The 131,007-nt window shown below is 48.0% G+C and overlaps 3 protein-coding genes across 3 annotated transcripts in view; all 3 read left to right on the top strand.

Annotated features, from left to right (window-relative positions):
• The first annotated feature begins 18,185 nt into the window (after nucleotides 1-18,185).
• On the top strand, nucleotides 18,186-25,143 carry LOC132397495 (mucin-2-like). Its single transcript, XM_059976324.1, has 3 exons — nucleotides 18,186-18,269; nucleotides 21,531-21,609; nucleotides 23,468-25,143. The coding sequence occupies exons 1-3, from the start codon at nucleotides 18,186-18,188 to the stop codon at nucleotides 25,141-25,143; spliced, it is 1,839 nt and encodes a 612-aa protein (XP_059832307.1).
• Nucleotides 25,144-25,320: 177 nt separating this feature from the next.
• On the top strand, nucleotides 25,321-75,768 carry LOC132397493 (zonadhesin-like). The gene is made up of 20 exons (XM_059976323.1): nucleotides 25,321-25,393; nucleotides 25,964-26,074; nucleotides 28,862-28,986; nucleotides 31,325-31,467; nucleotides 32,560-32,703; nucleotides 33,694-33,795; nucleotides 37,030-37,199; nucleotides 39,805-40,004; nucleotides 42,171-42,312; nucleotides 44,576-44,823; nucleotides 49,420-49,597; nucleotides 52,100-52,208; nucleotides 56,426-56,511; nucleotides 57,772-57,951; nucleotides 59,824-60,026; nucleotides 63,956-64,100; nucleotides 66,253-66,494; nucleotides 70,879-71,043; nucleotides 72,928-73,082; nucleotides 75,492-75,768. The coding sequence occupies exons 1-20, from the start codon at nucleotides 25,321-25,323 to the stop codon at nucleotides 75,766-75,768; spliced, it is 3,198 nt and encodes a 1,065-aa protein (XP_059832306.1).
• A 51,523-nt stretch (nucleotides 75,769-127,291) lies between these two features.
• Nucleotides 127,292-131,007, top strand: part of tmem256 (transmembrane protein 256) — an 18,578-nt gene continuing 14,862 nt past the window's right edge. The window contains exon 1 of the mRNA XM_059975044.1: nucleotides 127,292-127,438. Within this exon, the coding sequence (XP_059831027.1) occupies nucleotides 127,360-127,438 (79 nt within the window). The 5' untranslated portion in view covers nucleotides 127,292-127,359. The remainder of the gene's footprint in view (nucleotides 127,439-131,007) is intronic.

Here is a 131,007-nt window from a genome sequence, read left to right as displayed (position 1 = left end):
TGTGTGAGTGTGTGAGTATGTGAGTGTGCGAGTGTGTGTGTGAATGTGTGAGTATGTGAGTGTGTGAGTGTGCGAGTGTGTGAGTGAGTGTGTGTGTGAGTGTGTGAGTGTGCGAGTGTGTGTGTGAGTATGTGAGTGTGTGAGTGAGTGTGTGTGTGAGTGTGAGTATGTGAGTGTGCGAGTGTGTGTGTGAATGTGTGAGTATGTGAGTGTGTGAGTGTGCGAGTGTGTGAGTGAGTGTGTGTGTGAGTGTGTGAGTGTGCGAGTGTGTGTGTGTGTGAGTATGTGAGTGTGTGAGTATGTGAGTGTGTGAGTATGTGAGTGTGTGAGTGTGTGTGAGTGTGCGAGTGTGTGTGTGTGTGAATGTGTGAGTATGTGAGTGTGTGAGTGTGTGAATATGTGAGTGTGCGAGTGTGTGTGTGAATGTGTGAGTATGTGAGTGTGTGAGTGTGCGAGTGTGTGAGTGAGTGTGTGTGTGAGTGTGTGAGTGTGCGAGTGTGTGTGCGTGTGAGTGTGTGTGAGTATGTGAGTGTGTGAGTATGTGAGTGTGTGAGTGTGTGTGAGTGTGCGAGTGTGTGTGTGTGTGAATGTGTGAGTATGTGAGTGTGTGAGTGTGTGTGAGTGTGCGAGTGTGTGTGTGTGTGTGTGAGTGTGTGTGCGTGTGAGCGTGTGTGTGGACTTTGTATGTTCTCCCCATGACTGTGTAAGTTTCCCCCCAGGTACTCCAGTTTTCTCCCGGGTCCTAACGCCACCTGTGCTCGATGGATTAATTACCCCGCTCCAGTGTGCAAGTGCCGGGGCTGATTGAGTGGCGAGGTGGAGTTACATCTCTACAAAAGGAGGTGTAAGGTGCTCTATCCCTCCGCTAGCCTGCGGGTCACCCCTGGGCTGGGTGTAGCACCTGCTTAGTTTCCCCCCCCCCCCACGCCCCGGATCGATCAGGGTCACGTGAATCCATGAGAGCAGGTGGTGGATGGTTCAATGAGCAACTGGTGTAGGTCACAAGCCCTGGTTATGCAACCACTGGAGTCAGGCAGACAATCTCTGAAGAGTATTGATGATGACTGGGGTCACCCGTCTTGTAAAGACACTGCCCAGAAGAAGGCAATGGCAAACCACTTCTGTAGAAAAATTTTCCAAGAACAGTCTGGTGACAGATAGACCATGGTTGCCCAGATCATACAATACGATGATGAGTGTGAGTGAGGGGAGGAGCCGATGGGATTATGGGGGAGTGAAATGGGATGGGTGTAAGTAAATGGCTGGTGGCCCAGCATAGTCTGGTTGGACCTAGTCACAGGACAATTTACAATGACCAATTAAGCTCTGGGAGGAAACCATTGCACCCGGAGAACATACAAACTCCTTTCAGACGGTGGCGGGAATTGAACCTGTGTCACCGGTACTGTGGAGCGTTGTGGGGCTTCAGGCTTTAGTGCCTCCTGCCCAATGGCAGCAGTGAGAAGAAGGCATCATCCAGGTGGTGGGGTCCTTGATGATCGGTTCTTCCTAAGGCAGCTCGGACAGTATTGATGAAGGAAATGCGGTTGGGAGGGGAGGTGTTACCTTGGAGATGACATTTTAAACCAAAGCACTGTCTGCTTGTTCAAGGCCCCCAGCATGTTCTCTCAGAACCTGGAGTCCTGGCCAATAATTATCTTATGGTCAGCACTTCTCAAAAAAGAACAAGTTTATCCAGACATCATCATGTTGCAGCAACACACTCAAAACGCTGGAGGAACTCAGCAGGTCAGGCAGCATCTATGGAAATGAATGAACAGTCGAGGTTTTGGGCCGAGACCCTTCTTCAGGACTGGAAAGGAAAGGGGAAGATGCCAGAATAAAAAGGTGGAGGGGGGAGAGGAGGATAGTTAGAAGGTGATAGGTGAAGCGGAGGTGGGTGGGAGAGGTAAAGGGCTGGAGAAGAAGGCAGCTGATAGGAGAGGTGGATGGCCCATAGGAGAAAGGGTAGGAGGTGGGGCACCAGGGTAGAGGTGAGCAGAAGAGGCAAGAGGCCAAAGTGGGGAATAGATGAAGAGGGTGGGGGAGAGGGATGTTCATGCCATCAGATTGGAGGCTACCCAGATAGAGTATGAGGCATTATTCCTTAACCTGCAGAGTGGACTCATTGTGGTAAAAGAGGAGGCCTTCGACAGATACGTCGGAATGAGAATGGGGATAGGAATTGAAATGGTTGGCCACTGGGAAATTCCAGTTTGTCCCTCTGGCTGTTTATGGATAGAGTGTGGAGTAACCCCTCTGGCACTTAAAGCAACACTGACAGCCCCGACAACCCCAGAACCCCAGTAAGTCAGGGGATGGTTTACAATGACCAGTCGTTGGACTGCGGGAGGAAACCCACACATTCCACGGGCAGGATGTACAGAGACTCCTTACAGAGCGGTGCTGAGATCAGACTCCGAACTCAGGACCGCACCGAGCTGAAATGGCGCTTTGGTTGGAGTGGAGCTGCTCAAAAGAGAAACTTACATTGAGCCTCACCAGAGTTCAAAGTTCAAATTGATTATCAAAGTACATATACATCACCATATAGGACCCTGAGATTAATCTTCCTGCAGGCATGCTCAGTGAATCCAAGAAACACATTAGAATCAGTGAAAGACCACCTCCATCTCATGTGCAGAAGAAGCAACAAAATGTGAAAGTATAAAAGAAAGTTTAAATTAAATAAATATATAAATAATCAGTAAATATCGAGAACATGAGATGAAGAGTATTTAGAAGTGAGTCGATAGGTTGCGGGAACGTTTCAACGATGGGGTGAGTGAAGTTATCCCTTTTGGTTCGAGAGCCTGATGGTCGAGGGGTAGTAACTGTTCCTGAACCTGGTGGTGCGAGTCCTGAGGCTCCTGTACCTTCTTCCTGATGGCAGCAGCAAGGAGAGAGCATATCCTGGGTGGTGGGGATCTCTGATGATGGATGCTGCTTTCCTGCATTAGCGTTTCTTGTAGATGTGCTCAACTGTGGGGAGGGCTTTTCCTGTGACGGGCCGGGCCGTATCCACTACTTTTTGTAGGATTTTCCGACAAGGTGTAGAGGAGACCGCATCAGAAGCATGGGATACAGTAGACGGCCCCAACAGATTTGCAGGTGAAGTAATGCCTCACCTGGAAGGGCTGTTTGGGAATGGAGGTGAGGGAGGAGGTAAATGGGTAGGTGTAGCATTTCTACCCATTCACCTCCTCCCTTGCCAGGAGGGAGATTAGTGAGGAGGGATGAATGGACAAGGGAATCACGGAGAGAGTAATCCTTGCGGAGTGCAGATATTGGGACAGAGGTAAAGATGTATTTGGTGGTAGGATCCCGTTGATGATGGAAGTTGTGGAGAATGATGTAAAGGCTGATGGAGTGGTAGGTGAGGACCAGAGGAACTCTGTCCCTGATAGGGCAACAGGAAGATGGAGTGAGCATGAATGTCCAGGAAATGGAGGAGATGCAGGTGTTTTGGGTGACACCAGAAGATTTCCTTGCCACGGTGTCTGAATGACAACTGAAAGTCAGTCTGGGCAAACAACTGAAGTTCCCTGACTTCATCACATCGTCATTCCTGAGGCCGGTCGTGGTCATTCTTCCAGAAACCTCGAAGCAGATGGCCATGGTAGAGCTGACGGCGCCTTGGCAAGACCAGATTGAGGAGGCATTCAGGCGTAAGAAAGCCAGATACTGGGAGCTGGTGGAGCAGTGCCAGAGGCAGGGGTGGAGGGCACAATGCCAGCCTACAGAGATGGGGTGCAGAGTTTTTGCTGGCTACTTGCTCTGCAGAACCTACTCTCTCCTTGGCAAAGAAAGGAGGCATCAGGACCGTCACACAGAGGCTGCTGAACGAGCCTCCAAGTGGCTGTGGATCAAGAGGTGTGACCCATGGACCTGATCAACCCTGGCTGAGTGTGTCTGATGTTCAAGACCCGAAACATCCGGTGACCCCAGGTTACATCATTGACAATATGTTCCAGCGCATCCTAGGATGTACCTCAGCAATCTGGGATATTTGCTGAGGAATATGAAATAGCCGAAGCCTTGTTTAATTTTCTTCCAACAGTGTAAACCGAGGAGAGAGAAGTGACCTAAATTGTCACCACCATCCCAAGCCTGTGTCTAATGATTCTGTATGGAGCCTCATTATTCTTAATTAATGGACAGGAAGTTTGTTATCCAGCTGAGGGGGAAAGAGGTAGCCTGCTGTGCTAATAACATCCCTGTAACTTTCACACAGACTGCTCTCATTGAGAGGGGGGAGAGAGGGAGCAGTCTGGTTAACAGTTAACCCAAGGCTGCTCTAAACCTATGACAATTATCAAAGCATTGCTCCCATGGCAGGTAAAAGCTAATTTTCCATTTCTCCTTTCACTGGAGTTGTAGTCCCTTCCTACCTCAGTAGAAAAAGCCTGCCTGCATTTACCCTGTCTATACCCCTCATAATTTTGTATACCTCTGTCAAATCTCCCCTCAGTCTACTATGTTCCAAGGAATAAAGTCCTAACCTATTCAATCTTCACTCATAACTCAGGTCCTCCAGATCCAGCAACATCCTCGTAAATTTTCTCTGTACTCTTTCAACCTTGTTTACATCTTTCCCGTAAGGTAGGTGACCAAAACTGCACTTTTGTGCCACTAAAATGTCCACTTAAGGGACATTTGGGGCAGGTACATGTATAGGAAGGGATGTGGGCCAAATTCAGATGAATGGGACTTGCTCAGACAGGCTCCCGATCAGCACAGGGGAGATGGGCCGAAGGGCCTATTTCTGTACTGTATGACTCCCGGGTTAGGGTTAGTAGGTTGTGGGCATGCTACGTCGGCGCCAACATGGTGAGGTTTGCGAGCTGCACCCACCCATCCTTGCTGATTCGATTTGACGCCAACGATGTCTTTTACTGAATGCTTCGATATACGTGTGACAAGTAAACCTAACCTCTACAGTAGTTATCCTTATAATATTTTATAAATATATCCAGCACCAACAGGAGGTGAGAACTCCACCTCTGGGTGGCATGGTAGCAGAGTGGTTAGCATAGCTCTTTACAGTACCAGGGACCCGGGTTCAATTCCCGCCTCTGTCTGTAAGGAGTTTGTACGTTCCGGGTGCTCCAGTTTCCTCCCACAGTCCAAAGATGTACCGGTTGGGAGGTTAATTGTTCATTGTAAATTGTCCTGTGACTAGGCTGAGATTAAGTTGGGGGATTGCTGGGTGGTGCGGCTCGAAATCCCTGAACGGCCTATTCTGCGCCATATCTCAAGAAATAAAATAATTAAAAACAACGTCTGGGCAGAAGTTGTCCTTAAGCCTGGTGGAAGGTGCTTTCCAGCTTTTGTATCCTCTGCCCGACGGGAGAGGGGAGAAGAGGGAATGTCCCGGGTGGGCGAGTAGGTTCTCTGCGCTGCCGGCTTTCCCGGGAAGATTAGACTGAGATGCCGGAGAGGGGAGGCTGGTTTTCATGATGGAGCTGCGTTCACGACTCTCTGCAGCTCCTTGCGGTTTTGGGCACAGCGTTTGCCACAGCAAGCTGTGCGGCATCTGGATGGAATGATTCCTGCCGAGCATCTGTGGAGGCAAACAGAGAAAGGCGGACCGCACAGTTCCCCAGTTGCGGAGAAGGTGCAGTCTTCTCCGAAGAGTAAGGTGCCAGAGCCATGATGAGATCGAGAGTTCGTCTCCGTCCTACAAGAGCTCTATTTAAAGGTCCAATAACAGTGGGACGGGCGCTGTCCTTGTGCCTGATGCTGTGAGCTTTCAGATTTGTCATCCTTACCCTTGTAGCCTGTAGAGGTCAAAGGGTTTCAAAGTGAAAGAAAAATATGTTTTAAATAGGACCACAAGACATAGCAACAGAAGTCGGCCATTCAGCTCATTGGGTCTGCTGGGTCATTGGCTCTCACCCTCACCCTGCCTCCCTGCCCCACCCTCTCACCTTTGACACCATGACTTATCAACCTCCACGTTAAATATACTCAATGACTTGGCCTCCACAGATTCTCCACCCTCTGGCTAAAGAAATTCCTCCTCAGCTCTGTTCTAAAGGGACGTCTCTCTACTCTGAAGCTGTGCCCTCTGGCCCTAGACTCTCCTGTCAATGTCTACTGTATCTAGGCCTTTCAATATTCAGTCGGTTTCAATGAGAATCCCCCCCACCCCCCACAATTCCTGCTAGAATATGCCCCCAGCGATCAAACACTCCTCGTGCATTAACCCTCTCCAAAGCCGGCACATACCTTCCTTAGATAAGAGGCTGAAAACTGATCACAGGGCTCCAAATGCAGACCAGCCAATGCCCTCTTAAGCCTCAGCTTTCTAACAGTCCACAACAAGACCCGATGAGGCGGATCATCAGAGTTACTACGGAGGCAACAACTGCCGGGAATGACTGGGTCTCTTTCCCTGGGTGTAGCGAGTTACTTCGACATCAGTTCATCCCTCCCTGATGGTGTGGTCTTGCTGACCGAGAGACTGTCGCCTGAAGCCAAGCGCTGTTGGACATAAGCAGGCATAACCATAACAGGCTGAGAGCATCAGGGTCCTGGGAGTGATGGCCTTTCCAGGATGGACCAGCTAGAAGCCTTAGCCAAGGAAGCTCACGTATTGCACGTCCCTCACTTCCTCTCATGGTGCTCTGGCGACTTCTACACGTGTAACTGCAGAGAGTTGTGGACACAGCTCAGCACAGCACTGGAACCAGCCTCCGCTCCATCTACACTTCCCGCTGCCTCACTAAAGCAGCCAACATAATCATAGACCCCTCCCACCCCGGACGTTCTCTGTTCTCCCCCATCCCACCTGGGCAGAAGATACAAGCGTCTGAAAGCCCGTGGCACCAGGAAGGCTTCTACCCTGCTGTTACCAGACTCTTGAACAGGCCTATAGTTCAATAAGACAAGCTTTTGGCCTCACAATCTACCCCCGTTACGATCTTGCCCTGTGTCGTGTACCTGCACCCCACTTTCTCTGTAGCTGTTGAACCTTATTCTGCGTGGGTGGTGTTTAACCTGTTCCAGCTCCATGCCCTGTGTGTCTCAATGCCCGTTCCCTCCCTCTGGTGCCCTTCCTCCACGCTCCACTCTCCTATCCTATCAGAGTTCCTCTTCTGCAGCCCTTTACCTTTTCCACCAATCACCTTCCAGCTTCTCACTTCACATCCCTTCCCCACCCACCAGCCACCTTCCCCTATCACCTGCCTGTGTACACCCCCCTCTCCCTATCACCTCCCCCACCCCCTTCCTTTCCAGTGCTGAAGAAGGGTCTCAGCCCAAAACGTCGGCGGTTTACTCCCCTCCATAGATGCTGCCTGACCTGCTGAGTTCCTCCAGCCTTTCGTGTGTGTTGCTCTGGATTTCCAGCTTCAGCAGAATCTCTGATATTTATCCATTATCAAAGAACCCCACCATCAGGGACATGCCTTGTTTTCCATTGGGCAGCAGGTGCAGAAGCCTGAAGCCCCACTCCACCAGGTTCAAGAATAGTTAATTTGGTTAACTTCTATCTTCCGGTTCTTGAACCAATCGAGACAACACTAACACCACCTTAGAATCTCTCGTGAGCATGCCCTGTGTAATGATCAGATCTGTATGACAAGCTTTTCACTGTATCTCAGTACATGTGACCGTAATAAACCAACTGCAATTCCAAGGCTTTAGATCAAGTGTGGTGAACAGCGTTAGTGTAGATGGGTGTCTGGTGGTTAACATTTCCCCACCACCTTCCGCTATTCCCTGCTCTGACTTTTATCTCTTCTCATCTGCCTATTGCCCCCCCCCCGGGTCCCCCCCTCCCCTTTCTCCTACAGTCCACTCTCCAGCCCTTGCCCTTTCCCACCCACCTGGCTTCACCTATCACCTTCCAGCCAGCCTCTTTCCCCTCCCCTCCCCTCCCCTTTTTTATTCTGGCATCTTCCTCTTGCTTCTCCGTCCTGAAGCAAGGCCCTGAAATGTTGACGGTTTACTCCCCTCCATAGACGCTGCCTGACCTGCTGAGTTCCTCCAGCATTGTGTGTGTGTGTGTGTGTGTGTGTGTGTGTTGCTCTGGATTTCTGGCATCTGCAGAATCTCTCTTGTTTAATCTAGAGCGGGTTGCTACCTATATTTTGTTCCTTATAAATCTTCCTGGCAGTCCCGACGCGGGCTCAGAGCTCGTGCTAGATAAATGTCAATTACACCTAATTTCCACACGGAGAGATTTGTCAGCAATTCCTTTAGTTCACAGCTCGCTCTCTCCAAGCTCATTAGCATCCTTCAGCTTCTCACGGTAGCTTCTGTGTATGAGGTTAACGAGTTGCCTTTGATGTGAATACAAACTCAGAGGTTCAAAGTGTGTGTGCAGTATACAACCCCGAGATTTGCCTTCCCACAAAACACAGAAAACCATTTAAGGATGAACATAATACTCCCAGCGTGCAAAAATAAAGAAGAAATCGTGCAAATGACAAACAACAGCACAGAATACAAAACACCAAATCACAGCGACATCAAACGAGTCCAGGCTCATTCAGTCCAGTCCAGTCCAGTGCCACGTCTCCCACAGTGTGCTGGCCAGTCCGCCCCGACCAAAATCACACAAAACAGAGAAAAGGAGTGACCAGAAGCCCGTCACAACATATAGACACAATTTGGCACGGGTATGCTTTAAAATAGTTAAAATAGCATTACATTTACATCGGTCCCAACTCAGGCAATAAGGAAACCCGTGGAAATCTGCAGATGCTGTTCTGATGAAAGGTTCTGACGAAACAGCAACAGAGCTTCTTCCTACAGATGGTGCCTGGTCTGCTGCGTTCCACCAGCATTTCGTGTGTGTTGCTCAAGCAATAAGGACTGCGTTTGAGTCAGTCATGCAGTGTGGGAACAATCCTTCAGCCAAAAAGATACCCACCAAAGCTAGTCCCGTTTGCAAACACTAGAGAGTCTGCAGATGCTGGAAATCCAGAGCAACACGCCCAAAACACTGGAGGAACTCAGCAGGTCAGGCAGCATCTGTGGAGGTGAATAAACAGTCGACATCTTGGACTAAGATCTTCCTTCAGAACTGAGAATAAAGTGGGGGAATTGCCAGAGTAAAAAGATGGAGGGTGGGGAGGGAGGCTGTCCGGAAAGCGATAGGTGAAGCCAGGCGGGTGGGAAAGGTCCACGGCGGGAGAGGAAGGAATCTGATAGGAGAGGAGAGTCGACCATAGGAGAAAGGGAAGGAGGTGGAATCTTAGGTAGGGTAATAGGCAGATGAAAGAAGTGGGGAATTGAGAAAGGGGGGCAATTTGTTTACTGGAGGGAGAAGTCAATATTCATACCATCAGGTTGGAGGTCACCCGGACAGGATATAAGGCGTTGCTCCTCCACTGTCTGGGTGGCCCCGTCTAGACACATGGACCGACATGTCGGAATGGGAATTAAGATGTTTGGCCACTGGGAAGTCCCACTTGTGGCAAATGGAGTGGGGGTGCATGACGAAGCGGTCTCCCAATTTACGACCGGTCTTGCTAGTGTAGAGGAGGTTGCATTGGGAGCCCTGGACACAACAGACAACCCCAGCTGATTCAAAGGTAAAACATGGGATAATGAGATAAAGAGAGATTATTGATTGTGGGGACATCTCAATGGATGGGCAAATGAGTGTAGTTATCCCCTTTTGTTCAGGAGCCTGATGGTCATGGGGAAGTAACTGTTCCTGAACCTGGTGGTGTGAGTCCCTACACTCTTGTGGAGGGTGGGGCTGGTGGGTGGGAGTGTTGATCAGCCTTACTGCTTGGGGAAAGTACCTGTTTTTGAGCCAGGTATGTAGCCCCCTCCCTGAGGGGAGTGGGATAAACAGTCCATGGGCAGGGTGGGCAGGAGCCTTCCCGATGTTACTGACCCTCTCCCGACACCTTTCTGATGGTGGCTAGGCTGGTGCCGGTGATGCATTGGTCAGTTTTGACTGCCCACTGTGGAGCCCTCCTGCATGCCGCAGTGCGGTGCGGTTTCCGTACCAAGTGTATGCTGACATCCCTCTGGGTGCAAGTTGTCCCTCAGGTACCTTGTAAACCACTCCCGTCTCACCTGGAAACTGCACGCACAAAATACTGGAGGAACTCAGCAGGTCAGGCAGGATCTATGGAAAAGAATGAACGGTCAACGTTGTGGGCCGAGACCCTTCATCGGGACTAGAAAGGAAGGGGAGAAGCCAGAATCTGCGGAAGGAGTACCGGGTGTTAGGTGGGACCAGGGGAGGGGGGAGTGTGGGTAAGCAGGGGAGGGGCATGTGAAGTAAGAAGCTGGGAGGTGAGAGAACTAAAAGATTGAAGAAGAATGAATCAAATAGCATATTATCCTCCACAACTTCCACCATCTTCAACAGGACCCCACCACTAAGCACATCTTTCCCCCTCTACCCCTCTCCACTTTTCGCAGGGATCGTTCCCTCTGTGACTGCCTGGTCCACACGTCCCTCCCCACAGATCTCCCACCTTGTAAGACCTGTAAGTGCAAGTGCTACACCTCCTCTCTTACCATCATTCAGGGCCCCAAACAGTCCTTCCAGGTGAGGCAACACTTCACTTGTGAGTCTGTTGGGGTAATCTATTGCAGCCGGTGCTCTCAGTGCGGCCTCCTCTACATCGGCGAGACCCGACACAGATTGGGGGACCGCTCCGTCGAGCACCTACGCTCCGTCCGCCACAACAGACAGGATCTCCCGGTTGCCACCCACTTCAACTCTCCTTCACATTCCCATTCAGATATGTCCATACATGGCCTCCTCTACTGCCATGATGAGGCTAAACTCAGATTGGAGGAGCAACACCTCATATACCATCTGGGTAGTCTCCAGCCCCTTGGTATGAACATCGAATTCTCCAACTTCCAGTAATTCCCTCCCTCTCCCTTCCCCCATCCCACTTTCACTCTGCCTCCTCCTCCAGCTGCCTATCACCTCTCTCATTATTCTGCCTTCTTCTACTACCCATAGTGCTTTCCCCTTACATTCCTTCTTTACCTCTCCTGCCTATCCCCTCCCTGCTTCCCCTCCCCCACCCCTTGATCTTTCCTCTGATTGGTTTTTCACCTGGCACCTTCCACCCTCCCCCACCTTTATAGGGCCCCTGCCCCCTCCTTCTTCAGTCCTGACGAAGGGTCTCGGCCCGAGACGTTGACTGCTCGTTTCCACGGATGCTGCCCGACCTGCTGAGTTCCTCCAGCTTGTTTGTACGTGTTGATCAAATAGACCATGGAAGAAAGTGAAGGTGGTGGGGGGGGGCACCAGAGGAAGGTGAGAAGGGAGCAGGGTAAGAGGAAAGCCTGAAAGAGGAATGAAAAAGAGAGAAGGGAGTGGGGCATAAATTACCAGAAAATAGTTGATGTTATGATGTCTTCTTGTTATTCTGTGTGATTTTGATTGGGGTGGAAACTGAACTGAACATTCCTAACCAGTTTCCAGGACTCTGTGGTTTGGTGTTTTATATTCTGCATGTTTTTCACTTGTTTCTTTCTCATTTACGCGATTTGTTGCTTTTTTTTTGCACTTTGGGCGGTTGATGTTTTCGTTGACAGATTCTATGTGTTTCTTTGTTTCGTGGCCGTCAGCAGGAAGACGAGCCTCAGGGTTGTGTACTGCGTACGGACTTTGATAATAAATGTACTTTGAATCTTTGAAGATAAGAGAGACACGTGAGTAAGGAGGGAATGGAACATGTGCAGGCAGAAGGGATTTGAGCATTAAAAGGTTCAACTGCTTCATTTTAATATCAGAGAATGTATCCAGTATACAACCTGAAATTCGAACTCTTCTCAGACACGATACAATATCGTGGACCATGTGCCCTGTTCTTTGTTATTTTTATTTAAGGTGGAGGTAGAGAAGCACTCGGACGATTGAGGAATTGAGAGGGAATGGGAAAACCGGCTCAGAGTGGGAGCTGAGATCAGTGTAGATTAGCAACTATCACATTGAAGAGCTGAGTTGCCTTCTCTGGCTCCTGTTGTGTTCATGTCGGGCTGCGAAGCGACGAGGAGGATTTCGCATCAACTCTCATTAACCACCCCTGCAATTCTTTTGCCCCTTGACGCCGCCAGGTGATCTTCCAAGCTAAGCGAGGTTCATCGGAACAGGCCGACATCGCGGTGGACAACGTTGCCGTGGTTTCTGGGCCCTGTCCATGTGAGTAAGGTTGGACCACACACACATGCATGCACGCACGCACGCACACATACACACACACACACACACACACACACACACACACACGTATGTTTACACCTCCATGTGCTTTGACAGACAGTGGATGGGCAGAAACCATTGGGTATGGGGGGCCCCAGAGAAAGCATGTGATTGGGTTATATGGAACATATCTAGAACCTATTCTATTTCCTATTCGGGTGGCCCTCTCATCCTTTCTCCTCTTCCCACACCCTCATTACCTGCCCATCACCTCCCTCTAAATTCCCACCTCTTTCCCTTTTTCCCATGGTCCACTCCCCTCTCCTATCAGATTCCTTATTTTCCATCCCTTTTCCCTTTACACCTATCACCTCCCAGCTTCTCATTCCATCCCCTCCTCCCTCACAAAGCTACCTTCTCCCTCACCTGGTCTCATCTATCATCTGCCAGCTTCTACTCCTCCCCCTACCCCATCTTCTTTGCCACGAGCCCCACTGTCCCCTGCAGTAAGCCGTAGAGCGTTGGGATTCCAGGTTTCTCGAGCACCTGTGTTTACTAATTGTTGTCTTAGTGAGAGTCATTAAGCCTTTGTGTTCTCTGTTTAATCTTGTCATGTTAATTGTGACTGGCACGGGTTTTCCACATCCTGTGACTATTTGATGCGGACTCCTGTTTAACACTCATGGCGGAGGGCAGAGTATGATTCACCTCACGGTGTTGCTCAGCAGTGCCACTGGCGCTCCGTTGGAATTCCTATGTATAACCTCTTGTTTCTGTCTCTACATGGGAGTCTTCCGTTCCTCCACACCAGGGTTCCATTATTATTCTGGTTTCTGCTCCCCCCCCCCCCCCCCTGTTCCTTTCCAGTCCAGCTGAAGGCTCTCGGCCCTAAATGCCGACTGTCTATAGCCCTCCTTAGATGCGACTTGACATGTTGAGTTGGTCCAGTAATTTGTGTGTTTAATTGCAAGCGATATTCTCTGAAGCTTTGAGCGTTAAGGGAAATCATCGTGTCTCTGACTCTCTGCCCTTGTTCTGCACAGCTTGTATCAACGGCTGTGACTTTGACGAGGACCAGTGCGGTTGGACCACCGAAACGGATGGGGGAAGTGTCGATGATGAAGGCTGGATACGGGGAAACAAGTTCCTGCCCGACTACACCAAACCCGGCTGTAAGCACTCATTCCCTCCGGTCATTTGCTGGACGCCGGCCTCTTGAAGTTTGCGATTTGGGCACTTGGGTTTGTGGGAACGTTTGGGAAGATGTCCAGAGGTGGAACTGTGGGCAGAGTTGGAAACTTGTACTCGTCTATACTGAATACTGGTAGCTGGGGTTGAGAGGTTTGATGTTGCCGAGCTTGCAGACGTTTAATCAGCAGTCAAGGCGACACCTCCAGTGTTTCTCTCCGAGAGTCCTCATGTTTATGTGGCTTCAGGCATACACGAAGCAGGCTCGAGAATTTTAAGAGTGCCATCTAAGAACCCTTAAAAGCCGAAGAAACATGAGCCAATAGAATTCAAAGGTCAACTGAAGGGCTGGCCAATCAGGACTGAGGAAAGCGAATGAGGGCCTACAAAACAAGAGGACTTCCCCAGGGAGAAACGCCAACAACTGCGCACTGAGGATGTCACCTTGAATGGTGAAGAAACGTCTGCAAGCTAATTGCCAAGCTCGCCGAGCTCCACAACGTCGGACCTGTACTGGGCTAAATTCTGTTCCCCCCTCTGTTCCAGTTGGCCACTGCATGTTGCTCTCATCAGGATTCAACCAACCAGGACACAAATTCCACTTGAAGAGTCTGCCGGTCAGATCCACAGGGTACCTGGTTCTCAGTTTCTATTATTATCTGTATGGGAATGCATCGACAATGGCTTTAAGGATCTACGCCGAGGATCAAGGTGAGAATGAATGAAATACCCAAACCCGCGCGCACATACTTGGTGTGATCCACTAATGCAGACGTGAGCATACATACACTAGCATTTATACACGTGCTTGTAAGTGCGTGCATGCGAGGATGCAGCTAGAGATGCAAGCACAAGTGTGCACACGTGCATGCACTGGTCTGAACAGGAATGCAACTCATGCAGTGAGACCATAAGATAAAGGAGCAGAATTAGGCCACTGGGCCCAGCGTGCCTGTTCCACCATTTCAGCATGATGGATCCAATTTTCCTCATAGCTCCAATCTCATGCCTTTCCCTCCCCCCCCCACCACCCCGTATCCCTTCACACCCCGAGCAATCAAGAATCTATCAACCTCGGCCTTAAGTGCACATAAAAACATGGCCTCTGCAGCTATCCGTGGCGAAGAATACCACAGATTCACCACTCTCAGGCTGAGGAAATTCCACCTCACCTCCGTTTCACAGGGACACTCCTCTACTCTGAGGCTGCGCTCTCTGGCCTTAGACTCCCCCACCACGGGGAACATCCTCTCCACTTCCACTCTACCAAGGCCTTTCACCTTTCGATAGGTTTCAGTGAGGTCCCCTTCTGAATTCTGGTGAGCAGAGGCCCAGAGCCATCAAACACTCTTCATATGACGAGTCATTCATTCCTGGAATCATTTCCGTGAACCTCCTCTGAACCCTCCCCAGTTTCAGCACATCCTTCCTCAGATAAGGGGCCCAAACCTGCTCACAATACTCCGTGAGGCCTCACCAGTGCTTTATAAAGTTCCAATATCACGTCCTTGCACACATTTGTATGCACACGTTCTTCAGTGTTCACACACTCCAGTGTGCATGCACACATTCTCTCATACACACATTCACACCCATCCGCACTCCCATCCCTGTAATGCCATATAACCATATAACAATTACAGCACGGAATCAGCCCATCTCGGCCCTTCTAGTCCGTGCCGAACACTTACTCTCACCTAATCCCACCTACCTGCACTCAGCCCATAACCCTCCATTCCTTTCCTGTCCTTATACCTATCCAATTATTTTTTAAATGACAAAATCGAACCAGCCTCTATCACTTCTACTGAAAGCTCGTTCCACACAACTACCACTCCCTGAGTAAAGTAGTTCCCCCTCGTGTTACCCCTAAACTTTTGCCCCTTAACTCTCAACTCATGTCCTCTTGTTGAATCCCCACTACTCTCAATGGAAAAAACCTATCCACGTCAACTCTATCTACCCCCTCATAATTTTAAATACCTCTATCAAGCCCCCCTCCCTCAACCTTCTACGCTCCAAAAAATAAAGACCTAACTTGTTCAACCTTTCCCTGTAACTTAGTTGCTGAAACCCAGGTAACATTCTAGCAAATCTTCTCCGTACTCTCTCTATTTTGTTGACACCTTCCCTATGATTCCTGTAATGCCCACAGAGAACTGTAACATGGGGACAGTGAATTGCTGGTTTGCACTCTCGCTGTTGCCAGAGCAGTTTCTGATACCGGAGACACTGACGTGCGGGGCTGAGGACTGTAGTTTGTGGTGGACTCCAGCTCAAGGTCTCTTTGGGGAGCTCTTGCTCTTGTTGCAATGTGGAGGGGGGGGAGGGAGTTTGGAGCTTCTGCAGGCCGGGCTGCTGCTCTTTGAGCATGGGAGGCCGTGGGGGCTTCGCGGTTCTGATGTTGCCGTTACTCATTCTCGGGTTTTCATCCTGTTTTGTGGATGTCTCGAAGAGTAAGAATTGCAGGTTGTATACTGTCTACATTCTCTGATATTAAATTGAACCATTTCAACTATCTGATAAATACGTGCTCCCAAAAACACACACACGCAGACACAGACAATCACACTCACATTTGTACACATACATTTGCACACACTAACACACATATATGCCTGTACTATGTACTGACTGAACACAGTAAGACCTGCCCTTTCACTTGTGTGTACACACGGACTCCGTCTCCCTCGTCACCATACACGCGGACTCCATCTCCCTCCTCTCCGTACATGCAGACTCCATCTCCCTCCTCTCCGTACACGCAGACTCCGTCTCCCTCGTCACCATACACGCGGATTCCATCTCCCTCCTCTCCGTACATGCAGACTCCATCTCCCTCCTCTCCGTACACGCGGACTCCGTCTCCCTCGTCACCATACACGCAGACTCCGTCTTCCCTCCTCTCCGTACACGCAGACTCCGTCTCCCTCGTCACCATACACGCGGACTCCGTCTCCCTCCTCTCCATACACGCGGACTCCATCTCCCTCGTCACCATACACGCGGAGTCCGTCTCCCTCCTCTCCGTACATGCAGACTCCATCTCCCTCCTCTCCATACACGCGGACTCCGTCTCCCTCGTCACCATACATGCGGACTCCGTCTCCCTCCTCTCCATACATGCGGACTCCGTCTCCCTCCTCTCCATACACGCGGACTCCGTCTCCCTCCTCTCCATACACGTGGACTCCGTCTCCCTCATCACCATACACGCAGACTCCGTCTCCCTCCTCTCCATACACGCGGACTCCGTCTCCCTCGTCACCATACACGCGGACTCCGTCTCCCTCCTCTCCATACACGCGGACTCCGTCTCCCTCGTCACCATACACGCGGACTCCGTCTCCCTCCTCTCCATACACGCGGACTCCGTCTCCCTCATCACCATACACGCGGACTCCGTCTCCCTCCTCTCCATACACGCGGACTCTGTCTCCCTCGTCACCATACATGCGGACTCCGTCTCCCTCCTCTCCATACACGCGGACTCCGTCTCCCTCGTCACCATACACGCGGATTCCATCTCCCTCCTCTCCGTACATGCAGACTCCATCTCCCTCCTCTCCGTACACGCGGACTCCGTCTCCCTCGTCACCATACACGCAGACTCCGTCTTCCCTCCTCTCCGTACACGCGGACTCCGTCTCCCTCGTCACCATACACGCGGACTCCGTCTCCCTCCTCTCCATACACGCGGACTCCATCTCCCTCGTCACCATACACGCGGACTCCGTCTCCCTCCTCTCCGTACATGCAGACTCCATCTCCCTCCTCTCCATACACGCGGACTCCATCTCCCTCGTCACCATACATGCGGACTCCGTCTCCCTCCTCTCCATACACGCGGACTCCGTCTCCCTCCTCTCCATACACGTGGACTCCGTCTCCCTCGTCACCATACACGCAGACTCCGTCTCCCTCCTCTCCATACACGCGGACTCCGTCTCCCTCGTCACCATACACGCGGACTCCGTCTCCCTCCTCTCCATACACGCGGACTCCGTCTCCCTCGTCACCATACACGCGGACTCCGTCTCCCTCCTCTCCATACACGCGGACTCCGTCTCCCTCATCACCATACACGCGGACTCCGTCTCCCTCCTCTCCATACACGCGGACTCTGTCTCCCTCGTCACCATACATGCGGACTCCGTCTCCCTCCTCTCCATACACGCGGACTCCGTCTCCCTCCTCTCCATACACGTGGACTCCGTCTCCCTCGTCACCATACACGCAGACTCCGTCTCCCTCCTCTCCATACACGCGGACTCCGTCTCCCTCGTCACCATACACGCGGACTCCGTCTCCCTCCTCTCCATACACGCGGACTCCGTCTCCCTCGTCACCATACACGCGGACTCCGTCTCCCTCCTCTCCATACACGCGGACTCCGTCTCCCTCATCACCATACACGCGGACTCCGTCTCCCTCCTCTCCATACACGCGGACTCTGTCTCCCTCGTCACCATACATGCGGACTCCGTCTCCCTCCTCTCCATACACGCGGACTCCGTCTCCCTCCTCTCCATACACGTGGACTCCGTCTCCCTCGTCACCATACACGCAGACTCCGTCTCCCTCCTCTCCATACACGCGGACTCCGTCTCCCTCGTCACCATACACGCGGACTCCGTCTCCCTCCTCTCCATACACGCGGACTCCGTCTCTCTCGTCACCATACACGCGGACTCCGTCTCCCTCCTCTCCATACACGCGGACTCCGTCTCCCTCATCACCATACACGCGGACTCCGTCTCCCTCGTCACCATACACGCGGACTCTGTCTCCCTCCTCTCCTTACACATCTCTCTGCTCTCTGATACTGACTCATCTTCAACGTGTTTTAGGATCTTCAGGAATGTTACTTCTTCTCAACGTTACAAACCAAGGTCAGAAATGGGCAGAAGCACGGGCAGTTTACGGCGGAGATTCAACGATTAAGGTAAAGCATCGGGAGGTACTAAGGGTGGGGAAGCAGGTGGAGGCAGTGTGAGGCAGCCAGTATTGAAGGGATAGTCTGCACTATGGAGTGTTAAAGGGACTAGGGATTAAAGGGATGGGGGCACTGTGACGTATTAAAGGGATGGGGGCACTGTGGGACATTAATGGGTCAGGGGCACTATGGAATATTAAAGGGATGGGAATCAGTGATGTATTAAAGGGATAGGTACACAGCAGGATATTAAAGTAGGGTATTAAAGGGACGGGTTACACTACATGGTATTAAAGGGATGGGGTGTAGTGTGATGTATTAAAGGCCTTTCAGCCCAACTCACCCAGGCTGTGCAAGATGCCCATCTAAGCTGGTTCCACCTGCTTGTATTTGACTCATTTCTCTCTAAAACTTTCCTATCCACCTGCCTCAACCACTTCCTCTGGCAGGGCTAGTTACCCTCAGGACCATTTGAAATCTCTGCCCTCTCACCTTAAACAGCCCTCCAGTCTGACTGCATGCACAATTTTCATTTTTCATTTTCAATCTTTTTTATTGATTTAAGAAAAATTAATAGAAACAAATCAGAAGAAAGTTATATCAAATACACAATGCAATAAACGTGCAAACAAAAGGGATTTCTACCGTCAAAGTAATGTAACTGTAATATTAATCTATTGTATATAAACAAGGAACCATAACTCCTCTTGGCAATTCATACAAAAAAAGACTGGAAATTTGAAAAAAAACACTAAACTAACTAAAACAAAAAAAAAGAGACTGGGCAGTCCATTTGAGGATAAAATTACAAAAGAAAAAAAGAAAACATCCTTCTTGTCAGCTCTGAACCTTCACAGAAAAAGAGGGGAAAAAAAAGTGAAAAATAAAAGAAAGAAAAAAAATTAGATCATATGAAAATATTGAATAAAAGGTCGCCAGGTTTGCTCAAAATTAAAAGATGTGTCAAACGTCCGATTTCTAATTTTCCCCAAACTTAAACAGGACATAATGGAGGAGAGCCAGTTAAAACAGTAGGTGGATTAGAATCTTCCCAGTGTAACAAGACAGCTCTCCTGGCCAATAAAGTTGAAAAGGCTATCACATGTTGCACGGAAGCAGGAACACTTCTTGTTTCCTTTGGAATAATCCCAAAGATTGCCGTAAGTGAATCAGGTTATAAAATGCTATAAAAATGGTCACTCTACTGAAATTTTTATATACATTTCAAGCGTTTCTATCCTTTGTCCCAAAAATGTTTTTTGATAGAATAGATTCCAAGATCCTCTCATACATTTGGAATAATAAAAGCTCCAGAGTGAATAAATCTTTATTGCAAAAATAAAAAAAGATGGATGACTGGTGTTACTAAACTTTATATTTTATTACTGGGCAATTAATATTCGTTATATCACCTTTTGGATCCACGATATAGATAATCAGGACTGTCGTTCATGGTTAGACTTGGAGGAGAACTCGGTGAGGGGGTTTTCTTTGCCTTCTTTACTGGGGGCTCCTCTTCCTCTTTCGCTCTCCAGGACAGGTGGACAAGGTCTTCGCCCCATTGTTAAACATACTTTAAACATTTGGTTTCAGTTTTGTAGATTTTTTGAATTAAATAACTTTGTACTCTCTAGTAATATCCATTTTATCTTTTTCTTTAAACCATCAACTCTGGATAAGGCTTTTTTAATGTGGAAAACTAAGGGAATAAAAACTTTTTTAGATTTGCTTTTAGAGGACTGTTTAATGTCTTTTTTGGAGCTAGTGGATAAATATGATATATCTAATGCACATTTTTTTAGATACTTACAAGTTAGGAATTTTTTTATGTGATTTTTTACTGAATTATCCATTTGTTCATTTACCAAATATGATACATGCTATTTTTCAGTTTAAACCACTTCAAAAACGATTGATAGTCATTATATATAAACAGTTAATGAATGCACACATGATGCCTAATGATAAGGTTAAACGTGCTTGGGAAATGGAGCTTCAACATTCACTTTCAGATGATCAATGGAGTAAAATTTATTATCTAGTTAATAATCCATCTATCTGCGCACATCACTCCCTAATTCAGTTTAAGATAGTACACAGGGCGCACATGTCAAAAGATAAACTAGGACATATTTTTTCTAATATAAGCCCCACCTGTGACAGATGTGACGCTGAGGTGGCTACTCTAACTGATATGTTTTCGTCCTGTGCAAAGTTAAATGATTTTAAGAGGGATGTTTTTAGAATGTTATCAAAAGTCATAGGTGTGGACTTACAACTTAATGCATACATGATTTTATGCACCTCAATACGTTCACCCCTCAGTCTCCCATGTTACAAGGAATAAAGTCCAAAACTGCCCAACCTTCCTGTACAACTCAGTCCTTGAAGCCCTTGAGCATTTTCTTTGTACCCTTCCCAGTTTAATTATGTTTTAAAACTGAATGCAACACATTCCAATGTGTCGTTCCATGGCCTCCTCTTGTGCCAAGATGAGGCCACCTCAGGGTGGAGGAGCAACACCTTGTATTCCACCTGGGTACCCTCTGAACCTGATGACAAGAATACTGATTTTTCTTTCTGGTGAACAAAGTGTCCTCCCCTGCTTCCTCCATTCTGACCTTTATGCTTCCCCCTGGGTTGTCCCCTCCTTCCTTTTCTCCTATGGCCCACTCTCCTCCCCTATCAGATTCCTTCCTCTCCAGCCCTTGACCATTCTCACCCACCTGGCTTCACCCATCACCTTCCAGCCAGCCTCCTTCCGTTTCCCCCTCCTTTTTATCCTGGCGTCTTCCACCTGCCTTCCTTCTCAGTCCTGAAGAAGGTTCTCGGCCCAAAACGTTGACTGTCTATTCATTTCCATAGATGCTACCTGACCTACTGACTTCCTCCAGTATTTTGTGTGTGTTACAATACTTCAAATGTGTCCTCACTAATGACTATACAACTGAAACATTCTGCAGTATCTCAACTTCAGACTGCAGGAGGCCAGGGTGCCAAACCCAGTCTATGTGTGACGTTACCTTCAAAGAACCGTCCACTTGTGCACTGCCTCAATCTCCTCTAGCACTGAATTCCACTTACCATCCAGCATGGAAGTTTGAGATGTGGGACATTCTGAAATGATGGGAGATCTTTCTGCATTTTCCTTTAAATTCCAGCTCCAATATTTGGGGCGGAGGTGGACAAACTTACAAGGGCTGGATCATAGGTCAGACGGGCTGGGGTCAGACAGATCAGTGATCTAATCTGCTATAATTCTTTTTCTAGTTTGTCTTTGAAGGTGTGGCAGGAGAGGAGACTTCTGAAATCGCAGTGGACAAAGTCTGTATTGTGGACTGCAGTAATGGTACGGAAATATTCAAACAATCCCACCTTATTTCCAAAAACTCTGCACTACTTACAGAATCAGGTTTAACATTACTGGCATGTGTCATGAAATTGTTAACTTTTTCTAACAGTAGAGGGAGGAAACCTGAATTCCAGTAAGAATACACTGAATTGATTGAACTGCTTGTCATATGAGGAGTGCCTGATGGCTCAGGGCATGTACTCACTGGAATTCACAAGAATGAGGGGGTGACCTCATTGAAACCTAACGAATGCTGAAAGGACTTGATAGAGTGAATGTGGGGAGGATGTTTCCTATGATGGAAAAGACTAGGACCAGAGGACATAGTCTCAGAATAGAGGGGTGTCCTCTTAGAACGGAGATGAACAATGATTTCTTTAGCCAGAGGGTGGTCAGTCTGTGAAAATCTTTGCCACAGGCAGCTGTGGCGGCCAAGTCCTTATGCATACTTAAGGCACAGGTCGATAGATTCTTGATTGGTCAGGGCATGAAGGGATTTGGGACGAAGGCAGGAGACTGGGGCTGAGAGGGTGTCATGTTGTGCCTCCCACATCCCAACAATGTGCGTGGTCAGTGGGTGAATTTCTCCCCCCAGTGGGTGAGGGTGAGGGGTAGAATCCATGGAGGGCACTGCTGGGAATGTGCAGAGAATATATTTCGAGCAGAGCAAATGGTGGTTGATGCTTACTGTAGACTCAATAGGACCATAAGACTGTAAGATACAGGAGCAGAATTAGGCCATTTGGCCCATCGAGTCTGCTCCACCATTTCATCATGGCTGATCCATTTCCCTGCTTAGCTCCAATCTCCTTGTGTACTTCTTGCCCTAAATAATCAAGACTCTATCAACCTCTGCCTTAAGTATACCCATTGACTTGGCCTCCACAGCTGCAACAAATTCCACAGATTCTCCACTCTGTGGCTAAGGAAATTCCTCCTCATCTCCATTCTAAAAGGATGCCCCTCTGGTCCTAGATTCTGCCACCATAGGAAGCATCTGCTCAATCGAGGCCTTTCCATATTAGAGGGGTGTCAATTAGATTATCTCTTATTTTTCTGAATTCCAGTGAGTGACAGGCTGAGAGCCATCAAACACTCTTTATATGAGAAGTCATTCAATCCTAACGGGCTGAAGGCCTGCATCTCTCTCTGACTCAGTTTGACAGGTGGTGCAGCCCCCTTGGCTGGTTTTTCTGTGCCCCCAAGTGCACCCAATGCTACCCTGCCCTACTGCTTTCAGTTCATTGCTGAACACCCGCTCTCCACCTCTAGCCATCCTGGGACCAGGGGCCTCTTTCAGCTTTATAACCATAGCTGGGTCTTGTGCAGTCAGTTTAACCTCCCCATACTGAACAGCGCATTCAAAGTTCAAAGTCCATTTATTATTCATTATACAAGCTTGAGATTTCTCTCCTAACAGGCAGCCACAAAGCAAACAAACCTAAAAGAACCCAATAAAAACGAGACTGTCGAACACCCAGTGTGCAGAGAGAGAAAATATAAACAGGTCAGGCAAACAATAACCAAAAGCAAATAGCACTCTTAACTAAAGCCTGCAAAGAGAGTCACCCAGTTCACTGTAGTAATATAGCAGCTCGGCTCGGGCCCCATCACCCTGACCTTTTCAATCTGGCCCAGCAACTTGGTCAACATCCAAACATTGGCTTCGTTCGTCTCAATAGACTCTGAGGCTAGGTCCCCACCGCCTCAATTCGGCCTGTATCCGACCTTAAGTCTTAAGTCTCCATCTAAACATCAGGTTCATTTGCTTCGGTATGCTCCAGTGCCCAGACCTCATTGTGGATTAAGCTGACAGGCAAGGCTATTTACATTCTTCCTTTTACATTTGTTACAGGTTCCACAACAACCACAGAAACTCCGACTACACCAACCACAGAAACTCCAACTACACCGACCACAGAAACTCCGACTACACCAACTACAGTATCAACGACACCAACCACAGTATCAACGACACCAACCACAGAATCAACGACACCAACCACAGAACCAACGACTACACCAACCACAGAAACTCCAACTACACCGACCACAGAAACTCCGACTACACCAACCACAGAATCAACGACACCAACCACAGAATCAATGACAACACCAACCACAGTATCAACGACACCAACCACAGAATCAACGACACCAACCACAGAATCAACGACAACACCAACCACAGAATCAACGACACCAACCACAGAATCAACGACACCAACCACAGAATCAACGACACCAACCACAGAATCAACGACACCAACCACAGAATCAACGACACCAACCACAGAATCAACGACAACACCAACCACAGTATCAACGACACCAACCACAGTATCAACGACACCAACCACAGTATCAACGACACCAACCACAGAATCAACGACACCAACCACAGAATCAACGACACCAACCACAGAATCAACGACAACACCAACCACAGTATCAACGACACCAACCACAGAATCAACGACTACACCAACCACAGAATCAACGACAACACCAACCACAGAATCAACGACTACACCAACCACAGAACCAACGACTACACCAACCACAGAATCAACGACACCAACCACAGAATCAACGACAACACCAACCACAGTATCAACGACACCAACCACAGAATCAACGACACCAACCACAGAACCAACGACAACACCAACCACAGAATCAACGACACCAACCACAGAACCAACGACTACACCAACCACAGAATCAACGACAACACCAACCACAGAAACTCCGACTACACCAACCACAGAATCAACGACACCAACCACAGTATCAACGACACCAACCACAGAATCAACGACACCAACCACAGAACCAACGACAACACCAACCACAGAATCAACGACACCAACCACAGAACCAACGACTACACCAACCACAGAATCAACGACAACACCAACCACAGAACCAACGACAACACCAACCACAGAATCAACGACAACACCAACCACAGAACCAACGACACCAACCACAGAACCAACGACAACACCAACCACAGAATCAACGACACCAACCACAGAATCAATGACAACACCAACCACAGAACCAACGACAACACCAACCACAGAATCAACGACACCAACCACAGAATCAACGACACCAACCACAGAATCAACGACACCAACCACAGAATCAATGACAACACCAACCACAGAACCAACGACAACACCAACCACAGAATCAACAACACCAACCACAGAATCAACGACACCAACCACAGAATCAATGACAACACCAACCACAGAACCAACGACAACACCAACCACAGAATCAACGACACCAACCACAGAACCAACGACTACACCAACCACAGAATCAACGACAACACCAACCACAGAACCAACGACAACACCAACCACAGAATCAACGACAACACCAACCACAGAATCTCCGACTACACCAACCACAGAATCTCCGACTACACCAACCACAGTTCCTACAACCACTGGTTTAATGTTAGGTATGTCAAATCCAAATTCAACTGCAATGTGTATCATCCACCATAGTTAAGGCCGGCCTTTGTGGGTAACTAGAATCTTCACAAACAAGTTAGTAAAAAACCCAAAACTAACACTGAGAATTTTAATGAGCGGATATTCGTTTGTAAAAGGCATTGTTTGTCTAACCAACCCATATCGCTTTGTAAACATGAGGAAAAAACTGCAGATGCTGGAATTCTAGAGCAATATGCACCAAATGCTGGAGGAACTCAACACGCTAGGCATCGTCTATGGAAATGAATCTGATGTTTCCTCTTCAGGTCTGAAAAGGAAATGGGAAGATGCCAGAATAAAAGGGTGGGGAGGGGAAGGAGGATAGCTGGAAGGTGATAGGTGGAGCCAGGTGAGCGGGAAAGGTAAAGGGCTGGAGAGGAAGGAATCTGATAGGAGAGGAGAGTGGACTAGAGGAGAAAGGGAAGAGGAGGGGACCCAGGTAGGTGATAGGCAGGTGAGAGGCCAAAGTGGGGAATAGTTAAAGTGACAGAAGATGGGTGGAGGAGAGAATGTGTTCATAAGCATTTTTAAAGTGTTTGACAAGCTATGTAAAAGAATGTTTAACAGTGCTGAGGGTCTTATTAATTATAATTTGTTTTATTTTGAGACAGAGTGCAGAACAGGCCCTTCTGGCCCTTTGAGTCACACTGTCCAGCCACCCCCTACAGCCCCGGTTTAACCCTGACGCCATCACGAGACAGTTTACAAGGATCAATTAGCCAACTAACCAGCATGTCTTTGGACTGTGGGAGGAAACTGGCAGAAACTCACAGAGCCACGGGGAGAACGTACAAACTCCTCACAGTAAATCAATCGATCTGATTTTTGCCTAATAGGTTCCTGCATCATCTCTGGAGACCCTCATTATATCACCTTCGACAACAGGAAGTTCACTTTCCTGGGAACATGTACTTATACCCTTACCAGGACTTGCCAGAAAGGCTCAGGTACGTACGGTCAGACGAAATGGTGTGGTATATCAGTACTAATGTCTTGTTCTAGACCATAGAACATGGGAGTCGAATTAGTCCAGAAGCACATCGAGCCCACTCTGCCCTTCCATCATGGCTGGTTTATTATCTCTCCCAACCCTGTTCTCCTTGTAACGCTGGACAACAAGCTTTTTCAAAGTTGTTGCTTCCTCGGACTTATTTTTATATAGACCACTTGAAGCTGAACGCAAATATCATTTCAGACAATTTGTAACACTTGGGAATTTGGAGAAACAAGAAACTAACTTTTATTGAATATAATGTGTTCAATTGCATAAAGGTCCTTTGCAATATTTCAACTAAGCTAAAAATGTTTTGTTGATGATTTACGTTTGTACTCAGTGTCTGAGGCTTCTCACTTAAGTGTCCAACAATAATCAGCCAGTGTTGATGGATTCCAGTTGCCCTGATACCGTTTCTCCTTGACCACAATGTCCTGGTGAAACCTTTCACCGTGCTCGTCACTAACAGTGCCGAGATTTGCAGGGAAGAAGTATAAATGGGGTTGCAGACAATGAATCTTTAGTGACATGTTGCACTTCATAGTTTTGTGTGCTTGAAGCACGTTGTCAACCAGCTGCACATAGTTTGGTGCTCTGTAGTCGCCAAGAAATTTTCAACAATATCCTTAAATGCCTTCCATGTGATTGTCTCCGGTCCAACTAAAAGTCTTTGACTTGCCTGTCATTGATGACCTGTTTGGCTTGTGGACCAACAAAACTGCCTTCCTTAATCTTGGTATCAGTTATTCTGACTTGAATTGAAATGACAAATATAGGTGATTTCAATAAAATGATGCACAATAGGGAAATTTCGTGGTGATTTTCATGATTAGTAGCCCAAAATTCATAAGATGCATCCAAAAGTATTCAGGAAGCAAAATATTTGTTGTCAGTGTTACCTTTGATGCCCTTACTAGAATATACAAGCAAGGATATAATGCTGAGGATTTATAAGGCACTGGTGAGGCCTCACTTGGAGTATTGTGAGCAGTTTTAGGCCACTTATCCAAGAAAGGATGTGCTGACATTGGAAAAGGTTCAAAAGAGGACCATGAAAATCATTCCAGGATTGAAGGGCTTGTCAAATGAGTGTTTGATGGCTCTGGGCCTGTACTCACTGGAATTCAGAAGAATGAGGGGGAGAATTTCATTGAAATCGATCGAACGTTGAAAGGCCTAGATAGTGGGTGTGGAGAGGATGTTTCCTGTGGTGGACACGGAGGGCCAGGACACAGTCTCAGAATCGAGAAACGCTCATTTAGAATGGAGAAGAAGAGAAATTTCTTTAGCCAGAGGGTGGTAAATATGTAGAATTTGTTGCCACAGGCAGCTGTGGGGGCCAAATCATTGGGTATATTTAAGACAGAGGTTGATAGATTCTTGATTTGTCAGGGCATGAAGAGAAACGGGGAGAAGGCAGGAGACTGGGGCTGAGAGGGAAAATGGGTCAGCCATGATGAAATGGCAGGGAAGACTCGATGGGCCAAATGCTCCTATGGCTTATGGTCTAATGTGAGTCCTGGGGCTCCTGTACTTTCCAGCAGTGTGAAGAGAGCATGATCTGGGTGGTAGGGTATCCTGCAGCTTTCCAGCGACAATGCTCAGTGGAGGGGGAGGGCTTTACCCCTGATGGACTGGGCTGTATCCACTACTTCTGATAGGATTTTTCACTCAAGGCCATCTGTGCTTCCACAGCAGTCAGCACAAATCCTTCGGGCCGTGCTGTCTGTACTGACCAAATAGCCTACCTGAACTGGTCCCGACTCATCCCCTATTCCACGTACCAATCGAGATGTCTTTAATGTGTACTTCCTCCATCACTTTCGCTGGCAGCTCATTCCACATATGGACCACCCTTTGACCTCCAGAAAACCCTCCCCTTTCAGTTTAACCCTACACCTTCTGGTTTTAGACTCCACTGGGACCCTGAGAAAAAGACCACCCGCCCTCAAGAATTTATAAATCTCTAACATGACCCCTCAGCCTCCTACATTCCAGAGGAAAAGGATGCAGCCTATTCTTTGTATAACCCAAGCCCTTCGTCCTGGCAGCACCTGTGCACGTCTTTCTGTACCCTTTCCAACTTAATGTGTACATCACGGGCGCAGGGCAACTAGTGCACGCTGTACTTGTTGGTATACACGTCTTGGAATATCCAGCTGAGTGTGTACCTGAGCAAGAGTGTGTGTGTGAGTGTGAGTGTGTGTGTGTGTGTGTGTGTGTGTGTGTGTGTGTGTGTGTGTGTGTGTGTGTGTGTGTGTGTGTGTATATGTGTGTGTGTGTGTGTGTGTGTGTGTGTGTGTGTGTGTGAGAGAGAGTGTGAGTGTGTGTGTGAGAGTGTGTCTGTGAATGTCCGCACCTTTATATGTAAAACTGGACATCTGTCTGTCTGTCTCTCTGTTTCTATTTCACAATTTGCTCTTTTTTCCCTATTTTTACATTATTTCCCCCATTCTCCTCTCCCTCCCTCCTTTCTCTCCCCTCTGCTCTCTCTCTCTCTCTCTCTCCCCCTCTTACAACCTTCCTGTCCCCCTCAAATATCCTTCCTCTCTCTCTCTCCTCTCCTCTTTCTTGCCCTCCCTCTCTCTCTCTCCTTCCCCTTCCTCCACCCTCTCCTCTCAGTTTCTCATTCTCTGTCCCCCCTCTCCCTCTTCCCCCGCCTCTATGCTTCCTCGTGACCTGGCTTTGCGGTTCCCCAGGGCCTCGGTTCATCTCGTGACCCAGCTTTGTTGTTGTCTAGGTCCCTGGTTCACAATCGAGGGGAAGAATGAAGAGAGGGGGCTTCCAGGAGCGACTTACCTGAGGAAAGTCTATGTCACCATTGACGGCGTCACCATCACCCTGATGAAGAACAGGAGGATTCTGGTTTGTCTCGCTGCGCTTCCAGTTCGAGGGCTCTTGCTTGGCCAGGGGCCCAGTTACCCAAAGCGCTTTTATTTAGTCTGATGAGGGCATTTGGACTTAAGGTCAAACCAGGGTCAAAAAAGGAGTCACTCAAAAATTCAAACAGCATCCAAGGAGAGGAATAGTTTATATTTCTCCATAGATGATGCCTGACCTGCTGATTTCCTCCAGCATTTCATATATCTTGCTGACCTTCCTACCAATCTGGGCTGCAGGTAACCCCTGCCCCTTCCCCCTGCACTCAGCTTAGACCCAATCAAGTTAGCGTTGCCCCATCCTGTGAAAAGCTGCTTTTTTTCATGCAGAAACAGATGTTGAAGCATAAATCTGGCAGTGGAGTTAGCATTTTCCTCCCAATGAATTCACTGTAGGTAATGGTTATTGGACAAATGCTTGTCCGCAACTCGCTGGCCTGCCCAGTCTGCCGACTTACAGGTTAAAGCCAGTCGTGGTATCTGGCGTCCCCACAGAACGTAGAACGGTACAGCAGAAGAACAGGCCCTTCGCCCCTGTTCCAACCGCGATACCAAATTCAATTAAATCACAGTCCCTATCCCTCCATTTCCTGCATATTTGTGTGCCTGTCTGAAAGCCCCACGAACACCACGATCATATCTGCCTCCACCAGCACCCCTGCCAGGTGCCCACCACTCTCCTCTCTCACCTGAATGTATGTCCTTTAGTAAAGAAAGATTAGCCTCATTTGTCAAATATATAGTACTGTGTGAAAGTCTTTTTGATATGTGTGTGTGTGTGTGTGTGTGACTTTTGCAGAGTATACACACACTCACACACACACACAATCACACACACACACACAGACACACACACACACACACACAGACACACACACACACTCACACACACAGACACACAGACACACACACACACACACAATCACACACACACAGAGACACACACACACTCACACACACAGACACACAATCACACACACACACTCACATACAGACACACACACACACACACTCACACACACAGACACACAATCACACACACACACTCACATACAGACACACACTCACACACACAGACACACACACACACAATCACACACACACACTCTCACACACACACACAGACACACTCACATTCACACACACACACTCACAGACACACACACAGACACACTCACACACACTGACACACACACTGACACACACACAGACACAGACACACTCACACACACACTCACACTCACACTCACACACACACACACACACACACACACACACACACACACACACACACACACACACACACACACACAGTGTCTAAGCCTTTTGCTCAAGACTATGATTGTCAATGTGGAGCAGAGTGATTTTGTAAATCCGGCGGGAGCGCAGGAAGCTGGCAATGGTGAGGGTGGAGCATCGCGGGAGGGGTGTGGGACAGGTGTCAGGGACAGGGTTGGGGGATAGGACTGCAGACCTGAAACACCAGGCAAATTACAAAGACCAATTAACCTGCTAACCAATAGGTATTTAAACTGAGGTAGGAAACCCACACGTTAAACAGATATCAGAATTGAATTCCGAACATCCAACAGCCCGCGCTGTAACAGTGTCGCGCTAGCGCAGTGCCCTTCAGATGCAGAGCCCTAGAACATGAGTCCTTGGGAGAGAGAGATTTCGACGGAAAGACGGGGTGAAGGAGTGGACGGAAATCAGAGTTAGGCAAAGAGAAAGTGGATCAGGGGAACAGGAGAACTGGAAAGGGAATGGAGAATCAGTGGGAGATTTGGGAGGGGAGGCAGCTGATGGAGAGAGAAGGAGAGAGGCATGTGGAAGGAGAGAAAGAGGGTTAGAACCTGAAGTAGAGAAGGTAGGATTGGGAGGAGGGGGAAATCGGGAGAGAAAAAGAGGGGGGAGACAGAGGATCAAAGGAAAATTGGAAACGGGGAGAGAAAGAGATCGGATCATAAGGAGGGAGGAGGAGAGGAGAGGGTGAGAGAGAAGAGGGGGTGGAAGAGAGGGGGGAGCAAGAGAAAGGGACAGAGGAGAGAGGGAAAAAGGGGAGAGGGAGAGAGAGAGGAGAGGGGGAAGTGAGGGGTAGAGGAAGTGGAGAGAAGGGGAGAGGGAGAGGGAATGAGGGAGGAGAGGAAGAGGGTGAGAGAGAGAGTGAGAGAGAGAGAGAGAGGAAGTGAGGGGAGAGGTAGAGAGGGAGTGAGGGAGGAGAGGAAGAGGGTGAGAGAGAGGGAGAAGACGGATGAGGGATTGAGCTGTAGACAAAGACCTTCCACTTTGAGTTGTTCAGACACTGACTGATCTTCTGATTGTAGGTGGACCAGAAAAGGATTCGCCTGCCGAAAACCGTGGGGCGCGCCCACCTCTCTCAATCCGGCCAGTATGTGGTTGTCAACACCGACTTTGGGCTACAGTTGCAATACGACGGGAACCACTTTGTGAAGATACAGATCCCGAGGTAAGTCCCAATGTCACAGCTCATTCAGGCCAGTCTCCACCACAAGAGGCCAATCAGCCCATCGGGTCCATTCTGGCTCCCTGGTTGGCACCTCGTCAGCCCCATTCACCCTCTTTCCTCCCCTATAAGTAACAACTTGATCTCCCTGACATCTGCCCATCAACAGCTCTTTGCTGTGCTATCAATTTTCATTACCACAGGGTCTTGACCTTAAACGCTGATTGTCCATTACCCCACACAGATGCACTATATCCAGACATGGCCTTACCGTTAGGGAGGAGGTACAGTACGGTGCAAAAGTCTTAGGCACATATATACGGTGCCTAATAGTTTTGCACAGTCCTGTATTTATCAATGTGGAGCAGCGAGCGAGTTTGTAAATCTGACAGGAGCAAAGGAGGTTTGGAATGGTGAGCGTGGAGCATCATGGGAGGAGTATGGAACAGGCGGCAGAGGAGGAGTGCCAGGGGTGTGGTGTGGGTGCAAACACACCCAGCTTTGAGACACGTCTGTCCATTACCCCTTCACAGGTGCTGCCCCACCCACTGAGTTCCTCCATCACCCCGTTTGTCACAGTCAAAGCCGAGTGTATTGTGTGCCCAGGGGCAATGAGAAGCTCGCCTGCCGCAGCATCACAGACTCGGCGTCAGAGAAACAAAAGGCGCAAGGAAAATAAAATTAACATAAATTATACACAATTTTTACAAAGACAAACCCAATTAGAACAATGAAAAGCCCATTGTCAAAGCCCGAAGTTTCAGGCCAAGACGGTCCAGGTGAAGGGTCTTTGACTCGAAGCGTCATCTACCCATTTCCCTCCACAGATGCTGCCAGACCCACTGAGCTCCTCCAGTGGATAGTGCATTGCTCCAGATTCCAGTGTCTGCAGTTTCCCATGTCTCCATAAAATGCATCTCAAATATTTTGAAATATCTTTGCGAGCTCTCAGTTTGTGAGGAGTAGATACACACAGAGCTTGTGTGAAGTTCACGTTGCGACCCTGTGCGGAGACCCAGGGGAGTTCTAACCCCGCAGTCCGACGGTGATCCCAGCCTCGCCCGTCTCGTAAAGGTCTCTCTCTGCCCCATTCAGCTCCTACAAGGGGAAGATGTGTGGTCTCTGCGGGGACTTCAACGATAACCAGAGTGATGACTACCGAAAGCCGGACGGCACAATGGCAGCAAATGATAAGGTGTTCGGAGACAGCTGGAAGACAAAGGACGACGAGGAGGACAGGTGAGGATGGAGGTGGGGATGGGGGAGGGGAGGGGAGGGCAGGTGGTCATCAGCCACTGAACCCTGGAACAGAACTGGGCCCGCTAATCAGGTATTCAGAGTATTTTCAGGTATTTTCCCGACCATTGGATATTAATTCAGAAAATATTCCAAGAGTTTCATTTCAGTGGCTACACAGTTCATCAGTTTTCCAGTCGAACCAGTAGTTTGCGAGGATGTGCCATAATAGGCACGTTATTTGCAAGGATTTCCAAAGGAGGTGGGGAATGGTGTCCCAGTGAGTTTGGGAGTGTGGGGAACCTGTTCTTTGTGTGTCTGAGGATCGGAGACCAGATGCTCCACCGTGTCCTGCCTGGCACTGTAGCGTAGTGGTTAGCGCAACGGTCTACTGTACCAGTGACCAGGGTTCAATTCCCGCCACTGCCTGTCGAGCGTTTGTACATCCCCCTGTCACCTGGTGTGTTTCCTCCAGGTGCACAGGTTTCACCCACAGTCCAGTTGGCCATTGTAAATGGGTGGGGGGGATTGCCGGTGGTGGGGCTCGAAGGGTCAGAATGGTCTATTCCACGCTGTATCCCAATAAAATAAAAGATTAAAACTAAAAATAAATGGCAGTTAGCGTGACGCGATTACGGCTCAGGCATGGTAGTTCAGAGGTCAGTCCCAGCGTCCTCTATAAGGAATCTCTGTACGTCTGCTCTGTGACCACGTGGGTTTTCTCTGGGTCTTCCAGTGTCCTCTCACATGTTCAAAGGTGTACGTGTTCGCAGCTTAATTGGCCACATGGGGGCAATTGGGTGGCTCAGACTTGCTGGGCTGGGAGGGCTGTGGACTGTGCTGTGCTTCTAAATTAAATTCATTAAAATTAAAAAACCAGTTCCTCCCAAAATAGAACCACCGAGCAGTTGAGAAACCAGGCACATCCGTTCCTGAAATCAGCCCACAACCAGGTCTGGCCATCAGTAACACAAGTCCCTCTCTGTGTTCCAGGTGTCAATCGATCGACCCTATTCCGTGCAAGGACGAGATCTACGACAAGGTGATCGGGTCTGACCAGTGTGGTCTCATTACTGACCCAAAGGGACCATTCAGGTAATGGGAGCAAACGTCAGTCAGGGATAATTGCTTCTGCCGTGCACGTAACCAGGAATCTCTCCGGGATGGTGTCAGTTTCTCAAGGATTGTCCGAGGGTCTTGGGGATGGTCTAAAGGGCTCACAGATTGTACCAGGGGCTCCACGACGGTTTCACTATTTTGAATATTGTTTCAGAGTCTCAGGAATTATCTGAGGACCTCTGTGACCTCAGCAATTGTTTCAGAGTCTCGGAAATTGTGCGCAGGTGTCAGGCGTGGTCCAGAGGTCTCACGGGTGGTCTGAAGGAGTCAGTGATGATCGAAGGGTGTCTGGGATGGTCTACAAAATTCAAGGATGTTCGGGGTAGTCTGGGGGTCTCAGAGATCACCCGTGGCTCCCAGGAATTGTATTGGAGTATCAGGGATGGTCTGGGATTGTCACGGGCAGTCTGAGTACATCCGATGACGTTAGACGTGGGCAGACATTCTTAGCTCTGAGGGCTAACACTGTTGAATGTGGTTGGAGGCTCTAGTAGGACTAATCTAAGGAAAATCCAATGGTGTTTCAAGGTGACATGAGCCCTCTTCCTGCACAACCCAGGTACTTCTGCATTGTTTCGGCTGATTCACAGCTCACTTTATCCTTGTGATGCTCAGATAGATCTGAGGCTGTGCTGGGTCATCGGGCGTTTCGAGTCTTTCAACACCACACACTCTCGCCCGGGTCACCCAGCCAGGCCCCGGCTGGTGTCCACGGGCCACACCGCCTGACCCACGGCCACCTGCAGCCTCTGTGACGGTCCTGATGGCTCTTTTCCTTACAGTCCCCATAATGCCAAGCAGAGAGTGGGTTCTGCAGAGCGAGCAGCCAGCAAAACCTCAACACTCCCACCCCTATAGGCTCGCATCATGAATGGCGCTAAGCCACATTCGCGATTCATCAGCCCCTGCCCCATTAACCAGTACTGTCCTTTAGCCATTGATTGGAACCCATCTGATCACTGAGCACGTTTTCCCATTAACGTAACACATACGGTAGACCAGTACAGCACAAGAACAGGCTGTTCGGCCCAAAATGTTGGTGTGGCCCACGATGTCAATTTGAACTAATTCCATCTGCCTGTTCACATTCCATATCCCTCCATTCTCTGCCTGTTCATGTGCCTGTCTCCATTACCACAATTGTTCTTGGGCAAATTTTTCTACAGAAGTGGTTTGCCATCACCCAAACCGATTATTGTTGTTTTGTTTGTGGGAGCTTACTGTGCAAAGCTTTGACTGCTGGCTATCCTACAACAACGATTGACTGTAAGGCAGTTTGGGATACTTCAAGATGTATTCATTCATATGGGCTGTGACATATGATGTGGGCCACCATGGTCTTTCCGTGACCACAATTGCTCTTGGCAAATTTTTCTACAGAAATGTGAAACCCCCTTTTTACTGGGTGTCTACAGATGCAGCTCGCTGGATTAAGCAGTGAGAAAACAAACCTTCTCAAACTCCGTATGTCTAGGGTTGGTATAACTTGGGTCCCACCAAACCCCAGAAGCTGGGATGTCTCGACCACTCGAACCCCGATTGTGCCAATAGTCTGTAAATACCACCCCCACACAATTAAATGTCTGGAAGGAATAACAGATCGTACATCACATACAAATATAAAGGAAGTATATTTACAAATCTCAGACTTATCAAACAGTTAGTAGGAAAAAGGAAAAAAAATATATAAAAAGGGCCTGTTCCTGTTAACCCAGTGCAAATGTGCACGCAGGTTGGAGCTCAGCTTGATATCGTCTGTGACTCACACGCTGGACCCTCAGTCTGCGTGAAAGCACTTGCCATCTTCTTATGTTTCTTGAAATCCATCTTGATCGAACCAGCTCCCCCATGGGAGTATTGGTCCTCCCTCCTCGGAGCACAAAGCACCTTGTGCAAAGGGATGGCATCCTCAGCCAACCTCCCTCTTGTCCTCTCCCAGCCCCCGCCAAAAAGACTTCGGCCCACACCAGTGTCCCTCACAAAAAACCTCTGCTGCCAGTGTTCTCCAGACCTTCTCCCAATTCCACCATCCTGACTGGCTGACATAACACTGCTAAACTGAACAACGTAGCCCCTTATCTTTAGCTCAAACCCAAACATGCTAAAAGCAGAACAGACGGCTCTTACAGAACTATTAAAACGAAATACCCACAGTATAGCAGTAAAAACCTTAACTAGGGCATTACAAGTGGTTTGCCATTGCATTTTTCTGGGAAAGGCGGGTGACCCCAGCCACTAACAATACTCTTCAGAGATTGTCTGCCTGGTCACATGACCAGGGCTTGTGATCTGCACCGGCTGCTCGTACGACCACCCACCACCTGCCCCCATGGATTCATATGACCCTGAATGGTGGGGGGAGATAATCAGGTGTTACACCTTGCCCAAGGGTGACTTGCAGGCTTGAAGGATATCCCTCCATCTTCCTCACATCCATGGCCTATCTAAATGTCTCTGAAAAGCCTCTAATGTATTTGCCTTTACCACCATACCAGGCAGCACATTCCAGACATCCACTACTCTCCGAGTAAAAAATCACCCCTCACATCCCTCTTGAACTTACCTCCTCTCACCTTCAACGTATTAGACATTTTTACCCAGGGAAAAAGATACTCCTGCTGGCGTTCGGGACAGCAATGAAGCCCCTCTGTCTCCAGCGGTGTTCAGGGCTTCCTTCATCATGTCAGTAGCCTCCTCTCGGTTTTCACCACTGTCAGTCACACAAGTTCCGGGTGGAGACTCAGGAATATCATCACACTCAGATGTAGGAGGATTCTTCATTGTTATTTCTGTAACAGTTGTGTTTGACCAGTCAGGGTTATTGGCCCTGAGCTGAACCCCTAAACCTGGAGGACCGGTGAACCACTCTCAGTCTGGCCTCTGCCCTTTGACCTGTTTGGCATGGGTGACCCCACCAAGAGCCAAAGCTAAAAGCCCTGACTCCAGCCAGCGTGGCTCTCCGGGTCACTGAGGCACACAAACCTCCAAATCATGTGACAATATGATGGTGGTCTCCTCAGAGGTCATGACAGCACACACCCTGTAAACCAGGCAGCATCCTGGTAAACCTCTTCTGCAGCCTCTCCAGAGCCGGAATATCCTTCCCAGAATGGGGCAACCAGAACTTTATGCACCCTGACCTCCTGAGCACCCCCAGCGTTTTATATGTTTTGGGATGAGCCTGGGATAAAAGTTTGTTCTGTTTTGCAGAGACTGTATCCATGTCGTGGATCCCAAACCCTACTTTGACAGCTGCGTGTATGACCTGTGCCAGTTCCAGGGGCTCCAAGGCCCCCTCTGTGACCAGCTGCAAGCCTACACAGATGCTTGCCACTCTGCAGGGGCAACCGTGCACAACTGGCGAACACCCGGCTTCTGTGGTAAGTCAACGTCGCGTTCGTTATCGTGCCGGAGTACGTGTATGCACAGGTGCTGTGAAAACATTACATAGCCACATCGCAGCAGATACACAAGGTCCACTTACAAAAATGTTCAATGTAAGTTTTGCAAGTATCAGAAAGTTTATTATCTTTGACATATGTCATGATATTTGTTGTTCTGCAGCAGCAGCACAGTGCAATACATAAAAATTACTATAACATTATAATAAGAATATATATTAGTACTATATATAGTTCTATATAGTAGTTACATATATAAACTATATATATATAAAATACTATGTAAAAGTGTTAGGCAAACTATAATAGTAATGATTTTATGTATTGCACTGTACTGCTGCTCCTAAAAATAATAATATTATGACATATGTGAGTGATGATAAACCTGATTCTGATCTGGGTCTCTGTTGTGGACTGAGAGTGGGAAGGGGGGCAGGGAGAGGTGAATCATGGTTGGGAAAAGGGGAAGGGAGAGGGGAGGGAGTGGGAAGCACCAGAGACACATTCTGTAATGATCAATGAAACACTTGTTCGGAATCAAGTGGCCTTGCCTGGTGTCTGCTCCAGGAACCGTGTCATCTACAAGTGGACTAACCATGTCATCCTCATTGTCGTCCAAATCATTAAATTAAAAGATCAACAACATCGAACCCACCACCGATTCCTGTGGCACATTTGGAATTAGAATTAGTTTATTGTCATCTGTACTGCGATACAGTGATAGCCCTGTCTTGTCGTACAGATCGGATCGTTACACAGTATATTGCGGTAGAACAAGGGAAAACAATAACAACACAGAATAAAGTGTAACAACTAAAGAGAGAGTGCAGTGCAGGTAGACGATAAGTTACAAAATCACAAGAAGATAGATTGTGAGGTCAAGAGTCCAAGAAAAGCTCAACCAAATAAGGTGCAAGATCATAACGAGGTAGATTGTGAAGTCAAGAGTCTGCTTGCTACAGGCTCCTAGTCTGAATGAAAGCCCTCCATTACCACCCACTGTCTGTGACAATCAAGCCACCGTTACGTCCACTTGTCTAGCTTACACTGGGTCCATTCAATCTACCCTTTAGGATGAGTGTACCATGCGGTACCCTTGCCAAAGTCTTTATAGACAACTTCTACCACCCTTCCCTCATCCATCCTCTTGGTCACCTTGATATTAGTATTAGTTTATTATTGCCACATGTACCAAGATACAGTGGAACCCTTGTGTATGCAGATCGAATCATTACACAGTGCATTGAGGTAGAACAATAACTATGCAAAATAAAGTGCAACAGTTACGGAGAAAGTGCAGGTAAATGATGAGGTGCAAGATCATATTGAGGAAGATTGTGAGGTCAAGAGTCCAAAATACCTATATTGTACCTGCCTCCACCACCCCTGGCAGCACATTCCAGGTAAAAATAAATAAGTAGCCCCACACATTTCCTTTGAACTTACCCAGTACATTACGGGTTAAGCCCTCCCCGCCATTGAGTGCATCTACATGAAACACTGTCGTAGGAAAGCAACATCCATCATCAGTGATCCCCACCGACCAGGACATCTTCTCACTGCCATTAGGAAGATGGTACAAGAAACTCAGGACTTGCACCACCAGGTTCAGGGACAGTTTCTACTCCTCGACCATCAGGCTCTTGAACCAAAAGGGATAACTTCACTCAACTTCACTTGCCCCATCACTGAAATGTTCCCACAACCTATGGACTCACTTTCAAGGACTCTTTATCTCATGTTCTCCATATTTATTGCTTTATATATATATATATATATAATAATTATTATTATTATTTCTTTCCTTTAGTATTTGCAGAGTTTGTTTTATGCACTCCTGTTGAATACCCCAATTGGGTGGATTTCCATTGATTCTGTTATGGTTATTATTCTATAGATTTATTGAGTATTTGTTGAAACAAAAATATATGTGTGTGTGTACGTACTTTGATAACAAATTTACTTAGAAGTTTGAACTCTAACCTTAAATTTTGACCCTGGGATAAAGATACCGGATGTCTACTCTACTCTGTGCCTCTCCTAACCTAATAAGCTGCTACCTGATCTCCTCTCAGCTTCCACCACTCCAGAGAAAACAACAAAAAGTCCGGCCAATGTCTCATTATAGTTCATGCCCTCTCATCAGCATCCTGGTAAAGTTCTTCTTGTCTCTCTCCAAAGCCTTTGTAAGGTCTACACAACCTCTCCTTGTAATTCACATGTCAAGTCCAACCAACGTCCTGGTAAATGTTCATATATCTTTCTTACCACCTCTAAAATGCCCCTATTTTCTCTGCCTCCCCTGGCAGTGCACCCACCACCCTCCGTGTAAAAAATAATTTACCACACACCTCTTTGGAACTCATCTCTTTCACATAAAGTCTTTGACATTCTGACCCTGGGAAAAAGATATTGGCTGTCTACTCTCTCTATGCCTCTCATCATCTTACTGGTGAGAAACAACTTTCCATGGCGAATCTGCACTGCCTGGCTCTAATCAGCCCTTGCCTTCGCAGATGCACGTAGGTCTTTAGCTCTCTGCACCTCCTGCTTCAGGAACTGATCGCGTTCTGTTCTGTCTCAGATCCGTACTGCCCGCCCAACTCACACTACGATCTCTGCATCAGCCAGTGCCCTGCCACCTGCATCCAGCCCGGCGGGGGCGGGTGCTCGAGCAAGTGCATAGAGGGGTGCGCGTGCAACCCAGGGTACGTCCTCAGTGACAGCGAGTGCGTCCCTCTCTTTGACTGTGGCTGCACCGACCAGCAGGGTGACTATCACATGGTGAGTAGCTTTATCAGTGCAGCTGAAACCACCTCCCCACTGCGTCACTGAGGTGAGGGACATCTCCAAGTCCCTCCTCATCCAGAGGCAAGGTTCTAGCATAGACAGAAGATTGGCAGACTAGCAGAAATCTGAGGGTGCGGGTAACAGGAGCCTTTCAAGAGGTGCCCTCACTTGGAGTATTGTGAGCAGTTTTGGGCCCCTTATCTAAGAAAGGATGTGTTGAAACAGGAGAGGGTTCAAAGGAAAATGATTCTGGGATTGGAAGGCTTATCACTTGAGGAGCGTTTGATGACTCTAGGGCTCAACTCATCGGAATTCAGAAGAATGAGGGGCGACATTGAAACCTATCGAATGTTGAAAGGCCTCGATAGAGTCTATGTTGAGAGGAGGTTTCCGATGGTGGAGTGTCTAAGACCAGAGGGTGCAGAGGTCTTTATGTATATTTAAGGCAGAGGTTTATTGATTTTTGATTAGTCAGGACATGAAGGGATATGGGGAAAAGGCAGGAGACTGGGGCTGAGAGGGAAAATGGATCAGCCGTGATGAAATGGTGGAGCAGACTCAATGGGCCAAATGGCCTGATTCTGCTGATGTATCTTATGGGCTCATCTGGATGAAGGAACCCATGAGGTTGCGGCCAGGATAGCAGGAGAGAACAAGTGGCAAGTGGTGTCAAGGAAGCAAGGAGACCGCAGAGGACTTGGATGCACCAGGGAAGTGGCAGATGGAATCCAGTGTTGGAAGTGCAGGGCTGTGTACTTTGGGTAGAAGAACAAAGGTGAAAACTATTTCCTAAATGGGCTGAAAATGCAGTAATTGGATATGCCCAAAGACAAGGGAGACCACGCTCAGTCTTCCCTTAAGGTTAACTTGCAGGTCAAGACAGTAGTAAGGAAAGTGAATGCTTTCTTTTTGAGAAGACTGGAATATAAGCAAGGATGGACTTCCAAGGCTTTATGAGGCACTGGTCAGGTTGCATTTGGAATACTGGGGGCAATTTTGGGCCCCTTATCTCAGACGAGATGAGCCGGCCTGGAGGTTTACAAAATTATCTTGGAAATGAAAGGGTTAATGTGCAAGCTGGGTTTGATGTCCCTGGGTATCTGCTCAGTGGAGTTCGGAAGGATAAGGCAGGAAACTCGTTAACTCGTCTTGGATACTGGGAAGTCTGGGTAGAGAGGATGTTTCTGCCAGTGGGATAGTCTAGGACCAGAGGACCCAGCCTCAGAATAGAGGGATGCCATGGAATTTGTCGCCCCAGGTGACTGTAGAGGCCAAGTCATTGTGTACATTTAAGGCCGTGGATAGTAGCTTCCTGATTGGTAATAGGGTTAAGGGCTTTGAGGAGAAGGTGGGAGTATGGGGTTGAATGAAAAACCATCAGCCATGATTGAATAACAGAGCAGATTCAATGGGCCGAAAGGCCTAATTCTTCTCCTGTATTGGGGTGAAGGAGTCTGAGAGATCACTTGACAAGAGGCAAAGAAAGAGTGGAAAGGAATGGCCAACACCAGAAGACACCTCTTAACGTACTCCCAACCCCTGCAGGAAAGTCTAGAGGAGACGCCGGAGGTAGTTTTCTCTTTACACAGAGTGGTGGAGTGCGTGGAATGCACTACTGGGGGTGGCAGTGGAGTCTGATATGTTTCAGAGACTCTGAGATAGGAGTGTGGGGGAAAAAAATGGAGGGTTGTGGACTGGGGAGGAGGGAAGAGTTAGATTGATTGTGTAGGGTAAAAGGGTGGTGCAGCACGATGAGCTGAAGGGCTCGATGTTCTATGTCACCCCTCTCATGTGCTTGATCTTCCTGGTTGTTCTAGCCCTGAACCATTCTATGTGGAGGACAATGGAATCCGATCTCCCAATCAATATTCCACCTCTTATAGTGATCCTTCCCCCTCTTCCCCTCTGGGTGCTGGAGGATGGGACACTACCTGGGAGTGCCTAGCCATGATGCCGTCTGCAGTCGAAGAGCTGGTGCATGCTCACCATCCTGTGGGCTCGCTCTAGTTGGGGTGGGGGGGGTAAACTGGGTCATGCAACCTATGGGTGCAGAGACTCGTGGGGGCGCAGAGGGGTGGGAGACAGGAGGGGCTGATTGGGGGGGGGTGAACAGCAGGAGCGATGAGTGAAAAAGGTCTCTCTCCAACCACCCATCCCTAGATCAACGAGTCCTGGTACCTGCCCGGATGTTCAAAAGTCTGCACCTGCGTCAGCCCCAAACACCTGGAATGTCAGGAAACCAAGTGCTCAGATTCGGAACAGTGCAGTCTGCAGGATGGGGTCTACGGCTGTCATCCCAAAGGTGAGCACCTTCCAGGAATACGGGCACGGGGCTGGGATTCTGGGAGTCTACATGATGGGGATTTGGGGAACATGGACAAGGAACTGGGGAATTTAACCACAGGGCTTGGATCAAAATTCTGGAAATGTGGATACAGATCTGGGATTGCGAACAGAGTGGGAAAGGAGTCGCGGAGATAGGGAACGTGGGCACGGATATGGGAATGTAAATGGAAGGGGAAAGCGGATGTGGGGGTGGGAATGGATAAGGCTGGGAATGTGATGGAAGGTTTGGGGGATGTGGACGTGAGTTGGAGTATGGATACGGATCTGAGAACATGGGCACAGAGCTGGGGAACAGAAGAAAACCTCTGGGAATGTGGAGAGAGAACCAGGGAGGGGACCAAGTCCTGGAACAACTCAGCCACAGCAAAGTGCAACGGCAGGGCCAGACTTGAGGGACCATGTTTCCTTCTGCTCTGAGACACGGTGGGTAACCGGTGGTGGGAGGGGAAGAAAATGCAGATGTTGAGGGAATGGCATTGGGCAAAGACCAATGCAGAAGCAAGGGAGATTTCCTCCCCCCCCCCCAACCCCCAACCCACAGATCCAGTAGAATCAGAAAGAGATTTATTATTGCTGGCAGACTGACCATAAGACATTGGAGCAGAATTAGGCCATTCAATCCATCGACGATGCTCCACCATTTGATATTGGCTGATCCATTTCCTTCTCAACCCAAACTCCCATCTTCTCCTTGTAATCTTTCACACCCTGACTAAACAGAAAGCTATCAACCTCTACTTTAAATACACTCAATGATTTGGCCACCACAGCCGCCTGTGGCTACGAATACCACAGATTCACCACTCTCTGGCTAAAGAAACTCCTCCCATTCTATTCTGAGGCTGTGCCCTCTGGTCCTAGGCTTCCCCCACCACAGGAAACATCCTTTCCACATCCACCCTATCTAGGCCTTCCAACGTTCAATAATTTTCAGTGAGATCCCACCTCCTTGTTCTGAATTCCAGAGAGCAGAGGCCCAGAGCCATCAAACGCTCCTCATATGACAAACCTTTCATTCCTAGAATCATTTTTGTGAAACATTTTGAACCCACTCCAATGTCAACGTGTCCTTTCTTAAGATAAGGGGGATTTGTCTTATTGAAGGAATATGCTGTCAAATTTGTTGGTTTGTGGCAACAGGAGAGTGCAAGACATAAAAAAATACTGTAAGTTACAAAAAAAATAAATGGTGCTGAAGACGATTAATGAGGTAGTGTTCATGGGCTTGTGGAACATTCAGACATCTTATGGTGGAAGCGAAGAAGCTCTTCCTAAAACGTTGAGGTAAGTCTGCAGGCGTCTTCTCTTCCTCCTGATCGTACTAGCAAGAGAAGGGCACGTCCCGGGTGGTGAGGATCTTTCATGATGGATGTCGCCGGCATGAGTTACCCCCCCCTCCCCACCCCCTGAAGGTGTCCTTGATGATGAGGAGGGTTATGTCCATGATGGGTCTGCCTCTTGCTCTTGGAGCCGCTGTGCTAAACGGGAAAATAAAAAGTACCGAGGGAGTAGCGAGCTGCCATGTACGGGTAGCCTCCAACCTGCTGCCACGAACATCGATTTCTCAACCTTCCAGTTCCCAGGTGTTCCCCCCCATCTCCTTCACCACTCCCTCTCTCACCTGATCTCCTTACCTGCCCATCTCCTCTGGTGCTCTTCCCCCTTCCCTCTCCTATCAGATTCCCCCTTCTCCAGCCCTTTATCTCTTTCACCAATTGACTTCCCAGCTCTTTACATCACCTCCCCACCCCCAGTCTCATCTATCACCTACCACCTTTCTCCCTTCCCCCACCTTCTTACTCTGACCTCGTCTTGTTTTTCCCCAGTCCTGATGAAGGGTCTCAGCCCACAACATCGACTGTTTACTCTTTTCCATAGATGCTGCCTGGCCTGCTGAGTTCCTCCAGCATTTTGTGCGTGTTACTTTGATTTCCAGCATCTGCAGATTTTCTCTTGTTAGTGAGGTAGAGTTCATGGATTCAATGTCTATCCAGAAATTGGATGGCAGAAGGGAAGAAGCCATTCCTTCAAAGCCGAGTTTGTGCCTTCAGTACCTCCTTCCTGATGGGAGCAATGAGAAGAGGGCATGTCCTGGGTGATGGGTCCTTAAAGGCATGGCTCCTTTAGTGACAAACCAAATCTCCTCGAAATCCTAATGATGGTATTTATGGTGTTGACTTTTGGGTGGACTGACTCCGTGTTCTGATGCTTCGTTGCAGGCCAGGAGACATGCTCTGCTTCAGGGGACCCGCACTACAAGACATTCGACAAGGTCTACTACGACTTCATGGGCAATTGTACCTATACCTTCTCCAAGCCCTGCAGCCCCATCCCAGACCTGCCAAACTTCAACGTGGAAACCAGCAATGAGCACCGAGGAAGGAACACCCGGGTCTCCTACGTCAAAGCTGTCCACGTGGAGGTCTACGGCGTCCGCGTCACCTTGGCAAAGGGACGACGCGTCATCGTGAGTATTGTCATGATCTCCCTGAGTGCCAGCCGATCTTCTCCCCCCAGATCTCCGTACCTCCCTTTTTGCCTTTGGATCCTCCTCTGAAAGGCCTAGTGCCACTTTACAACCCCCGCCTGTGACAATCTGTCACACAGCAAGATCCCACAGCCGGCAGGTTGACTGTTCTGGCTGGGTGAACTCCGGGACACTAGTGGTGGAGATGGTCCTTGGAGTCTTAGAACACTACAGCACAGAAACAGGCCCTTTGCCCCAACCTTTCCTTCTGCCTGGTCCCATCTACCTTTCAACTGGACTGTAGCCTTCCATACCCCTCCAATTTTTTCCAAGTTCACAATTGAACCTGCATCTACCCCTTGCGCTGGCAGCTGGTTCCTCACTCTCGCCACCCCCTGTGAAGGAGCTCCCCCTCAGGTTTCACCTTTCGCCCTAAACCCGTGACCTCTAGTTTTAGTTTCATATGGAGGAAACCCACGTGGTCATGTGGAGAAGGTACAAACTCTTTACAGGCAGTGACAGGAATTGAACCCGGGTCACTGGTACTGTAAAGCGTTGTGCTAACCCCTATACTATGGCACCGCTGTCTTAACAAGAGCTTGAATCACCAAGGTGGACAAGACGACGAATTTGAATTGACTTTATTTCTTACATCCTTCACATATATGAAGAGTACAAATCTTTATGCTATGTCTCCATCCAAATGTGCCATGTGCAATCATAGTAATTAATGTATAATAAATAGAACAGTAAATGTAATATAGAGTACTCCCAAATCAGCGTGAGTTCATCAGTCTGACGGCCTGGTGAAAGAAGCTGTCCCGGAGCCTGTTGGTCCTGGCTTTAATGCTGCAGAACTGCTTCCTGGATGGTGACAGCTAGAATAGGTTGTGGTTGGGGTGACCCAGGTCCCCAATGTTCCTTTGGGCCCTTTTTACACACCTGTCCTTGTAAACGTCCTGAATCATGGGAAGTTCACAACTACCGATGTGCTGGGCTGTCCGCTCCACTCTCTGCAGAGTCCTGCGATTAAGGGAGGTACAGTTCCCATACCGGGCAGTGATGCAGCCAGTCAGGATGCTCTCAATTGTGCCCCCGTAGAAAGTTCTGAGGATTTGGAGGCCTATACCAAACTTCCTCAACCATCTGAGCTGAAAGAGGTGCTGTTGTGCCTTTTTCACCACACAGCTGGTGTGTACAGACCACGTGAGGTCCTCGGTGATGTGGATGCTGAGGAACTTAAAGCTGTTCACCCTCTCAACCCCAGATCCATTGTTGTCAATAGGGGTTAGCCCGTCTCCATTCCTCCTGTAATCCACAACCAGCTCCTTTGTTTTTGTGACATTGAGGGAGAGGTTGTTTCCTTGACACCCCTGTGTCAGGGTGATGACTTCTTCCCTGTAGGCCGCCTCGTTATTATTTGAGATTAGGCCAATCAATATAGTATTGTCAGGAAATTTAATTAACAGATTGGAGCTGTGGTTGGTGATACAGTCATGGGTATATAGTGGGTAAAGGAGGGGACTTAGTACACAACAGCCCTGAGGGGCTCCTGTGTTGAGGGTCAGGGGGTTGGAGGTGAGGGAGCCCACTCTTACCACCTGCCGGTGATCTGACCAGAAGTCCAGGATCCAGCTCCACAAGGCAGGGTGAAGGCCGAGGTCTCTGAGTTTCCTGTTGAGCCTGGATGGAACTATGGTGGTGAATGCTAAACTGTAGTCCAAGAACGATACAGTATTCTCACATAAACATCCCTCTTCTCCAGAAGGTATGGAGAGCAGTGGCTATTGCGTTGTCTGTCAATTAGTTGTGTCGATAGGCGAATTGTAGGGAGTCCATTTTGGGTGGTAACAAGCTGCAGATGTAATCCTTGATCAGCCTCTCAAAGCATTTGCTTATTATTTAGGTGAGTGCGACAGGACGCCAGTCGTTCAGGCATGTTACCTTGGTATTTTCTGGACGATGGTGGATAATTTGAAGCGGGAGGGCGCTCTACAGTGGGAGAGGGAGAGATTAAAAATGTCTGGAAATACACCTGCCAGCTGAGCTGCGCACATCCTGAGTACTCACCTTGGGATGCCATCCGGTCCCGCAGCTTTGTGACTGTCCAGTTGTTGGAAACATCTGCGTACCTCAGCCTCAGAGATGACCAGGTTGCAGGCTGTAACAGTGGCTTTCCTCAGAGGCTCAGAGTTAGCGACATTGAACCGGGCATAAAAGTGATTGAGCTCATCTGGGAGGGAGGCTGCGATGTTGGCAGCACCACTACATTTGGCTTTGAAGTCTACGATGGTATGCATCCCCCGCCACAAATCACATGTGCTATTCATTGGGAATCCTGACTCAATCTTCTCCCTATATTGGTGTTTCGCAGCTGTGGTGAACTACATATACCTGTCTGGACACACCCCTCTGCTGACTGCTCCTGTGGCTCCTCCCACAGACCCCTGTATAAAGGCGATTGGAGGCACAGCCCCGGCCTCAGTCTCCAGGATGTTGTGTGGTGGGCTCTTGCTGCTAATCGTGGTCTCTTACAGCTAATAAAAACCCATCGTTCGCCTCCCGTCTCCAAGAGTTAAGGAATTAAGGAGATTGAGAGGGGACCTGATTATAAGATTATTAAGGGATTGGACAAGATAGAGGCAGGAAATATGTTCCAGATGCTGGGAGAGTCCAGTACCAGAGGGCATGGTTTGAGAATAAGGGGTAGGTCGTTTAGGACAGAGTTAAGGAAAAACTTCTACTCCCAGAGAGTTGTGGGGGTCTGGAATGCACTGCCTCGGAAGGTAGTGGAGGCCAATTCTCTGGATGCTTTCAAGAAGGAGCTAGATAGGTATCTTATGGATAGGGGAATCAAGGGATATGATACCCGGCAGGAACCGGGTATTGATAGTAGATGATCAGCCATGATCTCAGAATGGCAGTGCAGGCTCGAAGGGCCGAATGGTCTACTTCTGCACCTATTGTCTATTGAGAGTTATTGATGGTGCATCAGCAGCCTTGATAGCTTTGCACAGATCGTAGCTGGTTTTCTTGAGCTCTGGTTGATCGCCAGCGATGTAAACTCGATGTTGCGCTGTAAGTGCTGCTCACACGGAACTATTGATCCAGGGTTTCTGGTTCAGGAAGACCCTGACCGACTTCTGGGGGGTGCATTCGTCGATGCACGTCCAGATGAAGCACATGGCTCCATCCGTGAACTCGGAGATATCCTCATCATGGAAGACATTTCAGTCGACATCGTCGAAACAGTCCTGCAGCATGGAGGCCGATCGGTCGGACCAACAGCGGACGATTTTAACTATAGCCACCCCTTGTTTCAACTTCTGCTTGTATGTCGGTAGAAGCAGGATCAAAGAGTGACCTGATTTTCCAAAAGCTGGTTGAAGGAGAGCTTTGTAAGCGTTGCGGAAGGGAGCGTAGCAGTGGTCAAGGGTTCCTGAAGCATTCAGATATCTGATAGCAGAGGGGAAGAAATTGTTCTAGAACATTGAGTGTGTGTCTTCAGCCTCCAGTATCTTCTCTCCGATGGTAGAAATGAGAAGAGGGCATGTCCCAGGTAATGAGGGTCCTTATTACGGATGCCACCAGTTTGAGAAAGACGTTCTCGAGAGTGGGAGGGTTGTTCTCATGAGGGAACTGGCAGGGTAAACATCCCTCTGCAGACTCCTACACATTGGAGCCCCGCCAGCAGGCTGTATTGCCACCGGTCAACACGGTGCACCTGTAGATATTTGCTAGTCTCTGGTAACGTACCAAATCTCCTCAAGTTCCTAATGAGGAGCTGGCAAATGGGGTTCGTGTTGATGGCTGGTGCGGAGGAGCTGGCCGACAAGAGTGTTCCCCTGCTGTCTGATGCCACAAACTTCCCTGCTTCCCCGATGAGCTAATTACGGTCAAACCGGCAGGTGACAGGTGAACCAAGATGAGGTGGCTGCTCAGTCTATGGCACTGTTCATATGCACCATTTCACTACCGTGCTCTGCACACATTCTTAAGCACACATTTATATAGCTAGGGTGCTCACTCCTGTAGTAATTGTACGTATTCCATTCCCCCTCCCCACAAAATATAAAACTCCTGACATACATGAGTGATAATAAACCTGATTCTGATCTGGGTCTCTGTTGTGGACTGAGAGAGGGAAGGGGGCAGGGAGAGGGGGATCATGGTTGGGAAAAGGGAGAGGGGAGGGGAGTGGGAAGGACCAGAGAGACATTCTGTAATGATCAATAAACCAGTTGAATGGAATTGAATGACCTTGCCTGGTGTCTCAGGATTGGGTGTGTCTGCACCCTCACCCCCTCCGCTCCTGGCGCTCCTTCTCTGCCACCTGTACCACATCTCTCCTGCAGTGCTCAACCCTCATCATTCCCTACATCCTTTGCTCCTGCCAGACTTACAAGCTCGCTCTCCGCTCCATGTTGATATGTAAGAGCCCAAGACGCTTTCACGCTACTGTTCACTCTCTGAGAGGGAGCGTTGGCTGTAGCTCCCTCTACGGAAGCTGCCCGACCTGCTGCGTGTTCCAGCCTTTCCCTGTCTTGAAATCTAATCTTTCAACCCTGACCGCCCCCCCCCCTCCAACTCCTACAGGTGGATGGGAAGTTGGTGAACCCCCCCATCTTCCTGAAAGGCCAGCTGCAGATCCGCATCAGTGGGGGCTACATCTCGCTGGAGACCGCGTTCGGCCTGAGGGTGCGCTACGACGGGAACCACCGTGTTGACGTCACCGTCCCATCATCCTACGCGGGACACCTCTGCGGTCTCTGTGGTAAGCTTCACGGGCAAACGTTCCCTCCCACCTGCCGCTTTGCCGAAGGGTTAAATCATAACAGTTCAAAATCAAAGTTCAGAATACATGGCACCACATACAACCCTGGGATTCTTTATGGTCTTACTGTCAAAAGACCATAAGAAATTGGAGCATAATTAGACCATTGACTCTGCTCTTCCATTCCATCATGGCTGATTTATTACCCCTCTCAAACCCATTCTCCTGCTTTCTTCCCGTAACCTCTGATGCCCTTATTAATCCAGAACCTATTAACCTCCGCTTTAAATGTACACAGTAACTTGGCCCCTACAGCCATCTGACACAATGAATTCCTAATCTCTTCACTGTCTGGCTAAGGTCGTTGCTCCTTTCCTTTCTTTTAAATGGAGATCCCTCCGTTCTGAGACTGTGCACTCTGGTTCCAGTATGGGAAATATCTTCTCCACATCCACCCTATCCAGGCTTTTCAATATATTTCAGGTTTCAAGGAAATCCCCCTTCATTCTTCAAAACTCCCAGAAGTACAGACCTAGAGCCATCAAATACATTAACCCCTTCATTCCCAGGGTTATCCTCTGAAGCCTCGCCAGTTTCAGTGCATCCTTTCTTGGATGAGAGGCCCAGAACTGTTCACTGTACTCCAAGTGAGGCCTCAGTAGTGCCTTATAAAACCTCAAAACTACATCCTATCACAAGTCCTGGTTTTGGGACCACTGATACCAGGCAGGCCATCTCTGGAGAGTATTGGTAATGGCTGGGGGTCACGAATTTCTGGGATCCTTCTCAGAAACTTCTCTAATGCCGGCACATCCTAAGAGACCAAAAGCAAGGATGCAAGGCTGAGGCTTTATGAGGCACTGGTGAGGCCTCACTTGGAGTGTACTGTGAGCAGCTTTGGAAACCTTATTTAAGAAAGGATGTGCTGACATTGGAGAGGGTTCAGAGAAAGTTCGCAAGATTGACTCTGGAAATGAAAGGCTTGTTATACAAGGAGTATTTGATGGCCCTGGGCCTGTTCTCACTGGAACTTAGAATGAGAGGGGAGCTCATTGAAGCCTATCAAATATTGAAAGGCCTAGAGCCCAGGGCTCCTGGCCCTTTTTATGTCATGGGCCAATACCATTAAGCAAGGGATCTGAGGACCCCAGGTTGGGAACCCCTGGCCCAGATGGAGGATGTCTCCTATGGTGGGGGAGTGTAGGACTCAGAATAGAGAGATGTCCATTTAGAACAGAGATGAGGTGGAATTTCTTTAGACAGAGAGTGGTGAATCTGTGGAATCTTATGGCCTTATCTTATCATACTAGGAGACTGTTCAGTTCTCTACAACAGTGGGGTGGAAGCTGTCCTTGAGCCTGGTGGTATGGGCTTCCAGGCTTTTGTATCCTCTGCCCAATGGGAAAGGGGAGAAGGGAGAATGTCTGGGGTGGGTGAGGTCTTTGATTAGGCTGGCTGATTTACTGAGGTAGCGGGAAGTGTAGACAGAGCCCACAGAGGGGAAACTGGTTTCTGTAATATACTGGGCTGTGTCCACAACTCTCTGTAGCTTCTTCAATTCATTATTCCCTGAAATTGGAATCATTTTATTATTGTAACACATACCGAGGTTCAGAGAGAAAGGTAAGCAACACACACAGAGCGCTGGAGGTCCGGCAGCATCTTCGGAGTCTCGGGCTGAGATCCTTCTTCGGGGCTGGAAAGGAAGGAGGCAGAAACGAGAATACGGAGGTGGGGGAGAGGGAGGGGTGGAGGACAATCTTGCCGGTGATAGGTGAGACCAAGAGAGAGGGAAGTTTGGGTGTGGGAGGGGTTAGCGAAGTAAGAAGCAGTGAGGTGATAGATGGAAGAGTTGAAGGGATGAAGAAGAGGAAATCTGATAGGAGAGGAGAGTGGACAACGGGAGAAAGGGAAGGAGGAGGGGCACCAGAGAAGAGAAGGGTTGAGAGGGGAACCAGAATGGGGAATGGAAAAAAGACCGAAGATGCAGGGTGGGGTGGGAGGGGAAGAAATTCCCAGAAGTTAGAGAAATCGATACTCATGCCGTCAGGTTTGGGGGCTACCCAGACAGAATATACACCATCTTTTGAGTTCACGATGAAATAGATGTTGTGCATACAATCCATATGGACCAATTCATAGTAAAGGTGCACTGAGGTCAGACGAGGTACAGCAGTGCAACCCTTTACGGTACTGGGTTCAATTCCCACCACTGCCTGTTTGGAAATTGTACGTTCTCCCCGTGACCACGTGGGTTTCCTCCGGGAGCTCCGGTTTCCAAGGACGTACCGATTGGCAGGTTAATTGTAAATAGTCTCATGATTAGGCCAGGGTTATATCGGGTGGGGGTGGGGTGGGATTGCTGGGCAGGGCTCAATGTGTCAGACTGCAGAATAAAGTGATATGAACCGCAGTGCAGGCAGACACTTAAGTGGATAGGACAGGCTGAAAGGGCCAAATGTCTCCTGTGGCATTTGATATCTTACTGTGCTGTGAATGCAGGGAACTACAACGGGCTCCCAGCCGATGACAAGCGCATGCCTGACGGTCAGGACGCTGACAGCTTTGAAGATCTAGGAGCCAGCTGGCTGGTGCCAGGAACCCCGACACAGTAAGTGCAGTTTTTAATTTACTTATCGGAGAACAGCCTGGCAGATGCTGTGTTTTCAAATCCAGGTCCTAATGAATATCAGAAGCCTGCCTCCTCGTTCTGTGGATTGAAGCTCCTCCACTAGAACTGTCCGTCACCCTGAGCTCCAGGAAAATTCACAGCCAGTGATCCACCCAGTACCCTTCAGAAGCTTTCCTGCTTAAATAAGACCAGAAGATAGAGGAGCAGAATTAGGCCATTTGACCCATCAAATCTGCTCCGCCATTTAATCACAGCTGATCTATTTTCCCTTGCAGTCCCGATCACTTGCTTTCTCCCTGAATCCCTTCATGCCCTGACAAATTAAGAATGTATTAACCTCTGCCTCAAGTACTTGACCTTCTCAGCCGCCTATAGTAATGAATTCCACACATTCTACCAAAAGGAGAAGGGGCAAAGTCGGGTGACAGGCGCCTCAAAACCAGTCGCTCTGTGCAGATGGGGCTCGTCAGCCTGGATTGGCAGCTCATCCAGGAGAAGGAAATCTCTCATCTCAAACCTCCGCTGCCTTGCGGCCATACCCACTCAAGGAAAAGGCTTCGGGAGTAAACCCTGAGAGAAAAATCCAGAGCTGGAGTCCCTAAGGCCTACATCGAGTTCAACGCTGACTGTGATGCTGCTGGTGCCAAAGTGTATCGCCAATAACCCGCCGTTGCCCCTCCTCCTGTCACTAGAACTGATTCCGCCAGGCTTAATAGCTAAACCACACATGAAGGCCAGGAGCAGGACTTGTCAGAGGGTATTTGAAGCGCACACCATTGGGAGCATTTAACAGGTAGTGAAACTTATCCCCACTAGCTCCACCAGCAATGCCAACCTTAGGAGCCAGACATACCAGAGAAAGTATTGTGACAATGGGCATCGCAGCCAGGGGTAGCAACTGGACTATGCGAACCCGCAGAGAGCGATAAATGTAACTCAGTAAGACAGATAGTATCATCAGTCTTGACGAAGGGTCCTGGTCCGAAACGTTGACTGCTTATTCCCCTCCCAGATGCTGCCTGACCTGCTGAGTTCCTCCAGCAGTTTGTGTGTGCTGTTCCAGATTTCCAGTGTCTACAGAATACACCTTGGCCATTTCCCTTTCTCTCTTCTACCTCCTGGGTCGAATGGAGCTTGAATGTCCAGATACCCAGACTCATAGGTGGCGGGGTGGAGATGCGCTCTACCAAAGAAGGTGTCAGGTGCTCCTTCCTCCCCTAGCCTGCAGGTCACCCTTGGGCAAAGTGTAGTACCTGCTTAGCCCCTCAATCAGGGTCACGTGAAGCCACAGGAGCAGGTGGTGGATGGTCGTATGAGCAGCCGGTGCAGATCACAAGTCCTGGTTATGTGACCACTGACGCCAGGTAGACAATCTCTGAAGAGTATTGATAATGACTGGGGTCACCCGTCTTGTAAAATCACTGCCCAGAAGAAGACAATGGCAAACCACTTCTGTAGAAAAATTTGCCAAGAACAATCCTGGTCCTGGAAAGACGGTGATCGTCCATGGCACATCATGATGATGTCAATGCTCGAGACTCAAGAACAGCTTTTTCCCTGCTGCTATCAGGGATACGACCCGGCCACCTCCCTCACATCCGCTTTCCAATGGTGCCGTGTTCTCCGACTCTTAAATCTCCTTTGTTCTCGTCACTGTTGTTCTCCTACTACAAATTGCACCATAATCTCGGCACCATTCTGCTGTTTTGTGATCACCGTGGAATTTATTGCTGTACTAATTATTACCATGAAAACTGTTTAATCATTCCGCTTCACACAAGCAAAGGGGTTTCATTGCACCCTGGTGTGTGTGACTATAAATTAAACTAACTGACTGATGTGACAGAGCCCAGTTCTATGCTACTGAAATCCCTCATACACAGGTCCCTAATACAGTCTCAAAGTACCTTTGTGATATCATTATGTGCCGCATCGTGTAACGCGGGAGGCATCTCAAATCTTTAGCTTTGGCTGAATTATTCTGCCTTTTCCTGGCAGGGAAAGCATTTCTCCCTGTACACAATTTCAAATCTCTTTATTATTGTTCGCCATCATCATCATTTTGTGCCGTGTCGTATAATGTGCGCAATCATGACTGTTCTCAGCAAATTTTCCTACAGAACTGGTTTGCCATTGTCTTCTTCTGGGCAGTGTCTTTACAAGACGGGTGACCCCAGTCATTATCAATACTCTTCAGAGATTGTCTGCCTGGCATTTGTGGTCGCATAACTAGAATGTCATATAAGACCATAAGGTATAGGAGCAGAATCAGGCCATTTGGCCCATTGAGTCTGCTCCACCATTTTGTTAAGGCTGATCCATTTCCCCTCTCAGCCCCAACCTCCTGATTTCTCCCTGTATCCCTTCAAGCCCTGACCAATCAAGAATCTGTCAACCTCTGCCTTAAAAATGCCCAATGACTTGGCCTCGTCAGCTGCTCGTACAACCATCCACCACCTGCTCCCCTGGCTTCGCGTGACCCTGATTGAGGGCTAAGCAAATTATACACCTTGCCCAAGGGTGACCTGCAGACAGGTGGAGGGAAGGAGCACCTTACATCTCCTTTGGTAGAGACGTATCTCCACCCTCCACCCAGCCCTCATATGTAGGTCCCCAATAATGTCTGTTTCAAGATTTGGGGGATGAACATCATCGAGGAGCTCTCTTGGTCCGTCAACACAACCGCAATAGTAGAGAAGGCACAACCGTGAGTATATTATCTGAGTTTCTTAAGGAGAGCTAATCTGCCCCAAAAATTGCTGGCCAACTTTTATCGATGTGCGATAGAGAGCATACGGAGTGACCGTGTGGTACTCTAGTTGCAGCATGACAGATCACAAAGCACTCCAATGTGCGATTAGGACGGCTCAGCCCATCACTGGGACACAACTACCAGACCTGGAGACAATCTACAACTACAGCGCACTCGTAACATCATTAAAGACCCATCTCATCCTGGGCACTGTCTGTTCAACCTCCTGCCATCCTGTAGGAGATACAGAAACATCTTGGCCAAGACAGTGAGACTGAAAAACAGCTTCTTCCCCAGGGCTGTCGTGCAGCTGAATAATGCTACACCCCGGCTCGCCAATGGTCTTTGAGTGCTATGGACTAGTAAAGTCACTTTTTGCATGTAAATATGGGATTTTTAAAAAATTAAGCAGTACTGCATGCATTGTAAATGTCTGTTTTTGTATGGACTGGAGTAGCACACCATCTCATTGGCTTGAGCAATGACAAAGTCCTAATCAGTTCTAACCACCAGTCGGATAGTGGCCCTTTGCAACAAGGGAGATTGTAAGCACTGAAGGCTTGTGGGGCCACTTTCAGCAAACGCGGGTTTGCATCCCAGCATATTACTGAGGGGGGAGTTGTCAAGGGAAGTGGTTACGATCTCTCTTCAGTGTTTCAATGGAAATTTAATATCAGAGAATGTATACAGTATACAATCTGAAATTCTTACTCTTCACAGACATCCTCAAAACAGAAGAAAAACCCCAAAGTATGAATGACAGACTCCAAAGACTCCTCCCCCCAACGCACAAGCAAAATCATCAACTCTCCCCCTCCCCCCCACTTGCACCAGCACAGCCATCAGCAACCACCCCCCCATCACCCACCACACAAGCAATAACAAAGCCCCCAGAGTCCATGTCAAAAACCACTGTCAGTCCCAACACTTCAAATCCTCAGGCAGGCTCTCTCTCTCTAGCGAGGGAGGGGAGATATTGCTCCTGCCTCAGCGAGAGAGAGACACTCATTCGAGTTTCCCTGACTCGGACAGCAGCATACACTGCTGTCTCGACGTTACAATCTCCCGGGACACTGGCGAGAACCTGGGCACCCCGAAGGCGCACAACTTCCAGGCCGCCAGAGGAGTTCCGAGAGTGAGAGCCACCGCCACAAGGAACCACAGTTTGAGTGCAGCTGCAGATCACGGACTCCGACAGGACCCCAGCCACCTTGAAAAGGCCAAAAGAGACATGAGAACAGGAGATTTAAACTGTTTCACTGATGAACTGGAAGAGGTCGCCCAGGTCTGCAAAACCCTCTGGTGCTCTTGTTGGGAATGGTCGCGATTTGATTGGTGATTGGGAGCCCATTGTCCATTGGGTGTTCCGTACAAGGTCCCCTTCAACATGTGCACCCATCATGTCCCAAAGCCTGTAACACTATATTCCCTGTGTTGTTTTCAGGTGCACACACGACCAACCCCCTCAGGACTGTGACAACGACAAATTCAAGGAGTCCTGGAACTGCGGATTCATCAAAGACCCGAAAGGTGGGAGATCGGGAGCAGTGCCGGTGATGGTAGTGGGGACGCAGACCTTGTCCAGCCCTCGGGTGCTCGACAGATGGAGTCAGTAACTGCGAGCAGTGACTCCAACCCACTGGGTCCCCACGCTGACAGCAAACCTAAAGGGATGTGGCGGTCGAGACTCATTCCAGTAGGAAATGGCAATCAGGGTTAAACTATGCCGTGAAATCTGTTGTTTTGTGGCAGCAGTACAACGCAAGACAAGAAAAAACTATAAGTTACTGTACTGTTTAATCTGATCAAGTATCTGTTCCTTAATGTCCTGTTGACTACTGGGGGGTCTGTAGGTCAAATCCATCCATGAGATTGCCCCCTTAGAGGGCACGTGCTGTCAGGAGAGGCTGGACCAACTTCAGTTGCTTTCTCTGGAGCTGAAGCTGACGGGAGATCTGATAGAGGTTTACAAGATTATGAGAGACATGGGTGAAGTGGACAGGGAATATCTATTTCTCAGAGTAGAAATGTCTAATACCAGAGGGCAAGCATTGGAGATGAGAGGGGGTAGGTTCAAAGGGGGATGTGAAGGGTAAGTGTTTTACTCAGTGGTGGATGCCTGGTATGGTGGTAGAGGCAAATAAATACATTAGAGGCTTTTAAGAGACGTTTGGATAGGCGCATGGATGTGAGGAAGATGGAGGGATATGAACACGGTGTGGGTAGGAGTGTTGGGCTGTTTTTGATTTGTTTTTCAGCTGGCTCAGCACAACATTGTGAGCCGAATGGCCTGTTCCTGTGCTGTACTCATCTACGTTCTAAATAAATAGTGCAAAAAAAGAAACAGTGAGGTGGTGCCCATGGGTTCATGGGCCATTCAGTAATCCAATGGCAAAGGGGAAGAAGCTGTTCCTAAAATGCTGAGTGGGTGTCTACAGGTCCGAAAGAGTCAGGATCCTTAACTAAACTTTGGGGTACACTGACTCAATCCTACAGGAATGAAACACCGGGACCGTTGGGAATAGACTGACTCGGTCCAATGCCTGGATCGTTGGGATATACTGACATAACCAATTAGGAATTACACATTTGTCCTGGGATATTTTATGCCATTAATGACATTGCGTATGTGTAAAACTCTCCTCTTGAGGCAGCTCAGCAGGAGGGTGCATTTAATTTTGAGTCTTGTTTCTACGGCCCCTCCCGTGAGTACGACAAACAGATTACGTTTCCGCTAATGCGACAAGTGTGTTTATTTTTCGAGCACTTACTGTCGATTCTGTTTCAAAGGTCCTTTCCAGGAGTGCAATAAACGCATCCCTGTGGAGCAGTACTTCAAGGACTGTGTGTACGACATGTCATGCGGACCGCACGACGAGGCGGTGTCTCTGTGCTTTGCCCTGCAGGCCTACGCGGACGCCTGTGCCCAGGCCGGCGTTTCTGTCAGCTGGCGGAACAAGACCTTCTGCCGTGAGTATCTGGGCCATGCCCACAGCGTTTTTGGGGAGCGTCAGACAGACCCTCCTTCTAAGGCGGTGTCAAACCGTGGACCGTGGAATGGTAGAGCTGAGGAGCAGCCCTTTGGTTCACAGCGTCGGTGTAAACCACGGTGCCAACCCGACCCCCTACTGCACCACCCCCCCCCCCCATTTCCTGCATATTTCACCGTAAAGTTCGGCTGCTATGTGCCACGTCGGAGGACGTGGACAATCATGGTTATTGGAAAATTTTTCCACACATGGTTTGCCATTGCCTTCTTCTGGGCAGCGTCTTTACAAGACGGGTGACCCCAGTCATTGTCAATACTCTTCAGAGATTGTCTGCCTGGTGTCAGTGGTCACATAACCAGGACTTGTGATGAGCACCGGCTGCTCAAACGACCATCCCCCACCTGCTCCCATGGGTTCACATGACCCTGATCAAGGGGCTACACCTTGCCTCAGGGACACAACAGCCTGAAGGCTCAAGTGCAGCTCTTATCCCGCTGTTATATGAACAGCCCCAGCACAATGAGATGGACTCTTGACCTTCTGACCTGCCTTGTACCTTATTGTCCAGCTGCATTGCACTTCCTCTGTCTTCTGTTAGAGTTCCACACAGTGTGGAGCCAAAGTCTGCACCACACACAGCACGGGTGCACAGTACTGTGTTTGTCAACATAGAGTGGAGAGCGAGTTTCTAAATCTGGGCAGAGCAAAGGATGTTGGGAACAGTGAGGGTGGAGCACCGCGGGAAGGGTGTGGGACAGGTGGCAGAGAAAGAGCGCTAGGGGCAGGGCCAGGGGCTGGTGGGTGCAGACACACCCAGCCCTGAGACACCAGGCATGGTCATCTGATTCCAAACAATTGGGTTATTAATCATTACAGAATGTCTCTCTGGTGCTTCCTGCTCCCTCCCCTCTCCCTTCCCCTTTTCCCAACCATGATTCCCCTCTCCCTGCCCCCTTCTCACTCTCAGTCCACAATGGAGACCCAGATCAGAATCAGGTTTATCATCACTCACACATGTCATGAAATTTGGTTCTCTCTGTGTCAGCACAATGCAGAAAATTACTGCAGTACTGTGCAAAGTCTTCGGCTCCCTAGCTGTGTATCTTCCACTCAGCCTCTTGTTCAGGATTGTAGTGAAATGAGGCGCATCACCTACCCACCGACCCCCTCAACTGGGCTCAGGTATTACCTGCCAGTTTGTACTCGACCCTCACCCCCAACCTTCATATTCAGTCTCCTGCCCTTCTGCTCGTCAGTCCTAACGAAGGGTCTCCACACCCCTCATAGATGCCGTCTGACCCCCGATTGGTGTGGCTGGGCCGTCTGGATGTTGCATCCCAGCTGTCTAGGTACACAAAGCCAGGCCAGTACAGTATGGAGAGCAGGCTCCCCCTCTCCACGCCTCTGATCAACCCAAAGGAACGGCAGAACGATACAGTTTGGCAGGAGTTGCCAGTCAGCGTTGAACTCGATGTCAGACTGCCTTGGGGACTGCAGCTCCAGATTTTCCCCTCGGGGTTTACTCCCGAAGCCTCCCCCATGAGTGGGAATAGCCAAAAGGCAGCAAAGGTTTTCCTTCTCCAAGACGAGCTGCCAACCACGCCTGAAGAGCCCCATCTGGTTTTAAGTTGCCAGCGACCCACCTTGGCCCCTCCTCCAGTCACTGGAAGCGGTTCAGCCGGGCTGGGTGGATAAGCCACGCGTGCAGGCCAGGAGCTGGACTTGGCTGTCCGAGGCTATTTGAGGTGCATGTCATTGGGAGCAGTTAGTAGGTTGTGGGAGCTTGGGGGTTGTTGAAGCTTTTCATGTGACAGTAAGAGCCAGTCGCACTGATTTTCCTCCGTCCTCACAGCTCTCAGCTGTCCGGCTGGCAGTCACTACGAGCCCTGCACCAGCGCGTGCCCCGCGTCCTGCAATGACCTGTCAGCCCCCAACGACTGCTCCCACCCCTGCGTCGAGGGCTGTGCCTGCAACCCGGGCTACGTGCTGAGTGGGGACAGGTGTGTGCCGTTTGAACGGTGCGGCTGCGTGGACCCAGGGAGGAGCTACCGCCAGGTGAGTGCGACTGAGCTCAGGTGGGTGGGAGGGGGGAGGTTCACAGCTGGAGGGGTGAGAGCCTGGACCCTGGCTCCTCGGGGAGGGAGACGTCACCTTCAGGAAGGTGCTGCAGAGTTTAACCAGAAGGGGACTTTGAGGTGGACAAGTTAAACCAACAGGGTTCAGAGACCACACCTCCCATCGGGCAGAAGGTAGCAGTGCCAGCCTGAAGGGCAAACTCCACCCCACCGTTATCAGACTACCGAATGGTCCCCTAGTACGATAAGGCAGACTTATGGTCCTGACGCCATTTTCTCTGCTTACGTTGCACTTGCTCTGTAACTGTGACATCTTATGGTTTGACCTTCTTTCAGAATCAGAATCGGGTTTATTATCACCGGCATGTGTTGTGAAATTTGTTAACTTAGCAGCAGCAGTTCAATGCAATACCTAACACAGGAAAAAATAATAATAATACATAAATAAATTAATTACAGTGTACATATATTGAATAGATTAAAAAACAGAAATAATATTTTCTTAAAAAGTGAGGTAGTGTTCAAGGGTTCAATGTCCATTTAGGAATCGGATGGCAGAGGGGAAGAAGCAGCAAATTTATAGATGGTATTTGAGCTGTGCCTAGCCACGCAGTCATGGGTATAGAGAGTAGAGCAGTGGGCTAAGCACACACCCCTGAGGTGCGCCAGTGTTGATCGTCAGCGAGGAGGAGATATTATCACCAATCTGCACAGATTGTGGTCTCCCAGTTAGAAAGTCGAGGATCCAATTGCAGAGGGAGGTACAGAGGCCCAGGTTCTGTAACTTCTCAATCAGGATTGTGGGAACGATGGTGTTAAACGCTGAGCTGTAGTCGATGAACAGCATCCTGACAAGTTGTACAAGTGGTCCAAAGCCACGCAGAGAGCCATTGAGGTTGTGTCTGCCATTGACCAATTGTGGCAATAGGCAAATTGCAATGGGTCCAGGTCCTTGCTGAGGCAGGAGTTCAGTCTAGTCATGACCAACCTCTCAAAGCATTTCATCACTGTCGATGTGAGTGCTACCGGGCGATAGTCACTAAGGCAGCTCACATTATTCTTCTTAGGCACTGGTATAATTGTTACCTTTTTGAAGCAAGCGGAACTTCTGCCTGTAGCAGTGAGAGGTTGAAAATACTCCTGCTCGCTGGCTGGCACAGGTTTTCTGAGCCTCACCAGTCTCCATCGGGACCTGCCGCCTTGCGAGGGTTCTCTCTTGTTCTACCTGAGCATCGTACAATGACCTGATCTGTGTGGATGGCAAACAGAACAAAGACATTAACTGGAGTTTGGTGAACGGAACAATAATGAACCAATCTGCCCTTTCACAATTCCCTGGACACATGTAGTCAACGGGGCTTTCTGCCCATCAAGTGCATTCTGTATTTACAGTCAGACATGCTATCACACTGACCCCATTACAGTCTCTCACTTCCCCAGCCTCTACCCCTCACCAGCACACTGCAGGGACAATTAACCCACTGACCCCATATGTCGTCGGGAAACCTAGAGAATGTAAACTCCACACACACACACACACACACACACACACACACACACACACACACACACACGCGCACACACACGCACGCACACACACGCACGCACACACGCACACGCGCACGCACGCACGCACGCGCACACACACACGCACGCGCGCACACGCACACACACACACACACACACACACACACACACACACACAGAGTCGGGACCCAACCCGGGTGTCCGGAGCACTGACCCTATCCACTGTGACACCCTAAATAACTCATCCAGTTGAGGAACTTGTGAATGATAAATTCCCAACAGATTGTCAAAGAGTAGATGTTGAGCCCCCTTCCTTATTTGAGATGAATAGTTGAATTAAACACAGGATTCAGCCCACAATCTCCATGCAGACCACCACATACCCATCCAGGCCACAACAATTTACGGTCATCTGCACAACCCCATGAATGAATGCATAGGTGGGATGGAAAACTTGCAGCTACATTGCAGGCACATTGATGCAGTTGCAAGGAAGACATGACAGTGGCTGTATTTCATTAGGGGTTTGAGGAGATCTGGTTTGTTACCAAAGACACTCTCAAATTTCTACAGATGTACCACAGAGAACATTCTAACAGTCTGTTTCACCGTCTGTATGGGGGAGGTGCGGGGGCTACTGCACAGGATCACAGTAAGCTGCGGAGAGTTGTAAACTCAGTCAGCTCCATCATGGGTACAAGCCTCTCCAGCATCAGGACCTCTTCAAAGAGCGATGTCTCAGAAAGGCAGCATCCATCATTAAGGACGCCCATCATCCTGGAGATACCCTCTTGTCATTGTTACCGTCAGGAAGGAGGTATAGGAGCCAGAAGGCACACACTCAACAATGATCATTGAACCATGAACACTACCTCACTAATTTTTATATCTATTTTGCCATGACTTATTTAATTTAAATTCTATGCATTTACGGTAATTCCATCTTTCTCTGTTACTATGTATTGCTTGTTCTGTTGCCACAAAGACAACAAATTTCATGACATAAACCAGTGATATTTAACCTGATTCTGATTCTGATATGCAGTATTCACAAATATGTATAAATTATACATAAATTTTACAAGAAGGAAGTGTAACGAAAGAGCTATGGATGGTGGTGAAGCCAAATATAAAGTCTAGAATTAACTCAGACTCGAAATAAACAGGACAATACAACCAAAATCCAAAGGGAAAATCACAAACAGTAGTACTAGAGAGGGAACTCCTGCAATTGAGGAGTGATGTGTGTGGTAAACCATGTCTGGACACGTCCCTCTGCTGACTGCTCCTGTGGCTCCTCCCAGAGACCCCTGGATAAAGGTGATTGTGTCTCTGCTCCTCCCACAGTCATCCAGCATGGACATGCTCTGTTTTACTGATAATAAAAGCCTTTCAGTATTTACTCTACTTCCAGTCTTTTGGAGTTACTGATAATGCATCAATGTGCCCATGATGTATTGGGTTCAGTCCACAACTTCCTGAATATCATAGGTTCCTACACATACAAGTTACTGTACCAGACCATGATCTAATTAGGAGTTTATTGGAATGTTCAGTGACAAGCCGGACCTTTTAAAAACTTCCATGGATGTGTAATGGCTGGCTGCATCACGGACTTGTACAGAAACACCAAATTCCTTGAATGGAAATTACTACAAAAAAGGCAGTGGATTTGGCCCAGTCCAACATGGGTAAAGCCCTCCCAACCACTGAGCACATCTACATGAAACGTTGTCACAGGAAAGTAGCGTCCATCGTCAGAGAACCATCACCCAGGCCGTGCTCCTTTCTTGTTGCTGCCATCAGGTAAAAGGTACAAGAGCCTCAGGATTTGAACCACCAGGTTCTTGAACAAAAGGGGATAACTACACTCACTTGCCCATCCATATTGAGATGTCCCCACAACCAATGATCTCACTTTAAGGACTCTTTATCTCATTATCTCATGTTCTCATTATTTATTGCTATTTATTTATATTTGCATTTGCACAGTTTGTTGTCTTCTGCACTCTGGTTGATCTTTCATTGATCCTGTTACTGTTCTATAGATTTGCTGAGTATGCCCGCAGGAAAATGAACCTCAGGTTTTTATACGGTGACATACATGTACTTTGATAATAAATTTAGTTTAAAATTTAAATACTGACTTTGACTTAACCTACTAAGAAAGTAAAGATATTGGTGCAACTTCCCTGTGATTCAAGGGTGATTTAATGCTCATTCAAAGACAAGGCGAGGATCTGAACGCAAGGGCAAATATTCTAACAGCGTCTAGAAGCCAAACTGGTCACAGAGGGAGATGGGAGGTCAGACCCAGGGGAAATTAGCAAGAGGAAAGACAGTACGTACTAAGGTGACCTGCGTTGTGTTGCTGTCTGACAGATGGGAGAGAGCTGGTTCCCCAACATGAACTGTACAGAACGCTGCACTTGTAACAGCCCGAACAACATAACCTGTGAGCTCTGGCAGTGCGGGCCCTTGGAAAAGTGCGAGGTACAAAACGGGGTCCTGGCATGTTACGCGTTAGGTAAGTGGAGTGGGAATTAATTCTCCAAACACAGCAAGTTGGCTTCAGATATCTTGACTGTCCGCTTCTGGCTTGAAGTGATATTGTTCATGCTGTGGGATCATGAAGGGACAATATGGGGCGTAAAGGATTCCCTGTATCTAGTGTGGACTGCTCTCTGCTCTGGAACTGTATTAAAGTTTCACTCTGTGTTTCACGCTGAGGGTGTGATGGGACAGTGTGGAGGGAGCTTCACTCTATGTCTGACCCCGGGAGTGTGTGATGGGACAGTGTAGAGGGAGCTTCACTCTGTGTCTGACACTGGGAGTGTGTGATGGGACAGTGTAGAGGGAGCTTCACTCTGTGTCTGACCCCGGGAGTGTGTGATGGGACAGTGTAGAGGGAGATTCACTCTGTGTCTGACCCTGGGAGTGTGTGATGGGACAGTGTAGAGGGAGCTTCACTCTGTATCTGACCCCTTGAGTGTGTGATGGGACAGTGTGGAGGGAGCTTCACTCTGTATTTGACCCTGCAAGTGTATGATGGGACGGTGTGGAGGGAGCTTCACTCTGTGTCTGACCCTGGGAGTGTGTGATGGGATGGTGTGGAGGGAGCTTCACTCTGTGTCTGACCCTGGGAGTGTGTGATGGGATGGTGTGGAGGGAGCTTCACTCTGTGTCTGACCCTGGGAGTGTGTGATGGGACAGTGTAGAGGGAGTTTCACTCTGTGTCTGACCCCGGGAGTGTGTGATGGGACTTTGTAGAGGGAGATTCACTCTGTGTCTGACCCTGGGAGTGTGTGATGGGACAGTGTAGAGGGAACTTCACTCTGTATCTGACCCCTTGAGTGTGTGATGGGACAGTGTGGAGGGAGCTTCACTCTGTATTTGACCCTGCAAGTGTATGATGGGACGGTGTGGAGGGAGCTTCACTCTGTGTCTGACCCTGGGAGTGTGTGATGGGATGGTGTGGAGGGAGCTTCACTCTGTCTGACCCTGGGAGTGTGTGATGGGACGGTGTAGAGGGAGCTTCACTCTGTGTCTGACCCTGGGAGTGTGCAGAGGTAGCTTCCCTCTCTGCCACTGGAAGAGTGTAATAGGAAGGTGTTTAGGGAATTTTATCCCCTAACCTAACTGTGTCCTAATTAGAAGGACATTGCAATGAGTACAAATCAAATCAAAGAATTGCACAAGGACAAACTCCCCTCCAACACAGATTTCCAGAATATTAGTCCCCTCCCTCCAAGGAATTCTCATCCTAATTTCAAGGAAATTGTTGTTATTTAGCAAAATATGTTATAGAGAAATATATTGTTAGTAAGTCAACAATTGAAGGAGTGAGAATTGTGTGAGGTATTATACTGCCACCTGTAGGAAGAGCATTGCATTACAGGCACAAGTACTTCCTATTAGTCTGTACCCAAATTAAATGATGTCTTGCACCTTCGCTTTATCGGCCACCAGCGGAACTTCCTAGTGGCCAAGCTTTTTAATTCCACCTCCCATTTCGGTCTTTCGCCTTTCTTGTGCCAAAATGAAGCCATAATCAGGTTGGAGGAGCAACGCCTAAAATTCCATCTGGTTATCCTCCAACCTAACAGCATGAACATCGATTTTGCCTTCTGGTAAAATAATTTCTTCCCTCACCCTCCCTTCTTCTTTTCCCCACCCTGGCCTCTTGCCTCTTCTCACCTGCCTATCATCTCCCCCTGAGTCCCCTCCTTCTTCCCTTTCTCCTATGGTTCCTTCCTCTCCAGCCCTTGACCTTTCTCACCCACTTGGCTTCACCTACCACCTTCTAGCTATCCTCCTTCCCTTGCCCCCAACGTTTTATTCTGGTGTTTTCCCCCTTCTTTCTTGGTCCCGATGAAGGGTCTCGGCCTGAGACATCGACTGTTCATTCCCCTCCATGGACGCTGCCTGACCTGCTGAGTTCCTCCAGCATTTTGTGTGTGTTGCTTGGATTTCCTGCGTCTGCAGACCTTTCCATGGTTAAAATCAACAGAATGGTGCAAAGCTTGTAGTGTAAAAACAAATGGCAATGTGACAATAATGGTAGAATTAAGGTTCCAAGAACAAGGCAGCAGCACTGGGATGAGAACGTCAGAGTGACGATTAGGTACCAGTATTCCAAGAATCTATGATTCAACCTCTTGTGTACACCCTTCCCCCAGGCTCTACCTCCTGCCACGTGTCCGGCGACCCCCACTACTACACCTTTGACAAAGCCATGCACACCTTCATGGGGACATGCACCTACACGCTAGTCTCCATCTGCAATGCCACCATGGTCACCCCGTTCACCATCAGCGCCAAGAACGAGGAGCGGGGGCTGAGGTACGCCTCCTACCTCAGCCAGATCTACATTGACGTCCTCGGGCTGCAGGTCACCCTGCAGAAAAGTGGGCGGATCAAGGTAAGTCTCGGAAGAACGGGTCTCCATTTGGCTCCAATTTGTTCTTGTCACCTGTACGGTGATACGGTTTGAAACATCTCAGTTACAAAGAAAGATGGGTCTGCTCACTCTGGAGTGGAAGAGGGGATGTGATCGCGGTCTATAACATCAGGAAGGAAATAGATTAACGGCAGGAAAATTTTCACCATATAGATGTAGATAAAATTAGACAGATTTATGATGGGTGTGCAGAGAGATTCAGAGGGGATCTGAGGGAGTCCTTTCTCACCCAGAGAGTGTTGAGTACCTGGTACACACTGCCAGAGAGAGAAATAATGATGATAATAATAATAATATTCATCATCGTCATCATCATCATCACAGGAAAACTTGAAACATTTGAAGATCTACACACAATAACATACAATGCAATGGCTCCAAAACAGAAGCACTCATTAATAGAAACCAAAAACTGAGTGATGAAATGAGAACACCAAAATGGCAGAAAGATTAAAGAAACAAAATTGAAACTTTAAGAGCAGAAATAGTTTGTCTAATGGAATATGAAAAGGATAACCTGAGCAAGAACATTAAGAGAACAGCTAAGGAAATATAAGGTACATACAAGATGCGACCTAACCTAACAAAAGCACTGTAGAGTTTATAGATACACTAAAACAAAAGCTTAGAGCATTCAAAGCCAGACTAAATAGATACATGAAATGCGTCAGATGAAGAAAACAGAATTATCAGTTCAGAAACAATGGAAAAGGTTTGTACAGGACATTGAAACTAAATTTGACACGCCAAAATGTCACCAGCCCTAACACAGAATTACCAACAAACACCGAGATGATGAACGATTGGTCCAATATCTGGTCAAACAGGGTGACGCACAATCAAGAAGCAAATTGGATAGGAAAGAAAAAGAACACACACACACACACACACACACACACACACACACACACACACACACACACACACACACCCCCCCCCCCCACTGAAGAAATGTAAATACCTAACATTACAATGGATATTCTGAAAGAGGTTATAGAAGATACCCACAACTGTAAAAATACTGGCGGTGATAATATTCATAATTATTGGTACAAAAATGTATTTGCCTTCATCTATGCCAACAATTTTTTTAAAAATCCTGAAGTGCCTGAATTTTTGACAGAAGGACATCTCCTACTTAAAGGAGAAATCACAAATGACCCATTGAAATATCGCCCTATTATATGTTTACGAACTATATTTAAATTGTAACATTATGTATCTCGCAACTAATCACCACTCAGTTAGGTAACCACAAGATATTTACAAAAGAGCAGAAAGGGTGCTGTAAAGGTATGAAAGGATTTAAAGAACAACTGATAATAGACTCTGAAATTCCACATCAAACCCGGCGGAAAGGCAGAAATCTTTCATGTTGCTATATTGACTACCAAAAGGCATTTGTCTCTGTCCTACATTCATGGTTAATAAAAGTTCTTAATATACATAAACTACACCCAATACTTATGACATTCTTACAATGTGGTGAGGCATTGGCGTACTATAGTCTCCCTAAGTGCTAACAACCGAAAACAAACAGGCATCATTATCAAAATAAACTAAATAAACAATAAACACAATAACCAAACTAAACTGAAGCATTTCCCAAGGCAGCTCTCAAGTCCACTATGGTTTTGTTTAGCTTTAACCCACTCTATAATTTGCTGATTCAGATGAAGATTAGGTATCAAATCAGAAACTATGAAATGAATTATATCTCGACACACCTTCTATACATGTGTGATTTGAAATTATACACTTCTTCATCAGTAAAGCTAAAGCAATTAATTCAAACAGTAGAACTATCTTCAAAAGATGTAAACAGGAACTTCGGACTGGAAAAGTGCGGAACATTAAACATAAAGAAAAGTGCATTGAGCTAGCAGAATATAAAATAGAGCAGCAATACAACCAATGGATGAGTATGAACTATATAATTATCTGGGATATCAACAAGCAAAGGAAATAGATCATGGTGCAATAAACAGAAAACTTTCAACAGAATTTGCTTAATGGCTTAAGAAAATCTGCCAAACGGAGATCAATAACAAAAATATAACAAGGGCAATAAACACTTTTGCTATACCCAAACTAACGCATTTTTTGGCATAATATCTTGGTCCAAAACCAATCTGGAAAACGTACAAAGGAAATTAAGAACTGAAATGACAAATGTTAGAAAACATTAAGTAGACTTGAACGTGCTGAGATTATCACTACCTAGGATAGAAGAAGAAAGAGGAATAACATACTTTAAAAATCTACGCACCAGTCAGATAAAGCTTCCAAGGATATCGGCGAAATCCATGTGAGCATATGCAATTCTGACAAGGAGTACACATCACTAAAACTCAACTCAGAAGAATGATCATACAGAAGGAAAAAGTTAACCAATAGAAGAGCATGACCCTGCATGGAAGACTAGATGTCGACAGGGAAGCATCGAAAGCCTGGTTCAGAGATGGAGACCTCATCCCAGAAACAGAAGGGTTCCTTGTGCCAAAACAGGACCAGATGGTTGACACAAAAAAATTATCAAAAATACATAATAAAAGACCAACAAATTCAAGATGATAAATACAGAAAATGCCAAGAGAAAGGAGAAACAATCCAACACATTACAGGATCCTGTAGCAGTTTAACTCAACCTGATTACTTACACAGGCACGATCAATTGGCAAACATCATTCACCAAAATCTTGCTTTAAAATTTAAACTCATAAAATAAATCATACCATATGATAAATACAAGTCTAACCCAGTTTTAGAGTCAGAGTCCAACTAATTTTACTGCAACTGATCCATGATTATAGATAGGACAATCAATATTAACTGTATAGATATAATAATAAAGGATTAAACAAGCAAGAACAACTTAATAGATAGAGCCATTCTAAACACACATAACATACAGACATCAAAAAGTGAAAGACACCAGAAACAGGCTGAATTAAAAGAGGAAATTGAAAGACTATGGAATATGAACATTGTCCCAATAGTAATATCTACAACTGGTATCATCCTGAAGTTACTACACAATAGCATTTAACAATAAGGGCTACACAGCAATATTTATGTAAACCTGCAGAAAGCCACAATACTAAACACCACTAGAGCAGTCCGAAGGTTCCTAGCAATTGAGAAATGAGTGTGCTTGGGTATGTCCGCACCTCAGGTTTTATTAGGTTGAGCTGAGGAAAAACAGGAACTTTTTTTACAGAGCACTTTTCATACAGATGATGTAGTTCAACGTGCTTTACAATGGGATAAAGTGCAAACATGAAAATAAAAGACAAAACAAAAATAATAAATGAACATGAAAATAAAAGGCAAAAAGATGTTAGTCAAAAGCAATGTTAAATAAATAGGTTTTGAGCTGGCGTTGAGAAGTGTGTCAACTGAGTCTGCGTTCCTTACAGTATTGAATTCCACCGTCTAGGAGCATCGCTCAAAAAAGCTGAGCTGTCAGTTATCTTTTGAGGGAGAGTGTTGAAATTTAAGAGACCGGTGGAAGAGGACCTGAGAGCTTGGACAGGATTATAATACCAAAACAATTCTGTGATGTACTCTGGTCCCAGAACATTGAGAGTTTTAAAAACAAGTAAGGGAACTTTACAGTCAATTCTAAGAGACACAGGAAGCCAATACAGAGTATTGGGAGGCAGAGTATGGGAGTGATATGTTCCCTCTTCCTGGTTTTGGTTAAAAGTCCAGCAGCTGTGTTCTGAATGAATTGATGTTTGTTTTGGAAGGCCAGTAAAAAGTGTGTTGCAGTAATCTAGTCTATTCTATACTAAGGTGTGAGTTAGTTTTACAGCATCATTGCGTGACAGAAATGGACATGCCTTTGTAATATTTCTTAAGCATAGGAATGCTGCTCTGGTCACATTCTTTACGTGGGACTTAAAATTCAAATCTGAGTAATGGGAATAGAGTCTCTGAAGTGTCTCGGGGTGGTGAACCTGGGGTTTGTTGTGACGGAAAATATCCTGTGTTAACTCTACGTAGACTGGAGAGGGTGATGGTGAACCAGGTCAGGATGGTGTGCGATTTGGGTGGTGTTTCCATCTGCCTGCTGCCCTCGTTCTTGCTGGTAGAGGTGCAGTATCCTGGGCAAGTGCATCCTGCAGCTTCTGTTTTCTGGCGGTGGACGGAAGGAAGGTTTAGGGTGGTGGACAGGGTCCCAGTCGCGCAGGCTACTCTCACCCAGCTGACCTGAGTCTTGTTTCGGAGTGATCTCATTCAGGATGGTTGACGTTGATCGTCAAGATGGTGGAAAGGCTTTGAGAAGCCAGGCAGTGAGGACCCCACTCCTTCTCCCTGACCTGTTATCCTTATCCCATAGCTGGATGACATGAGGATCAGGACACCTTTCGAGGATGAAGAGAAGGGCGTCAGCATCTACACCACTGGCATCTACACCGTCCTGGAGACCAAGTTCGGGCTGATGGTCAGGTTCGATGGCAACCACCACCTCGAGATTAAGCTGCCAAATACATACTACAGGAAGGTGAGTTACTGGGTGGATGGTGTGGGGAGGATAGAGAAAAAACACAGTACAGACCCTTCCAACCCAACAAACCTGCACCGTCCAGTTAAAGTTCAACGTACATTCAAAGTTCAACAATTGGTCACCTGGTTCAGTTTAATATCAGAGAATGTATACAGCCAGAAATTCTTATTCTCCACAGACATTCGAGGAACAAGAAACCCCAAAAATGAATGATAGTAATATCAGAAGCCAGAGCTCTCCCCCCAACTCCCTCACACACGCAGGGGCAGAAGCACCGACCCACACCCCACCACGCGAGGAATAGCCAAAGCCTCCAAAGAGACGTTGGTCTAGAGTCTATCAAACCCTGCGGTTGATAACCCAACACTTTGGTATCTCAGAGTAAAGTAAATTATACCCATGTGACCAATTAACCTACTAAACCGTACGTCTTTGGAACGCAGGAGAAACACCCGGAGGAAACCTATGTGGTCACAGCTAGTGGTGAACCTGAACCTGGAATGCTGGCGCTGTAGTAGCATTACATTACTATGTCACCCAGACACATCTGGGTCTCCTTGACTTCAAAACCTTAACTGTCACAAGCCGGTGTCTCAGTAGAAATGGGCTGATCGATGGTTATTAGGCATAGAGAAGGTGGACAGGAAGCTTTAAGATTCCCCTCCACCTTGTCCGCTAGGGCAACCTCATATCTTCTTTTAGCCCTCCTGATCGCTTTCTTAAGTGTTCTCTTGCACTCCATAAGCACTTCATTTATTCCTACCCATCTGTACCTGCAATGCGCCTCCTTGGTTTTCTTAACCAGTGTCACCAGGTGCGGACATGGCCCGAGTGCAGAGTGAGGGACACTGAAGCAGGTCAATAGATCACAGACTTTAATGCGAGCAGAGTTAAAGGGAAAGGAAAATGCCAGGCCAAGTAGGGTCGTAAACTAAATCTCCCAAATGGAAAATGAAGCCTACACGGTGTCTGAAAAGAACAATTAAGAATAAAACGAGTACCACTAGTCTTCAGAGTCAGATACTCGACAGTCCCAATTTCTCAGGCAAGACAGAATGCAGGCAGCGAAGCGTAGCCGTGCCCAAGTCTCGACAAATACTGCAACAGAATGAATGGAGATAACTATTACCACAATGAAATAATAATTAGTTGACAGGTGCATATTTACGAGCACAATTGCTGAATCTGATGTGCTGCCGAATCTGTGATTCAGCACCTCAATATCTCTTGAAGACTTTCCAGATCCTTTCTGATACCATCAAATTTAGCCTTTCTCCTATTTAGAATCTCTACCCGTGGACCAGGCCTGTCCTTTTCCATATTTACTTTGAAACTAATACCATTGTGATCACTAGACACAAGCTTCTGTCACCTGCCCTGACTCATTCCCTATTAACTACCAAGTTAATACTACCAAGTTTTGAAGATACAAGAGCACATGCTCTTGTTGGAACTTCTGCATACTGACGAAGGAAACTTTCAAAGATTTCAAAGGTACATTTAATGTCAGAGAAATGTATACAATATACATCCTGAAATGCTTTTCCTGAACACATTTGACAAATTCTATCCATCTAGTTCTTTTACAGTATGGGTCTCCCAGTCAGTATGTAGAAAGCTACGATCACAAGCTTATGTTTCTTGCAACAGTCTGCGATCTCTCTACAGGTCTGTTCCTCTAAGTCCTGCGAACTGTTGGGTGGTCCGTAATATTGGCCCGTTAACCTTTCTGGTTTCTCATTTCCACCCACGATCTCTGCGGGTGGGTGATTCCGTGCGCTGGCGGGATTGAGGTGTTGGAGGCCCAGGTGCTTGAGGTGGGAGGGGTGGGGGTCGTTGCGCCGGCCAATCCCAGTGAGCCTCTCCGCGCCCGTGTTTCAGGTGTGCGGGATGTGTGGCAACTTCAACGACGACATCACCGACGAACTGCTCATGCCCAACGGTCTGCTGGCAAAGAACGTCCCTCAGTTCGGAAACAGCTGGCAGGTCAGAGACAGCGACGACGACGATGACGACGACGACGACGATGACTCTCGGTAAGACAACAGGGGGCAGGCTCACCGTGTCCCCAAGCGCAGTTGACGTATACATAGAAATACAAGGAATTCTGCAGATGCTGGGAATCCAAAGCAACACACACTCAGCAGGTCAGGCAGCATCTATGGAGGGGAATAAACAGTCGATGTTTCGGGCCAAGACCCTCCAGCGGGACTGGAAAGAAAGTGGGCAAAATAAGAAGGTGAGGGGGTGGGAGAGGAGTACAAGCCTGCAGGTGATAGGTAGGACTGGGTGAGAGGGAATTTGAGTGGGGGAGGGGTACGAAGTGAGAAGCTGGGATGTGATAGGTGGAAAAGGTAAAGGGCTGAAGAAGGAGGAGTCTGATAGGAGAGGAGAGTGGGCCATGTGATAAGGGGAGGAAGGTGGGGCGCCAGGGGGAGGTGATGGACAGGTGAGGAGAAGAGGGCCAGAATGGGGAAATGGAAAAAGAGAGAGCAGGAAGGGGGGTGGGTTAGAGAAATCGATATTCATGCTATCAGGTTGTAGGCTACTCAGACGGAATTCGAGGTGTTGCTTCTCTACCCTGAGTGTAGCCTCATCGTAGCTGTGGAGGAGACCATGGACCAACACGTTAGAATGGAAGTAGAATTGGAATGGGTGGACAATGTGATGGTCGGAGTGAACAAAGGGGCCCTCGCTCCATGCTATGACCATGACTGGACAATCTATTTGACTAATAGTGGACTGGATAGGACATCAGAGTGGCTCCGAGCCAGCCAGTGGTGGGGCAGCCACAGCCCTCGATCTGAGCGACAGACAGTACTGTTGACTGTGTAGCACACCCTCAGTTCTACACTGGGTGTCTGGGGTGGGACTGGGAATTAACAGCCTTCCACCCAGGAGGTGAGAGAGTGTTATCACATTAAGTTATTGTTAACACCGCTACCAAGCTGAACTTGTAGTTGTTGGATCTGGAGATGATATTATCCAGAAGTTTCTTCAGAAGACAAATCTTGTGATACTTTCAATTTTAGCTGCATAAGTCACAAACATGAGAAAATCTGCAAACACTGGAAACCCAAAGCAACACACACTAAATATTGGAGGATCTCAGCAAGTCAGGCGCATCGATGGAAAAGAGTGAACAGATGATGTTTCAGGTCAGGACCCTTTCTCAGTCCCCTGAAGAAGGGTCTCAGCCAAAAGATTGACTACTTGCTCACTTCCACAGATGCTGGCTGACCTGCTGAGTTCTTCCAACAGTTTGTTTGTGTTACTTCAGTTGTATAAAGCTTTTTGCTTGTATGTGGGAGGTGGGAAGAGGTGCTTTGGGGCTCTAACACTTTTCTGTCATTCATTCTTTGGGGTATTTCATCTGTTTTAGTGGATGTCTGTAAAGAGTAAGAATTTCAGGTTGTACACTGTCTACATCGTCCGATATTAAAGTGAACCTTTGAACCATTGAAATGAACTGGATAGTATACAAGACAAAGCCATATCCTGAGACACTAATAAAATAATTTGCCAAGTTAACAATTTAAAGCCATCTCTTGACCCAGCACTGAACAGTTATTACCCCTCAATCACCAGGCTCTTGAACCAAAGGGGAAAACTTCACTTGCCCCATCATTGAAATGTTCCCACAACCAATGGCCTTACTCATGTTCTCGATACTTATTGCTTATTTATTTATTTTGTATTATTTCTTTCTTTTTGCATTTGCAGTTTGTTGTCTTCTACACTCTGGTTCAACACCCTAGTGGGCCTATCTTTCATTAATTCTGTTATGGATATTATTCTATAGATTTGCCCACAAGAAAATGAATCTCAGGGTTGCGTACGGTGACATATATCGAAGGTTCATTTTAATATCAGAACATACAACCTGAAGTTCGTACTCTTTACAGACAACCTTGAAACAAGAAACCTCCTGGAATGAATGAAAGAAACTTCGAACCCCCAAAGCCCCCTCCCACTCGTACTGACCCCCTCCAACCAACCACCATGCAAGTAATAGCAAAAGCCCGCCCACTCCCATTTTGATGCAGTGAAGTGTTGCATATGCACGGCATGCAAAACAAAGTTTTTCACCGTATCTTGGGACACGTGGCGACCATGTACCAATTTAATCCTCGTCAGCCTCACCTAGATGTGGGGACCCAGGACGTTGGGGAGGGAGGAGACATGGGGTTAAGTCCCCTACGTTTACAAGGGAACGGGCAGCGACGGGAGGGAAGGGATGTCTGAACCGGAGAGCAGTCCCTGCGGAAAGTCGAGAGGGGTGGGGAGGGTGGGGGAGGGGATCCCATTGAAGAAACATCAGAACTTACTGCACTGGGGGGGTGAAAGGCAGGGACCAAGAGAACTCCATCCCGTTCGGTCTGGAGTGAGAGAAGTAGTGAGGGTAAGTGCACTGCTGGGTAAGACTGTGCTTTCTTCTCCCCCAGGTGCTATTCTGATGACAGGGATGACCTGAGCCCCCCCTGCATGGCCGGGGAGGAGTCAAAGCTGAGGTCCCAGTGTGGGGAGCTGCTCTCGGCCAAGTACAGCAAGTGCCACCACATCGTCGACCCCACCCCCTTCATCGAGAACTGCGTCTTCGACCTCTGCACCTATGGCGGGATGGTCTCCGCCCTCTGCGACAACATCCAGTCCTACGTCGAGGTGTGCAAGAGCGAGGGTGTTGGCATCGAGTGGAGGAACAACACCTTCTGCCGTGAGTGAGGCCACATGCAGATCCCTCCGTGCCTCCTGGTCCTCTCCTCCAGGCTCAGTCAAGTGCCCTCACCCACTGACCCACGAGCACCCAAGGGCTATTCAACCGCACTCATCTATCCAGAGGCTCTGACTGATGAGGCTATTCAGTCCTCCAACCTAGTACTATCACTCAGTGGCTGATCTAAGGTCTTGTTATGTATGTATAGTGCCTCCCTGGTAAATACGTAGGTTTTGACCAAAGGAAACGTGACTGGTGTCACTTAGCACTTCTGTGCAAGAGTGGTTATTAGGAGTGTCGAAAACCAAACTTACAAAAACTGGTGAAAATAGTGAAAAAAAAACTGCCCATATTTACAAAAGGATACCTACCAGAAAACACAATAGCTCTGGACTTTGTCCGGCGTGAACTTCTGGCAGTCCCGATCTCTCACTCTCTGCCACTGAGAGCTATGAACCCGTTTATTAGGCTCCAGGACATACCATCTTTAATCACCCACAGAGTTAATGCAAGACGACACAAGAATTGGAATATGATGCATCCCACAGTGTAGTTACAATCACACTACAAAATAAACAGAAGTATCTACCTTAAATACAGTGTACAAGCAACATGTACAGATTAGTAAAGAAATGGAATATCCTGCTGTATATGGTGGGGGAAGCACCAACCCAGGCGCATCAGCTCAGTTTAGTCTGAAGTGTGGGTTTAACTTCGTGTTTACATCAAGTGAGCTGTGTACGTATCACATGGTAGCGTGATGACGTATGCAATTCATGTGTTTACACGTGTAACCCATAATGAATTATTGTAAATGAACAAGAATACTTAATCAAGCAATATCACATGATCACTCAAATATTACTGAAACGTTAAATACACAACACTGTCCAAAAGCTTCAATGGTTCAAATATTTCCATTTAATATCAGAGAATGTATACAGTATACAACCTGAAATTCTTACTCTTCACAGACATCCAGGAAAGAGAAAAAACCCAAAGAGTAAACGGCAGAAACGGCAGAACCCCAAAGCACCCCTCCGCCCCACATTTATTTATAAATATTGTTATTGTGCCCACATCAACCACTTCCGTAGAATATTGTTCCATATACTGACTACAAACTTCTGGGTGGAAAAGCTGCCTCACAGATAAATCTCTCCGCCCTCTGCTTAAAACATATGCCCTCTCTTCCTCGACTCCGCAAAAGACTACACGTATTGACCCCGTCTATGTCCCTCATGATCTTATCCACCTCAGTAAGGTGGAGAGCTAAATCAGGTGTTCCTGATTATACCAGCCTAGCTCTCTCACTCAGGCCATGCTCATTCGGTCACCGCGACGCTCCCTCGTGGGTGACAAACCCACTTCGCTGCAGCTGATTCTGAATTGCAATTCTGAAATTTGAAACAAAAAAGAAAAAAATTACTGGAACCACTCAGTAGGTTAGGCAGCATCCACAGAGAGAGATGTAGAGGCAACATTTTGAGCTGGTGATCTTCCATCTGACTATTTACAGCACCTTGTGTTTTTATTTCAGGTCTCCAGTGGCTAGAGTTTGTTTGTATTTGAGTTCACTTGTCTCTGTCTCTGTCTCACCCTCTCTCTTTCTAGCTTCCCCTTTGCCACTCTCTGTCTCTTTCTCTGTCTCTCTCCCCCCACCGTATCTCTCCCTCTGTGTGTGTCTTTCTCTCTCTATATATCACTCTCCTTCTCCCTCTTTGACCCTCTGTATCTGTCTCTCTCTCTCTCTTTCTATCTCTCCCCCTCCAGTGTGTCTCCCTCTGTCTCTGTCTGTCTGTCAATCTGTCTATCTCTTTCTGTCTCTCTTTCCTCCTCTCTCTCTGTCTGTGTCTGTCTCTCTCTTTTTCTCTCCCTCCCCCTTTCTCTCTGTTTCTGTCTGTGCCTGTCTCTCTGTCTGTCTGTCTCTCTATCCATCTGTCTCTCTCTGTCTCTCTTTCTCCCTGTCTCCTCCACTCTCTCTCTCTCTCTTTCTCTCACTGTCTCTCTCTCTCTGGCTGTCTCTCTTTTTCTCTCTCTCCCTCTGTCTCTGTTTCTGTCTGCCTCTCTCTCTCTTTCAGTCACTCTCTGTCTCTGTCTCTCTCTGTGTCTGTCTGTCTCTGTTTCACTCTCTCTCCCTCCCTCCCTACTCAGCATCAATGCTTGGGGGACTGTAACTAATTTCCAATCTGACAGCTGAATTCCATCGTGAAAGCTTCAAGCAGAGTGGATGTTATTATTAATGTATCTGAGGCCCCTCATCTATTTTCTTCAAATACCCCTGCGGAGTGAAATCTGAGGATTTACTTCAAAACCCGGGAATAATCTTCCTTCCCTTCCACTGAAGCTCCTTGCTTTGATCTATTTTTAGTTTTCCGTTTCTCGCTGACGCTTCATCCTCCTTTGACACGTCAGAAATGGATAAACGATCCCCATTTTTCACTGGTGCTCTGAAATGCCTTGGGATATTTTTCCGATGTTGAAGTTTCATCTGTGTCTCAAATACTCCTGGTCTCTTCCGGCCCTGAGCTGTCTCGGGGAACCTTACAACTTAGTATTTTGGGGTGATGTACTAAAGGAGATTCGGAGAATATCTGGTTCACGTCAGTGCAAAGACCATAAAACACAGGAGCAGAGTCAGGCCATTCGGCCCATCAAGTCTTCCCCTCCTTTTCATCATAGCTGATCCATTTTCCCTCTCAACCCATTCTCCTTGTAACCTTTCACACCCTGACCAATCAAGAACCTATCAACCCGCTTATTGCGAGCGGCGTATCTAAGAAAGGAAGTGCTGACATTGGAGAGGGTTCAAAGGAGGTTCACAGAAATGACTCTTGGATTGAAAGGCTTGTCATATGAAGTGTTTGATGGCTCTGGGCCTGTACTCACTGGAATTCAGAAGAATGAGGGGGGAATCACATTGAATATTGAAAGGTCTCAATAGAATGGATGTGAAGAGGCTGTTCCCTTTAGTGGGGGAGTCTAGGACGGAGAGGAGAGGATAGAGAGCTAGGATAGAGTCTAGGATAGAGAGCTGGCCATTTAGAACGAAGATGAGGAGGAATTTCTTTAGCCAAAGGATGGTGAATCTGTGGAATTTGTTGCCTCGGGTGACTGGGTGGGCCAGGTCATGAGGGATATTCAAAGTGGAGGGTGATCGATTCTCAATAAGCCAGGGTGTGAAAAGTTACAGGGACAAGGCAGGAGACTGCGACTGAGAGGGAAACGGATCAGCCACGATGAAATGGCGGAGCTGACTCGATGGGCCAAATGGCCTATGGTCTTATTTGTACCATCAGGGAAGGGGGACAGGAGATAGAGAGATTAGTAACATGGGGTCATTTCCCTCGAGGTCAACAAAACCAGGTGTCCTGGTCCAGTCGACATCTCTACTTCCTCAAGAGGCTAAGAAACTTGCTGTGGCTCCATCAACTCTTTCCAGTTTTTATCCATGCACCTTGGGAAAAGCTTTTCACTCTACTGTGTCTTGGTACATGTGATAAATTTGGTCACCTACTTACAGGAAAGATGTAAATAAGATTGAAAGGGTTCAGAGAAAGTTTATAAGAACGTTGCTGGGACTGGAAGACCTGAGTTATAAGGAACAATTGAATAAGTTAGGACTTAATTCCTTGGAAAGTAGAAGACTGAGGGGAGATTTGATATATGAGGGGTATAGATAGTGTAAATGCAAGCAGGCTTTTACCACTGAGATTGGGTGAGAGGTCATGGGTTAAGGGTGAAAGGTGAGATGTTTAAGGGGAACGTGAGGGGAAACTTCTTCACTCAGAGGATGGTGAGAGTGTGGAATCGCTAGCAGTGGATGTGATTTAGATTTCAATGTTTAAGAGAAGTTTGGATGGGTACATGGATGGTAGGGGAATGGGGGGCTATGATCTGGGTGCAGGTCGATGAGAGTAGGCAGCTAAAATGGTTTGGCATGGTCTAGGTGGGCTGAAGCGCCTGGTCCTGTGCTGTAATTTTCTGTGACTCGATAACAAACCAATTCCAATATCGTACAGGAGCCTGAAGACCCACACTCAACACTAAGGAAACAGCCTCTTCCACTCTGCCGTCAGATACCTGAATGGTCCATGAACCCTGTCTCACTGAGGCCTTCCTCGGTCAGGGTCGACCATGAACGTTGCATCCTAGCTGTCTAGATACGCAAGCCAGGGCAGTACAGTATGGAGAGCAAGCTGTTGCCCGTGTTGCTAATTCCCCCTCTCCAATCATTCAGTGAACCCACATGATCAGCAGAGACCGTTACAGTTTGGCACCTGCAGCATCGCAGGACTTCCCAGTCAGCGTTGAACTCCCGCTCTGGAGTTTTCCCTCAGAATCTGCTCCCGAAGCCTTCCCCATGAATGGGTCTCGCTGCGGGGCAGCGGAGGTTTGAGTCAGAGTTTTCCTTCTCCCAGGTGAGCTGACGAGAGCCACCCGCTGAAGCGACAGGTTTTAAGCCACGAGTAACCTGCCTTTGCCCTTCTCCTGTCAATAGAAACAGTTCCACTGAGCTGAGTGGCTAAGCCACACGTGAAGGCCAGAGTTCGACTTGGTTGTCGGAGGCTGTTTGATGCACATGCAACTTTGAGTATTTATTAGATAGTGGGAGCTTGTCCCCTTAACCCCGCCCCCCCCCGGGCTATAACCTCACAATCCCTTCATTTTTTCACTATTTTCTTTTTGTAACTTAAAGTAATTTTATGTTTTATGCCATTCTGTTGCCATAAAACAACACATTTCATACTATACACACAGGAGGGATTCTACAGGTGCTAGAAATCTTGAGCAACACACACAAAATGCTGGAGGAACTCAGTGGGCCAGGCAGCGTCTGTGGACGGGAATAAACAGTCAATGTTTCAGGATGAGGACTAATTTCATGTCGTACACTTCAGGGATAATAAGCCTGATTCTGGTTCCTAGTTTTGGACGCCACTGACAGGTGCCTGAGCCCCACTGACGCCCACCCTTGTCCCCACAGCTCTGGCCTGCGGGAAGAACAGCCACTACACCGACTGCGCGTCCTCGTGCCCGGCCACCTGCACTGACATCTACGCCAGCTCCACCTGCGACAGCAAGCACACCTGCGCGGAGGGATGCGAGTGCGACAGCGGGTTTGTGCTCAGTGGCGACCTCTGTGTCCGGCTGGAGGACTGCGGCTGCCGCGACTACAACGATGATTACTACCAGGTGAGCTTGCTGAGCTGCAGGCCCCAGGTGGGGCCAGGGAGAACCTTTCATCTCCAGCCTTGAGATCCCATAATCCCACATCACAGTTAGCCAAAGTTCAAATTTGTTTTCATTATCACACATACTCGGGGTACAATGCATTTGATGCGTCTGGGCCTGTACTCCATAAGGCATAGGAGCAGAATTGGGCCTTTTGGCCTATCAAGTTTGCTCTGCAATTCTATTGTGGCTGATCCATGTCCCTCTCAACTCCACTCTCCTGCTTCTCCCAGTAACCTTTCACGCCCTGGGTAATTAAGAACATATCAACCCCCACCTTATATATATTTGATCTCTACAGTCAACTGTGGCAACAAATTCCAGAGATTCACCACTCTCTCGCTAAAGAATTTCCCCCTCATCTCCATTCGAAATGGACGTCCCTCTACTCTGAAGCTGTGACCTCTGGCCCTAGGCTCCCCCACCATAGGAAACAACCTCTCCACATCCGCTCTATCAAGGACTTTCAACATTCGATGGGTTTCAATGGGGTCACCCCTCATTCTTCTGAATTCCAGTGAGCACCGGCCCAAAGCCTCAAAGGAACACCTCATATAATAACCCTTTCATTCCCAGAAGATGGAGTTCAGAGGGATGGGCGGGGAATCTCATTGAAGGTACATTCAGGACAGTTAAGAGTTTTAGATGGATAAAAGAAAAAATGGAGGGTTACGCGGAAGGAAAGGATTAGATTGATCCTGAAGTGGGTTAAAAGGTTGGCACAACATTGTGGGCTGAAGGGCCTGCGCAGGCTCTTCAACCTGTGATGTTGTGCTGACCTTTTAAACCACTCCTACCAGGTACTGACTGTCCTGGCCTGGATAGAGTGGACAGGGAGAGGGTATTTCCAACAGTGGGAGCATCTAGGGTCTGAGTTCTCAGCCTCAGAATAATGGTGTGTCCATTTGGAACGGAGATGAGGAGGGATGCCTTCAGCCAGAGGCCGGTGAATCTGTGAAATTCATTGCCACACAATGTGGTGGAGTCCAAGTCATTTAAGGTAGAGATTAACAGACTCTTGATTGGTAAGGGGGTCAGGGATTAAGGGGAGAAGGCAGGAGAATGGCTTTGGGAAAAAGAAATCAGGCAGGATTGAATGGTGGAGCAGAGTCGATGGACCGAATGATCTAATTCTTTTCTTATATTTTTTAGTGCTATGGTATTAATGGAGAGCACAGCGTTCACTCTCTCTCCTATCAAATTCTTTCTTCTTCAGCCCTTTACCTCTTCCACCTATCACCTCCCAGCTTCTTACTTCATTCCCTCTTCCCCCACTCACCCACCTTTCCCCTCACCTAGTCCTACCTATCACCTGCCAGCTTGTACTCCTCTCCTGCCCACACCCTCTACGTCCTTATTCTGGCTTCTGCCCCCTTCCTTTCCAGTCCCGATGAAGAGTCTCGGCCCGGAACATCAGCTGTTTGTTCCCCTCCAAAGACCTGCTGAGTTCCTTCAGCATTTTGTGTGCTGCCCTGGGAGAAAGACTGTGCACACTCACCCTATCTGTGTCCCTCATGCTTTTATACATTTCTGCAAGGCCATCCCTCATTCTCACACACTCCACGAATAAACTTCTATCCTGCTCAAGCTCTCTCCATTACACAGTCCTGTGAATCCTGGCAACAGTCAGAATCTTTATTCCCGGTGTAGGAATATAGACAGTCAGAATCTTTATTCCCAGGGTAGGAATATAGACGGTCAGAATCTTTATTCCCAGGGTAGGAATATAGACAGTCAGAATCTTTATTCCCAGGGTAGGAATATAGACAGTCAGAATCTTTATTCCCAGGGTAGGAATATAGACAGTCAGAATCTTTATTCCCAGGGTAGGAATATAGACAGTCAGAATCTTTATTCCCAGGGTAGGGATATAGACAGTCAGAATCTTTATTCCCAGGGTAGGAATATAGACAGTCAGAATCTTTATTCCCAGGGTAGGAATATAGACAGTCAGAATCTTTATTCCCAGGGTAGGAATATAGACGGTCAGAATCTTTATTCCCAGGGTAGGGATATAGACAGTCAGAATCTTTATTCCCAGGGTAGGAATATAGACGGTCAGAATCTTTATTCCCAGGGTAGGGATATAGACAGTCAGAATCTTTATTCCCAGGGTAGGAATATAGACGGTCAGAATCTTTATTCCCAGGGTAGGGATATAGACAGTCAGAATCTTTATTCCCGGTGTAGGAATATAGACAGTCAGAATCTTTATTCCCAGGGTAGGAATATAGACAGTCAGAATCTTTATTCCCGGTGTAGGAATATAGACAGTCAGAATCTTTATTCCCAGGTGGAAATGTAGAGAGGGAAAATCTCTATCCTTGGATGAAAGCGTCAAGGGTAGACAACATGGATGTAAGGTGAGAGGGGCAAGTTGAAAGGAGACATGTGATGTGGGATGAGTTTTTACACACAGAGTGGTTGGAACTTGCAAAGGGGATCCTGACATAGTGATGGAGAAGGCAGGTAAAATAGTGCCATTTAAGAGGCAGCTGACAGGCAGTTGAATATGCAGGGAACGCAGTGATGTAGATCGTGCACCAGGAGAAGAGAGTCACTTTAATTGGACATTGGGGTCAGCACAGATAAGGTGGGCCAAATAGCCAGCGTGCTGTATGTTTACTCTGCTGCTCTCTTCCAGTCCGGAGACAAGTGGCTGAACAAGCGCTGTGACACGAAGTGCATCTGCAATAAGGGACAACTGAGCTGCAAGGCCCACAAATGCAACGAGAACTCGGTGTGCGCCCTGAAGAAGAACGGACAATACGGCTGCAGGCCCGTCTGTGAGTAACGCACTCTGTCTCTCCCCCCACCCCCTCAACACTGACCACCCTCTCTCCCCCCACCCCCTCAACACTGACCACCCTCTCTCCCCCCACCCCCTCAGCACTGACCACCCTCTCTGCACTGACCCCTCAGCAAAGGACCGGGACCCATTCTGCCCGGTCCCAGTGAAGAGAATGCACTGCACGCTGCTCCAGAGAACAGTCACACCCTGGTTGCGGGTGTGTTGATGTGTTAACGTGTTTGAGGGGTTTGCCGTGTAGAGATGAAGAATGGCATGAAGTGATTGCTTTTATACTGGATTGGTATGAGGGTTTCACTTGATATTGGTATTGGAATTTCAGTAGGTTTTAGAATGAGAACTTCAACTGGTATTGGAATTTAAATCTGAAATTATATTAGTTTTGGAATTTGAACTGGTATTAGAATTGAAATAGGAATTTCAATTGCAATTGCGTTGATACTGGAAATGCAATGTATTGGAATTGGAATCAGAACTAGAATCTTAACTTTAATCGACATTGGAATCGCAGTTGCACTTGGTATTGGTATTGGAAGTTCAATTGCTATTGGAATTGGAACTGGAATTGCACCTGGCCTTGGAATTACTGCTGGTTTTGGCATTGGTTTAAAATCGTTCCCTGTATTGAAGTGCAGCGAAAATGTTTCATTTTGTGTGCCATGCGGACAAAACCTCCCAGTGTAAATATCCTAAGCTAGTGGAAAAGGGAAACAGAATGCAGAACTTTCAGAGTATTTTTCCATCAGGCAGAAGATAAAGCAGCCTGAAAGAACACCCCCACCAGGCTCTGGGGCAGCTGCTACCACCTCGCTGCTCCTAGAATCGCGAGTGTACCTCCTGTAAGATAGAAATGGACTGGTGATTTCTCAGTCCACCTCTACATGGCATTGGGAGCACTTAATAGGCAGTGGGAATTCATTCCCACTGCATCCCCGGGCTATGATATTCTGAAGGGACCATTGAACATGGAAGATAGAATGGTACAGCGCAGGAGAAGGCCTTTCGGCCCACGATGTCTGTGCTGAACACAATGTCAAATTAAACTAAATCTCTTCTGCCTGCATAAGATCCACAACCCTCTATTCCCTGCATATTCAAGTAGTCTCTTAAACCCCAGAATCACATCTGCTTCCTCCACCACCCCTGGCAACCCGTTTCAGACACCACCACTCACTAAAAAAAACTTGTCCCACATATCTCCCCTAAACTACCCCCTCTCCCCTTCTAGTGCATGACATTCCTACCTTGTAAATAGATTCTACCTACCCTATCAATGCCGCCATAAGCTCAGATCTCCCCTCAGCGTCCGATGCTCCGGAGAAAACAAACCCATGTTAAATCAGCCTCTGGTTTCAGCACGCACCCTCTAATGCAGATGGCATCCTGGTGAGCACACACGGGAAACTGTAAACACTGCAACCACCTGGTAATCCTCTGCTGCTCCCTCTCCAGTCCTTCTTGTAATGGGGTGACTAGAACTACACAGACTGACCAAAGATTTATATAGCTGGTATAAGGCTTTCTGAGTCTTAAGCTCAATGTTCCGATCAATGTAGATGAGCATGACAAACACCTTCTCTTCTTTTTTTTATTAGTTTTTTTATACATTTTCTACATCGCTACAGATAAAAAAAACAGATCAAAATGAAGAACATTGATACAGTGCAAAAATAAACATACAATAATAATATGGTACAAAAAAAGATAATTGAGAAAGCACCCAAATTGAAGACATGTAAAATTAGTATCCTCCCCAAGCCCCACAACAACAAAAAAACACCTTCTCTTCTGGTATATCTACTTTCAGTGACTAATGGACTTGGGCCCCAAGATCCCTGTCTGAATCTATACATCAATTTTCTACTGTGCTTCCTCTAAGGGGAGAAGCTCCTCACAGGACAGGGTATACAGTATCTGCCTCTCATAATAGGCATCCGTTAATCTCGAGAGACCGTGCATTTGCACCTTGGAAATTTTCCAGGGTGCAGGCCTGGGCAGGGTTGTATGGAAATTGCCCGGCAGTTGCCCACAGTGCAAGTCCCCCACCATCCACGCCACCAATGTTGTCGAAGGCAAGGGCCGATACAGCCTGGCACCGGTGCCGTTGCAGAGCAATGTGTAGTTAAGTGCCTTGCTCAAGGACACAACACACAGCCTCAGCTGAGGCTCGAACCAGTGACCTTCAGATCACTAGACCAACGCCTTAACCACTTGGCCACGCGCCAATGCAATCCTCACAGTCCACAGTATACAGTACCTGCCTCTCATAATCCGTAACCTATTCTCAATATTGGGTGGCAGGGTTGGAGATTCGTCTCTACCAAAGGAGGTGTAAGACACTCCTTCCCTCCGCTAGCCTGCAGGTCACCCTTGGGCGAGGTGTAGCACCTGCTTAGCGCCCCTCCCGATCAGGGTCACGTGAAGCCACGGGAGCAGGTGGTGGATGGTTGTACGAGCAGCCGGTGCAGATCACAAGTCCTGGTTATGTGACCACCGACGCCAGGCAGACAATCTCTGATGGGTATTGATAATGGCTGGGGTCACCCGTCTTGTAAAGATGTTGCCCAGAAGAAGGCAATGGTAAACCACCTCTGTAGAAAAATTTGCCAAGAACAACCATGGTCATGGAAAGACGGTGATCGTCCATGTTATATGACACAGCACATATTGAACAAACAATCTGAGCAAGGATACTCTGGGATGAGAAAGATAACGATAATGATGATAATTCCCAACATCTCAGACCGTGTATCCTAGGTGCCCCATCCCTCGTCCACCAACAGCAGAGGTATATGCCTTACCCTGGAGATGGCCTGAAGCAGTTCTTTATCGCTTGAGGTTTGCTTTCTAAAGCTCCTTGAAAGTGGCTACACAGGTTGATAAGGTGGTCTGGAAGGTTTATGGAATGCTTGCTTTTATTAGTCGAGCCATTGAGCTCAAAAGTCAGGAAGTTATGTTGCGACTTTATAAAACTCTGGTTAGGCTGCATCTGCAGTATTGAGTACAGTTCTGGTCACCCCGCTGTAGGAGGGATGTTGAGGCTTTGGAGAGGGTGCAGAAGAGGTTTAACAGGATGCTGCCTGGTTTACAGGGCATGTGCTGTCATGAGAGGCTGGATAAACTTGGATTGTTTTCTCTGGAGTCCCGAAGGCTGAGGGGAGATCTGACAGAGGTTTATAAGATTATGAGAGGCATTGATAGAGTGGACAAGGAATATCTGTTTCTCAGGGTAGAAATGACTAATACCACCTTGCATTGGAGGTGAGAGAGGGTAAGTTCAAAGGGGGATGTGAAGGGTGAGTTTTTTACTCAGAGTGGTGGATGCCTGGAATGCTCTGCCTGGTTTGGTGGTAGAGGCAAATACATTAGAGGCTTTTAAGAGACGTTTGGACAGGCACATGGATGTGAGGAAGATGGAGGGATATGGACATTGTGTAGGTAGGAGGGATTCGTGTTTGGGTGTTTCTGATTTGCTTTTTAGCTGGTACATTGTGGATCGAATGGCCTGCTCTGTGCTCCATGAACACCGGCTTGATAATCCTGTATTACACAATTTTTCTCTAACTTTCAGTAATTTTTATGCCTTGCATTGTACTGTTGCCACAAAGCAACAAGTTTCACATCTACATAAGAGATGACAAACTTGACTCTGAATGCTGCTTGTTTCTCTCCACCAGCGTTCGAAACTTGCCTCATCTCAGGTGATCCTCACTACCTGACCTTCGATGGACTGGCCCACCACTTCCAAGGGAAGCACACCTACGTTCTAGTCAAAACCAACGTCGACTCTGAGCCCCTGCAGCCTTTCACCATCACGGGCAGAAACAGAGTGCGGCACGGAAACAAAAAGGTGTCCTACCTGTCTGAGGTTCACATCGAGGTCTACGGCCACCTGATAGAATTCCACAAGAAGAAACTACTGCTGGTGGGTGCTACAATGTAGGAGGAGGCCATTCAGCCCATCAAATCTATGCCTGCATCCCCGTCGGTGCTGTATTTCCATGTCTTCACATCAGATGAAGACACTCTACCCAAAACATTGACTGTCCATTTCCCACCCCCCTCCCCTCACATGCTGCTTGAACCCACTGATGTTCCTGCATCTGTGCTCTCCTGTTTCTCTGTTCTCTCTCACGTGTCAATCAGCTCTCTCCGGATTTTCCTGCCACCTATCTGCACTAAAGAGAATTTACAAGGGCCATTTACCCTTTAGGAGGCGGAACAAAACCAGAATCAATCAAAGTCAAGCTTATTATCACTGACATATGACATGAAGTCTGTGGTTTTGTGGCAGAAGTACAGTGAAAAAAAATGTCAAAATATGCCATACAGTAAGAAATATATATCAAAAAGTACTGCAAAAAGAGCAAAGAATAGAGAGGTAATGTTTATGGCTTCAATGTCCATTCAGAAATCGGATGGTAGGGGGAGAAGCTGTTCCTGAATCATTCAGTATGTGACTTTAGGCTCCTGTACCTCCTCCCTGATGGTTATGTTACCAGATTCTCCCTGTAATAGTGATCAGAGAGATTTATAATCACTGACAAAGTACCTTTATTGTCTCGATGGAAGAGCATGTGAACCTACACAATCAATACCTGTGCGCGCAACAACTAAGTTTTCCTGACCTTTAATGAAAAGTCAGAGAACAGAACAGATATTAGCAGTTAAAAAGAAGTGTTTGCTGCTGGCCACACGTTCCTCGTGGTCCCATTTCGAACCTCCACATGTCTGTGGGGCACCTCATATCCGCGATAGTTGTTCTCCTACGAAGTTACCGCTACCAGCACAGTTGAACCTTCTATTTTTATATCCCTTTCTAACCAATTCAAATCTCACATCGGCTGTAGGTCATGTGTTTGACCTTTAATGCCTTTTCATTGGCTCTGCTCCAGGCCAGCATCCATTTATTGCCCCCTTCCCAGCAAGTGACCATTTATGGCTCTTTGTTCTCAATCACTTTGAACCACGCAAACCAGACACAGACCAACATTCACAGACCTGCACGTTATATCCAACCAAAGAACACCTCACAAATAACTTCTAATTTGGAAGCTCAGCAAGTTACCTGAGGCATCATTGTGTCTACCGATCAAGCCACCTCACAAAATGGAGAACCCAGTTTTCTTCATAAGATGGCAGCCTCCATCTCCTCCCTCATGGCAAGAACACAGGAGATTGGCCCATCTGTCCTTGATTCATTCGCATTCACTGATTTCCCTCTAGCCAACAGTAGCAATGAGAAGAGGGCATGTCCTGGGTGGTGGGGTCCTTAATGATGGACGCCGTCTTCCTGAGCCATTAACTTTTGAAGATGTCCTTGATGCTGGAGAAGCTGGTATCATGGAGCCTGTGTTTGCAACTTTCTGCAGCTTCTCTCAATCCTGCGCAGTGACGCTGTCCTCCTAGGCAGTGAGGCAACCAGATCGGATGCTCTCCGTGCCATGTCTGTCAACGTTTGCTTGAGTCCTCAAACTCCTAATGAAACCAGAATCCGGGGGAAACCCGCAGGAAAGATGTAAATAAGGTTGAGAGAATACAGAGAAAATTTACAAGGGTGTTGTAGGGTCTGGAAGAGCTGAGGCATATGGAAAGATTGAATAGGTTAGGATTTTATAAGACTGAGGGAAGATTTGACAGGGGTATACAAAATCATGGGGGTATAAATAGGGTAAATGCAAGCAGGCTTTTTCCACTGAGGTTGGGTTGGGCTACAACTAGAGGTCATTGGGTTAGGGTGACAGGTGAAAAGTTTAAGGGGAACATGAGGGGAAAATACTTCACTCAGAGGGAGGTGAGAGTGTGGAACGAGCTGCCAGCGCAACTGGTGCATGCAAGCTCGGTTTCAATGTTTAGGAGAAGTTTGGATAGGTACATGGATGGGAGGGGCATGGAGGGCTGTGGTCCCGGTGCAGGTCCATGGGAGTTTAAACAGCTCAGCATAGACAAGATGAGCTGAAGGGCTTGTTTCTGCGCTGTACTTTTCTATGCCTCTATTGGAAGCAAGTACGTGCATGAGGACCATGGGTTAATTGGGCTTGAGAGCAATAATTCATTTTGTGGGTATTCCCTGGCAGTAATGGTTACGGGGAGAAGGCAGGAGAATAGGGTTGAGTGGGAAAATAAATCGGCCCTGATCAAATAGCAGAGCAGACTCAATGGGCAAAATGGCATAACCTTGTTTCAATGTCTGATGGTAACCTAACCATCTTCAACATGACGTTCAGGGCAGAGTCTGTCCACTTTATTTCTTGAATGATAAGATGGACTCTTGACCTCACAATTTATAATACTGTGCAAAAATCTTAGGCACATATCTATAACTAGGGATGCCTAATACTTTTGCACAGTAGTAATTTTACATATTGCACTGTCCTGCTGTTGCAAAAAGAAACAAATTTCATGACATTCATGAGTGATGATAAACCTGATTCTGATCTGGGTCTCTGTTGTGCACTGAGAGTGGGAAGGGGGCAGGGAGAGGGGAATCATGGTTGGGAAAAGGGGCAGGGAGAGGGGAGTGAGCAGGCAGCACCAGAGAGACATTCTGTAATGATCAGTAATTGTTTGGAATCAAATGACCTTGCCTGGAGCCTCAGGGCTGGGCCTGTCTGCACCCGCAATACCCCCCCCCCCCCCCGGCCTTGGCATTCCTTTTCAACCACCTGCCCCACAACAACACCCCCCCCCCCCAACACGGTGCCCAAGTCTTTTGCACAGTACTGTTCCTTGTTACGATCTGGCACTTTAATGTTCATCTGCTCTGCCCTCTCTCTGTAGCTGTTACACTTTATTCTGCATCGTTTTTGTTTGCCTTGTCCCACCTCAGTGCACTGGGTAACGCCGTGGTCTGTTCAGGACAAGCTTCTCACTGTACCCCGGTACACGAGACAAATTGAACCAATGCCAATATATTGCTCGTTCATTTGGCCTGCTGTCTCCGACTGAGTTACATCTCTGTTTGAAAAGCTGTTCTCCCCTTGACACAGCTGGACGACGAGGAGCTGACACCCCCATACAAGTCAGCTGAAGGTTTCCACATCTACCAGAAGTCCAAGACCCTGTACCTGGAGACGGATTTCGGCCTCTCTGTCAACTTCGATGGAAAAGAGAATGCAGGTGAGTGACCTTTGCGAATCCCCATCACAACAGCGTGTATCATCGTAGAGAACTACAGCACAGAAACGCCCTTTGACCCACCCAGTCCATGCCGAAATATTTAAGCTGCCTAGTCCCTGTGATGGGACCATAGCCCTCCCTCCACGTACCGATCCAAACTTCTTTCGTGCATTGAAATTGAAATCACATCCATCACTTGCGCTGACAGCTCATTCCACACTCTCACCACTGTCTGAGTGAAGAAGTTTCCCCTGATGGAGAGAGAGGTCCAGGGAACTGGAGGGAGGACAGGGACAGATCCTTTCTGGAACAACTGCATATCCTTCCCCTACGCTAACAGTGAAATGTTACCCTGGGCCACCTCATTCAGAGATCAGAGGCCAGATGGTTGCATGCCCAGGCTGGGGGCTGAAAGTTGGGGATACAGATCTCAGAGTGGAGGTCTGAAAGCAGCCATCTTGTCTGTGTGTGCGAGTGGGTATGAGGGCGAGAGAGGGGCGTGCTTTCCTGTTGTTACTTGCATGTTGTCTGGCTGATCATTGTGGGCACGGTATGTCAGCACCAGAAAGTGTGGTAGTCCCCAGCACATCCCTGGGTGTGTAACACTAACAACTCATTTCACTGTACGTTTTGATATCTAAATCTGAACCTAAAGAGCTATTGACCCAAGGCCTCCTCTTCTGCCATGATGAGGCCACTCTCAGGGTGGAGGAAAATACCTCCTATTCCGTCTGGGTAGCCTCCAACCTGATGGCATGAACATCGATTTCTCCTTTCGGTAATTTTCCCCCTCCCCTTCCCTCTTCTTCTACCCCCACTCTGGCTTCTCCTCCCCTGCCTATTAACTTCTCTTTCCCTTTCTCCAGTGATCCACCCTCCTCTCCTGTTGGATTTCTTCTTCTCCAGCCTTTCCCACCTATCACCTCCCAGATTCTTATTTCATCCCCTCTCCCTCCTACACCCACACCTGGCTTCTCCTTTCACCTTACAGCTTGTCCCACCACTCAGACCGTCTCATCCTGGCATCTTCCCCCTCCTTTCCTGTCCTGAAAAAGGGTTCAGCCCGAAACGTCAACTGTTCATTTGTTTCCATAGATGCTGCCTGACCTTCTGAGTTCCTCCAGCACTCTGTGTGTGTTATTCTTGGAGTACCACCACAATGTGAACCAGACAGAGGTACAACAGCCCAAAGTAGAGGTGGGCCATCCCATGGAGGAATGAACGGGCAGCAGCTAATTCACTCTGACCATATCACTCTACGTTACCTTCCCGCAGATATCATTATCCCCAGCCTCTACAAGAAGAAGGTCCTAGGGCTGTGTGGCAATTACGACGGGAAATACAAGAATGATTTCACACTGCCGAATGGAAACCAGGTATCCAGCCTGAAGGAGTTCGGGAACAGCTGGAAAGTGAAGATCCACGACGATGATGACGACGATGACGACGATGATGATGATGATAGGAGGACGAGGTGGACACAACCTTCCAACGGGAATAGGAACAGGTGAGTGATAGCAGGTGGGAGATGACCCTGTGTCCGGATAAACCCAGAGAGATAAATTCATTAATAAGTCTGATGGCAGATGTATGGGTCTCGTACTTCCTCGCTGATGGTAGTAATGAGATCAGGGCACGTCCCAAACGAGGGTCCTTAACAATGGATCTTGAAGCATTCCCCCCCCCAGTTGAAGATGTGCAGAGGGGGCTCTCCAAAATGTTTGATGTCGTGGTGTCTGCCGAGCTTGGAAACTAGCTTGCGGACATTTCATCCTCAGTGCGCAGTTGTTGGTGGCTCTCTCTGGGAGTGCTCGCATTTAGAGACCCCTTGTTTAATGGTATTAGTCCATGGCATGAAAATAGTTGGGCATCCCTGCCCTAGAGTCCCAGGAAGTAAGCAGTCTCTGAGATACTCTAGCCACCTCATCTGACACCAACAATCATTCCACGGTCAAAGTCACTTAGATCACATTTCTTCCCCATTCTAATGGTTGGTCTAAACAACAACTGAACCTCTTGACCATGTCTGCATGCTTTTATGCATTGAGTTGCTGCCACGTGATTGGCTGATTAGATATTTTCATTAACAAGCAGGTGTACAAGTGTATCTAATGAGGTGGCAACTGAGTGTAAAGTAGCCATATATTATACAAGAACATAGTTAGAATGAAAAAAAACAATGTTCATTGTAGTGCAAAGGGGTCACAGTGTTGTTGCACTGAGGTGGTGATTAGGGTTTTGCAAGTTGGTTCAGGAACCAAATAGTTGAAGGGAATTAGCTGTTCTTGAACCTGGTGGTGTGAGGCTTCAGGCTTCTGCACCCTCCGTGGTGGTTGTGAGAAGACGGTGTGGCATCCCCAAGTCAGGTGTAGATGTTATTGTCATCTGCACAGGTACATGTACACAGGTGCCATGAAAGCCCTATCTGCAGCAGCATCACAGGCAGAGCGTCAGAGCCACAAAATTCACCAGAAAAAGATTAATTATACATAAAACAAACAATAAAGAATATAATTAGAACAGAAAACACGGCTGTAATGTGCTTACCAATAACCAAATGATTAAAGTACTGCAAGACTTTGAAATATATCTTCAAGGAGCAATGCTTCGGAAAGGCAGCGTCCATCATGAAGGACCCCATCACCCAGGACCTGCCCTCTTCTCATTGCTACCATCAGGGAGGAGGTACAGGAGCCTGAAGGCACACACTCAGTGATTCAGGAACAGCTTCTTCTTCTCTGCTAGCAGATTTCTAAATAGACATTGAACCCATGAACACTACCTCACTATTTTGTTAATTTCTATTTTTGCGCTACTTAGTTAATTTAACTATATATATCTACTGTAATTCTTGTTTTTCCTATCACTATGTATTGCGATGTATTGCCACCGTGAAGTTAACAAATTTCACAACATATGCAGGGGATATTAAGCCTGATTCCGATTCTGAATTAACATTGTATTTGGCGCATTAATTCTGTTATTTATTGTAATTTATGTTAATCTTGTGATTGCTGTGTGCTTGTAGCCGTTAACGAACTGGCCTGGATGGGGGCCGAAGTGTGAGTCTGAGCCTGTCTTTGCTCTGGTTACTGAACGGTTCTCCTTTGTGTGGAACAGGCGCGGAGCTGCTGGAGAGGACGCAGGCCCTGAGCCGGAGACGGGATACCAGGCCTGCACGGACAGCCAGCACAACAGCACGGACAGCTGTGGGGCTCTCCTGGACCCTCAAGGACCCTTCCGAGACTGCCACCCTTTCATTCAACCAGACATGTATTACCAGTAAGCAAAGCTCACTTGATTCAGAAGTGCGTGAGTCGTAACGTTTCGGAAAGCCAAATCCTTACATGGAGAGTGGTTGGTAAGTGGTGCCAGGGCTGGTGGTAGAGGCAGATACATTTGTGGCATTTAAGAGACCCCCTAGATAGGCTCAGCATCCCTACAAAGGACTGTGAACAAGGCCGAAAGGATAGTAGGGGTCTCCCTACCATCCATGAGGGATATTCATTATGAACGCTGCTCATGCAGGGCCTTTAGTGTTATCAAGGATCCCACCCATCCATCCAGCATCCTCTTTGACTTTCAACCATCAGGCAGGAGACTCTGACGCATAAAGACAAGAACGGTCAGGATGGGAAACAGCCTCTTCCCTAGGGCATTTAGGCTTCTGAACTCCCTGCCGCATCGCATTCGAAGTGTCACTGGTTAATCTGTTCCGTCCCTTACAATATTTAATATTAATGCACTTTAGTTTGTTATTTATGTGTAGGTTTTATCCTTACCTTCATAAGTTATTGTGTTATGTGTACTAATATGCTTTACTCTCTGGTTCAGAGAAACATCTCATTTCTATATACATTATATACATGTATAGAGTTAAATGAAAATAAAGTTGACTTGACATCGTTGATGGGAAAATGGAGGCTATGTGGGATGAAATTATTAGATTGACGCTGGAGAGTGTTGAAAGGTCCGCACAACATCACAAGCAAAAGTGCTTGTACTGTGTCGTACTGTTCTATGCTCTGTAAAATTGTGAGGGATGTTGGCTCTCTCTTCATTTTCTGATCCTGAGGAATCTTCCGGGAGTCAGGAATGATGAGCAGACTTAATTCCGACATTTCAGTTAATTTTAGAGTACAAACAAACATACAAATTGTTAAGCAAACTGAATAAAGAGCTGCCAAACAATACTGAGGAGTACGTGGATACAGTGACAAGAAGCGAGATGGAGAAGCCATCACTTTTATAGATAAGATAAGGAAATTCCTTAGACAGGGAAAAACTAGTTAATAAGCTACACAATTAAAACAATGATATCACGTGGGTAATGTGCTCATAAAAATTGAGGAAGGGGATAAATTGTTAGTTTAGCTGCTATACCGCTTTCTGCCAGTGAGTGGGGATGAATCGCACATACTGTGAAAAGCACACGAATTTAACAAGTACAAATCTTATCACAACTATCATTGGAAAAAATAACAATGGTTTGCAACAGGATATAGATAAGGTGAATCTGCGCACTCTTTTACCTCGGGTTGCAAAATCAAATGTTAGGGGCAGCATATTAGTGTAGTGGTTAGCACAACGCATTACAGTACCAGTAACCCAGGTTCGATTCCTGCCGCTGCCTGTAAGCAGTTGGCACATTCTCGCTGTTTCCTGCAGGAGCTCCAGTTGCTTCCTTCAGTCCACAAATGTACCAGTTGGTAGGTTGATTGGTCGTTGTAAATTGTCCCGTGATTCATCTGGGGTTGAATCGGGGATGGCTTGGTGGCAAGTCCTAAAGGACCGGGAGGATTATTCCGTGCTGTCTCTCAATAAATAAATAAGTACAGGGACTGGGTTCAAAGTATGACAAGAGGCATTTAATAAAAACCTCAGGGGTAACTATTCTACACAAAGGGTGGTCAGTATATGGAACAGGCTGCCAGAGGAAGGGCAGGGTACATTAACAATTTTTGAAAGGAACTTGGATAGGAAAGGTTCAGAGTAGGAGTTCCCAACCTGGGGTCCAGAGGCCCCCTGGTTGATAATAGGGGTCCATGGCATAAAAGAGGGTGGGAAATACTAGTTTAGAGGGATATAGGCAAATAGGTCTAGTTCAGATGTGAATCTTGGTCAGCTTGGATGAGATGGGCTGAATGGCCTGTTTCCCTCCTGTATTACTCTACAACTGTATTTTGTACAAAGGTTCGTTTCCAGATATTCAGCATTTTCCAAGTTTGAATTCTCTACCCTCAGCCTCCCCCCGGTCAGCCTCTTCCCCTGGGTCACAGCAGAGACCCTGAAACTCCCCCTGGTCAGCCTCATCCCCTGGGTCACAGCAGAGACCCTGAAACTCCCCCTGGTCAGCCTCTTCCCCTGGGTCACAGCAGAGACCCTGAAACTCCCCCTGGTCAGCCTCTTCCCCTGGGTCACAGCAGAGATCCTGAAACTCCCCCTGGTCAGCCTCTTCCCCTGGGTCACAGCAGAGACCCTGAAACTCCCCCTGGTCAGCCTCTTCCCCTGGGTCACAGCAGAGATCCTGAAACTCCCCCTGGTCAGCCTGGGTCACAGCAGAGATCCTGAAACTCCCCCTGGTCAGCCTCTTCCCCTGGGTCACAGCAGAGATCCTGAAACTCCCCCTGGTCAGCCTGGGTCACAGCAGAGATCCTGAAACTCCCCCTGGTCAGCCTGGGTCACAGCAGAGATCCTGAAACTCCCCCTGGTCAGCCTGGGTCACAGCAGAGATCCTGAAACTCCCCCTGGTCAGCCTGGGTCACAGCAGAGATCCTGAAACTCCCCCTGGTCAGCCTCTTCCCCTGGGTCACAGCAGAGATCCTGAAACTCCCCCTGGTCAGCCTCTTCCCCTGGGTCACAGCAGAGACCCTGAAACTCCCCCTGGTCAGCCTCTTCCCCTGGGTCACAGCAGAGATCCTGAAACTCCCCCTGGTCAGCCTGGGTCACAGCAGAGATCCTGAAACTCCCCCTGGTCAGCCTCTTCCCCTGGGTCACAGCAGAGATCCTGAAACTCCCCCTGGTCAGCCTGGGTCACAGCAGAGATCCTGAAACTCCCCCTGGTCAGCCTCTTCCCCTGGGTCACAGCAGAGATCCTGAAACTCCCCCTGGTCAGCCTCTTCCCCTGGGTCACAGCAGAGATCCTGAAACTCCCCCTGGTCAGCCTCTTCCCCTGGGTCACAGCAGAGATCCTGAAACTCCCCTGGTCAGCCTGGGTCACAGCAGAGATCCTGAAACTCCCCCTGGTCAGCCTCTTCCCCTGGGTCACAGCAGAGATCCTGAAACTCCCCCTGGTCAGCCTCTTCCCCTGGGTCACAGCAGAGATCCTGAAACTCCCCCTTCTGTCTCCATAGGAACTGTCTCTTCGACCTTTGCCAGACCACCGACTCCGCCATGCTGTGTGCCAGCTTCGAAATGTATGTCCAAGCCTGTCAGCTGAACGGCACCACCCTGCTGAACTGGAGGAACTACACCCACTGTGGTGAGTTTGGGCCTGAAATCTTGGGTAGGGAGCCCGGTGGGTGACAGCCCCAAATGCCTACAGCTCGTTTTGAGTACACACACACACTCACCTCCATAGTTTTTCTTTGTTTCGTGGCTGTCTGGGGAAGACGGGTCTCAGAGTTCTACACTGCATGCACACTTTGATCACAAATGAAACTTTGAATCTTCGAACACAGTAGGTCAGGATCGAACTTGGGTCTCTGGTGCCGCCAAGCGGTCGCTCTACCCGCTGCACCAGCTGATCTGGGTGCCCGTTCTAACAGTGGCGTTCCTGTTTTTTTCCAGTAATGGACTGCCCCCCCAACAGCTCGTACAAGCCCTGCATGGCCGCCTGCCCTGCCACCTGCGCAAACCTGGCGGCCACGTCGGAATGCGACGGCCCATGCTTGGAGGGATGCGAGTGCGACAGGGGCTTCGTCTACAGTGGCTTTGAGTGCGTGCCTTTCCGTAGCTGCGGCTGCACCTACAGGAACAAGTATTACGAGGTGAGTCTGGATGGCAACCCGCATTTAGATTTAATTCCAATCTCACAAAGCTATCCAAGACGGTTATCAGGAATTACACAAGGGGCTCGATCAGCTGAGGAAAGGCAAGTAGAATTCAATTTGGGTAATAACACGGTTGGACGGGTGTGCCCTGGGGAGTTTTGTACAACAGAAGCACGGGTACATGGTTCCCTGAAAGTGCAGTCGCAGGTAGACAGGGTGGTGAAAAGGCATTTTTTTTTATCAAAACTACAGAAGTTTAATTACACAAAAATACAAGTATCAAGTATTTACAAGACAATGAACAAACTCAAAGTAAAATATTATTGTGCATAGAACAGTCCCGCCACGCCCGGAAATCCCTGAGTGTACCCATGGCGATTGCATGCTCCAGCTGAGCCCCCAGGAGAGGGGCATGCGGTCAGCCCTGGCAGAGCTCCAGGTTGTCCACTGCCTGGACGCTTGCATGGCCCTCTCGGCCAGGCTCAGCGGCAAACCCAGCAGCAGCAGATGGTTCGAGCGGAGAAAAGCAACTTGACTTGAGTGGCCCACCCCTTCCATACTGGGTGCCCATGTCAGGAACGCAAGGCTGAAATGTCGCCAGGAGCTGAGGAGCCCCTTTAGATACTCAAACAGGGGCTGCAACCTCTCACATCCCACGTCTGCATGGTACACTGACAACTCCCAGTCACAGAGTGAACAAGTGGACGGGGTGTCAGTGAACCTGCTGCCCTATCCAACACCTTCCACCCCAGGTCCCCCGCGTACAGGGCAAGGGCCCCTGCATAAGGAGATTTCCACTGGGGACCTCCCCCGCCACCAGATGGTAAAACAGACCGCCACAGCCGGTTTGGTCAGCAGGTGAAGGCAAGGGGGTGTAAGCTGTGCGGGAGCAGTCTTGGCATGTCGTGGAAGGGCACAGTGGGCATCAAAGATGGCTTTCATTGCGTGGGACCCTCTCCCACGTGGTATCTTGGGGACTGCACACTGGCCTTCATTACTCAAGGCTCGTATACAGAAGCTGCAGTCACACAAGACTTGTAACAAGTCGTCACCTGGATTTTGGTTGCTCATTTCTGTTTTGCTGTGCTTGAGCGCTTTGAGGGGGCGATTGATGCGGACTAGGGCGCTTTGGCGAAGAACGGCCCTACGGCCTGCACCGACCAGTGGCGCGGCGCTGAACTGAATTAAGCTCTGTACTGGTTGGGTTGAGTCCTTCTCCGATCTTGGCAATTTACCTGCAAACTTTTCATCGTCAGTGCGTTGTTGATTGTGGTGTGTCCTCCGAATGCTCGGCCATGCAGCACGCAAGAGAAGCATGGCTTTCCGCGAACAATTCTGTAAACAAACGCACAGACCTCGACCCTATTCGTGAGCCGACGCGGGCAAGATTCCAGAGCACAGCCAATCAGCAATGAGATTTCCACCCCACGTCACAATTGGTTTTCCAAACTGACAAACCAGTCAGCTGATTGAAAAGAGTATAAAGGCAAAGCATTCGGAGGGCATGCCACAATTAACAGTACATCGACGATGCCTTCTCACAAAAGATTTGCAAATAAATTGCCAAGATCAGAGAACAACTCAATTCAACCATCAGACACCCGAGCTACACATATTCTGAATTATTTCCAGACTGAATACTACTGGACTCCTGGTTTGATGTTTGATATTCAACATGTTGTCCACTCACTTCTTGCCATTTGCGCAATCTGTTCTTTTTTTTTTGCACGTTGGGTGTTTGGTGATTTCTTGACCAGGTTCCATGGTGTTTCTTTGTTTTGGTTGTCTGTGGGAGGACGAGTCTCAGAGTTGTATTCTGCATACATACTTTGATGATAACTGTACTTTGAATCTTCAAATCTTTTTGAGACTTATGTGAGGCCTCATTTGGAATATCGCGTACAGATCTGGTTATAGGCAAGATGCCATGAAGATGGAAAGAGTGCAGGAAAGATTGAATAGGTTAGGACTTTATTCCTTGGAATATAGAAGATTGAGGGAAGATTTGATAGAGATATACAAAATTATGAGGGTAGTAAATACAAGTAGGCTTTTTCCACTGAGGTTGGGTTGGGACTACAACTCAAGGTCATGGGTTAAGGGTGAAAGGTGAAAGTTTAATGGGGAACATGATGGGAACTTCTTCACTTGACAGCACGGAACGAGCTGCCAACACAAGTGGTGGATGCGATTTTGATTTTAACATTTAAGTGAAGTTTGGAAAGGCACATGGACAGTTGGAGTATGGAGGGCTATGGTCCCGGTGCAGGACGATGGGAGTAAGTAGTTTGAATGGTTTAGCATGGACTAGATGGGCCAAATGGTCTGTTTCTGTGCTGTACTTCTCTATGACTCTAGTATTGCCTGGGTGAGCACGTGGATGTGAAGAAGATGGAGGGATATGGACATTGTGTAGGTAGGAGGAACACACACACACAATGCTGGAGGAACTCAGCAGGCCAGGCAGCATCTGTGGAAAAGAATATTGTCGATGTTTCAGGCCAAAACCTTTCAGCAGAACTGGAGAAAAAAAAACTGAGGAATAGATTTTAAAAGTGGCAGGGGGTGGGGAGAGAGAAACACAAGGTGATAGATGAAGCCTGAAGGGACAGGGATGAAGCAAAGAGCTGGGAAGTTGACTGGTGAAAGAGACAGAAGGCCCAGGAAGAAAGAAAAGGGGGGAGGAGCACCAGAGGGAGGAGATGGGCCGGCAAGGAAGTAAGGTGAGAGAGGGGAAAGGGGATGGGGAATGGTGAAGGACGGGGGGGGGGGGGGGGGGTGGTCGGGTTTTTAATTTACCTTTCAGCTGGTTCTGCACACTGTGGGCTGAAGGGCCTGTCCCTGTGCTGTACTCTTCTTTGTTCTACATTATTTCCAGCCTTGCAGAAGAGTCTCAGCCTAAACTGTTGACCTTCTGTTCATTTCCAAAAACACTGCATGACCTGCTGAGTTTCTCCAGAATTTTGTGCGCGTTGCTTTCGATGTCCTATCAACCTCGACATTAGATCAGGGGTGGTCAGGTTATGACTGACATCATAAAGCACAGAAGCACTTAGTCCACGCTGACCTGTCTTCTGCCTCGTGCCATCTACCTGCATCTGGATGATAACTTTCCATACTCATATATCTATCAAAACTTCTCGTATAATTGAACCTGCATCCAGCACTTCCACTGGCAGCTCGTTCCACACTCTCACCACCCTCTGAGTGAGGAAGCTCCCCTTCAGCTTTCCCCTAAATATTTCACTTTTCACCCTAAACCTCTTGAAGAAGATGGCGCCAGTGAACAACACAGCCGGGGCGACATCCTCCAGGGTTCAAGAAACTACTTCTTTCAAAAATAAGCTCTTCTCGGGCTTCCAGCCAGGTACAAGTATTGATTTTAACTGACATTTCAATGACAAACCCCGCCATCTTCATCGAGGATGATGCCTGGGTATGTCTAGTCCGGTGGTATTTATACCCCAGCGGTCCGTACCTTCTGATTGGTTAGTCCTTATCCAATCACGTTTTTGCTGTCCCACCTAGTTTACAGTCGAAGTCCATTTCTTACTTTGAGTCCTTCGTTTTTGTTAAAATTCCTTTCCTGTCACAATATTTCAATGGCTTCCTTTATCAGACGGTCCCAAAAGCCATTAGCACGGCACAGTAGTTTTGTGCCATTGAAGTCAATCCTACAGCCACTGTGTATGCAATGTTCTGCTACCGCTGATTTCTCTGGGTAACCCAAACTGATTCCCTTCTGTGCTTCTTGACGTGGGTTTCCACCGTAGGATTGACTTCGATACCTGTACCTGGCTGGAAGCCGAGAAGAGTTCACTCATCATACATGCCGGGAAGGTACTTAGATCCCTTTTCTACTTCTTTTTCTTTCCAGTGTGGTTCCGCTACTGTTGGGGCCTGTCTTCTGCACCTTGGTGGTGTGTTTTCAGGCCGATTGAGCGATCTGGCACTTTGCTGTCTCCGAGGGTGTTCCGTGAATTACGCAGCCTCAAGGCCAAGAAGCCTGGAGACGAGGCTCGAACCCATGATCGGGTCTATTTCTCACTGATCTCGCTGGTTAGAGTGCTGAGGAAGATTAAAATCATTGGGGCGCGTGCAGAAGGCAAGCGTGTGTTCAGCGCTGCCTACCAGCCTCTCGCTCGCTGCTGCCAGACAAAGGTGTCCGTGCGATGATCTGTCTCGCTCTCTCTCCCTCAATGCTGTCGGAGGATGGTGCCAGAGTTCAGGGTCTCGGACAAAGTTTAATTGCCGCAGTTTGAGGATCGGACTCTATAGTACATGTTATGATGTGTTTCCGGTTTCTGGCCTCTTCTTTTTCTTGTTGCTATCTGGGTGATTTGGATCAGAGCGACCTGCAGAAAATGAACATGAGCTGAACTGAACACGCCTGGACTCTTTCGTTTTTTATTCTGTGTTTTACACTCTTTTTCGTTGCTATTTACGTGATTTGTTTTTATTTGGGTAAGTGGGGTGTGTCGATGTTTTTCTTTGAATGGGTTCCATAGTTTTCTTTGTTTCATGACCGTCTGCGGGAAGACAAATTCCAGGGTTGCATTTTGTACACATACTTTGATAATAAATATACTTTGAATCCTCTGAGTCTTTTGAACCGATGTCCTCGAGATGACATCAGCCAGTCACTTTCTACAACTCGAAGAGCGTTGACTAATTATGTTACTTCTGCAATGCAGGTTGGAGAAAGGTTTATCACTGGGGACTGTACAGAAGAATGCATCTGTAATACAACCAAAGCCGTTCAGTGTTTGGCGATGGGTTGCCCTGCGAACACGACATGCAAAGTTATCGACTTCAAAAGAGCGTGCGGTAATTTGCCTCTCCTAATTTTAAGCTGTTTGGAGGAAGGTATGGGGGGGGGGGGGGGGATGTCAGAGGTAGGTTTTACCTGATGGGCAACCATAGGGGGTGGTAGAAGCAGATACATTAGGGAAATTTAAGAGACTCTTGTTAGGCACAGGAATGAAAGAAAAATTTAGGACTATGTGGGAGGAAAGGGCTAAATTGACTTGGAGTAGTTTAAAATGTCAGCACAGCTCAATGGGCCAATCAACCAACATCAGCACAGCATGGTGAGCCAATCAACCAATGTCAACACAGCACAATGGGCCAATCAACCAACATCAGCACAGCATGGTGAGCCAATCAACCAATGTCAACACAGCACAATGGGCCAATCAACCGAAGTCAGCACAGCACGATGGGCCAATCAACCAATGTCAGCACAGCATGATGGGCAATCTTCTTGCAAAGTCAAGACCAGCTCCTTAATTAGTCGCTAGCTGGCAGGCTTCTACACTACTTATGGGGTTTTGAGGTTACCGATGAGGCTTGTGTGGGAATTCTATACTCTTACATAGACTGAGCATGGGGGGCTGCGCGTGGGGAGTTCAAAGTCAAGTTTAATGTAAAATGCAGTAGTGTGTGTGTACACGGTGCTGTGGAAACCCTACTTGCGACAGCACCAATGGCACATAACATCACATAAGCAGCATTCACAAGAAAAAAACTTGAGTCACACACAGGTTTTACAAGTATAAAATTAGAAGTCCATTTTAGTGTAAAGTGATCGAACCCGTCATGGTGTTGTTATGCTGGGGTCGGTTCACGAGCCAAATGGTTGAAGGGAAGTAGCTGTTCCTGAACCTGGTGGTGTGGGGCTTCAGGCTTCTGTACCTCCTGCCTGACGGAGCCACGGTAAGATGGCAGGGTAGGATGGTGGGGATTTTTGTGGATTCTTGAGGAAGGACCTCCCGTAGATTGTACCAATGGTGGGGAGGGACAACTCTGTGTTCAAAGTTCAAATCCAATCCAGTGTAATGGGGCAAGACGATTTCTATCTACAGTATTACATGTAGGAATGTCATGCAAAGATGTCCCCGATATCAGTCTCATCTGGAATATGGGAAAGGTTCAGTAAAATAGAGGATATGAGGGAAAGCAATAATTTGAACGTTGATAGCTCTTCCTTATTCTCCTGAGGGTTGAGTATGACTTGATGTATACACCAGCTTTGTGGGTTCATATGAAATCAATATTGGACCCCCAGACTGCATCAGAGGTGGGGCAGAAGCTGTCTGATTGGACATGATGAGCTGATGAGGACGTGCAGCATGCAAAAATGAGATTAGTCTGGGATTAGGGTTAATGATTCAGCCATCTCTGCAGACTGAGAGAGACATGTTTCTGTGCTGTAACTCTGTGGCTCTCAGTCTAAAACTGACCCAAATCACAGTGAACCATACACGGCTGAACAGGAGATCAGGTTATCCTCTCAATAACCTTTATCTTGCAGAAAGTTAATGTGAGACATTGCAGCAACCGATGGTGAATATTGTGTAAGTTGACTTAATTTGGGATTTAAAATTGGTTGGAATTAAAAATACTAACTTTTTTTTTTGGTTTCTGTACCGTACTGTGGAGAGAGGGAGGGAGAGAGAGGGCGAGAGAGAGAGAGAGAGAGAGAGTGTGTTTCAGAGAATAGAACTTCATTGTCATCGATCAGGACAGAGTGTGTGTTAGTGTTGGTATGTGTTATTATGTGTTAATGTGTGGGTGTTCTGCTAAATCATGTTTTGTGTTGTGAGTTAGTGTATGTGTCTGCGTGTGCTAATGTGTGTGTTAGTGTTGTAGGTCTGTGTATTAGTGCCTATGCTCGTGTGCAAGTGCATCTGGGTGTGTTAGAGTATCTGATATTAAGAACTTTCGAATTCATGTGTGTGTGATATTAGAAACTAATGGATTACTGATGAGTTATCAAATGATCGATTTGCTTTTCAATAGTGTCCATTTGTCACAATGATACTTGTCAGAATGGTGGCACCTGTAAGGAGACTGTAAATGGAATTAACTGTGTGTGTCCCGCGTTATACAGAGGGAAATACTGTGAAGGTAAGGCTCCTGCCATCGTTAAGCTTTATTTCCCTTGAATATTACAAAAAAGCTTCTTAGGTTTGGGACCTTCAGCTCTACTGCCCGAGCTGACCACTCAGCAGGGTGCTCCCAAACCTGAAACACACCAGACCAGACCACACAGTGTTTCCAACATAGACTGCATAAAGTTATTCAATTGACACTTCCTACAATAAAACTAAGTGGCAACTTGTTCTAAAGTTCTTCTTTATATATTTCACATTGCTGAATTTATTGGTAATATCACTCTAATTGTCGAATTTAACCCAGAACAGTTAAAGATAATAGCTTTTACAAATCTTCAAAGAGTTATAGATAGGTTAAGTGAGTGGGCAAGGGTCTGGCAGATGGAGTACAATGTTGGTAAATGTGAGGTCATCCACTATGGAAGGAAAAATGAAAGAACAGATTCGGAGTGCTTGTGCACGAATCACAGAAGGTTGGTTTGCAGTTGCAACAGGCTATCAAGAAGGCAAATGGAATGTTGTCCTTCATTGCTCGAGGGATTGAATTTAAGAGCAGGGAGATTATGCTGGAACTGTACAGGGCACTGGTGAGGCCGCACCTGGAGTACTGTGTGCAGTTCTGGTCTCTTACTTGAGGAAGGATATACCGGCTTTGGAGGCAGTGCGGAGGAGGTTCACCAGGTTGATTCCAGAGATGAGGGGGTTAGACTGTGAGGAGAGATTGAGTTGCCTGGGACTGTACTCGCTGGAATTCAGAAGACTGAGAGGAGATCTTATGGAAACATATAAAATTATGAAAAGGATAGATAAGATAGATGCAGGAAAGTAGTTTCCACTGGTAGGTGAGACTAGAACAACATAGTCTCAAAATTTGGGGGAGTAGGTTTAGGATGGAGATGAGGGAGAACTTCTTTTCCCAGAGTGGTGAATCTGTGGAATTCTCTGCCCGATGAAGCAGTGGCGGTTATCTCAGTAAATATATTTAAGACAAGGTTGGATATGTTTTTGCGCAGTAGGGAATTAAGGGTTATGGGGAAAAGGCAGGTAGGTGGGGATGAGTCCATGGTCAGATCAGCCATGATCTTACTGAATGGTGGAGCAGGCTCGATGGGCCAGATGGTTTACTCCTGCTCCTATTTCTTATTCTCTTATGTTCAAAATTCTTCTAATGCGGGCTGCATACCCATAAGATATAGGAGCAGAATTAGGCCATTTGGCCCATTGAGTCTGCTCTGCCATTCATCACAGCTGATCCATTTCCCTCTCAGCCCAGTTCCATTGCAATGAATACCAATCCATTGCCACTTTTTGCGGGCAAGCTATGTCGGACCTTTTTGTAATCTGCCTCACCCTCCAGGTGCTCGAGCGTCCTCCCACATCCCAGGAATGTACGGGTTAGGGTTAGAGAGTTTCAGTCATGCTACTGGAAGGATGGGAACACTTGTGGGCTGTCCCCAGCACGTCCTTGGACTGTGCCTGTCATTGACGCAAACGCTGTGTTCCGATGTACCAGCAACAAATAAAACAAGTCTTTAATCACTCGCTGATGCCCCACGTGTCATAGCCGTACAGCAGTACAGCGCAGAAAAAGGCACCTCGGCCCATCCAGTCCATGCTGAAAACCATTTAAGCTACCTGTTCTGATTCCATAGCCCTCCAAATCCCTACCATCCGTGTACCTATCCAAACTTCTCTTGAACATTAAAATTGAGCTTGTATTTACCACTTGCCCTGGCAGCTCGTTGCTCACTCTCACAACCCTCTGAGTGAAGAGGGTTATCCCTCATGTTCCCCTTAAACTTTTTACCTTTCACCCTTAACCCATGACTTCTGGTTGTCATAACACCCAACCTCAGTGGAAAAAGCCTGCTTGCATTAGTCCTATCTATACCCCTCATAATTTTGTATACCTCTATTGAATCTCCTCTCAATCTTCTATGTTCAAAGGAATACAGTCCTAACCTATTCAACCTTTCCTTAGAACAAAGGTCCACCAGACCCAACAACATCCTTGTATTTTCTCTGTACTCTGTACTCTTTCAACCTTACTTACATCTTTCCTGTAGGTCGGTGACCAAAACTGCACGCTAACCTCCAAATTAGGCCTCACCAACGTCTTGTACAACTTCAACATAACATCCCATCTCCTGTACTCAATACATTGATTTATGAAGGTCAATGTGCCAAAAGCTTTCTTTATAACTCTAATCTATCTGTGTTGCCACTTCCAATGAATTATAGATCTGTATTCCAGATCCCTTTGTTCCACCACACTCCTCTGTGGCTTACTGTTCACTGTGTAAAACCTACCCTAGTTAGTCCTACTGAAATGTAAAACATAACAGTCCTCTTTGTTAAATTCCACCTGCCATTTTTCAGCCCATTTTCCCAGCTGATCCGGAACCCACCGCAGTGATAGCCTTCCTCACTGTCCAAACTTGGTGTCATCTGCAAATCTGCTGATCCAGTTAACCACAATGTCATCCAGATCATTGATATGGACGACAAACAACGAGGAACCCAGCATCGATCCCTTCCACACACCGCTAGTCACAGGCCTCCAAAGAGGCAACCATCCACTACCACTCCCTGGCTTCTCCCACAAAGCCAATATCCAATCCAGTTTACTACCTCATCTTGAATGCCAAGTGACTGAACCTTCTTGACCAACATTCCATGCTGGACCTTGTCAAATGCCTTGCTAAAGTCCATGTAGACAACATCCACTGCCTTGCTTTCAACAATTTTCCTGGTAACTTGCTCAAAAAACTCTGTAGGATTTGTTAGACATGACCTACCACACATGAAGCCACGCTGACCATCCTTAATCAGTCCACATCTATCCGATTACTTATATATCCAGTAACTTTCCCAACACTGATGTCAGACTCACTGCCCTATAATTTCCTGGTTTCTGTTTGGAGCCTTTCTTAAACAGTGGAACAACACTGGCTGTCCCAGTCCTCTGGTACCTCTCCCGTTGCTAAGGATGATTTAAATTTATATCTCTGATAGGGCCCCGGTAATTTCTGCACTTGTGTCTAGTAGGGTCCAAGCCAAGATCTTCTCATACCCGAGGGATTTATCCACCCAGATTTATCTCAGGCAAGCAAACACATCCTCCTCTGAAACCTGTACATGGTCCATGAAGTTGATGCTGCTTTGCCTCACTTCTATAAACTCTGTGTCTGTCTCCTGCGTAAATACAGATGCAAAAAATATTATTTAACATCTCCCCCATCTGTTTTGGCTCCACCTATGGATTATAATTCTGGTCTTCCAGAATTATTTGTCCCTTTTTTCCATTTTTGTCCCTTGCAAGCCATTTGTTCGGAACATACCTGTAAAATCCCTCAGGATTACCCTTGACCTTGTGTGCCAGAGTAACGTCATGCCTTCTTTCAACCCACCTCATTTCCTTCTGGAAGCCTGTAGCCAACATTGTGATTCCACACCAAGGCCCCCGCTCGGGTTCAGTTCAGTGGGAACAGGAATCCCAGCACCGCCCGCATCTAATTCCGACCAGTAGGAATGTTCAGCGCCTCAGCAGACTGACGGATGTGTCTTCATTGCTTCCTAGATAACACCCTCCTCATCGTCATTACGGTATTGATTCCGGTTGTGGTCCTGATCCTCGTCGCAGCAGGCATGATTTTATACTTCTGCTGCAGGTAAGAGTCAGGCAAAATTGGCTGCCACAAAGTCCACCTAACACTTCGGCTTAAATGAGTTTTGGGCTATGAGTGAGATGAGGGTCCGTCGACGATACAATCGGCCTGGGTGGCATCAAGTGACGGCTCACAGCAGAGAACAGAGGCAGCCAGCGCCAATCAGACTAATCCAACTCGTACAGTTGAGGCACAGACCTGTATCAGCCCACAAACTAATCCCACTGCCCCACTCTCCCCACAGACCTGTATCAGTCCCCAAACTAATCCCACTGTCCCACTCTCTCCCCACAGCCCTGTATCAGTCCCCAAACTAATCCCACTGTCCCACTCTCTCCCCACAGACCTGTATCAGTCCCCACACTAATCCCACTGTCCCACTCTCTCCCCACAGACCTGTATCAGTCCCCAAACTAATCCTACTGTCCCACTCTCTCCCCACAGACCTGTATCAGTCCCCAAACTAATCCCACTGTCCCACTCTCTCCCCACAGACCTGTATCAGTCCCCACACTAATCCCACTGTCCCAACCTCTCCCCACAGACCTGTATCAGTCCCCAAACTAATCCTACTGTCCCACTCTCTCCCCACAGACCTGTATCAGTCCCCACACTAATCCCACTGTCCCAACCTCTCCCCACAGACCTGTACCAGTCCCCAAACTAATCCCACTGTCCCACTCTCTCCCCACAGACCTGTATCAGTCCCCACACTAATCCCACTGTCCCACTCTCTCCCCGACCTGTATCAGTCCCCAAACTAATCCCACTGTCCCACTCTCTCCCCGACCTGTATCAGTCCCCAAACTAATCCCACTGTCCCACTCTCTCCCCACAGCCAATGACCAGACAAATTCCACTCTCCCACAATACTCTACTAATCCCACTGTTTGAAGATAACTGCTTTACGGGACAAAGCTGATTGGGGGGGGGGGGGGCGGGGGGTGTCAAGTGCTGAGCGATCCTGACTGCTATTCCTGTTCTGTGACTAGGAACAGAGAAAAGAGAGACAGCGACAGGTTGAGTGACGTCAGCTCCATCGGCAGTTTCGACGACATTGCCAAGCTCACGCGGAACTGGCGGGTCACCCAAGGGAGTGGAGTAACGGACCCTCGGTACCAGATGTAACCGTGGTGATGCCCGCCTTTAGATTTGGTTTGCCTGCATTCTAAAGAGTTAAAATCACCCCGTGCACCAGATGACCCAACCCACCCCTCACCCCTTTTTACCCGCATCCCAGCTGTGTGAATAAAGTCCTTCTCATTGCAAGTTCACGTTCAAGTTTATAATCTCTGGCTCACCTACCGATTGTTGGAAACCACTTTTTTTTAATAATACTATTTAGAAGATCCATTCTTTCCAACAAACTCTTGTACTTTCCAGAGTATGTGGTGCAATACATTAAAACATCAAAATTTGTACTAAGAATTCTAAATGTACATATAGGTACTGTAAACATGGAACTGCCTACCTGCTGGTTGACTTTGTCACCAACAGCCTTGCCCACGTCAAAAGCACACGTCTGCAGGTCAGGAGATGGCTGGTTCGATTTACTGCAGAGGGTGCGATTCTGATGAAGTTCTACTGGATGGTGTCACCTTTATCCTCTCTTCCGTCTGAGAGTACAAACACAAACGCACTGCAGCACCACTGAACTTTGGGCCAGGGAGGAGAAGCGCTCCAGAGCGACAGTTACTAACAGAATTTCATCAGGAGCTTCTTACTATCATGCAGACCTTACTCAACGTGCATTATAATGTGCAACCTCGCCCTAAAGAATATATCAGAAATGACAGCTTGACTGCTCCAACCTCACAGCTTCACAATCACTGACAAACCACACAAAGAAACTTGTCTCAAGATCCAAGCTACCAGTAAAGACAACTGACAAAAGCAATGTGGTGTCCAGGATAACCTGTGGAGACTGGAACAAGAACTACGTCGGGCAGATGATATCGTTGGGATGTGGGAGAAAACCCACATGGTCACAGGGAGAACAAGCACGCACACACACACACACACACACACACACACACACACTCACACACACACACTCACACACACACACACACTCTCACACACACACACTCTCACACACACACACACACACACACACTCACTCACACACACACACACTCTCACACACACACACACTCTCACACACACTCACTCACACACACACACACACTCACACACACACACACACTCACACACACACACAAACACTCACACACACACACACACTCTCACACACACACACTCTCACACACACACACACTCTCACACACACTCACTCACACACACACACACACTCACACACACACACACACTCTCACACACACACACACACTCTCACACTCACTCACTCACACACACACACACACACACACACACACACACACACACACACACACGGGCCCCCTGGGGCTGGGAGGGGGGCAGCTGCACTACTGGACCTATGTACTCATCTGAGATTTAAACTGACATTCAGTCTGCTCTCAGAATCAGATTTAATATCACCGGCATACTTCATCAAATTTCTTAACTTTCCCCAGCAGTATATTGCAATACATGATGAGAAGAAACTGTGACTTACAGTAGGTACATATATTATATACGTAGTTAAATTAAATAATTAGTGCAAAAATAAAATAAAAAGTAATGAGGTAGTGTTCATGGGTTCAATGTCCATTCGGAAATCGGATGGCAGAGGAGAATTGGCTTTTTCTGAATTGTTGAGTGTGTACCTTCAGACTCCTGTACCTCCTCCCTGATGGTAGCAACGAGAAGAGGGCATGTCCAGTGTGATGGGGGTCCCTAATAATGGACACCGCCTTTTTGAGGCATCGCTCTTTGAAGTTGTCCTGGATACTGCAGAGGCTAATACCCATGATGGAGCTGACCGAGTTTACAACTCTACAGCTTATTTCAATCCTGTGCAGTAGCCCCCCCCCCCCAACAAGATGGCGATTCTTTACACTTCACATGTTCAAAGATGCCAGTTTTAAGTCCGTGATTAATTCTTTTTGGCACAGTTCGTCCCCTGGCTACTCACCCCGAGCCACATGCCCACGGACTTGGTGAACTTTTTGAGGGGTCAGGTACTGATGATAATCCTCCCTCAGCTGTGGCGATGCTGGTGGTGTCAATGGGGCGGGGGGGATGTTGGTCACTGACAACCTGCACCCTCCACCTCTCCAAGCTGGGGTGCGTCAGGCACTGGCCCGCTTCCAGTCTCCTGGCGCTGGGAGCTTATGGTCTCCGTGCTCCCCGCAATCTCCCAGAGCTGGGGGACAGGCAGCAGGGCTCCTTTCCCATCCACATTTTCCCTTTCCGCCTTTTCCCCTCCTGTTTTTGGCACCTCCTCTGCCTTTATCACCAGTTTCCCACTCTTGCTCCAAAGAACAAAAGTTGCTGGCATCTGTCTGCCCTTTTCTTCCCGTTCCCGTTGCTTTTATTTTCATTAGCCCATTGTCTACTGAGACTTCTTCCTATTCACCTTCCGCCATTTCTCTTCTTGCCCTCTGCCTTCACCTCCTTGCCTTGTGGGGGGGAGGGAGGGGAGGCTAGGAATTTCTGGTGGGGTGGGGTGGGAGCTCGAGGTACTTGACATCCCCTCAGTCACAGTCTCTGAACTAGTGCTGAGCAGCTCTCCGCACTGATGGTGGGCACATCGACGTTTGCCTGAGCCTTATCAGTGTCAGCTCCCCTTCTTGCTCCATGTACGTAGGAGCCGGCACGTTTTGGGCAGGCTTTGTGCAGGAGACCTCCCTCTCCACAGCAGTTGCAGCATTTGTCCTCCTGGCAGTCTTTTGTCTTCCTGTTAGAAGTTCTTGCAGATCATGGCATTGCACTGAGCCATGACATGTCCCAACTTGTTACAGCTATGGCAATGCCTGAGTCGACTGGCATATACCATGAAACCACATTCCCTCCAGACTGAGGGAGGGTGGATGATGGAGTCATTCGGATCTGGTGCTTGCTTGTCCGGATCCCCAACGTATCCTTGACGTCCACACAGTTTCCTGCGTATTCGACATAACGGCCAAGAAAGGTGAGGACATCAACAATAGGCACCTGTGGACTGCGATCACATGCTCCCTCTAGTGGGTGCCAAGTCTTTCACTAGGTCTTATTACAAAGGACTAAAAACAACATACGTTCAAAAGCACGTTTGTTACTTGCAAGGTGAAGTCCGCCTCTTTACGATGGATGGCAGGCAGCTTCCATTGTACAGCTTACAAAGTTCATTTTTATGCAATTCCTTGGCTGCTATCTGTTCGAGCTGCGTCTGCACCTACCCCCAGCAGCTACAGTCTTGTTTCATTTCTATCCAAAGCTGCACAATGTACCGACACCCCTTTAGTTGCACAATCAACAATGATCAGAATATTACATGCCTCCTGCCACGTACGTACACACACAGCATATAGCAAAGTACTCTGGGATAATAAAGGTTCCATTTTGTCAAATTGCAAGATTAAATATATAAACAGTCTCAAAGTTCTTATTCCCACCTGGGGTGGTGAAGAGTGGCTGCACCTTTAGCGGTGACAATGGCTCCTCGTTTCCCCTTCTCTCGGAAATCCTCCAGGAACTTCTGCCATCCTGCCCCATGCTCGAAGGTTACATTGAGAAAGACGTTGAGGTCTTGGACACTATAGATGTCCTTCACCTTGCACTTGCAGCAGTCAAGCAGAACTTTCCAAATGAAGTGGTCCCTGGTGAAGGGGTTTCCCTCACTGGCTTCCTTCGCTGCCACTCTGACAGTGTTTAGGATCCCAGGACCTCCAGAAGATGCACTGGTAGGTGCAGCCATTCTAGCTGGGCGTCAGTTGCTGGAAAAGGATGGTAGATTGGTTTCCCAATCAGCATGAACTTCCACCCCTATGTCAGCAGGTTAACCTCTTCATCATGGCCAGTCCACCATGATACCACACTTAATCCTAGCCAAAGTGCCGAGAAGATAGAAAGTGAAAAATGGCACGAGGGGTCCATGGCTTAATTGGTCAAAGCAAAAAGGAATCAACTCCCTTTCGTTGTGGGCGGCACAGGAGGGAGGCAGTTAGCATAATGCTACCACAGCACCGGAGAGCTGTTCCGATCTGCTTCAGTCTCTAAGGAGTTCGTACGTTCTTCCTGTGACCATGTCAGTTTTCTCCGGGTGCTCCAGTTTCCTCCCACGTTACAAAGACACACGGGTCAGTAGGTTAATTGGTCATGTGGATGTAAATGGGCGACATGGGCTTGTTGGGTCCAAAAGATCTGTTACCCAGCTGTATCTCTGTATAATTCAAATAAACCTTTTCAGGCAAGGCCAGAATATGTGCTGGGCTGGGTGTTGGCCCATCGGTGCTGCTCTCCAGTGTTCACTCCCTGGATGACAAGCTGGATTGCCTTCATCTGGCGCTGACCCAGCGTGAGACAAGCTTAATTGCTTTCACCTGCTAGTGGCTCATCCAAGACAAGCTGGATTGCCATCGTCTGCAGCTGACCGAACACGAGATAAGTAACTGCTGTGTGCTCGTTCTTGCAGAGACGTGACTCCAGGCCAACATTCCATGCACCACCAGGCCATAAATTATGTGGGGTATAGATAGGGTAAATGCAAGCAGACTTTTTCCATTGAGGTTGGGTAAGACTAGAACTAGAGGTCACGGGTTAAGGGTGAAAGGTGAAATCTTTAAGGGGAACATGAGGGAAACTGTTACATTTTGTAACTCCAGAAACTAATTGAAAGAAAAGCACAGGAGCCAGGATACCATGTCTACTTAATTTTTCTTTAGTGAGGCACTCACATATGACTTGGTGGTACAATGACGTATTCCATTCACGTACTTTTACATACAAGCCATAATGAATTATGTAAACAAAGAATGCTTAATCAAGCAATATATATATAGAATATTCAGATCTTACTAAAATATTAAATACACAACAGTCCTCCCTGCTCAGCTATAAACTCCAACTCGAGTATGCAATGTAATGCTCTCTGGTCATGTAATATACTGTACACTCTATAATACAGCCATTATATAGACATCCAAGCATAGTAAATTTTAAATGGTCCCGCTCCAGTCTAAAGATTGAATCACTGTGGGAACTTCGTACTCTTGTGGGGTAACGTCTCTCCTGACAAGGGGGACACTCTGCTTGGCAGGTGAGACTTCTAACTGTGAAACAATCTCAGGTTCTGCAGTCGCCTCCGTGGTGGTTGTATGAGTTGACCTTGGGACTGCAGGAAGTGGTTGTGACAGCTCTGGGCACCTTTCTTCTCTAACGATTGACTCACCTCCCCTCAACTGGTCAATGTGCCGTCTCCAGATGACATCCGACACAACCTCCACTGTGTAGGAGAGTGGTTTATTTCTGTCCTTGACCTTTCCAACTACCCACTTTTGATCACTCTGTAGTCCACTCCCAGAACTACTGGTCCAGGAGTGAAACATCGAACCTCCTTGTTTGAGGAGCCCTCAATTTGACTCCACTCTTGTCCTGCAGACTCCTTCTGAGATTCGGTTTGAGGAGATCCAAGCTGAGTGCAGTGGACGACCCAGGGACAGCATGGCTGGTGAGCTGCTGGTTGTGGAGTGTGCTGTATTGCGTATGCAAAGAGGAAATTGGTGAGCTTCTGATTCTGTGTCAGTGTAGTGTGTTCTGCTGACATTGATCATGGTGCCTTCTTTAAACTCCGGCCAAAACTCTTCACCAACCCCTTTGGAAGCTGGGTCTTACGGTACATACCTAATATGTGTTATTTCATTCATTTTCACGAAGGACTGAGACTATTTCCCCACAAACTGTGGCCCATTGTCACCGACTAGGTGTTCTAAAACACATCACAGTGTGACAGGCGGTATTGGAGGCTATTGGGAACCCCTCTGGCCACTACTACCAGGCACTTGTGTCCATTTTTTTACTCAGAGTGGTGGATGTCTGGAATGCTTTGCCTGGTTTGGTGGTAGAGGCAAATACATTAGAGGCTTTTAAGAGACGTTTGGACAGGCACATGGAAGTGAGGAAGGTGGAGAGATATGGACATGGTGTAGGTAGGAGGGATTATTGTGAGGGTGTTTTTGATTTGCTTTTCAGCTGGTTCGGTACAACACTGTGCTGTCCTGTTCTGTGTTCTATGAATGGTCCAGCAAAGTCCACAGAAATCCTCTGCCTGGGCAATGCAGCCCATTCCCAGGGACGGCGAGGCACTCTTGCCATCTTCTGCAGGAACTCAGCAGCCCAAGCAAAAGCCGAGACCCTTCAATATCCCTTTTCAACAGATGCTGCTGGCTTCCTGAGTTCCTCTGGCATTCTGTGTGTGTTTCTTGGACTTGCAGCATCTGCAGATTTTCTCATGTTTGTGCCTGACATCTTCAGCATGTGTAAGCATCTGGAATAGAGCTATTTGATCCCAGGCCACCGGACAAAGCTTCGAGCCAATGCTTTCATTTTGACCATGCCAAGATGGTCGGCATGTAGCTTCTTCAACACCTTAGCTCTCAGTTTGGTTATAAGAAATGACTTTATTAGTAATATGATGAATAAAATACAGAAAGAAAGAAAACAATGGTTAATAAATAGTAAAGGAGACAAAACGCCACATCTCTCTCTCTCTCTCTCATGTCCTAGCCTCTATCTCCAGCTCTTCTCTCTCATGTCCTAACCTCTATCTCCATCTCTTCTCCCTCGTGTCCTAGCCTCTATCTCCATCTCTTCTTTCTCGTGTCCTAGCCTCTATCTCCATCTCTTCTCTCTTGTCCTAGCCGCTATCTCCATCTCTTCTCCCTCGTGTCCTAGCCTCTATCTCCATCTCTTCTCTCTCATATCCTAGCCTCTATCTCCATCTCTTCTCTCTTGTCCTAGCCGCTATCTCCATCTCTTCTCCCTCGTGTCCTAGCCTCTATCTCCATCTCTTCTCTCTCGTATCCTAGCCTCTATCTCCATCTCTTCTCTCTTGTCCTAGCCGCTATCTCCATCTCTTCTCCCTCGTGTCCTAGCCTCTATCTCCATCTCTTCTCTCTCATGTCCTAGCCTCTATCTCCAGCTCTTCTCTCTCGTGTCCTAGCCTCTACCTCCAGCTCTTCTCTCTCGTGTCCTAGCCTCTATCTCCAGCTTTTCTCTCTCGTGTCCTAGCCTCTATCTCCATCTCTTCTCTCTCGTGTCCTAGCCTCTATCTCCAGCTCTTCTCTCTCGTGTCCTAGCCTCTATCTCCATCTCTTCTCTGTTGTCCTAGCCGCTATCTCCATCTCTTCTCTCTCATGTCCTAGCCTCTATCTCCATCTCTTCTCCCTCGTGTCCTAGCCTCTATCTCCATCTCTTCTCCCTCGTGTCCTAGCCTCTATCTCCATCTCTTCTCCCTCGTGTCCTAGCCTCTATCTCCATCTCTTCTCTCTTGTCCTAGCCACTATCTCCATCTCTTCTCCCTCGTGTCCTAGCCTCTATCTCCATCTCTTCTCTCTCATGTCCTAGCCTCTATCTCCAGCTCTTCTCTCTCGTCCTAGCCTCTATCTCCAGCTCTTCTCTCTCGTGTCCTAGCCTCTATCTCCATCTCTTCTCTCTCGTGTCCTAGCCTCTACCTCCATCTCTTCTCTCTCATGTCCTAGCCTCTACCTCCAGCTCTTCTCTCCCATGTCCTAGCCTCTATCTCCATCTGTTCTCTCTCATGTCCTAGCCTCTATCTCCATCTCTTCTCCCTCGTGTCCTAGCCTCTACCTCCAGCTCTTAGCACTAGTTGTAACCCAGCTTTAGTGAAGTTTCCCATTTACACTAATAAATTGCCCCTTGTTGTACCCTTCAATATCTAACATAAGTTTTACCTCATCACTGTTCCATCTCCTAGTGGTACCAACCTATACATTCTTATCTCTTGAGACCTTTGACCTAGAAACAGAGGCAACAGGTCTGTAAAGAGGAAAATATTCTTCACTGTTATAATATAAAAGAAAGGATGTAATGTTGAGGCTTTATAAAGCACTAATGAGGCATCACTAGAGTATTGTGAGCAGGTTTGGGCCCTATGTCTAAGAAAGAATGTGATGACATTGGAGAGGGTTCAAAGAAGGTTCATGAAAATGTTTCCAGGATCGAAAGATATCACATGAGGAGCATTTGATGGCTCTGGGCCTGTACTCGCTGGAGTTCAGAAGAATGGGGGGAGCAGGGGTTGATTCTCAAAACAACCTGTTGTATGTTGAAAAATCTCGATGGAGTAGATCTGGAGAGGATCTCTTCTATAGAGAAGGAATCTCAGACCAGAGGGCATCGTCTCTGAATAGAGGGACGTCCATTTAGAATGGTGATGAGGAATTTCTTTAGCCAGAGGGTGGTGAATCTGTGGAATTTATTGCCACCAGTGGCTATGCAGGCCAAGTCATTTGGTGTATTTAAGGCAAAGGCTGGGGTTCAGAGGGGAAATGAATCAGTCATGATAAAATGGCAGAGCATACTCAATGGTCCAAATGACATAATTCTGATCCTATACCTTATGGTCTTATCAAGGATGCGCATTCATGCACATCTCCAGGCTATCACCACATTCCAAGGTAATGCCATTTTGTATTACAAACCTCCATTTTATGTTACACATTTTTGCATTATCAAGGAGACATCAAACTTAACTCTTTCTTTACACTCTCCAAGAATCCGGAAGTGTTTGTTGTGGGCACTGAGCTGTAGAGAGGGATGCAGCACAGAAAGCAGACCTTTGAACCCTAAGTTCAAACTCATTCTTTTCTTTCTAAATCTTTTTATTATTATTAGTAATATGGACAGAATACAAATGATATATTGATAAAGAAATTACCAACATACAAATTCCATTACATATGAAAAAAAACATACATAATAGTTACTGTAGCGGTGTGCTACAAGCAGCGCTAAAATTACGACACGGAGTCGGTAACTGCAGTCGAAGGAAAAACTTTATTCGAAAACTTCAGCCTCACTTTTAAGCCTCTGTCAACCGGCCCCCCATGGCAAAGAGGCTCCAAAGCTCTGTGCTCGCAAACCCCCGTAGGCTATCTAATTGTGAGTCGGTTCGCATACGCTAGGAAATGAGCCGCCACATAACCCCCCCCCCAGAACCGGCGATACACCCCCCAATGTCCACAGCCTGGGCCAGAACCTGCTTGGGAGGTCGGCCTCTGCGCCGAGGCGCCGGAAACTCGGCCAGTTGCGCCAGGTCCACATGGGCCGGCTTGAGGCGGTCCACCGTGAAAACCTCCTCCTTCCCCCCAACGTCCAGCACGAACGTGGACCCGTTGTTCCGGAGCACCGTAAACGGCCCCTCGTATGGCCGCTGCAGCGGTGGCCGATGCCCGCCCCTTCGTACAAACACAAACTTACAGTTCCGTAGGTCTTTGGGTACGCAGGTCGGGTGCCGCCCATGCTGTGAAGTGGGTATGGGGGCCAGGTTACCGAGCTTCTCGCGAAGTCTGCCCAGGACTGCAGCGGGTTCTTCCTCTTGCCCCCTCGGGGCTGGTAGGAACTCCCCGGGGACGGCCAGGGGCGCGCCGTATACCAACTCGGCCGACGAGGCGTGCAGGTCGTCCTTGGGCGCTGTGCGGATGCCGAGAAGGACCCAGGGAAGCTCGTCCGCCCAGTTGGCTCCTCGCAGGCGGGCCATGAGGGCCGACTTCAGGTGACGGTGGAAACGCTCCACTAGCCCGTTCGACTGTGGGTGGTAGGCAGTGGTGTGGTGCAGCTGAGTCCCCAAAAGGCTGGCCATAGCTGACCACAGGCTGGAGGTGAACTGGGTGCCTCTGTCGGAGGTAATGTGGGCTGGTACACCAAAGCGGGATATCCAGGTGGCGATCAGGGCTCGGGCGCAAGATTCGGAGGTGGTGTCGGTGAGCGGGACCGCCTCTGGCCATCTTGTGAACCGGTCCACGATAGTCAGGAGGTAACGCGCTCCGCGCGACACTGGCAGGGGGCCCACGATATCCACATGAATGTGGTCGAAACGCCGGTGGGCGGGATGGAACTGCTGCGGTGGGGCTTTGGTGTGCCGCTGAACCTTGGCCGTCTGGCAGTGCATGCACGTCCTGGCCCATTCACTGACCTGTTTGCGGAGTCCGTGCCAAATGAACCTGCTGGAAACCATCCGGACAGTTGTCCGGATGGAGGGATGCGCCAAGTTATGAATGGAGTCGAAAACACGTCGCCGCCAGGCTGCGGGGACGACCAGACGGGGCTGGCTGGTGGCGACGTCACAGAGTAGGGTCCTCTCACCTGGGCCCACGGGGAGGTCCTGGAGCTGCAAACCAGAGACTGCAGTCCTGTAACTCGGAATCTCCTCATCTACCTGCTGTGCCTCTGCCAGTGCCTCAAAGTCTACCCCTTGGGAAAGGGCATGAACGGTAGGGCGAGAGAGCGCATCCGCCACGACATTGTCCTTACCCGAGACGTGCCGGACATCCGTTGTGTATTCAGAGATGTAGGACAGGTGGCGTTGCTGGCGGGATGACCAGGGGTCGGATGCTTTCGTAAACGCAAAGGTAAGCGGTTTGTGGTCCGTGAACGCGGTGAAGGGCCGACCTTCTAGGAAGTACCTGAAATGCCGGATTGCCAGGTAGAGCGCCAACAGTTCCCGGTCAAAAGCACTGTACTTGAGCTCGGGTGGCCGCAGGTGTTTGCTGAAAAACGCCAGGGGTTGCCAGCGACCTGCGATGAGCTGCTCCAGCACCCCACCGACTGCCGTGTTTGAAGCGTCCACTGTGAGGGCGGTAGGGGTGTCCATTCTGGGATGTACTAGCATTGCGGCGTCAGCCAAAGCTTCCTTCGTTTGAACGAAAGCGGTGGCGGACTCCTCGTCCCAGGTAATGTCCTTGCTCGGACCCGACATCAGGGCGAACAGGGGGCGCATGATCCGGGCAGCTGAAGGGAGGAAGCGGCGGTAGAAATTGACCATACCTACGAATTCCTGAAGACCTTTGATCGTGGTGGGTCGGGGGAAGTGGCGGACCGCATCTACCTTAGCGGGCAGAGGGGTTGCCCCGTCTTTAGTAATCCTGTGGCCCAGGAAGTCAATGGTATCAAGTCCGAACTGGCATTTGGCAGGGTTGATTGTAAGACCGTACTCACTCAGTCGGGCGCAGAGTTGACGGAGGTGGGACAGATGCTCCTGACGACTGCCGCTGGCTATGAGGATGTCATCCAAATAGATGAACGCGAAGTCCAGGTCCCGTCCCACCGCGTCCATTAACCGCTGGAACGTCTGTGCGGCATTCTTCAGGCTGAACGGCATGCGGAGGAACTCGAAGAGGCCAAACGGGGTGATGAGAGCCGTCTTGGGGACGTCGTCAGGATGCATCGGGATTTGATGGTACCCTCGGACAAGGTCGACCTTGGAGAAGATCCGGGCGCCGTGCAGGTTTGCCGCAAAGTCCTGAATGTGCGGCACAGGGTAGCGGTCCGGTGTGGTAGCCTCGTTCAGCCTGCGGTAGTCGCCGCACGGTCTCCAGCCCCCCGTCGCTTTGGGCACCATGTGCAGGGGGGAAGCCCAGGGGCTGTCGGACCGCCGGATGATCCCCAATTCCTCCATTCTCTGGAACTCCTCCTTCGCCAGTCGGAGCTTGTCCGGGGGAAGCCGCCGAGCACGGGCATGGAGGGGTGGTCCCTGTGTCGGGATGTGGTGCTGTACGCCGTGCCTGGGCATGGCTGCTGTGAACTGCGGTGCCAGAACCGATGGGAACTCCGCCAGGACCCTGGTGAAGTCGTTGTCGGACAGCGTGATGGAGCCGAGGTGAGGGGCTGGCAACTGGGCCGCGCCCAGGGAGAACGTCTGAAAGGTCTCGGCGTGTACCAGTCTCTTCCTGGGCAGGTCAACCAGCAGGCTGTGAGCCCGCAAAAAATCCACACCCAGAAGCGGTTGGGCTACGGCGGCCAGTGTGAAGTCCCACGTGAACTGGCTGGGGCCGAACTGTAGCTGCACCTGACGGGTGCCATAGGTCCTTACTGTGCTACCATTCACGGCCCTCAGGGGGGGACCCGGTGCCCTGCTGCGGGTGTCGTAACTTGTCGGAGGTAAAACGCTGACCTCAGCCCCAGTATCGACCAAAAACCGGCGTCCCGACCTTCTATCCCACACATACAGGAGGCTATCCCGATGGCCAGCCGCCGTAGCCATCAGCGGCGGCTGGCCCTGGCGTTTCCCGGGAACTTGCAGGGCGGGCGGCAACGGCGGGCTTCTGCGCCCCACCGCTGGTGGTAGAAGCACCAGTGTTCATTGGGCCGGGGGTTGGCGGGCTCTGCGGCCGGGCCTGGACTGGTTTGCTGCCGGGAGCGTGGCTGGGAGATCTGTGCGATGGACGCCCCGCTCACCTTTTTGGCGTTCCACAGCAAGTCCGCCCGGGCTGCCACCTTCCGGGGGTCACTGAAATCCGCGTCGGACAGCAGCAGGCGTATGTCCTCGGGCAGCTGCTCCAGGAATGCCTGCTCAAACATGAGGCCTGTGTGTCCCTCGGCCAGAGACAACATCTCATTCATTAAAGCCGATGGAGGTCTGTCGCCCAAGCCATCCAGGTGCAGTAAACGGGCAGCCCGCTCGCGCCGTGAGAGTCCGAAAGTCCTGAGGAGCAGAGCTTTGAATTCCGTGTACTTGCCGTCTGCCGGGGGCGACTGTACGAACTCCGCGACCTGGGCCGCTGTGTCCTGGTCGAGGGAGCTCACCACGTAGTAGTAGCGGGAGTCTTCTGAGGTGATCCGGCGAACGTGGAATTGGGCTTCGGCTTGCTGGAACCATAGGTCCGGGCGCTGTGTCCAGAAACCCGGCAGTGTCAACGAAACCGCATGAACAGAGGCGGCGTCGGTCATTTCTGGTCCAAAAATCGTTTGGACCGTCGGGGTCACCAATTGTAGCGGTGTGCTACAAGCAGCGCTAAAATTACGACACGGAGTCGGTAACTGCAGTCGAAGGAAAAACTTTATTCGAAAACTTCAGCCTCACTTTTAAGCCTCTGTCAACCGGCCCCCCATGGCGAAGAGGCTCCAAAGCTCTGTGCTCGCAAACCCCCGTAGGCTATCTAATTGTGAGTCGGTTCGCATACGCTAGGAAATGAGCCGCCACATTACAATATAAATGAGTTTACCAAGACATAAGCCATAAAATATATGTATGAACATGGTAAGTCTAAATATTTCATAATATATGATATAAAAAAGAAAGAAAAAAATAAAAAATATATATAATGCAAAACTAGCTAATCTACTAATCTAATAACTAATATAGAAGAAAAAATAAGCAAAAAAAAGAGAGAGAAAATTAAAAAAGGGGGCTGTTTATAATATCTCACAAAAATAAATATTCATCAATGCCGTCACATCCGGTCCTCTCAACATACATAAGCTAAAAGCTGGGAAATCAAATGAACTTGGCACAGGGTCATATTACATCATATGAAAATGTTGAATAAATGGTCTCCATAACTTTTCAAATTTAATAGAAGTCTCAAAAGCACCACTTCTAATTTTTTCTAAATTTAAACATAACATAGTTTGAGAGAACCAATTAAACACAGTGGGAGGATAAATTTCCTTCCAATTCAACAATATAGATCTTCTAGCCATCAGAGTTAGAAATGCAATCATTCGATGGGCAGAAGAAGATAAATGCAGTGAGTCTAACATTGGTAAACCAAAAATTGTGGTAATAGGATGAGGTTGTAAATCAATATTCAAAACCGCAGAAATAATATCAAAAATATCTTTCCAATATTTCTCCAAAAAAGAACAAGACCAAAACATATGAGTTAAAGACGCAATTTCAGATTGACATCTATCACAGATAGGATTAATATGAGAGCTTAGTCTTATTATTTCTAGTGAGAATTGGGATAGAATTCTTCAATTAGTTAATACATCATCGTTATGTGCCAAACATTGATTAATACAATTTAAGGTCGTACATAGGGCCCATATGTCCAAGGATAAATTAGCTCATTTTTACTCTCACACTCATTGTACACCCATTTACACCAATCCCTTTTTACATCATTAGACCATAAGACACAAGAGAAGAATTAGGGTATTTGGTCTGTTGAAGGGTGGTAGGGTGGTGATGTGCTTCTACCAAAGGAGGTAAAAGGCACTCCTTCCGTCCACTAGTCTGCAGGTCACCCTTGGGCAAGGTGTAGCACCTGATTAGCCACCAACCACGCCCCCCTGGGTCACGTGAAGCCACAGGGGTGGGTGGTAGATGGTTGTATGAGTAGCTGGTGCAGATCACAAGTCCTGGTTATGTGACCATTGACCCCAGGCAGACAATCTCCGAAGAGTATTGATAACGGCTGGGGTTACCCATCTTGTAAAGACACTGCCCTGAAGAGGGCAATGGAAAACTACTTCTGTAGAAAAATATGCCAAAAAAAACAATCATGGTCATGGAAAGACCGTGATCATCCACATCATACGACATGGTACATAATGACGATGGTCCATTGAACCTACTCCACCATCTATCATGGCTGATTCGTTGGTATCCCCTGAATTATTCAATCCAAGATTGTTTCATGCCATTTCCAGTATGGAAGTGTAAAGGTGAATGAAATAATTGTTACACTGGATCCAGTGCAGCACAATAAGGTAAAGGACACAATAGATATAAATACACATGGATTGATTATATACTCAGAAAGTGAAGCTGGGCACAGAAGGTGGCTCTGACAGGAATTGATAAATTAGTGGTGGTGGGGGATGTGGAGGGTGGATTAGTGCACTGGTGGAGGTTGCTGAGCACCTTTTTGCTAGGTCTTATAACAAACAACAATTAACTCGGGTTGTATCAATCAGAAGTGTGTTTACTTTACTTGCTGCAAGGGAAGACTAGCACCACACAAGAGCCTGTGACTGCTTTGAAAAAACAGGCAGCGTGGTCGGTCCCTTACACACACATGTTGTCTACTTGCACCAGCTCAAGGACAGGGTGCATCCTTGTTCCCTGCTTAGTCAGTGTTCCTGGCATTCTTCCAGTAACCAGATCCGCTTTTCCTTCTGCAGTGTATCATGTACTCAAGGTTAATTGGCCTAATGTTTACAAACACTATTAGCAAAGCACTCTGGTACAATACAGATTCCATTTTGTTACAGACGTTTCCATAAGGTGTTGCTTCACCTTATGCTTGGAGAAAGTAATTGTTTTTGGGTCTGCTGGTCCTGGATGCTACATAACCTGCTCCCTGATGGGAGTGGGATAAACAGCCAATGAGCAGGGTGTGTTGGATCTTTCATGATGTTACTGGCCCTTTTCCGGCACCTTTCTATATCTGCACTTGGTAGGCTGGTGCCGGTGATACGTTGGGCAGTTTTGACTACCCATAGTAGAGCCTTCCTGTCTGCCACAGTGCAGTTTCTGTACCAAGCAGTGATGCAGCTTGTTAGGATCGTCTCTACTGTGTATCTGTGGAATGGCGTGAGTATCAATGTGCATGGTCCAGCACTCTTCAGCTCCCTCAGAAAGTAGAGGCGTTGGTGATAGGATGTGTTCTGGAACTGTGAGAGGTTGTGTGTGATGTGCACTGTTTCCACTGCTGTGCTGTCAATGTAACGCGGGGTGTGAGTACTTCTGAAGTCAATAACCATCTCCTTTGTCCTATTCACGTTAAGGAAAAGGTTACTTGCCTGGCACCAGGACTCAAGTTCTTCCACCTCCTCTCTGTAGGCCGTCTGGTCATTGTTAATGATGAGCCCCACCACTGTCATGTCATCGGTGAACTTGACAATGTGATTACCCGGGTGTCTGGCTGAGCAGTCGTGTGTGAGCAATGGGTTCAGCACACACAGCCCTGGAGGGCACCTGTGTTGAGGATGATGAGGAGAGAGGAACGGTTGTGCCTGTCAAACCCATTCTCCTGCCTTTTCCCTTTAACCTTCACTCCCTGACTAATCAAGAACCTATCAAAATCTGCCTTAAACATACCCAATGATTTGGCCTCCACAGCCACCTGAAGCAAGGAATTCCACAGATTCACCACCTTCTGGCTAAAGAAATTCCTCCTCATCTCCCTTCCAAATGGACACCCCTCTATTCTGAGCGCTGTGTCCTCTAGTCCTAAACTCGGCCAGCTATAGAAACATCCCCTCTGCATCCACTCTATCAAGGCCTTTCAACATTTGATAGGTTTCAATGAGGTCACCCCTCATTCTTCTTAATTCCAGCGCATACAGGCCCAGCGTCATCAGAGCACTTGTTCTTGAGAAGCACACTCCCTACAAATGCCCATACAGTGCATGTTAATTCTGAACAAGGAATTTTTCAACCTAATATGTCAGATGCATGAATGTGTAAATGTAATTTTTCCCTCCTTTTTTACCCATCTCCCAGTTGAGGTCCCACCATCCCTTGAGTGATATATAAACACATTCTTTCTTTTCCTTATCCCGACTTTGGTGCCACAGTGATCAAAGAGACTTTTTAATTATGGCTTTTGCCTCCCCCTCTTGCAAAGGCACCACTACATTGACATCCTTAAATTTAAGTGATTGCTTGGCTGGAATGAACTGCCACCTCATTTCCTTCAACCCCAATATGAGCAGGGACCTGTAAGAATTGCATACATAGCAGCCTCAACAGATTTTGTCATTCTCAAGAAGAATATCTGGCTTATAATTTGAAATTATCATCATCATTATGCGCCATGATTGGCAAAAATTTTCTACAGAAGTGGTTTGCCATTGTCTTCTTCTGGGCAGTGATTTTACAAGACGGGTGACCCCAGCTGTTATCAATACTCTTCAGAGAGTGGCTGCCTTGTGTCAGTGGTCGCATAACCAGGGCTTGTGATATGCACCCAGCTGCTCATACGACCATCCACCACGGGGTGGTTGTGGAGCTAAGCAGGTGCTACATCTTGCCCAAGGGTGACCTGCAGGCTAGCAGAGGGAAGGAGCACTTTGCACCTCCTTGGGTAAAAGTGTATCCCCACACCGCCACCAACCAACTTAAATATCTGTTTTAGTAGATGACAAAACCAGGAATGAAGCAGAACCCAGAAGAACGCACTTGGGGTGTATTTCTTTGACCCATTCCAAGGCTAAAATTATAGCAACCATCTCTGGCGCGAATACTGATACATTGAACAACAATCTTGTCTTTGGAACATAAATAGAGACACCTGAATAACCTGTCTCTGAATCTTTTGAACCAACTGTGTAGGTATGTAAGAAGCTTAATATCTGCCTTGCAAATGTTGCTGTGCCATCATCATCGAACGATTTGAAAATATCTAAGCCAGCATCTGATTATTACTAATCATGATTCTAAAAAGGAGTAGGCTACACCCTCTCTCCTGTGGAGTCCCATTCTCTACCTCATACTCCTTAGAGAATGTTGATCCCACCTAACTTGTATCTTTCTATCACGTAAAAAATCTTGAATCCAATTGAACGATCTACCACCTATTCCCATCTTTTCCAGTTTAAACAGCAAGCTTTGTGTCCCTAGCATATCATAAGCTTTCTCTACATCAAAGAAAACTGCTACCATTGACTCTTTATTAAGTTGAGCCTTAGGAATATCAGCACCAAGTCCATGGTAATTCTCCCTTTACGAAATCCGCCTCATGGTACGTAAGTAGTGGCTAATTTGTCACTACTTTCCACAACATAAAAGATAGCCTTGTTGTAACCATCCATTTCATTACCTTACATGTATTTGGCGTTTGCGAAATAGTTTTACCTTTCATCGTCTCCCGGCGAGACCCACCGATGTCGCTCATTGGTTTGAATACGTGCCAATCATATAAAGTAGGTCGGACTATGCAGTCTGGATTGGATCGTCAGTACGTCAATAATTTACATACGCCAGCAAATCGCCGTGATGATTGGTTGCACACCTGCCATTCAACTAACCTAGTGGTGCCGTGGCCGTTGACCTTAGGCCGACGGGACCATGGCGGCCAGAGCTTTCGGGAGGCTGGCGGGGCTCTCTGGCTCTTTGGCCGTGGGGCTCGGCGCTTACGGTGCGCACGGTGAGTCTGCCTTCACCTCCTCATCGCCCACTGGCTGCTGCTTGTGTACCCGGGCCCAGTTGCTTCTTCAATGGCTCCAGGGGAAGCGAGGGGTTTTGGGGCGGTAGGAAAGATGTCTTGATGAGTACTAGGGACGGGGTGGGTAGGGGACACATAGCTTTTCAAGGGCAGGGTTCCCTCCCTCAATGGTTTTTCAAGGGCAGGGTTCCCTCCCTCAATGGTTTTTCAAGGGCAGGGTTCCCTCCCTCAATGGCTTTTCAAGGGCAGGGTTCCCTCCCTCAATGGCTTTTCAAGGGCAGGGTTCCCTCCCTCAATGGCTTTTCAAGGGCAGGGTTCCCTCCCTCAATGGCTTTTCAAGGGCAGGGTTCCCTCCCTCAATGGCTTTTCAAGGGCAGGGTTCCCTCCCTCAATGGCTTTTCAAGGGAAGAGTCCCCTCCCCCCGTGGCTTTCCAAGGGAAGGGTCTCCTAAACCCCGTGGCTTTCCAAGGGAAGAGTCCCCTCCCCCCGTGGCTTTCCAAGGGAAGAGTCCCCTCCCCCCGTGGCTTTCCAAGGGAAGAGTCCCCTCCCCTTTGGCTTTTCAGGGGTGGTGTTTAGGGATTCCCACTGGTACTTGGGAGAAGAGGTGGAGTTTCTCATGGTTTTTCAGTGGGAAAGGTTGGGGTGTTCTCATAGCTTTACCGGTTTGTATGGGGTGGGGTTGTGCGAGAGAGATCAGCAAGTTGGGGAGGGGGGGGGGGTCCTCACTAGGTTTGTGGTGTAGCATAGTGAATTGATTTCCCCCTCTTCCCACCAATGTTTCCCACACCTGTCTGACCTCTAAAGGGATATGTGCTTTGGCCACAGGCGTGTCCTTACATTCATCCTCCAAACAAAGTTTGGCCCACGTTGGAAGTGTTGAGGTTCTGACCGCCTGTCGTGGGAAGGATGTGGAAGCTTTGCAGAAGGGGTACACCATGGTGCTACCCGGATTAGAGAGTATGAGCTATAAGGAGAATCATAGAACACTACAGCACAGCAGCTTGCCCTTGGCCCACCTAATCCATACCAAACTGTTGTGCCTCTCACATTGACCTGCAGCTGGAGAAACGTGGAAGATTTGGACAAGCTTTGCATGTTTTCTCTGGAACATTGGAGAAGCGAGGAAGTTTATAAAATTGAGAGATTAGGAGAGGGTGAATGACCTTCTTTCCAGGGTCATTCATTTTGTGTTGTGGGTATGACGTGGTTAATCATGGTCCTTCCATGACAAACCTGACGAAGGGTCTCTGCCCGTAACGTCGACAGTGCTTCTCCTTACAGATGCTGCCTGGCCTGCTGTGTTCCACCAACACTTTGTGTGTGTTGCTTGAGTTTCCAGCATCTGCAGATTTCCTCGTGTTTGCCTTCCTTGACCATGATTGCTCTTGGCAAATTCTTCTATGGAAGTGGTTTGCCATTGGGCAGTGTCTTCATAAGACAGGTTATTATCAATACTCCAGAAATTATCTGCCTGGCGTCAGTGGTCACATAACCAGGTCTTGTGATATGCACCAGCTGCTCATTCAGCCATCCACCACCTGCCCCCATGGCTTCATGTGACCCTGATCGGATGGGGAGGCTAAGCAGGTGCGTTGCACCTTGCCAATGGGTGACATGCAGGCTAGAGGAGCAAAGGAGTGCCTTACTCCACTCTTCAGTAGAGACATATCTACACCCTGCCACCCTTTGAGGAGAACACTACCTGGTGGCACAGATCCTGAGGCTCTTGTATCTTCTACCTGATTGCAGTAGCGAGAAAAGAGCATGGCCTGCGTGGTGAGGATCTCTGATGATGGATGCTGCTTTCCTACGACAGCGTTTCGTGTAGATGTGCTCAGTTGTTGTGAGAGCTTTACCCGTGATGTGCTGGTCTGAATCTAAGGGATCCCAGATGTGGGAGAGAGCTGTTGTGTTCATAGGGAGAATATGCAGGCTGCAATGGTGTTGCCTGAGGTAGCAACTCAACTAGTTGTGTGGTACCTCCTCTGAATGTAGGTTGCTGAGGGGTTGAGTTGGGACTAGGACAAAAAAAATTAAAGATTATAGGATTTAAGGTAATTTTACTGCTATTGGTAGTATTTATACGACCACTGATGCCAGGCAGACAATCTCTGAAGGGTATTGATCATGGCTGAGGTCACCCGTCTTGTAAAGACACTGTCCAGGAGAAGGCAATGGCAAACGCTTCTTGCAGAAAAAATTGCCAAGAACAATCATATGACACGACACATAATGAATGACCATGAAAAAAGGCCATTTCCCCTGTCAGTCTCTCATAATTTTCATCAGGTCTCTCCTCAGCTTCTGACATTCCAGAAAAAGCACACAAAGTTTGTCCAAATTTTCCAAGTTTCTCCAGGTGGGACAGTTTGGTTTGGACAATACAGGCCATATAGGGCCTGGGACTGTGCTGTAGTGATCTATAGGGCCTGTTGGACTATACAGGCCATATAGGGCCTGGTGCTGTGCTGTAGTGATCTATAGGGCCTGTTGGACTACACAGGCCATATATGGCCTGGGACTGTGCTGTAGTGATCTATAGGGCCTGTTGGACTATACAGGCCATATAGGTCCTGAGGCTATCCTGTGGTGTTCTATGACTGTCATAGCTCATACTCTTTAATCTTCTGCACCGTCTCAAAGCTTCCACATCGTTCCCTTAATGGGACAACCAGGACCTCAACACTCCAAATGTGGGTGAAAGTTTCATTGGAGGACAAGTAGGTAAGGGCAAACCCTTTGGCAACTCTTAGAGGTCTGGCGTGTGCAAGAGAGGCATTGGTGGGAGCATCGAACCTGCTGAGCTCTTCCAGCATTTTGTGCACTGCTCAAGATTTCCAGCATCTGCAGAATCTCTTGTTTGATGTGAGTCTAAGTCTGGAAGAACAAATTTACAGGCTCACACCTCAAAATATGTCATATTGTCTATCTTTCCACTTCACCCTCAATCCTGATGCAAGAATCCCTTCTCCCCTTCCCACAGATGCTGCTCGACCACAGAGTTCCTCCAGCAGGTTATTTATTGCTCCACACACGAGGCTGCTCCAAGATAAAATCCTATGGCATTACAGGAAGGATACTGGCATGGAGAGAGGAATGGCTGATAGCCAGGAGTCAGCGTGTGGAATAAAGGGGGACTTTCCTGGTTGGCTGTCAGTGACTAGTGATGTTCCTCAGGGGTCAGTCAGCATTGGGAGCGCTAATTTTCATGTTGTTTGTCAGTGATTTAGATAATGGAGGTGATGGCTTTGTGGCAAAGTTTGTGGAGGATATGAAGATAGGTGGAGGGATGGGTAGTGCTGATGAAGATAGGTGGAGGGATGGGTAGTGCAGCAGGACTTAGACAACTTGGAAGAATGGGCAAAAAAAAGTGGCAGATTGATACGGTGTTGGGAAATGTACAGTAATGCATTTTGGTAAAAGTAACAATTGTGCAGAGTATTTAAATGGGGAGAAGGTTCAAACATCAGAGGTACAGAGGGACTTGCGAATCTCTGTTCAAGACTCCCAGGAGGTTAATTTATAGGTTGAGTCTGTGGCAAAGAAGGCAA

Source organism: Hypanus sabinus, chromosome 7 (genome assembly GCF_030144855.1).
Source record: "Hypanus sabinus isolate sHypSab1 chromosome 7, sHypSab1.hap1, whole genome shotgun sequence".
NCBI lineage: Eukaryota > Metazoa > Chordata > Chondrichthyes > Myliobatiformes > Dasyatidae > Hypanus > Hypanus sabinus.
Note: the sequence above shows the minus strand (reverse complement) of the source record. Positions and strands in the feature narration are given on the sequence as shown.

Coding starts and splice junctions, on each gene's coding strand:
- LOC132397495 (XM_059976324.1), top strand. CDS start 18,186: ATGTTACTTCTTCTCAACGTTACAAACCAAGGTCAGAAATGGGCAGAA. Junction 18,270..21,530: donor GCGGAGATTCAACGATTAAG/GTAAAGCATCGG, acceptor TTCTTTTTCTAG/TTTGTCTTTGAAGGTGTGGC. Junction 21,610..23,467: donor TATTGTGGACTGCAGTAATG/GTACGGAAATAT, acceptor CATTTGTTACAG/GTTCCACAACAACCACAGAA.
- LOC132397493 (XM_059976323.1), top strand. CDS start 25,321: ATGCACCAAATGCTGGAGGAACTCAACACGCTAGGCATCGTCTATGGA. Junction 25,394..25,963: donor ATCTGATGTTTCCTCTTCAG/GTCTGAAAAGGA, acceptor TTTGCCTAATAG/GTTCCTGCATCATCTCTGGA. Junction 42,313..44,575: donor CTACGGCTGTCATCCCAAAG/GTGAGCACCTTC, acceptor GCTTCGTTGCAG/GCCAGGAGACATGCTCTGCT.